The 121896-nt window shown below is 46.0% G+C and overlaps 1 protein-coding gene across 1 annotated transcript; it reads left to right on the top strand.

The window, feature by feature from the left end:
* Positions 1-3223: 3223 nt before the first annotated feature.
* RCOR1 (REST corepressor 1) lies at positions 3224-88328 on the top strand. Its single transcript, XM_086749015.1, has 12 exons — positions 3224-3410; positions 3517-3576; positions 46367-46450; positions 64615-64667; positions 68693-68854; positions 71486-71604; positions 75195-75273; positions 78506-78700; positions 79681-79758; positions 80461-80518; positions 81044-81273; positions 83875-88328. Exons 1-12 carry the CDS (start codon positions 3224-3226, stop codon positions 83914-83916), a joined length of 1347 nt encoding a protein of 448 aa, XP_086605141.1. The 3' UTR covers positions 83917-88328.
* The last annotated feature ends 33568 nt before the right edge of the window (positions 88329-121896 follow it).

Genomic DNA, 121896 nt, shown 5'->3' with positions numbered 1-121896 from the left:
TTGCTGGGGATACGGAGCGGCCTGGTGAGCGGGAGGGAAAGCGGCCGAGCGCGTCTTGCTGTCCTGGGCGACGGCTTCGGTGCCGGTGGCATCGGTCATGGCGCTGCCAGGCAAAGGTGAGGCTGCAGGGGATGTGCTGCCTCAACGGGAACCGGGAATGGGAATGGGAACGGTGCTGCTCAGCCCTGCTCCGGAGAGGCAGGTCTGGGGGTCACAGTTTTGGGAAAAGCAAACAGTTGTGAAAGTGTCAGCAGTAAATGTTGTTTCAATAGTTTAAAAGAGTGAAATTGTGTTATAAATATTTTAGATGATTGACTTAGATTTTAATCCTGGGGCCTAAGTGGGTAACGGCTATGAAGAGAGCAGGAGGGAAGGAGGGAGGGAGAGGAAGTGAAGGAAGACCAAAATTAGGCCCCGATTTGCAAAGCCGTACACACGTGTTTCGGTGTAAGCACATCTGTGGGCTCAGGTTCAGGTTCAATACTCAGGTGTGCTTTGGTCTAACCCCTGGGTGAGTGGTTTTTTTCTTTTTTTTCCAGGTCTGGGACTTGCAAAGTAGAGTGAAAAAACTTTTCGAACATCACTTAAGCTCATTTTAAAATGAAAAATCAGGTGTTCCTTTCCTGCCCTTCCATTTCTGGAGTAGAAATATTGGTGTACAGAGAAGGATAATGAACACTCTGCCATGTTTGCATTCCTGTCTATCATGAAAATGTATTCTGCGCTAAAGCGCTAATACACTTTGCACAGGGAAATACTTGTGGCTGTCAGTGCTGGGGTTTAAGAGCATCGCTAATTATTCCCTTGATTTAGAACTGGTATTTCTAAAGGGTGTGGGATCAGGAGTCACCGACATAAAATTTAGTTTTATGAGCTAGAAAAGTTATTTTTACATAGTGTAAATAAACTTCTTTTTTTTTTTGTGCTGTAAATAAATAACTGGTGAATAAATATTCACAGGTATATGCATGTGTACTTGAAGGAAACCGATTGTGCGTCTGTATATCCACACACACACAGAGTATAGAGGGGAAAGTAAATATTGAAGAGGTCACTAGACTGAAAGAAACCAGCCCGCGCTTCAGAAAGGTGTTTCTCTAATTTTAATGGAGCAAGTAGTGCATGAAAATTAACGAGGACCCCTTCCAAACTACCACCTAGAAGGGAAATCATTTTGATAATCTGACGCGCGGCGCAGAAAGGGCAGGGTAAGCCCGGCGCTGGAGCCCGCAGCTCTCCCTCAGCAGCTTTCCCCCTCCCCCTGTGCAAATTCTCTTGGATTAAAACGGCAGAGGGAGGAGGGGAGCGGCTGGGGACAGTTTGTCTGATATGAGATAACCGCTGCTAGTCAAATTGCACTTTTAATTGCACGGGCCAATAAAAAAAAAAAAAAAAAAACTTGCTACAGAAGTTAATTTGAATGAAAATAGAAGACACGCCCCGCAAGCTGCTTTCCATGATTATGCATTATTGTCCCTCACCCTGCTGTACAGTTCAACTCGCAAATAAAACCGAGCAGTTTGCGGGCTTTTTGTTGCCCATTTTTGTCAGGACGGCGCTAGACCCCCGTCCCCGTCCTCCCCCCAAAGCAATTCCTCCCCTGAAGCGCACAGGGCTCGGCGAGGAGGGCCTCGCGTGACAGGGAAAGGAAAAATGGTCCCACTTCCCCTTTTGTTTCCTCCCCTCGCCCCTCGCCCAGGCTCCTTCCCGCTTTTTGGGAGCGGTGCCGTTGGAGTCCGGCGGACCGGACTCGGGGAAGGCACAAAGGCGTAGGACCCCCCCCACCCCCACCCCAAAGCGTGATCTTGCGACAGCGGCCATGCGGCGAGGGTTTTTCTGCGCCCTGAGAGGCCCCCGCAGGCTGAAGGGGCCCCTCTACGGCCCCAGCCCCCCCCAGCCGTGCCGCCCGGGGAGCTGGGCACCTCGTGGGCCTCGCTGGCAAGACACGAGCCGCGGAAATTTGGAGTGTGGGGTCAGTTGCCCCCGCTGGGTCCAAAAAGCGGTCGTTGACTTGGCAGAAGAGCCCCTCGAGGGGAAGGGGGGGGGGGGTGTGGAACTGAGGAGTTAACTGGGAGGAGTCCTCGGGGCCACCAGTGCCCCTGCCCGGGGCAAGGGCTGCACCGCCTCCCTGGGACTGCGTGAGACATCCCGGCGGGCGGCCCGGCCCCCGGGGCAGCCGGCAGCACCCTGCTGACGGGGCCTGATCCCGCTCCTGCCGGCCCCGTCCGTGCGGCGCCTGCTTCCCCGCATGGCTGCTCTCGGCCCCTCAGGGCTCCGGTCCCGGGAAGGGTGACACCCCTCCGCCCCCGTCCCGTACCCTCAGCACCGCTCCCAGCCGCCCCGGGCTGCCACCCTCGCCACCCTCCCCCACCTCAGGGCACCCGCGGCCGCTGGGCTCCCCCAGCCCCTCGGGGGACTCCTTGGCTGCCACCCCGCCGCCAGCGGGGCCGCCCCGCCTGGGTCGGGCACAGAACCCCAGCACAACCCCCACACACCAACCACCCCCCAACACTGCCAGTCCCAGAGTGTCCCCCGGCCAACGGGGGCTTTGTATGGGCTCCCATTCAAACCACGCCGTAACCTTCCGCCGCGCACAGGGGAGGAGGGGGAAAAGTAGTCCCCCGCCAACCTCCTCCCAGGGCTGAGTTCACAACGGGGCACCGGACCCCGCCGCCCACCCCGCCTTCCGCAAGCCGCGGAGCACAGCTCCGGCGGGGGCGTGCGAACCCGCCTCTCTGCCCCCCGCCCCCCTCCTCCGCAGCCCTCCGAGGAGAGGTATCGCTTGGCGGAGAGATCGCCGAGCCCTCACACGTATGGCTCGGCGATACGCCTCCACCTAACCCAGCAAACGGAAGCGCCGAGCCGCCACGATGGACGGGAAACGGCGTCCAATGAGAAGGCGGCCTGGCCTCCCAAAATGTAAGTTGAACCAATGGCGAGGAGCGCGAGGGGGGGGAGGCGGGGCCGGTGGCAGGCAGCAGTGCAGGTTGAACTGAGTCCCAGCGCAGGGCTGGGATGAGCCTCAAACTTCGGGGCGATCGTGGTGGGGGATGTAGCAGCGCCGCCGCGCACCGGCCCGCCCCGGCTCCCGCCCGCCCTCGGCGCCTCCCCCAACCCCCCCCCCCCCCCGCAGTTTTTAAACTCTGTTCCCCCCCCCCCCCCCTTCCCTTCTTCTCCACACCCTCCCCCCCCCCTCCCCACCGCACACCCCTTCCTCCCCTAAATGCCAGCCATGATCGAGAAGGGCCCGGAGGTCTCGGGGAAACGGCGGGGCAGGAACCACAACGCCGCCGGCGGGAATAATAACAACAACGGCGGCAGCAAAAGTTTATCCGCCGCCCCCAACGGCAACAGCAGCGGCAACTCTTGGGAGGAGGGGAGTTCGGGGTCCTCTAGCGATGAGGAGCACGGTGAGAAGCGGGAAGGGAGCGGGGGGGTAACCGGAGTTGGGGGGGGGGGGGGGAGGAATAGGGGCCGGGCCCACGCGGGTAACGCTTCTCCCTCTGCCTCCCTCAGCTGGCGGCGGAATGAGGGTCGGGCCGCAGTACCAGGCGGTGGTCCCCGATTTCGACCCCGGTAAGTCTTTAATATTTTTTAGGAGGGGCAACTCCCCCCCCTCCCCCCCATCATCCATTGCTTTGGACCCCCTCGATGAGCGGGGCCCGGGGAGGGGGCGTACGCCCCCTCCCCGGGCCCCGCTCATCGAGGGGGTCCAAAAATAAACCCCTTCCATTCCAGTCCCAAACACCCAGAGCAAGAACAAGGACCCCCCCCCTCCACTGATAAAAGAAGTCTCGATGCTTTCCAGAGGGCGCTTTGCAGGCAGGGAGGAACAGGGAAGCTGGCAGGGCTGGAGGAGGCAGGAGATGGCAGTTGAGTGGGTTTTTTTTTTTTTCTTTCTTTCTTTCTTTCTTTTTTTCTTTTTTTTTTTTTCTTTTTTTTTTTTTTTTAATACTCCCTCCTGGACTCGTGTGGCTTTGGGCTCCGTGGTAGGGGTGGAACTAGAAGGCATCAAGTTGTAAATATAATTTATTTCGAAGATATTTAGAAGCCACTTGGGTCTGTATTTTAATTTTCTCTCCTCCTAAGAAGCTGCTCGCCTCCCCCCTCCAAAAAAAAAAAAAATGTTTCACATTCCAGCTATTCTGCTGCGGTTCTTTGTAAGCTAATTTAAAGTGGTATGGAAGCAAATTTTGAGCAAACAAAGGAATTGGGGCTGTGCTGAAAGGCAGGTGCTGGAAGCACGTTAGTACTGATGTATCTCCGTGTACAGAAAGACAGGCTGTTGACCTCCTTAGTTTGAAATGTAAGCAATTTTTTTTTTTTTTTTGTGTATTGTTCCTTTGTAAGTGGAGGTTGAAGCCAGTGATAACCCTCCTCCTGTCTGGAGATCCCAGCGTTTGGAGTTGTCCCTTTGCCCAGCCCAAACTTAATTGAATCCTCCGCACCTCTTGCATTAAAACAAAAAGAATGGTGTGGAAAGACACGGTGTCTCCTTATGGAATAACCCTGAGAGTTACTGTTGTGTGGATTCAGGAAAAAGGTTTCTCGTGGATCATCCTCAGACTGTGTGCTAATATGTTGGATGCCTTTTTTTTTATTGTTAAATATGTATGTTCTTAAGGTCTTGGGGGTGGGGGGCGGGGCGAAGAGGATTTTTTTTTTTTTTCTTAAGTTCAATATTACTTGTATTTATTTACAGAATCATTTTTCCCTACTCCTTTCCCCCTTCATTTTCTTGACAAAATAAGATACAAGGTCTTGGCACATGGGAACTCCATTTCTTGGTTGACCAGGAGGAGGAAGGGAGAAAGGGGTGGGGGGGGAAGGAGGAGGAGAAAAAGTGTGGGGGTAGGGAGAGAGGGAGGGGGAGCTGTTAGTTAGGCAGCAGTTGACACTTTTTCAATCTGTAGGTCAAACCCAACGTTTCTGTAACACAACGCGCATCGCACTGGCTATTAGCCAGGTATCACAACAATACGTGGGCTTTTTGGTCACCCCTGTGAATTACACTCCTTTGTGCAATTCATTTCTCTAACATAATAGATGGTGGGGGGGGAGACTGTGCCCCTTCCTCACTACTGTGTGCTCAGTTATACATTGTTCTGGTTTTGACTTATAGACGTACGGTGACCTATACAAAGGTTACTGCTTTCTCGTGTGGCACGGAAAGGAGGGGGAAGTATGTGATGTGGAGAAGCATTTTTTTTTTTTTTTTTTTTTTCTCTGAGTAATATATACTCTAACCCAGCATCAGCAGGAACTCTTGTTTGAGTATGCAGTGTGATATGGCAAACTCTTAAAAGATTCACCCGAAGTAAACGATCAGTCTTCTGATGACCTGAATGGGCACAGGATTCTTTTTTAGTGGTCTCTCTATTTTTTCTTTTTTCTCTTTTTTTTTCTTTTTTTTTTTTTCCTTCTCCTTAGAAGTACACTTTTTAGTTAACAAGTTTGAGGTTAACTTTTGTGTGCTTGTGTATTGAAGAGTTGGTTTCCTGGCCTGTGGAAATTACTCAGGAATAATTTTGCAATGCAACGTTGTTCCCTGAATTTTGTGATCTCTTGTCGTTCCTGAAGGCTGAATAGCCACGTTGTGTTTATTTGTTACACTTCTTTTTTTTTTCCCAGTTTAAGAAAAAATACCCTAAATAAGCCTAACACACTGCACTAAGACCTTTTGACTGAAACTGATAAATTGTCCCATCTCACTGGTAATTTCAAAGTTAAATTGATAGAATAGTGTTATCATAGTGCACAGAAACTGTGTTTCTCATTAGAAATTTTAGGGACTGGTAGACCAAAGGATCTTAAAGCTTGAAGGTTGTTTGGTGTGTTGTAGAGGCTTTCACCTTCAGATTAGCAGTCTGGTAAGCTGTAGCTGAGTCTGAGGGGAAAATGGCACAGACTAGGCCTTGTGTGCTTGCTTTTTTTGTTGTTGTTGTTGTAGTTGTTGGTTTTTTTTTTTTTTTTAACTTAATGTTCAATTATACCTTGAGTTTGGCTGCAGTATTTCTGTAACTGTTGATTCTTACATCAGCATTCTTAGGTGGGTGTTCCTCTGTCCCCATGCATAGGGGCAGGGAAAGCATTTGATTTTTGTTTCACTTCTCAGCCACATGCAAACTGTAGCAAAGAGCAATGCAGGTTAGGAAAGCTTTTCTCAAATCCTTATCCATGAGACTACGGGAGGAAAGAGGTAGAGCAAGGCAGCGGTGGGATGCTGATCCGGGTTTCATGGATTAAATAGCCAGAGAAGAGCAAAAAAAGTACCAAATGGTGTGGCCTGAAAGCAAAGAGAGTGTCTCCTTGATTGCCTAGGTTTAGGGAGGGAAGGAACCTCAGCACCTTTTGGTTAGGATAGAGAGTGCTTGTCCCTCCCTTGTTTGAGTAGAGTATGAGGAAAATGGCTAAGGGTTGTGCTTCTTTGTTTTCACTTAATCCTTAGAACCAGAAAATAAGAAGTTCTCACTCTGGATTGAAATATCTTGGTGCAAGTTTTTAATACTCCTTGTGGCTGAAACTTACTGTGGCAGTGGCCAAGGAGGGGCCTGATGTGATTCTTTGACTGTAAAAAATGCTCATGGCTGGAATCCTCTACAGGAGGTGATCCTTGCTTGCAGCTCCTTTAGTAAATCTCTTTATGGTGGCAAAGCCTATTCCATGTGCTGGCAGAGCCTATAGGTTCTTTGCCAAAATTAGTGTTGCTATCTTTCTTACCTATCCTAGTCTCCCCTTATTTTGGGAAAATAGGTTCTCACTGCGTTGATCCCATTTCTTTTATTCTCTGAAAAACTTACACCTCTATTATTATTGGTATGTTACTTACACCTCTGTTATTGTTTGTGTAATAAGAATGATTGTACAGTAAAGGCAAGGCTTTTGCAGAGGCAATGTGTTTATTAAACAAGCTGGTTCAACTAGGGAGAAGAACAGGAAAAAAACTTTCTGGGCTGAACATCCCATGCAGGAGTGCGCTAGAATCAGTAAAACTTGCACTTCAGCTGTATTTTATTGTTTGGCCTTGATTTCACAGATGTAATATGAAAAATTGCTATTGTCTTTCCTATTTCTTCTGTTATTAGAGCTCAGACTCAAATATTTGCCAGCTGAAAATTCTGTGCGTTAAACAAAGGCTGGTATTGGTAGGTCAGCATTTCTTGCGAGTTCTTGCTCTGAGATATTGAAGGTTTTGAAGAGGGAAGACTGTTATGGTTCTTTTAATCCATACAAATGAAACCCACATGTCCTGTTAATGGAAAAACTCAGTGGAAGGAAACATTGCATATCCTAAAGCTAAATAAAAATATTTCATACGGGGAGGCACCGATATTGCACTTAACCATTTTACTTGTTGCTTACTAATTTATGCTGTTGGAATGTTGAAAATAGGAGGAAGAAAACATTGGTGAGCACATTAACACAGCCAATGAATTTAAGTAAACATTAAAGTTTCCATAATTTTGAGGAATGTTAAATAACTCTCTGAAGAGAATGGTAATTCCTGAATTTTGACATGTATTGAAGGCAGATGAGGTTTTCTTTCTCCTTTGTAGCACTACAACTTTAGATTCCCTCATTTGTTGCGATGACAGTAAAAATACAAGCCACATCTTGTACCTTTGGACATTGATTACGTTGGTCATCTTTGGAAAGCAGCTTCTGGAGCTATTTACAATGGAAACATGAGCAAAAGCTAGTTTCGCTCAGTAGTGTCTTGTAGATGTCCAAAGTTGAGATGTGTGTCATTTGGGAGACTTTGATCACTTGCCTGCAATGCCACTCTCCTCCCAGTTTTTGGTTTGTTGTGCTGTAACAGTTGAAGTAAAAATAGCGGAAGGAAATACTCTGTAGTGCTTTCACCTCTAGGTGCAGAAAAGCCTACTGGAAGGTGCTCACTGCCAGAATGTCTCTAACCCGTGAGGAGCTCATTGTCTGGTCCACAGAGCTCTGCTCTGTGTGCTCCTGCGCAAACACTTGGTATTCCCTGGCCTTCTTTCAAGGCCAAGACTGTTATTTCGTTATTTCAGTGTTACCAAAAATGCAGGCCAGGGTGAGGAGGGGAACCCAAGAACCCTTTTTGATGTAGTCAGAAAACCTGTCAGTGTAGTTGTGTGCAAGAAAGGTTAAAAAAAAAAACAAACAAAAAAAAACACAGCAAAAAAACCCCCAACATATTTTTAATATATATATTAATTATAATTATATTATATATATATACACACTGTCTCTGAGGTGGAATGTCTGATAGGGAGGTGGTGATGTAGCTGTGTCCTATGGGAAGAAGCTGGTACATCCATCTGGCCAACTCTGGCTGGTAAAATGCGCTCACCCTCTGTCTACTTAGGACATTATTATACTTTTCACCTTTGAAGGTGAAAGTATAATAATGGGACAGCCCCTGGGTGGCTGATTCCCCTAGAATAACTGGGTTTCTCTGGTGGTTGTAAAAACCAAGATTTCATCAGGTTGTGTCTTCAGTTGCTTTGCGGGGTTCTGGGCAGAAGCACCTGTTGGCCTACACGACAGGGACTGTAACCCTTTTAACAAGAGGTTGTTCAAAGCCCCCTTATGCACTTGGCAAGTCCAACTCTCAGCCACCTTGTTCTGTTTCTGTGTTTGCAAATAGCCCTGCTCCTAACAGTCCTAATAGTTTGCAAATAGTCTGAGTACCCAGTGACTATAAGAGAAAATAGTGTTTAGATGGGTGGGGAAGAAGGTGTGCTCTTCAGGTGAGGCTTTGCTATCCCCAGCTAAGCAAGTGGAAAAGTTAAAACCAAGCTCCTGAAACTGGAAATACTGGTATCCTGGAAAGCTATCTCGTCTCCTCAAATGGCTTTGCCTTAAATGCAACAGGCAGGAACTCCCTTAGTACAACAGTGTCTGTGGAAAAGAAGGGAGAGTTATGAGGATGTTTGATCTAATCGGAAATACCAAACCATAATATACTAATGCCCGATGTGTTTGGGCTGACAGAGGCTGCCTCGTATCTCGATAAACCAGGTGTGCCTTGGTCGTTTCACCTCTCTCTGAGGAGATGTGCGTTGTCCCCAACAAGTGTGTGTTTTCCTAATTAGGTGGTGGAAAATTCAGGTGGTGTGGGTTTTCTGTTAATCTTTCTGGTGGGAGAAGAGGAACTTTTCCCCCTAGTTGTAGTCTGCTCAGCCTTTTACTCCCTCATGGGGTGTATTTGTCTTACTCTCCTTCCACGAGTCACAGCCTTTCTGTATGTGTTGTATTGCAGAGCAGATGTGAAGTCCCTCAACAGTCTCTCCACCAAAAGCTGTTGCTGAAACCTTGTTTTTTCAGCTGTCTCGAGACCATATGCATTTAGGTATAAGCAAAGGGGGGTTCTCAAGGCCAGGCTGGTCCCCAGCAGCCCTGGGGAAGGGGGAGATGACTCCCGCTGCCTCCGTACTGTGCTGGCAACTCTGCTGGTGTGTGGGTGAGTCTCAGTCTTGTCTTATTCCGTCACTGGTGCGTACTGCTGGTCCAGTCACTGTGGCAGGAGAAGGTTCAGTCCCACTACACCTACATTAGGAGAATGAGGCTGACTTATAGATGCTGATGCATCAGCTTATCCTGTATTTTAAATTCACCCAGGAGAAAAAGGAGATGAGTAGTGCTGAAGTTAGAGACGTCATTATCCATATCTCTGGCACCTCAGCAGGAGCACAGCTGTTGATGTGGTGCCATACCTTTCTTACCTCTGGGCTGCTCGCCTGAGGGAGACGATTTTTAAGCCTGCATGGCTCAGTAGTTAGCTTTCACCCAGTCTGTTCACTCATCCTGTGAAGAGGTGCAGAGACTGCTGGTGGTGAGCAGAGCTCCAGCTCCACCTTGTTCCAAGGCATGGCTTCGGAGATTTCTTGTTATTCAAATAGTACTGAGAACATCCTTCTCAAACCTGAAAGCTGTAGTAAACAAACAAGTCTTGGTGCAGCCAAAGCCTGTGGCTTCCTTCCCTGCCTGGCACACGCAGTGTTTGTATGTGGAGGTAATAGCTGTCTCATGTACTGACAAATGTATTAATGGCTGGACTGGAATTAATACTAGGTAGAGTGAATGCTTTGTTCTTCAGAGCTGGTTCCTGCTGCTTAATGAGTTGCTCTTAAAACTCTTGTTTTCAGCCCTAGTTAGGCCTGTGACTTGGCCAAGTGAAGGCTTAGAGCTCCCTGTGATTAGTCATTATAATTAGCTCGGAAATCTTTGCCTCTGTGATCAAGGTGCACTGTATAATGCGGCTTATAGTGGGCTCTAGTCCTGTCACATACCTTCGCAGTAGTATAAATGACACTGCTTTGTTGGACATTGTATGTATTTTTTTTTTTAACTGTGTTGTAACTTTAATACACATTTTTTTAATATGCGCCAGGCAGGTATATCTGAAGTATCTGGCTCCTCAGAAACTTGTGGTTAGTGCTAGTCCCTGCTTCCCTCAGATATAACAATTTCTGGTTGTGGCCAAGGCTTGCCTTACATATTCCAAGTGTAAGTTAAGATTGAGACCTGGTGACTAGTGGCTGATTGAGTCAAGAGACCAAAAAAGAAAACTTCGGGGTATTTAGAAAGAGCATGCTCTCTTCCTAGGAAGTCTGTTTCTCTTTCTGCACTGTGTGACCTTGTCTTTTGAGGCTTTGACTTGACGGCATAACAAGATGAGCAATCCCATGTTCTTAAGTGTTTAAATTTGAAAGAACAGTTTGATATTCAGTTCTTGAAAATAAAAAGTTGATTTGTAAACTAAACTTGGTCTTAGCAAATGCTTTTGTAAGGAGTGTTAGATTAGGTGTCTCTAAACTTTACAAGCTTTTAATTTATAGTTCCATATGAAAATTTTGACTGCTTTGTGCTTTTCGAAAGTGCAAGAGGATGTGCTCAGCCTTAGTAAAGGCAGTGAAAGTTTCTCCAGCATATTCTAGAATTGGGCTGCTTTTGTGCTCCTCTTGCTGTTTGTTTTGAAATGCAACAAATTATGATGTGACTGCTTTTAAGTATGGTAAGTCAAACTCAATAAACTTGCTCCAGTTCTCATGTAAGGTTTTGAGACTAAACAAGTGAGTTTAACTTACCTGTCCAAATATCTTCAAAAATTCAGCTCTATGCAGCAGCTTACTCTTTGTACCTCATAAAGGAAGTATTGGTAAGTGTTGCCTCTCTAGGGGGAGGAGGCTGCAGCAGTGTGATAAAATTTCAAAAATCCCCTCTTGGGAGGAAATTGTAGTCTATGCTTCCCCCTTCAGCCCTGTCCTTCTATCGTGCAGGTACCTCTGGGGAACATCAGCAGGGTCTCGTTTGTGCTCTGTGTGTGTGTAACTAGGTATATCTCTAGAAAAATATTCCCCTGCCCCATTAGGGGCAGGAGACTAAAGTTCTGAGGTTTTGTCCTTAAAGTTATTTCATCTTCCTTGCCACCTCCCTTATCTCTGTGGTCTTTACCTGGATGGATTTCACAAATAATCATCTCAGAGAGCCTACGGCTTGTTTTTGTAGTGTGGTTGTCTAATTAGAGGAGTCTAACCACATGGCTGTCTATCGCAGCTCTTCAGTTCTGTCTGTAGGTATCTGTGATAGCCCATCATGATAGCATGTGCACGGACTTTTAGATGATTAGATGTCTTATCAGGTTGGGGTTTCGTTCGTGTAGAGACTTTGATTTGAAAGTTGAGTATTAAAAATAATTGTTAGTCTACATGACCTTGAATTGGTTTCCTTCTAGACTTTATAACAGTCATATGAAAGCACAACGTAACTGATGTGTAATCATAGTTGTGGCTTCTGGGCTCAGAAATCCCAAAGGAATATGTATAAACAAGGCTTGCACACAGGGGCACTGTGCCTGCCCTCCCCTCTTAATTGTTCCCTGGTGAGAGTCCCTGGAGAGGGCACAGGGAAATTCTAGTTCCACAGTGGGACTGAGGATGGATAAAGGCTGGAAAAAACCTCTCCTGAGTAGGAAATGGCCTCCCCTCCTGAGGAACTGGAGCGGCAGAACTGGGAAGGTCTGGTTTACATAACAGGATTGCTTTTGAAGCAACTCTTTACTTGCAGCTTGCATAGAAATGTGGAGTTTTTTTCTCTTCCCTATGACTTTCCACCTTCTTTGGGGGTCTAAACTCGTCCCTCTGTTCTCATCAATAACATCGGTTTACGTCCCGGTCACCTGTGAATGGGGATGGGGGGGAGGATTTTTCACCTACTCCCCACTTTGCATTTAGAGCTAGCTGCCCCACAGAGCGGGCGCTGTTGGCTGGCGTTGTGTACGGTTTTGCGTTTAGGTTGCCAGCAGCTGGGTGAGAAGCTAAAAGTGCCGCATCTGTAATGCAAGCTTTTTTGTGCAAATGATCTGTAGATACCAGTGTGCACATCTATTCCCCTGGCTGGCATCTCTCCATCCCTAGGAGGGGGCTGCTCTGGTGCTTTCAGGGGTGGGTAACGGGCTATAAAGGCAGACAGGCATGCCAGGTGTAGCCTTCGTACTTTCTTGGTATTGTTTTCTGTCTGGGAATCTTAAAGATGTCCCTCCTGGGACCCTTGCGCTGATTTGTGCAGCTGCCACTGCACTGTTCATGACAGTAGCCATGGGAACACAAGTAGGATGATACAAGTTTAAAACTCCAACTTGTTGCTAGGCAGACCCAGCTCAATGTGTGGATTAAGTAGTCTTAACAACAGCAAAAAACTATTCTGATATCCCACCTCTTTCATGGGGAAAGACAGCTCAGCTCACCCCAAATTCTGAGTCTTTGTCTTTAGACTGGCAGAATGAAACCAGCCCCAAAAGGGTCCCCTGACACCAGCCAGCCTTGGGGGAAACCCCTCCTGTACATCAGAATAATGAGGACACGGTGGCTGGGTGAGCGGGAGTTTCAGCAGGTAGGTTTTGATGTGACCTTTTCTTAAAAACAAAGTGCTGTGAAGTACAGCGATGTGCCATCCAATGCAAAACCATTGCTCTGTTGGTATAGTCTAAAAGTTGTAGCCTGCATTAAAATAGATCCTGCTAAAAGTGACATACACTCAAACAAAGGTCACTGGCTTAAAATATCACAAGATCACTTCTAAACTCTGGCTGTGAAAACTTAAAATTATGACTAAGGCAAGGTAAACACCGTCAAAACTTACAATGTTTTTGCCCGCTGTTAGCGTAGGCGCTGGTGTGTGCTGGGCGAGTTGGGCTTTTGCCCTTTTAACTTGTGCAATCTCTTGTTGGTAAGTGGTTTTGTCCCAGGCTCATGTTTTGGCACTTCTTGTTCAAGAAAAAAGGGCAGCCCGTTCCCTCCTGTTATTTTTGTTGTCAATGCCTGACAAAGGATCTGTGGCAAATTTTAGGGGCCTGAAGGAAACTGGAGACCCGAAGTCTAAGGGAGAGATAGACCTGGTGTGCTTCTTGAAGGCTGAGCTCCAGCGTGCCTTTGTCTCTGCAGTTGTTGGTTTCTTCTGTCACAGCAGTAGTTGGTTGTGCTCTGGCCACTAGTTTAAACGGATCTTTTTTATTTTATAAACATTTGCTGTGCAGTAGCTGTCATTCCTGTTGGAATAAGGCCATTTATAGAGATGCTCCCAATTACCACCTGCTCTTTTTCTTTCTTAGCAAAGTACACTCTTACCTAATTTAACCTCCCACAGCAACTGCTTTGAAGTAATTTTCTGTCTGCACCTTGTCCTGCTGCTATCCCTTTCCCTTCCGACCACCCTAACAAACTGCAGTTGTCTTTGCTTGTCCTGCCAGAAATTAACTACTTCTGGGGGTGAAACTGCTCGCTTGGTTTGCCCCAGATCCTTTTGTACTCAACTCTTACAAGAACACATTGCTTTCCTTTAATATGCCTCAGCCCTTTTTTTTTTTTTTTTTTTAATCTCCTAAGTTGCTGTTTGTGATTCTCCCACTTTCATTATGATCTGTCTACAGCTTCTAGCTCCTGTCTGTCCACCCTCTTACGAACCCAGCCCTGCTTGGGTTTTTGTGCTCTTCTCCCAGCTCCTGAGTCCTCTCACATGGCATTTGGTCCCTCTGGGAGAGATGCCTTCTATGTGCCTGAGCTACATTGTAGTTGTTCTCCCAAGTTCCCTCTGAGGCTGGAAGAAAGTCCTTGTGATTTTTACTTTGTTATAATTTTGCTCTAAAAGAGGGGAAAATGTAGCAGAACTCTGCCCCTTAAGCGATTTTACAACTTGCATACCTCTCTGGGTATGGTGTCTGCCTGCTTTTCAAGCATTTAAATAGCAGTGATGCTTTTGCCTTTTCAGGCTCCTTTCTCAATGCTTTTTTTTTCTTTTCTTTTTTTTTTTTTTTTTTCTTTCATTGCTGAAGAATTTCTGCCTCAGCTTCTCCTGTGGAAGCCTCAAGGTATTGCTTTCCTCCCACTTTAGCCTGGTAGAGCATCTGTCTCTCTGGCCAGTAGTGTCATTCTTCTCCTGAACTGCTGCTGCTGTGAGCAAACACGTGTGTGAGAAAGGTGAGAAAGCTGGTCTCTCCTGCAGCCAGGGCTGCCCTGGGGACAGGCTGAGGGCTTGGTCAGAGCCTCCAGCCCACCCCTGCCTGCTGGGCACTGAGGCTGAGTTGCGGTGAGTAGCTCTGAAGCCTATCCTACAAGTCTGGAGAGGAGGGAGGGGAGGTGGTCTCTCCTGTTTTGTGAATAAAGCAAACCTCAGGGTTGCTGGCTGACTCAAACCTGCAAGCAGCGCGTTGTGATGCAGTGAGGACTGGCAAGTGCTCTGAAGTGCTTTTCCTCTTCCCTTTTTGCTGTAGACTCAGCCTCAGGCTCATCGCTGGGTGGTGCAGAGGGGAGCTGGGAGGGTACAGCTGGATCCCATCTGAAGTTCTCATCGCCTCTCTTCTCCTCTTAAGTTTTAAACAAGCATTGAATAACTTGAAGGAGAGGCTTGCTGGTGGGAACTTGGTGGCAGAGGGAAGATTTTTTTTTTTCAGAGCTGTCCTCTGGCTTTCAGCCCAAAATTTGAGTTGCTTTTTGAGGCAAATTGTTTCCTCCTGTGTGTACTGGCTCTGAGAAGTGGATCTACTCTCTAGGAAGCTGCTGCATTGTGCTCTAGCCCCTTCTGTGTTTTTGGTGGGTTTTCAGGCCTCTTTGATTCTTAAGATGGTTGCCCTCTCAGATTTGCTTGGGAGTGTGAGTGCATGGGATCAGTTTATTTTCTCAGGCGGCTTCAGGTGAAACAGCAAGCTGTCCTCCATATGCAGGTCAGATGCTGTCCTTGTGGTGCAAACAGGGCAGGCACAAATCCAGCCACCTCACCAACAATCTGAAAATTGGCAAGAGTGTAGGGGTATATCTGTGCATTTGGGTGAAAAATGACTTCTTCTGTTGGACCAGAAGCAAACGTGGTTGGAGTTGGGAGGTTTTGCAGTTTGCTGTGGTGCAGCTAGTGACTGAGGAACATCCAGGTCCAGGAGCAAAGGTGGGCAGCACTCGTTTTGCCTGACAATCTGAGACTGGCTGCTACTGGTTTGAAAGGATGGATGTATATTGAGAGGACCTTTATAAATGTTTAAGCTGTTTAAAGCATGTGTGCAAGTAGTTATATTAGGCAAATTGATGCACTTTATTGTACCCATCTTGCTGAAGTTATTTTGGAGGATGGGGGAATGAATAAAGATAAAACTTCTTAAGCCCCTAATAGGAATATTTTTAGAGGTAATAAAATAAATAAATTAGGTGTCAGGGGAATTAGGCTTGGAAGCAGCCCTTATTGCTCTGAAACTTGCTGAGAAGGGAACTGTTCTGTGTCCTCTTACCTGAGCCCTTGCAAAGAGGCTCTGGGAGCAGACACTGGTCTCCTCTTGAAACCAAGTGTCTCCAGCTCAGTTTGGTGGAATGCTGCCCTGGCTGGTTATCGCAGCGGCTGCTGCGTTGCCCAGAGCAATACCTCTCCAGCAGCTGTGTGTCCTTTTGTTTCAGCTCAAGAGAAGGAAACTAGTGGGTACGGTAGCATTGCTTGCAAAATAATTTCAATGTCTGCTGGGGGAAGGGGTAGGAGGCGATGTGATGGGGTCTCTGAAAGAGGTGGGTAGGAAAAACCTTCTCACTGACTATATAGTGCCTGTATAAATAAAGGCAGTGGATTTAATTCATGCTGCCAGAGCTGGGACAAAGCTTGGAGCAGGTGCACACCCAGAGCTTGCTTAAGTTGGATAGATGCCTGCTGAAATGTTTATCAAACATGAGAATAAAAGGAAAAGGGTTGTATTTAACCTTTTTTGATGATGCATCTTAAAAGTAACTTACATTTCAAAATTGGGCAGCAGCTACAACCAGGGTTTGAGAAACTGTCTTGGTGCTTGGAAGCCACAGTGGGAAACACCTGTGCTGCAATACACCCTGCAGCAAGAAGGGATAAAATGGCTGGGTGCCGCTCGCTTACTGCGGTGTTTGTTGGCTGTTGCAGCGGGGTTCTCCTTGTGTGCTAGGCTTGCCTTCGCACTCATACTGCTACTTGGTTCTTGCTCTTTCATCAGTAGAAATAATTTGGCTTGATACCTGTGTTTCACTGCTGCTCAAGTGATTTCCGAGCCTCCGGAGTAGGAAAGAATGAATCTAGTTAGTCTTAGCTCAGTTTTACCCCCGTAAAACTATGTCATGCAGTTGAGGCACTGAAGCTGTCTTCAGACTAAGGAAGACACTACTGCACTAATGTGCTAATTTTATACTCTCACTTGGCAGGTTGCCTTTGTAATCAAAGGACTGGAAATTTTTCAGTTTGAACAAAATGTTCTAAGTATCTGTTCTCTAGGTGGAAATGGATTTGATACGGGATACTGCCTTCAAAAGAAATCCATCTTTTCGTATCTTTCTGGGCATAATAATTCTAACGAAAATTCTCTTTCGTAAGTGAAGCTGTAGTCAAGACCTGGGTAAGGCTCACCTGTGAAGTTTGCTTGGCAGTGGTGTATCTTGTCGGTCTGTGTGCATCTGATGGGAATGGAGAGGGGGCATGTGTTCAGAAAGTACCTGGAAGTTTTGTAATAAATTTCAACAGAATCATTCTATTATGTGTAATTTTCTCCCTGTTTGGTTGATAACTCTTGTACAGGCTTGGTATAGAGCATGGCCAGAATACAAAAGCTTGTTTTAAGCAAGTTTGGAAGAGAATGTCCTGGTGAGTTGTACAGTATCTGACACGTGTGGACTGTGCAACACAGAGTAGGTGTCTGTTTCTCATCAATAGTGTGAAAGTAATTAGAAACATCTTTTGGGTTTTTGTTTTAGGGAATCAGTAAGCACTGACTAGAGAACATATGTATCAAGACTCTACTTTTTTTCCAGAAAAAACGTCCACGGGAGCGGAACAATCACAGAGCAATCGTATATTTTCAAAGTGGTTTGAGATGAAATGTTAGCTCAAAGGCCATGTTATGTTACTAGAAAGCTTAAAACAAATGGCAGAATTGCTTCCAGGCTCTATGAAACTCATGTCTTTCTGTTGCCTTTGATTTTTTTTTTTTAAGTAGCTTCCAGTGTTCTTGAATACACATAGAATTTTAAATACACTACTTTTTAATGAGCCTAAAATCTCAACTTCTATAATACCATAATGAGAGCTGGCTGCTAAACTTCGTTGCTTTGAGTTTAAGATGAAACAAAACTGTGTGTGTCATATGTTAAAAGGACAAGCGAACTTGACAACAATAATATGTTTTATCTTCTGCGTTTTGGCAAGGCTGTGTAGTCTGGAAGGGCAACTCTAAGGAGAGAAAAAATCAGTGAAGATGCAAGAGTGACGTGAGAAGAACTTGTGAGGTCAGCAGGGCTGGAAGCTAAGTGTCTTTAGATGGGAGTGAGGAATAGGAAGAGAACCAACTGAGAAGGGCTGAAAGGTGGCAGTGGGGGAAATCGTAATTAAAAGAAAAGTCTTATACTGTTAGTATCCTCTTCTAAAGGTGTTTGACTATTCTGTCTGTCTTTTATCATTCGATAGACTAAACATATAGCTGCCAGTTCAGGTGAGTGCAAATCCACTCTTCCTGTGCTTTGGAGAGTATGATCTTGAACTGAATTCCTGAGATCAGGAGACCACCTGGCTGGTGGAGGGGGTGGTAGAAGGGAAGCTACATTCATGACAGTGGCCTGATACATCCACGTGGAGCTGAGCTGTTCTTGTCTGTGCTAGGGACTTGCGTACGTGGCTGGTTACTGCTCTGGTGGCAGCCTGTGTAAATATGCAGCTTGCATGGCAATTGGAGAGCCAGAGGAGGCCTCTCATGGGGCTTTCTCGGCTCATATGCCCTCTGCTAGCCTGCAGCTGCTCAGACCATTCGGCTGAAACTCTTCTTTCCAGTGACTTTTGTTCTACCATCCCCAAAAGCAGTTTTCTTAGAAGTTGAGGACTTACATAGTGGGATGTAAGTTGTTTGGCACCTGCTGTTATTGCTCTGTCAATTGTGATTTCCTGTGACCATCAGCAAAGTGTGGTATCCCCATAGCATACTGTTTACTTGGTCCTGCTATGCTGGGCTTGGTAAAGCTTGGTCACCACAGAGCTAACAACTTGCTCGCCATAACCTGCGATGAAGGTGTGGAGAGGATTGCAAGTGAGTGTTTCAGCCATCCTGTCAGTATATTTTACTCTGCTGTTGGTTGTCCTGCCTGTCCTTTGAAGCCAGGCAGCATCCCTTCGTACTGCTGTTGGGGCATGGAGATCTCGTGTGTGATTACCTTCTCCTGGGCTGTAGCAGGCTGCTGGAAGTGTGAGCAAGCCAAAAGAACTGCTGGCTCTGGGGAGTGTGCTGAGCCAGATGTAGGAAGAGCCAAACATTATAAGTCACCATGCGGGCTGGCTCTTGACACAATATTCAGCTGAGTAAGGTTGCAAGACATGAGCTTTGCAGGGTTTAGATTCTGAAGTCACCTCTGAGTGCATCTTCTGTCTTGTTACTTCTGTTCAGGCTTGAGTTTTACAGTACAGTCTTGTTTTTTTATCTCTGTTTTACTCATATCATATAATTTCTTGGCTAAATATTTGGTTTAAGGGACCCTTATGTCTTTCTCTTTATACCTCTAACCTCCCTTCCTTCCAGACTCTTTGTTTGGTCCCTGAGCTGCACAAAGCACCATGAGGTGGAAGTACTGTTCCTATCGGCATTCCTAGACCTCTTTGAGGGCGGGACAAGCCTTGTCTAACTCGGATCTCCCAGGTCATGCCAATTCCTTTTCCTTGTGCAGCGCAACAATTCCACCTCCCCCCACTGAAAACCAAGCAATATAGCAATCACCCATGTGCTGTTCCTGTGCTATGTGTCCAGAGCAGGATCTTCCTCTGCTGCTGGGGTGTCCTTGCTGCAGCTGGTGGTTACTCTGGTGCTGAATTTGGCCAGGTATGCCCAGGACCCCAATCAGTAAGAGCAGATACTTTGTGCTGGTGCTGTTGTTAGACAGGTGTGAGACCCCTGTTGTACTTGGATCACAGTACAGTTACACCCTGGTTTTTTTTCCACAGATGTGTCAGTGTCATGCAACTGTAGGGTGACAAAGATCTCCTTGTCAAAGCAGATGTTTAAGTGGCTATTTAACTTGCATTGTAGTGGGCTATCTCCACACAGCTACAATTGAGCGGAGTAGGAATGTGGGCTAACACTGGGGTGGTGGGAATACTGCCCCAGACAGCCATACATAAACAGTCTCTGGTTGTGGCCAAACACAACTAGAGCGTTAGTGAAGCAAGCGAAGGAATGAAGTAATGATCATGGACAGATCCTGGAATGAATTGGATGGGGGAAGCTGTCAGCACACCAAAAATGGCCCTTCTGTGTAGATGTCTGACTAATTGGCAGCGATGGGGGAAAAAGCACGTAGGACGCTGGGATTTGACACTAGCCTCTTGAAGGGCTCTCTGGGGCGTATCTGACCGCTGGAGGTGGCTTGTCAAGCTGGCTGATAGGTTCCTTCCAGGGTTTAGATATGAGAAGATGAACAAGAGAAGATGGAAAGTGGCAGGGAAGGAAAACTAACTTGTTCCTCTCCTTCAGTCATTTGGAGTGTAAGAGTACAGGCTTGTGTTGGGATTGGGAAGAAGTGTTCTTGCCTGCAGCATTCATGGCTCTTGCTGCTTATTTCCCTCCACAGAGGGGAGCTTGGGACATGCATGTGCCACAGGGAAAGTAGCCACTGTTCCTGTTCAGGGCAAGTCTTGCAGTGCACAGTTAATCCAGGTACTAAGACGAGTAATTAGCAACTCTGCTCTGCATGTGTGTTCTTCATAGCTGAGCCTTCATCAGGTTCTTAAGTTTCTTATTCTGTTAGCCCCCAGCTGGGTCACCTCTGTGCACAATGGAGGCTGGATTTGAATGAGAAACCAGCTGGGAGGTAAGACAGCTTGTTATGCAGATAATGTGGTAATATTTTTTCCCCTTCCTCCCCCTTTTGGCCTGCTGGCTTAAAACCTTGTTCGGAAAAAGCATCCTTAAGTTGATTTTTTTCAAATGGGGAAACAGGCAAGGCTTCTTCTAATAAGGGGAGGTAAGCTTAGTTTGGGTTACTTTGCCCTGCAGCAAAGAACACTGACATCTGAAGGTAAAAGATGGTGGTGGGGAGAAGGCTCTAAAAAGAGCTTGGTTTCATTAAGCAAAGTCACCTAAAATCTTGACACGTGAAAATAATTTTCACTTGGCATAAACTGTGACAGGTGTTTCACCGTAGGAAACTCATTGCTTGACTTCCAGTATGACCTTGAGCAGAAAGCTGAACCTTTTAACTTTCTGTTTTACGTTAAAGCTACCTGTGGTGTTCAGTATGGGGATGAGAGTGGAGTGGACAAGCATTTGTGTATCTAGAGACATTAGGGAAGAAACCATCAGCCTGAGCCGAGCTAGCTGGTGCTTTATGAGGCAGGGCTGGAATGCCCCCTGCCTGATTTGGTGACAAGTGAGATGGGGAGAGGAGGTGTCAGTGTTCGTGGTCTGTCTTATTAACAGAATTGATGCATCTGAGGTCGGCTATGACCACAGCAGATTAATTCATGTTCTGAAGGTAAAACAGGAAGAAATTTTCCTTTGTCTTCCAAAAGTCAAAAGTGTTTCTGGCTGCAGAGTAACTAAGGTGCATTGACTATTCCACTGTGAATTCCTTGTGGAGACAGCGTGCTTGCTCTAGCTTTACTGCAGAGTAAAGCAGGTGCAGCCAGTGCTCAGCTTGCCTGGCCATCGCAGGGAGGAGTCTGCATTTGTGCACTGCGGGGGGAGGGAGAGATGTCTCTAGCAGGGAAGGCAGAAGCTAAATTTACACATTTCCCTTTCAGGCTGCTTGGAAGGAAGAGAAATATATAGCAAATAAATGTGTGTTGGGGTTAGACTCTTCTGTGCCAGACCTCTGCTGTGCCTTATGAGCATTTTGATGTGTCTCAAAGTTTAGTTCCTTTCTTCTGTCTATAACAAAGTGATGACGGACCAGAAGGTTTCCTGGACTGCCCAGTGCTGCTCATGTAAGAGCATTTCTTTGGGTTACCTTAACTTCTAGTTCGTGATGCTGCCTCTCTTGCTTGCTTGTGCAAGAAAAGCTGCTCCCGGGGAGCACTGGAGCTGGGGAGTCCTCTGCTCTGACTGCTTTGGCGGTGCCCCTGTTTCTGGAAGGTCACTTCTGTGTGTGAAGCCTGGCACAGTGGAGCAGCCACAGCCCTGGAGCAGGGGGATTTCACTGGCTCAGGAGAAACCCTCTTCCTCCTTAAACAAAAGGTTTGGAAGGTGTCCCTTTGCAGTTTCTCTTCAATGCTTTTTTTTTCTATGACTGTTTCACCAGAGGGTTTCTGATAATCTGGAGGCTTGTCCCTGGAAAATCTGGGTGGGGAATACAAGATATCGGAGAAGGTAGGGAAAGACTTGAGGCAATGTGTTCCGGCATGCTGGATTCAAGCAAGTGCCTGAAGCCTAAAATTTCCCACACTCAAAGGCCTCATCTACTGTGAAAGCTGGAGAAGTGAATGCCAAGTGATACTAATAGAAGCATGTTCATTTCTCCTGGACACCTCTCTAGCTGCCTGCCTAAACAAACACCCTCTGCATCAGCCACACTGTTGTTTCATGCCTCTGAGCTAAGCTAATTTTCCCCACAATGGTGTAAAACAGCAAATGAATTCCAAATCTCTGTTAAATGACGACACCAACACTATCCCCTGCTAAGCGATGAGAGGACAGCTGGTCTATGGAGACACTACAGCATTCATCACTCAGCTATGTGCAAGGTAGCCAGAGGGTGCTGAGTGCCTGCCACGTCCATCACAAGGCCATGGTAGTAGAGCTCAGGTTTGTTCCAGCGTGCTCTGTGCAAGGTGCGGCTGTACAGCATACGAGTGCTGGTTGTTTGGAAGTCTTAACAGCACTGAAGTTCAGTCAGCTTTTGGAAGGGAGAGATTAAAAACAGGTCCTAAAATGTGTCTGCTGTGGTCTGTGAAAACCGTGGTCTATTGGATGGTGAATTTATCTTTCTAGGCTCAGTTATAACGGAGCCTTAGGGCACTCTGAGGGGAACAAGCTCTTGTTACTCTGATGCGGAGGCATAATTTAAGGAGGCCTCTCTCGGGGTTCAAGGCCTCCTGGTGACCTGCTTTACTATGAAGAGATGCTATCATGACATGGACAAGCAGAAGCTTGTCCAAGGCTATGACCAAGTATGCCTTGCTGTAGTTTAATCTGTCATAACACACGTGTCAGTACGCAGGTGAGTGGAGAAAAGGGTAAGAGGTCAGAGTAGCTAGAAGAGCTTCTCCTGGATCCAGCAGCCATACAGCCGTTGTCCTAATGAGCGTGTTGTGTGAATTGCTTGCAGAGAAAAGAATGAAACTCTGCTTTAGTAACCTACTTGCTAGTGTGCACCCAAGTCTCTTGTAAATGTATTTCTTTAAGGTGTATTACCAGCTATGCAGAGCGTTTCGCGTCTCAGACAAGTTGGTCTGTAGCTGTACCTTGGTTATCATAAGACTTTTTGCGGGCTATGCCTATCATGCTAACATAAATCATTCTTCCATCTAGTGACAAAAATCCCCACTACTTATTCCAGGAAACTTGCTTTTGAATTGTCAGAATGTGAACAGTCTGGTGGGCTAAGCAGTAAGTCTGAAGTGTGTGGTGCTGACTGGGTCCCTGCTTGGTGCACTATGTGCAAGGGAGCCTGGGTTCAGGAGCAGTTCCTGGAAGCCTGGCTGCCTGCTGCTTGTTTCTTCTCAGCTCTGTGGAGTTTTATGCTTTTAAGTGAATGATCTTTCTCAGTAATTGGTCCAGGGACTTGGAAGAAAGAGGTGTGCAGCACCATGTTCCGCTGTAGAGCGGCTTGTAGCCGGAGCAGAGGGCGATGTTGCTGGTATTTTGAGAGCAGTCCTTGAGGCCAGTCATTCTTAAGTACACAGTGGCTGGCTCTGATTTGAGGGCTTGCAGCATGGCTCTGTTGCTAGTTTGCAAAGCTCTTTCTTCATGGCTTTATCAATTACAGCTTTAAAAATAAACTTGGAATTGTTGGCTGTGCAGGCTTGCCGTGGCGAGATGTGCTGTTGGTTCATCTTTGAGGCAGAGATGTGGATCAGCTGCTGGCAGGCAGAAGTCCTTATTGTAGGTGCTGGGTGGCCAGCAAACCCCACCCTTCTACCAACAACTTGCTGGGAGCTGGTTTGCTGTAGTTGTACAAAGCACTGCTCGGCCAATATAGCGGGATACATACTGGGAACGCCCTGGAGATGATTTTGTACTTAACTGCTATGGAGTGAATCCATGAACTTCAGAGCATAAATACCACGAACCAGAACCCAGCCAGGTCAGTGGAACAAGCCCCTTTGGGACGGAGGACTGTAGGCTGGGCCTTGTATTGCCATTTCTCCTCTCCTTCCAAATTTATGATGTGAAAGAATCGTGGGGCTTTTTCCCCCCCTCTCCTATCACTTTTGGTTTTATGTAGCTGGTTTTAATTGACAGTATTGTCTTATCCTGTCACCTGGGATTCTCCAAAATTGTACATTGTCAAGAAACTTGATTAAAGCTCAGCAATATGTTAAAATCTTTTAGTACTCTAGGAGCTTTTACAACAGGCTTTCTAGAACTTAAATGTCTTGTCCTGGTTTGTTTAGCTTTTTGTTTTAATAGCTGTCTGCAGTTATCTTTTTCAGGCAGTTCACCTGGTGCAGAGGTAAGACTTGCTATTCTGAATTTTTCAGAATCGTGTCTACCCGCGTACCTCCTAGGGCTCTGTTCTCGGTACCCACTGTGCAGTGCCTGGCTAGAATAAACTGATGTGGCACACAAGGCAGGATGGACCAGGGAAGGAGGAGAGAAAACTTGTATCTGAAACTACAAACACATAGCCTCCTTTCTTAAGGCTAGTAGCTTACTTTTTCTTTCTAGTTCACTGATTTGTTCCTTCATTTTCCTATGCATTAGTCTTTGAAATACTGCTAGAAAACGATAGGCATAGATGCAGTTTCCTCTGTTCTGAAGTCTTAACAGAGATGGATCATTAGCTTCTCTGTAACTAACTTCGCCTCCTTAACTGTTGCTTTTTTTTTTTTCCTGGATTTTCCAGAAGATCTTGCTTCAAAACAGGAAGTCTGCAGTGCTGTAGATAACTGGGTGATTCAGTTTGACTTTCTCTATCTACCATTTTACCAGCCAGAGTTAAAATTCCCTTTTATTGGCATTGGTCACCTGAGCTAGGACTAGACTTTCTCTCAGCACATAATAACCTATCAAGTTTCATTGTGGAGAATTGTGTTGGATTTGATATAGAATGGGGTTGGTGCTGCCTTGCCCTTCTGTTGTATTTTGGCAATATTCCCTCCAAAGGTACCATATTTGAAGACACTGCAGAATGTCAGAGCATCCTTGGACTCAGCCTGAAGGTTGCTGTCTGTCTTAACCTGACTACAAAAAGAAGGCTTAGTTCAGCAGCCTCTGAGGAGGAGCAAACCAGATGGACACAGAGGATTTAGGTTTCCTGGTGAAGTTCTGCTGCTGAATTGACTCAATCATACCAGTATAACCACAATTAGCCTCCTTCCACTGCAAGAGTGGACATAGTGTGGTGCAACTGCTTTTTCACTGATAATAACTGCTCAGTTTAACTTGCTCTCATCTTTCGTATCTGTACAGAGATTTGGGTTATGTTATGACTGTTCCTGCTTAGGGTAGCAGCTATAGGTAGGTTAACTGTACTCTGCAGTGAGATTCCTGGATACAAGAACTTCAGGAACTCCTTTTGATAGCTCAGCTATATGGATATCATCCTCCTGCTATGTTCTTTCTGTAATTTGTTTTAAGTAAAGCTTAAGCTGTGTAGCAAAACTCTGGCTACAGATCTGCAGAGAGATAGGGTTCTAACTTACTCTTTGTCTATGCTAAAAAGCTTTTTCCTGTCTGTGCTGAGCTAGAGCCTGAATTTCATCTGCTGTAGTTAAGGCTGTATAACCCCTACGTCAGTTGTGAATAGCTTGCCTTCCCCTTCCTAATGGGATGTCTTATTTAAAAAGGGGTTTTGTGAAACCTTAAATGTTGTTTGGGAAGCTGCAGACTTTCCTAGGTGGGCAAGGCATCTCATCTCCTACAAGACACCACTCTGAGACTGGGAGCCCAAGCACGCCTTCCTGTTGTCCTGCTGGAGTGAATGGTTTCTGCTCTTGCTTTGCCCGCTCAGGCCAGGAACCATTTTATGGAGATCTCTGATATCTAGGTTCCTGGAAAGGCCTGTGTCTCAAGCAAAAGGGACACAGCTACCAAGAGACTTGCCCAGGTAACTGGCCTGACACTGGCCTTTGCTCCCATTAGCACTGGAACAGGATGTGCAAGTGTTGTTGGTGGCTACACTGGAAAAGTTACAAAATAGAGAGTGTGACTGCAAAGCACAGTAGCTCTCCTGTAGAACTCCACTTTTCTTTTTTCTTCCTCAGAAGGGACATTTTTATAGTTCAATCTGCTGTGGAAGTTGTTCTTCAGCATGCTTGGTGATCTGCCTGTGTTGGTAAGGTGTTAATACTGGGAGATTCAGTCTTTGGATGTGACAGATGGAAGCCTCCTGTGGCCAGTGTTACCTTCAGGAGGTAACTTGAGTTGACTTTCTGTGGTCTTCTCACTTTGAAGTGTGCTGTGGTAGAAATTCTCTCAAGGTCTGTCTTTGCCTGGCTTGCGTGTATGCAGCAATTCTTTCTGCCATAGAACCCAAAACACTGTCCTGATAACGGCCTTTAGACTTTCTAGCCCTCTGCACGTATGTCTGCAAAGTGCTCAGTATCGCCGCAAGCTGAAGGCAGGAGGAAATCAAGGCAGTGGGATAAAATGACTTGCTTGTGCTCCAGGGAACAAAACGTGGTTTCCTACACAGCATCCCTGCTCCACGTTCAGTCACTTTCTGTGGTAGTCAGAAATAAATCCATTTTCATACAGCTTTTTCTTCAGAACTGCAGTGCATAAGCATTCTAGCAGACGATCTAAGCTTTTGTTGTAACAGTGCTTGAGAGCAGAAAACATGAGGGTTCCAACTGCAAAGCAGCTTAGCAGGGTAAGGTCTTCATGAATCAGTAATGAAATGCAGGGAGTCCCATTCCAAGGATCAGATCTTTTAGGTCTGTCAGAAGAAAATAATTCTCTTGGGTTTTTTGTTTGTTTTAATAAATGAATAAAATGGTTTTATGGGTGTCTTGTGAACTCTGGGCTCAAAGTCAGAAGGTCAGATAATGCAGATCCTCATAACCAGAAGTAAATGGTACCTGGGATGATAGCCTTGGTTCGTGGATGATAGCCTTGTGCTTCATGAAGACCAGATAGTTCTCTAGGGCAAGATTCAGTACATGAAACAACACTTAATCTTATGGAAAGGTCATGGATGTGATGTACTAGATGTGAGGACTCAATAGAGAAAAAAGAGTAAGTCATTAGCTCTCAGAATCCACTCTCCCCTCCCTAAGCCCAGCACGGAAAAATCACAAGGGATATTCTTGAGATGTCTTTAGGATTAAAAGTGAAAAGCTTTAAATGGAGATGACTGCTGCACTTAAGTTATTCAGAATGTTTTCTGTCACTAATGAATTCAAATGCGTTTGCTTCATTTAAAAAAAGAAAATTGGTATATGTGAATTTAATTACTGATAACGTGGGGTCAGATTTACTTTTTGTCCTTGCTGTTCCCATGTCACAATGAAGGACACTTTTATGTAGACTGGGATGTTGCACTTGTTTCTTTACGTTTGCGTTATGACACTAGGTCTTTATTTACGTACTGTTTCAGAGCCCCCGGGATATATAACCCTCTGTTTGAGTTAACAATATTGATACTTTCTGTTTCTGACACTTTTCCTCCCTCCTTTGTCTCATTTCAGAGATACACCAACTGGCAACAAATACACTTATTACCATGGTGTGCTGTGATGTTCTAGTCTCACCTCTGAATGGTGATAAATGTACCTTGTATTAAAGAGCTTTGTTTGAAAGCATACCCAATGGAAATTTATGGGCTAACTCAATTAGACATGACGTGTTTCTCCTTCCTAGATAATCAAATGAAGTTCCAGGTTCTTACAGCTGACTCCTTAGAAAACTTCTGGGAAAGGCAAGTAGAAAGAAAAGAGAGCTAGTTTTCACTCCCCATGTTTCAAAACTTTACAATGTTACACCTCTGGGTGTTCATCACAAGATGAATCAGACTGATGGTCTTCACGTTAGGATGCAATGAGACAGGACAGTGTCTAACCTGCGAGAACATGGGGCATGGCATGGACCTTTCCTTCTGTCCTCTCTGTATGTGCTTTGTTCTACCAGGATTTAGGTGGCTGGGGAAGTTCCCTTTCTAATTCATAACTGTTACTTTTAGTGGCAGTGCTGAGAATGATACTATTGTAGATGGCCTTGAAATCACCCCAACAAAGAAATGGGAGGAACAAGGGAAACTCACCATGTTTTCTGAAGAATGGGAGAAGTGGTAGGGTTGTGTGGTTTCAAGTGAGTTTTCTATAGAAGAGCCAAGGGAGCCAGGGAAGAGGTTGTTAGTATAGCTAAATAGCAAACCCAGGGATGATAATTGCTGCTTCTGAAAAAAAAAAAAAAGTTTGATTTTTCCACCCCCACCTTATGGCAAGTTTTCTAGTGGCCAAAATTGATGGTTCTGCAGAAACAGGAGAGGACGGGCTTCTGAAAGCAGAAAAATCCACTTTCCTAACAGGGTTGGTAGCATGTCCTTGGCCTATACATTTGATATGGACATGACTAATCCTAAACGTGATGAGGGAGCAACAACTGACCACCACTAATGAGTGTCCATACAGCTTGTGGGGGGCATCTACTCTGCAGTATTCTTCTATCAGGAGGTGGCTGTAAGAGACAAAGGCTCACATTTTGTTTCTGCATATCATAGCCTGGTGTGTTCCCTGTCCCTTTTGTCTCTTCCCCTGCTCCTACAGGGGAAATTCTTTCGTGCAGGTGGTGCAGTAGAGCAAAGGCATGATGCCCTTGCCTTCCATGAAGCATTACTCCAGGGCACTAGCTGAGCCTGCTGGTGTGTGACCTTCAGTTTTAGGAATCGAGAAGCAGCCTGGAAGCTTGTTGTGAAAGCTCTAGCTTTCCAGTAGCATCACCCTGACAAAGTGGGCCTTGGAAGAAACAGGTGTAGTTATTCTGTTCCTGTAGACCACTGGGAGGAATCTTCAGAAGGGCTTTGCTCTCAGTTAGGATGCGGGGGAGGGAGGTTGCATCACCAAGCAATGTTAGAAGGAAACAAGTTTTCCAGCCTTACTGACTCTGCACAAAAAGAACTATGCAAGGGCAGTAGGCCAGAGATGTGGAAACTGGTGCTCTGGTGTCATCTTTCCTAGAAATTGCTGCAGAGCTCTACTGGAGATGGCACAAAACTAGGTTTGAGCAAGCTGCATAGAGGGAGTGCTGTTTTCTTGGTGTGTTGGTGTAGTCAAGGGTGCAAGGATCCTCAAAGAGATAGAACCCAGGCATCTTATTAGGCCTTGTTTAATTATTAATTTAAACCCTGCTCTCTCAGCATCTGTGCTAGTCTCATGTGACTCTTCTACATACTGACTGGGCAGTTGGTTGAGGAGGTGCTGAGGATGTGGGGGGATGTGCCAGGGCTCTAGGACTTGTCATTGAGCTACTGTTGGACTGATAATGTCTTTTGGTGAACCAGTCCATACTTGTGGCTGAACTGTTGCGTTCTGTGAGAGGGGGAAAATGGTGGCTTTTGGAGGGCGACTCTGTTTGCAAGTTTAGACAGAACTCGGCAGCAAAAGGCATCTAAACTCTCCTGCGTGTAAGCTCGTGCCTTTGCTTCAGGACAGCACCAGATGCAATGGGATCACCTTGTTCTGCAAGCCCAGAACAGCTGGCAGTGAATCTGGAACACTGCTATGAGAAAGTGGTCTTTTAAGGAGTTTGGTAAGCAGGTTCTGTCTTTCTTTCTCTGTGGGGACATGGAAACAACTAAGGCCATGCAGGCAGCAGCCTGGCAGTCTGAAGTACCGTGCAAAAGGTGGCTATGGGTCTAAGACTGCTGCTGTTAGGACTGTGTTGCTGGGGGCCATGTGAGTTGATCTAGCATGTAGCTTACCATCCTGGACACAATACTGCTACCTGTGATAATCATGACCTTGAGGAAACGAACATACCAAATTTATTGGGGCTTGTCAGGGATGTTTCTGTGTTCTTGCCTTATGCTAAGGTCTTGCAAGCATCGCTGCTGTTCAGGCCTCAGCTAATGTTTGTAGCTTATGCTGGATATACCAGAAGAAAATACCTGGGTGCGAAGATCTAGCATCCAGCTACTGAGAAAGCCTGGGCCATGTTCCTGCTGAATGACATTTTTTGAAGATGGGGTTTGTCTGGGGCTTCAGGAAGTCTCACTTCCCTGCTACTGCTGTGTCTTGTGCAGTGACACATGTTGTGACTGCTCCTGCAGGAAACTCCCACAGCTGTTGCAGGATAGTGGAGAGCTGACTGTGGAGGTGTGGGAGGGTGAGCATGTCCCCGTGCTGCAGCTGGATGCCCTCACACAGGAATCTGCAAGTGGAGACATAGGAAGTGCTGACAGGAGTGAACTTGGAATCTTGCTGGCATTTGGGCCCAGTACAGACACCCAGCGCCTGCTGTGGGCATCGCTCTTAGGAACAAGTAGAATAGGATGTTCTTGTTGCTCTGCACAGTAAATGCGTGCTGCAGAAATCTGCCTTAGGAAAGGAGCTTCAGTTGTCTTGTTTGGTGAAGCTAGTTAACTCCTGAGTTTGTGTTCATTTTATTTTTTTAACTGGAGCTTGATATCTCTTACAGACTATGAACCCGTCCTTCTTTGCTGTTGTACATTCAGGCTAGGTATTAATGAACAGAATTATACCAAGAATCACTGCCAGCATCCTGAATATCTGACTGCAAATAGTTTTATCATTAGAAAGCTGGACCAATCACAGTGTGCCTTAAATGGAGCTGAGGCTCGCAGCAGTGTCCCGGGCTGTGCTAATGAGTATTGGTTTAATGTGTGCAAAGCTTTTGCCGAGCGGCTGTGTGCGTGCAAGGAGGGGGAGGTGAGGCTGAGAGATTTTCTGGGGGAGGAGGAGCAGAAGAGAACTCTGTGGAGTCAGCTTACCCTGAATTATTTTGACGTTCATTCTTTCCTTTCAACACAGATATTACTGGACTCAGAGCAATTTGGTTTTGAGTGGTGGCATGGAGCAGAATACTCAAGACTTTGAAACGCGCAGGGTGAAATCGGCGTTGTGGCAGCACCCGCAGCTCACAGTCACAGATCAGAGCTCAGCTGCACTAAGAATGCTGGTTGTTAGTCCCTGTTTCATGGTCCCTATATTGTAGTCTGTCCTTTAAGGTAGAGAACTTTTATTGAAATAGCAGCCTATGAAAATCCAAATGTCAGGAGAAATGGTTGTCTTCCAGTAGATCTAATAACTTGTGCTGGGAAAGTTACTGAGAAAGTGCAGATCAGGATAGAAATGAAGAGGAAGATGTGAGTGTCTCAAAACACTTGGCAGAGCCTCTCGCTATGGGTAAACAGTGCAGATTCCCTGGCCTGCCTTGCCTTGTAGTTTTCTTTGACAGTCTGCTTTCCTCTCTGGTGCCAGTGTGTCTCAGCTTTTCTCTGCTCCAGCCCACATATGCACCTGTAAGGCTGCTGTGCTCTCAGAGATGCTCTGCACAGACTTTTTCCTTTGAAGGCACAGCAGCCTTAGCATGGTTTAGCTTCTCAGTTTCTAGTAACTCGTCTCTGCTAAACACTGTCCCTCCCCTGAGGCTCTCTGTCCTCTTTATGTCCCTGTGTGTTTTGTTTTCCTTGCTGCCTTGTTCTTGTTGCTGCTCTTTTTTTATTTTTTTTTCTCTTTCTTTCCTCCTGTACAGATATGTGTAAGCCCCATTAAGCACTTTTATACAAGCTGAGGAGCTGAGGTTTGAATTTGAAAGGACCTGGTGGCAGAACAAGAGGCTGCATTGGGTCACTGATGCTCCGAAGGTGATAGCATGGAGATGGTGCTCCAGAGTGGCCAGGGTGGTAGCACTGGGTGTAGGAGGACAGGGACAATTGCTTAACACCTCCTTATGTGACTGCGGTGCAATATGGTGACCTGCGGAGAGACACTGGTTGCTTTTAAGGAGTTATCCAGTGATCATGGGGTAAAGAAAGTGAGCTTGGCAGCCATGTTTTAAATTTGTCCAGGGCAGGGCAGCATAATTGATGTGCGAGGAGGCACGGCTGTATTCCTATCAAACAGCTGCCGGGGGCTGGCTGCTGCGTTTTTTTTCATTATATAATTTGTGGGAAGGGAAAACGAGACCTCTGGGCCCTTACGCAGGCAGGGGCGTTCTGGCTGCTTTCACTGTGATGATGGGTTTTGGAAAGAATGGAGAGAAGGGATGTTTTGTCCTGAGCATGAACTATGTCTAAAAGGGATTTTTTTTTTTTTCTTAAATTGGAGAAAACAGAAGAATTTTCAGTCTTGATAAAGAAGCATTTAAGTGCTGAATAGGATCTCTTTCCTCAGATTGGAAAGACTAATGGCCCTGAACATAGTAAAATTAAGTTAATTTTGTGGCTGTGTATCTGTGTGAGAGGAGGGCTCTGCCGCAGCGTGCGCGGAGCGAGGGACGTGCTGCAGGGCAGGTAAGGGCTGTGCAGGCTGCCTTCCTCTGCCTCGCTGGGAAGCGTCTCCTCCTTCGCCACCCGGGGCAGTGCCAAGCCCGGTTCCTCCCTCCGTTCTCTACCAAACCACACTCTTCTCCTTCCAGCAAGGTCTTGGCTCCTCCGTTAATCTACGCTGCCAGGCTGGCATTCGGCTGGCTTCTCCTTATCTGCTTAGCCTCCCTGTCCCCTTTGTGCTCGCTTCCTTGTGGCGATGGCTGGAGAATAAGGCTCGGTCTCCCCTTCGCCCAGGCTTTCCCAGCTCTCTCTCCTCCATCTCCTGCTGCCTCTCAGCTCTTTGTGTGAGCTCCGCTCCTGACGCTCGCCACGTGGTGCTGCATTTTAGAGAGCTTGCAAGGCCTTGCGCCTGCAAACTTCTGTCCTCTTTGTTAAACGACATGGGGAAAGGGATTGTGCTTTAGGATAGGTCATAACTGGTTTGCTTTTCCTTGCAGCGTCTAAACAGAGCGGAAAGCTGCGTGCTTTTTCTGCAGGGTGCCCCAAGCACGGCAGGCCTCTTCCCGAGTTCACCTTTGTGCCTGTATCCCGATTGATTTCTTTGTAAATATGCTGTGGTATGCAAATGCCGGCACTGCAGAAGAAAGCGTTCCTAATCCCAAAGCGGAGGCAGCTCAGGAAAATCCAACATCTTTACAGGGCTGTGCCCTGGTTTTTTTCCTCTGGGCTGCAAGTGTACTTGCTGCTGCTTATTGCTGAGAGCCTGTCTCTCCAGGGTTTGGTTCGCTGTTACCTGGCGCCTTTTAGGATGTTACGTTCGATGTAAAGTGGGAGCATGGGCAGAACAGCAGTGCAGAATGAGTGCAGGGTAGTGCTTGGTGTGGAGCAATGATGAATTAAGCGCTTAGCACCTCTCATGGTTATCGTACTGCTTTCTTACTCTGAAATTATTAATGTAGATACAAGACAAACTAGTTCTGAGACTCTTTTGAAGGTGGGAGAAGTAGAGGAACCAAATGACTTTCTTGGGATAGTCTTTTAGTAAAAGTTGAATGTTAAAAACAAAATTTTACAATTTGTCAGGATCGTTAGCTACATTTTAAATATAGTCCTTACTGTGCCTCAGAGTTTGGCGAAAGTGGGAAAAACCAAACTGACTTATGAAATCTGTCAGGGAAAAATGTGATCCAGGAGCTGCCTGCATTTTCAAGGGCGTATTAAATCTGACTCTGTGTTTTTGGGTATGAATACTGTCCTTACAGCACCCTGTGGAGCTGGGCCCCATGCAGACAGGAGGAGAGGGACTGGCTGTGCCTTGGGGAGCTTGTGAGCTGATGAATACAACAGTCAGCTCCAAGGAGAGCTGGAAGCAGACTGAGTTTTCAGGATCTGATTTGAAATATTACAAATGTGTTATTTATGGGCACCTGTTTGATTTTTGGCATTTCTGAGAGTGGGATGATGAGGAAGGGTGACCCACAGTTGGGGCTCTGACACAGGGCCGGGCAACCTGTCTCGACTCCTGTGAGCATGGCATTCAGCACTTTGTGTGTGTGTGTGTGTGTTGATAAAAGCTCTCATCTGCTGGTAGGGGTGCAGTGAGGATAAGGACCTGGAAGGCTGTCATGGATGGGGGCGAGAGGAGGATATGCAACCGTCGCAGATGTTTAAAAGTCGGATTTGTGTGGGTTAAACTGGGCATGCTCGCAGCCTGTTGATTGCAGTTGCACACCACATCGGTGCGTGACTCAGTGCTGGGTGGGATTTGATATATAAGCTTCTCATACGCTCACATTGGCCTGAGGACAGGTGTCTGTTTCTGGAGATGGCTGCGTCAGGAGAAGAAGCTGTGCCCCCTTTTCAGGTTGCTGTCTCTGCCACTCTGTCAGCTAGGCCACTCGTGTAACCTCTACAAAACCTGCTTAGGGTAGAAGTGGCTGGGTTAGTTTAGGGCACTTCAGCACAGAGGTGAGGCTGCTTCAGGGTGTGCTGGTGGGGCCTGATTCTGCTGCTCTTGGGGAGAACGCTACCTCCAGCAGGGAAGTGCAGTGGTGGTGCCTTCCTGGACGTCCAGCACCTGGCTGGATTTGAAAGATGTGTTTCTGTTTGCTGCAGTATGTGATGGGCTTGTCTCCTTACAGCTTTGAAGAGTGTTGGTGTTTGACCCAGGTTTTGAAGTACTGTCTTTGAGAACTGACTGTGCTTAGCTGTTGCCGATCATTCATTCTACTGTGTAAAATTATTTGGTACTGCAAGAGGAAAGTAACATGGAATTTCTCTCTCATTTGACCATTTGAGTGGACTCTCCTCTCAATAGAGACACCAGTGTGTCCTATCTGCGTGCCTTTCACAGCACTGCCTTGCCAAGCAGTAACACAGCAGCCTTAGTTTGTAAGCCATGGAGCATAGCTGGTTGTGATTCCCCCTGCGAGCTCCTGAGATGTAGGGGAGGAGGAGGGGGAGGAAAAGTGCCCACATCCCGTACTTGTTGGAAACCACGTTCTAGTTAGTCAGATCTGTTCCTGACTATCTCTTGGCAAGGGTTTATGAAGTGTGGCGGAAATATAAACTGGCTACTTTGTTAACCATGAATCTAAATTTTATATCACTGGTGCTTTATAAGCACTCGTTACTTCCACTAATCAGTGTAAGCTATCTCAAAAGGATGCTATCATGTGAACTTTAGATGGGTGGGAAGGGAAGAGGTGTTGCTAAAAATATCAAAAAGTAATCTCCCTGCTTTGTGAACACTTGAGACTGAGGTTTTTTTTGGTTGTTGTTGGTTTGGGGTTTTTTTTGTTTTTTTGTTTTGTTTTGTTGTTTTTCCCCCCCTCATTGCATTGGGCAATAGAAACAGGCCAGCTGGTCCTTAGTGTATGGGAAATATCAGTAAAATGCTGCTTGTTTGGGTTGCCAGTGCTCATGCAGGTCTATGAAGACCAAGTGGGAAGCTTTGCAGGGGAAACCAGGTCTGCTCTGAGTAAGGAGGTTCAGTGTTTTCTAAAGCCAGAGTGGTAGAGTGTCTCTTAGCACAGGCAAAAGCACTGGTCCCTCTGCCCCATTTTCTGTTCCTCTCCTCATTCCCCAAATGGTGCTGGGGAATAGGAAAGGGTGACTAGAGCTGAGGAGTGGGGAGTTCTTGGGTTGATGATCTAAACAGCACTACTGTTTAACAGGAAGGGGAGTGGGGGGAGCCGCAAGGTCTGAGAACACCTTCTGTTGGCTTCTTGCTCCTGATGTCATGTCTCCTGGGGGAAGAAAGAAACCTTGGAAGCCAGAGGTGTCCTGGAGCTGGGGGTTGGACTTGTACACTTCTCACTCTCCGAATAAAGTGACACTTGTGTGTTCTCCATGTCAAATTACATATCTTGTTATTTTTGCTTCTTGCTTTTTATTTTTACTACTAACAGCTGGATTGTCCTTTTGTCAGTGTGTAAAGACTGTGTGAACAGGAGGAGGGGGTGGCAGGGGGAGTGTGGATATCTGCTGAATGGGGGGAATGGGCAAACCTGTTCAGTCTTGTGACAGCACAGCTGTAAAAATGACAGGTGGCACTTGTTGTGTGATAAGTAATATTTGGGGAAGGGGGTAGGGTAGAGAATAGCCCTTAACTTTGTGTACAGTAGTGGTCTCTAAATTAGCTGTTGCCTTTCCAGATAAAGATCTTGGGAGTCGTAGTGGTTTTTTCATCAACTCAATGTGGTAATAGTGAAAAGGCAAATGTATTGTTAAAAGCTGTTATGAAAGCATCTGAGAACAAAACAGAACCTCATTATGACATGTTTTATAAATCCTGTGGTGTACCCTCTTCTTGAACACTGTGTACAGTTCTGGTTGTGTCCCTTTTGCATCCCTCCCCCATGCATACGTACTTCTCAGAGCTATAAGATAACTAGATAAAGTTCTTGTTTCCCATCTCTGTACGAGGGAGGAGCGGAAAAGCCCAGATTGCCTAGCTTGGAAAACAGATGACCGAGAGGAGTGTAGTAGAGGGTCTGTAAAACACAAGAGACACGGAGGAGGTGAACAGGGCACAGTTATTCTCTGCTTCTCATAAGGCAGGAAATGGGGCCACCAAATGAAATGACTGGGTAGCAGCTTCAGAGCTGAGGAGGGAGTGTGTGCATGGACTTTCTTTGTTCTCCTTCAGACAATAAACATGTAATTAAATTGTAGCACTCTGCCACAGGATGTTGTAGATGCCAAAATTACAAATGGGTTCAAAAAGGATTAGACCATTTGATAGACTTTTTTTTTCCTCCTCCCATGAAGGGCCATTAAATCCAATGATGCAAATGCAGTGCCAGACTCAGGAAGTCGCTCTGCTGGTCCTGATCTCGTTATTCCTTAGTGCTGCCTGTGAGTAATGGGCAGGACTGGGCCCAGACAGCTGCTCTTGCTGGGGCGAAGGGAACACAGCAGAGAGCCCCATTCAGCGGGTGGGAAGAGCTGAGGGCTGGCTTCGTAAAGAAATGAGAGACCATATGAATGTGGAGCTGTGCATGTAGGAGTTGCTGATTGTTAAGGAACAGGGGAGGCAGCAGAATCAAGGTCTATGATGGAAGGAGAGGAAGATGTTTGCCTTATCTTTGCTTCCTCATCAGTAGACTGTTTAGCCCCAAATAGAGTTGGCAGTGCCTAGATACTTGTCAGCAGCACGAGACCTGGCACTTGCAGGAACTGTACTATGTTATTGTTCCTCTTTTGTATATTAAATTCTATACGTGAATCTTACTTGCCTACATGTAGGCGTGCCTGTGTGACTTCTTGGTCACTTAAATGAAAGTGGAAGGGAAATAGCGTGGAAGGAAGGAAATCTCCTCTTGTTGGGACATTCAGGGAGATTGAAAAGAAACCAACAGTAGTTGGCTCACTGTTGCTTGGCTCAGCTTGTAGCTTGGCTCTCGGAACTAATTGTGTGCATGCATTTACCTATTTTTAACAAACCTTAAAATGGTTCACCGCGTGGCTCTGTGAAGGTCCTGCATTGATGGTTTTTTGTAGGGTTGTGAGTGTGCAGCGGTTCCCAAGGTTGGCGGCAGCGTGCGGGGCCCGGTGTGGCAGCCGTGGCTTGTGGGGTGGTAGCCGTAGCCCCACGTGTGGTGCTTGCTTTTGTTACTGACTGACTGGTGGGGTGGCACAGGCCTGAACTGCATCCCAGGGATGCTCTTGGTGATGTTGAGGAGGCAGAAGCGTGCCCGGGAGGGCGAATCCAACACGTCCAACCCGAGGTGTGCGCTGTGGGCTTTTGCTTTGTTCTGGTTGCCTGCTTTTTGGTTGTGCATTTAGGATTGCTGTAGTATAGTTATTAGCCCTTAAAAAAAAAAAAAAGTGGATGGTGCAAATTTTTACATTCTTAAAAAGGCTTGCAAGAGATCTATGGTAACATTTTAATCAAATGTGTATTTTCTCTCCTTAATTTTATACTTAACTCTCTCTTCAAACAAACTCCAACCCTTTCACGTTTTGGTACGAAATCCGGGCAATGTCTAGACAAAAGCCCGTTTTGATTAGCAGAGGTATGCTGTTCAATACTGAGTGTGTGTAGGGGCACATGAATGCTTCGGATGTTACGTTCATGTATTTCCTGCTCCTGCATGGGTTGCAGGGCTTGTGTATGCAGAACTTGCTGCAGAGCTCAGATTGGAATCGCATGCATGTAGAAAAAAATTATTTTACACACTCGGAGTGTATATGGAAAGGCGGTTTGCTTGTATAGTTATTCAGACCTCATCTCTGGCTGCACATTGGTGCCACCTGCTTGCAGGAAAGAATGAGTGGACTCTTATTATTCAGGGAAAAAAAAAAATCAAGGCGAGGCCTCAACATCTGTTCTGGCTTTATTGTTCGGTCTGGCCTGGGCTGTGGGCAAAATGTAGGCCACAGCTTTTGCTTTACTGCTAGCTCTGAAACTGGAAAGGCATCTTGGATCAGACACGTTCTTAAAAAGTTTAAAATAAAATAAAATAAAAAAAACCCCAAAGACATGAAGTTCAAACTTAGTATGGGTTGAACTTGATCACTTTAAAGAACAGGAAACTGTGTTGCTATTCATGCTTTTTCTCTTTTTCTCTTCCAGTTCTTTTAATGGTAATAATTTTTATCACTGCAAAGTGACCTTTGTAATCATTGCTGGATGATTAATCTGTAACTGAGTAATTTTTAAAGCAATATTTTTTCACACTGTTGTAATGTGTGATACTGTGGGTTTTTGTAGCACAGCACCCACATTTATTCTGAGGCAATAAGGCCCGTCAGCCTGCGTTTCCAGTGCTACTGCTCCCTATAGAAACCCAAATAGTCGCCTTTGTTTCCCTAGGCAGATACAAAAATGCCCTTAGAACTTTATTTGCATATAGATTATCGTAAAAGCCGGGTGTAGTCATGTATAGGAAGAGGTAACTGCTGCTTAATTTGTAAGTTTTTAATTAAAAAACATTCCTTAACTTGCAGGATTCTAGTTTAAAATGTTCTACTGCATTTAATGCTGCTATAGTGTGTACAAAGATGACATTTCTTTGAGGCAGCAGCTAGTATATCTGGGCAGTCCTCAGAAAGGGGATCACAAGCATTATCTGCTGACTCGGGGGGAAGTCACGTGCAGAAGGAAGCGGAGATGGGCAGCAGCGTTCTTCAAACGTCTTTGAGTTTCTGCTTGAGATACCAGTGCCAGCAGTGAGGAAGGAAGGTGGAAACAGCTTTTCTTATGACTATTTTGTTTGAATTCTCTTTTGCCACATATTTTGTATGTGGTATTTTGTTGTTGTATCGCAGTTGTGCATTTACAATTATGCTGTGAGCCCAAGTAATATCAATGAACCAGTGAGTGAGTTTTTTAAACTATGGGAGCCAGTGCCTCCCTTGTCTTATTTTAACAGTCATTATGGGTACTGTAAACAGGGGATTTTACCCCATGCAGTAAATTTAAGGTCTGCATTGATAAAGAAGATGCAGGGTTGTGAACGGAAGCACTTGTTTAATCTCACTTTATTAGAAGTAAATACGTTTAGACTTGGTCCAAAACTGCTTTAAGCATCATTCAGCAGCTAAGTTATTATATGTCGCCCCTAGCTCTTCCCCAATAAAAATAATAAAAACATCTATTCACCTTTGGGTATTAAACAATGCATGTTTTCTATATATAATGCTGAGGATTACGTATTAAAAGGAGGAGGTCTGTCTTATTCTTACTTTTTAAACCTGCAATATGTGATGTAAAGACAAGTACTACCAGTTACAGGGGGATCAATAAGTGCTGTTAGTAACGCAGTAGCCTTTGTAGGTGGGAATCTTGCTGTCCTGTACCTTGGAGATTTCAGTTTTTGTTGTGTAAACTTGTAATAACTTCATGAAATACATTGTTTAGATCTGGAAATCTTTAACCTGTTGCCTTGCAAAAGATCAGTACCTGAAGAACTCCCTGTACTTCTATGGCAAATGTTTTTTAAACTTTGATTTGCTCATGTTTACCTTCTGGAGAGGGTACAGAAGTGTATATCTGTATCGAGCACCTGACAGCAGATGTGCTTTTCTGAGTTACCTTTTGCTGTTTCTAAATAACAGAGGAACTGGCTAGGAGCAGATTCCCACTCTTCATGGCATGTGTCGCAGTGCTTTCACGTAGTCATGTGTTAGTGTGTTTTGCTTTGAATCTCAGAGGGCTTAAATAGCTCTAAAATGCCTTGTGCAAACAGCAGCAGCAAGAACACAGACTATTTGGAAGGGTTATGGAGAAGGAAGAGTGCTGGAGGCCTCCTGGCAGAGCTTCACCCTGACTTGGGCAGGATGGAGAAGTGTGTGTCTTGGCATCTGCAGGAGACAAGGATCATCTCTCCAAGGGGTCAGTACAGGTGCCAACAGCAAAGCGCTGTTGAGCGGCTCACAGCCGCAGCTGGTACACGCAGCATCCTTGGGGAAAGCTGCAAGACAGAGCAGCTCCCTCAAGTGCAGGAACTCCAAGCGGGAGCTGGCACCGCTGCCTTGCACAGAAGCAAAATAATAGGCGACAGAGTGATTGGTGGCTCTTTGAGAGGCCTCAGCTCCCACTGAGTTTATTCTGGCACATTTCTTCTCTAACTTGGAGAAGAAAAATAAAAGGGGATGTGTCAGGCTGGAGCTGCACAGTGCTGGGCTCCTGCTCACTGGTGGGCTCTGTTGCCTTTCTGCCTGCTCTTCATGTATGCTGTCATTCCCCCAGCAGTCCTTAAGACAGCCTAAACTGGTGCTGTGATTGAGGGAGATGTCCTGCCTGTCACTGCTTCCTCATGTCCCTTCCTTGTCTCTTAGGATGTGCAGTAGAAAACTAGGAATTGGTATGAGTTAAAGCTGACAGCTTTTTTGTTGGGTTATGGGTTGGTTGGTTGTTTTTTTTGTTTTTTGTAAGCTCAGGTGGATTCCCTGCTTTAGTTTGTCAGGTAGGTGTTGGTGCTGGTGGAAGGGGAAACAGCCTGCCTCCCTCTTTTGCAGTGGTGCTGCTGAACCATCGCGTTGGGGTGAAGCTCTGCAAGGTGAAGGCAGAGAGGCCCCCTGTCCACATGGGCCCGGTGCACCCCCTCGGCTGTTTGTCTCATCTTGCAGACAGGTTATTTGATTTAATGACTGGGGAAAATGCTGTTTGCTTTCTGTTTTGCCAGGTTACTTTTAGCAAATGTGCTTGGCTTGGAGGGATAAATGCCAGAGTCAACATGGGATGGGGGGGGAGAGGCAGGCAGCATGTGTTAGGAGAGCAGAGCAGTGCTGGCTGAGCAGGACCTCCTCTCCCTTCAGAAGTGATGAGGTGTTGGATGGATTTGAGCTGTGAAATGCAAGCTTCACCCTTTGGCCTTTTGACACAGCTTTTCAGAGGCCCTTAGTTCATCTCACCAAGAGGAGATTCAGGTGGGATGAATGAAGTGGTATTACTGTCAGGTACAGATTTCCTTCTGTACTGATGCCAGCTGCTACATGGCTGACTTGAAATTGGGGAGGGGTCAAAAGGATGGGGAAGATGCTCTCTGAGCTGTAGGGAGGACTTTGTATGTGTAGTACAGTGGCCTTTGGTAGTTTCTGTTCAGCGATGTGCCCATTTCCCTTTCCCTGGCGAGTGTCCTGACTTCACAGCACCCTGGTAGAGGTGGGGAGAGAAGAACACTCGTTGCTTTCAGCCCCGCTTTGTTGTCCATTTGCAGCAACTCCGCTGAGCCTGGTGGCTGAGGAGCCCGCAGGGCATGTGTGCATGTCTTGGCTCTCTTGCAGTGTTCTGGAGAGAGCCTGAACAAAGATCTGTGGTTTCATGTCAACACAAATGTATTCATGATGACAAACTGTGCAGCACGTTCAACACTGAGCTTATTCATACAGTCCTGATCCCAGCACTGGTACAACTTTTGTTTGCCTAAGAGAAAATATGAAGTTACAATATCTGCAGAAGGAACCCCTCAGACGTGAGGAGATACACGTGTATTTCTTGGTGTAGGGAGCGGGTCTGGACCCGGGATTTAGGGTGATAGACACATCAGAGAGCTCGCAAGGGTATTTAGGACTTGGTGTCCTTTATGAAGTTCCTTGCAAGGAACTTGCAAGTTCCACCTTTCTCCTCTGTTTCTGCAGAGGGTCCTGGCAGGGCTGACCCTCTGCTCTCTGACTTGGAGTAAATGCAGCAGAGGAGTGTGGCTCTGGGAGGAAGGGAGCGAGTTCTAAGAGGTTTGGTTTGGTGAGGGGTTTTTTTGTTTTGTTTTGTTTTGGTTTTTTTTTTTTCTGTATTGACAAAAAAAACCCCACCTCTTTGCTGTCACTTCACTCTTTGTTCTCCTCCTCTGTGAGCTGGGATCGGTCAGGTAAGGGGTCTAAGGTGGATTTACCCCGAGACTTTAAACTTTGGGGGTGGCAGTGGGAGAGCAGGACTGACATCTTTCTGTGTGCAAGTGAATATTGGACAGACAGATGCTTGGGATTGAGGCTGTCCTGTGTAGTACCCTTCGCAGCAGGGGAAAGATGCGCTTTAAAGACTCAATCAAGATATTTTATTTTTTAGATCGGCCTAATGCCTCTTGGAGCCTGAACTGACTGCTGCTGCTGGTTGAAACCTCCCTCTTGTTTTTCTGTGGGGCAACAGCTTTCCAAAAGTTGGGGAGGAGCTGTAGCTGCTGTGGGTTGGGGTTTCACATCCTTGCAAATACTCTTGCATGTGCCAGGCTGGTGCCTTATCACGGGCAGCCCAGGGAGGCCCTGGGGACGGAGAGCCTCAGCCTCCGAGCAGGAGCGGTAGGAATCCAACCATGGTGGTGTCTCTCTGCTGTGCAAATCAATATATTCCTACAGACCGTGTGGTCAACTGCGTGCTGGTGTTGAGAAGTGCCCTTACAGCTCTGGGGAGGGGCAGGGAGGAATAAGTCCCCCCACTTCTTTTTAGGATACTGTTGGTTTGTGGATATTCTGTCCTGCCTCATCTCCTCCTGTGTACCAGTTGAACTGCTTGGGCTTGTGCCATAAACTAGGTCTGTAAATGGGACCAACTTTAAAAGTAATCTTTTCTTTACAGGGTGAGTTCTAACTTGGATCAGTTCCCTCCTGTGTTTCAGTGTATGGTCTGTGGGCTAGGGGTATGTTTGGGGAAGAGGGAGGAGAGAGGGATGGGAACTGCTGTGGAAAAGGCAACACAATACTGTGCCTGGTTGGGGCCGTACATCTCTGCTTGGGTGAAGGCAATGGGAGCTTGCATCCCCTGAGAATTCTGGCAGTGGAACAAAGTTTAGGAGGTGCTGCTTGTAGTACAGGTTCTTCTCTTGGGGTTAGAGGAAGCATCCATGATTCTTTCCAAACTTGGGACAAACGGGAGAGCCAGCAGTGGGAAAGTGATTACAAAATGTTTGCTCCCACAGCAGCTGTGATAGGGAGCTGATGGCTATGGCAGAGACTTTTAAAATACCTGGTGAGTAGCCTGTGTGAAAGTGCAGGGTTAACTGAAATGTCAGGTGATCTCCTCTGCCAGTATACAGCTTCTCTAGACACAGGTTGCACTGGCTTAACTGCAGTTGCTTAAGCAAACCCCATTGATTCTAAATTGATCTGTTCCCATAAAAAAGAGTAACCCTTGCCCTCCTCATGTGGCTATTTTTATATGAAATACATAATGGATTAAATAGAATTAGCTTTTTAGCTTTGTCACTGAAGTGTAGAGTGCTTGACTTCACCCTGGTATCCTTTGTCCAGAAGCGGGGGACAGGGGAAGGAATTCCCCTGTGTTGGTGGGCCTTGCGGCTGTGCTGGGAAAGGTGCGGGAAAGGGATGCAATAACCGCTCCGTTATAGGCCTTCTCCTTTCCTCTCGTGGCTGTTGCTCTGGGGTAAACATTTCAATGTGCTTCCAAACTCTGAGCAAGCTCTTAAGCTCTTCCTTGCTACATCATGTAGCAAGAATACTTGTGCTGCGTGTATTTATGGCAGAGTCAACACTGGACTGGAAGAATGCCCGTTGCCTGCCTTGTGTGCAGGGGACGGTAAATGTTGGGGTTGTGGGCTTGAGAAGGGGTGATGGGGAGGATGTGGTGCTGGAAGGTGAAGGAGCTGGGTAGCAGGCTGTCATCTGTGATATTAGGGAGGGAGTCTCTGTGTCTCTGGATATTTGGGGACCCTCACCATGCTCTTCTGTGTGTGTTGGCCTTTGTAGGTGCCTTTGTCCTCTCCAGAGAAGCATGAATTTTAACTTGACCTTACAGCATGGTCTCATGCTGGCCTCTGCCTCTGCTGAGGAACAAAGGCAGAGTGTTGGGTGGGCATGGGCTTGGGTGAAGAGGCAGGGCAGGAGAGATGTTGCAGGAATACTGGAGGTGCTGCCTCACACCCCTTTACAAGTAGTGTGTAACTTGGCTGATGGTTGCTACTGAGAGGCTGGAGGGGGAGGCAGAGGGGAAGAAGCTGTGCTGTGAGAATTGTGCAGGAGGGGGTCTTGAGGATTGCATGAAGCCCAGCATCTGCAGGGGATAGTTCTTCAGGGTGTGAGGCCCAGAGAGTGGTTTACTCCAGCTTGTAGTGAGGCACCTTGGGGCTGGAAGGTATGTAGTTCCTAACCCAAGGCACTGCCTTTGCCCCAAAGTGTAACTTAACTGGGGGAGGTGAAACTTCACCTTACTGTGGGTGAGCTGAGCTAGTGGCTCCTGAAAGGGACAGCCAGGCACATGATGTGTCAGGGGGGACGTTCAGCCTGCTAGGCTAGGAGAGAACTTTTCCCTTTTCCTGAGTTAAGTGGTTTTTGCCAGTTTAGTAGGTGAGACTGTGGTAAAGCCAGGCTGGTGGTTTGCCTTGCCGGCCATGGGACTCCTGAACTGCAGTGGGTTATTGGGACTGGGAAGGTGTGTTTGGGATTTGGGTGGAAAGTGTTTCACTTCCTGGAGACCTGACTGATGATTTCTATCTTTGAGTATTTTATTGGGATGAGGGTGTGCTTTTCAGTGTAGTGCAAAGTAGGGAGAGAGACTTTTGTTCTTTCCATGTTTTGAACCCTAAGCTAGTCTTAGTAGGTGGACAGAGTGGTGTAGGGAGAATGAGGAGCAAAAGTTGACAGAGGGGTGGCTTAAGGCTGCCTTTTTCTTTGCAGTCTTGACCAAGACTTGAAGTGAGGGAGAAAGTAAAACTTAATCCCTGATGTTTCAAGACAATTTTTTTTGTGAAGTTTGTAATTTTAAATTGAGTATTATAATTTTAAATTCAGACACCCTTCATGTTCTATGTATAGCTCTGGTCTCCACCCCCCATCTCTCGCACCGGAGGCTGTTGTTGTCTTCTCTCACTCCTGTGTTTCTGCCCAGTATAGGAAGTAATGAACATGCACAGTGCACAAAATACCTTCTATGTGCAGTTGCTAACCTTCTTTAAAAAAAAAAAAAAAGAAGCTGTGTGAAAGATAATCATGGTGTTTGTAATGAAAATGGAGAAATTAGTCATGAAAATAAACTTTGTTTTATTGTGGCAAGGAATGAGAAATAACGTGAACTAATGTTTGGATGGTTAAGTAAGAAATTGTTCAATGTAGATACGTTGCTGGCAACTGGTTATTTTTAATACATGCTATTTTGTCATATAAACCCTGACTGCTCTCAGCCGAGCAGATTTCAGGTTAAAAACAGTAGTCAAACCATGAGTGTTCATAGCATTGTAATTAATAAACTTTGTATTCAGATGAGCAGGAGGTGGGTGCTGGCAGGCCTTTTCCTATGTGAGCAGATAATGTTCTGATTTCATACCCTGTGAGACGGTGTCCTAGCATTGCATCTTTTGTGTTACTAGCTCTTTTCTAACCTGTTTATTTAATGCATCATGACCTGGTGGTTATATGTCTAATTGCACAGCACAGAGAAAATAGCGTTGTGTTGAAATACTGCATCAAGCTTCAGCGTTAGGTGACGTTTTGTTGTGGAGGTAGGACTGTAGGCACTTCTTCATAACAAGACCTGCAAGTTTCTCTTGGCCAGGGCAGGTAGTTGAGCTGGCTGTCTGTGTGCTGACTCAACGGAGCAAGTTTCTTCCTCTTCTCATCCTTCTTGTCTTTTGACTCCTTGTGACCGAACAACAGCAGATTCGCAAGAACTCGTGTTGAAATGCACCTTAACTTGAGGTTGCTCTTTCAAACTATGTGCAGCTGTAGTTCTTCAGTTGAGGCTTCCAGAGCTCTCATGCCAGCCAGATGTTAACTTGGTTAGAAACGAGCGGGCTTTCTGAGCATGGGTGCATGTGTGCAGCTTGGGTGTGAGTGCACAAGAACTTACCAGGAGCAGCTGAGCAGAGGACCTGATTCTGACCTGGGGGACCCAGCGTCATCTTGGTGGGCATTCATGTCTGTATGGGGGATGAAAGCATAGAAGGGCTGCTGGGGCAGGGGAGAAGGTGCTCAGAAGTGAAATCCAGGAGGTCCATGCGTGTGTCTACTCTGAAGTGTTAATCTAGCAGCACAGTACTACAGTCTCATAATGTCCAGGCCTGGAGCCTGCTGCCTGAGCTTAGCTCCTCCCTCTTTCATTTAATAATGGCTGGAAGAACAGTAATCAAGTGTGCTGGAAGAGAAACATTAATTAACTTTTAATTTAGATCTAATGTATGCTTCTTAGTGTACTGTGTGAAAAAGTGAGTGTGTGGTATCTGTCATGTTCTATAGAGTACATTGAAGAAACAAGGAAAAGCCTCAGGTCTGAATGGGAAGATGGAGTTCTAACTCTGCCGATGGGTTTTGTATCTTGATTAAAAGCTGTAGATGTGTGATAAGTAACTTTTGTTTCCATTTTGCATCTGAAATTACTTTCTCTGTAACTTGCCTTGTATCTGTTTTCTCTTAAGCCAAACTCGCGAGGCGAAGTCAGGAGAGAGACAATCTCGGCATGCTGGTCTGGTCACCTAACCAGAGTCTGTCGGAAGCAAAATGTAAGTCTCTTCTAACACTTTTATTTCTCCCCTTCTGTTATGTGTATCACTTCAAGAATGCAAAGTTGCCACTTTCCGTAGAGAGGTTATGTCTGTGACCTTTCCATTATGATTTGAAATTAATTTGAAAAAAGAAAAGCCTACAAAGCAATCCCCTGGAAGAGCTTTGTTCCCCACTGGGCAGCTGCTCAGAGTGTCAAATCCACGGAGGCAGGGAAAGCAGGAGAAATGTGACACACTTTCTTCCTTGGTATGAATTCTTTAAGATACTTATCCATGGGCCTACATGATCTGCTTTGTTGCTGCTGGTGTTGTGGAAGACGACAGAAATAACCGGGGAGAGCAAAATGAAAAGTATTTTGGGGGCGAATATATGGTAATTAGTAGTACCTTTTTCCCATAATGACACAAATAAAATCCACATCTGGAGCCCATGGAGGTTTAAATGCCTGAACAATTGCAGTGCCTTGGAATTCCACGTGAGGGCAACTACCAGCGCTCTGTGTGTGTCTGGGAACAAGTCTCAGTGCTGCTGCCAGATGGCAGGACTGGTGTTTGAGAGGTTTGTCTAGCTACAGTTCCCCTCATGAATAAGTAGGACTCCTTGATTAAAGGGCTGCTGTTTGAATGCAGTAACTAAACTAAGTGCTTTTAGGGGAGGGAGCTGAAAGGAGTTATTTTTAACTTTCTGTTCCTACCTTTTTTTTTTTTCCTTTCTGATTCTGGGACCAGGAATAAGTCTTGCATTCCTATTCAGTACAGTTGTTTGTGGTGGCACTATTAAACTGATACCTGGTTTTTCCCTAAACCCAAGGGCTAAGATGCATTACAAGACACTTGTGAGAATGCAGTGGCATTTGCAAATTAAGGCAGCAGAAACTGTGCACAAACTGGCTCTGTCATGAAAGGGCTGGGCTCTGCCCTGAGGCATTTTTTCCACTGAGCAAGTTGCCCCTTAAATTACAGAAGGATGATGATACTGTGATCTACAGATAAAAAGGGCTTTGCAAGGATCATGTCTGGCTTCTTTCCTACCAGTGGTGTCTTGTCTGCTCCCTGCTGGCTATTGGATGCTGAACTAAGTAAGACTGATGAGGAGAGGGGTGTATCTGACAGTTATCTACAGCTAGAAACCTCTGAGTATAAGAGCAAGAAACTGTTGCCTGCACTAAAAGGAGCGACTCTTCATGGGTCTTCTGTGACACAGAGGATTCCTGTAGGTTCCTCTCAAGTCTGAGAGCCTTTTGAATCTCAGCTCAGCTTTGGAACATTTAACTCCTGCCTGATGGGAAACAGGTTTCTTGGAGAGGGAAGAGAGAATGGAGGAGGAAAAGGAATGAAGATATGTGGAATTGAGTAAAATAATCTGTAACTGAATATTCTGTAGCAATTGGCACAAAAACATGCAAGGATGTTATAGAGCATAAAAAAGGATATTATATCTGCTAAGATGATGTCGTGAACCTAAGAGGTAATTAAAAGTGTAGTATGAATAAAAACTAGGTGGCAGTTGGCTGTTGCTGGTACAATAAAAAAGTTGGGGAAAACAATATGAATATAAGAAGGCAAGAAGAAATTTCTCAAAAGACTCAAAACACTAGTGTTCTGCAATGGTTGTAGAGCACTTAGTAAATGTATTACAAGCAGAATTCCCTAATCTGTTTTATGGTTTATGAAGAAAGAGCGTCGGGGGACAGAAGGTCTCTTCAAGCTACTCTTGAGTTCAATGAAAAGTCTTGACATTGTTGATAGTGAATCCTAAATAAATAGTCCACAGGGGTGTGTAAGAGGACAGATGATGATCAACATTTCCATTGGTGATATGGGAATTGATTTGGAATTGCTGTGTAGATAAACTGAAGAATAGCCATAGACTGACAGGATGGCAAATAAAAGGAATGCTACTGATAGTCTTGTAGAGTGCTTTGGGTCTTTTCCTAACTTGGACTGATGCCGATGCAATGGGCTCTTAATGATCCAACCGCAGGGTTATGAATCCTGTGGGAGATTTTCCCATCCAGGAGAACAATTTTGGGGCCACAGCGGGCAGGTAATTTGACAAAGCTTTCCTGTGTCCTGCTTGACCCAATGGATGATGTGGATGTAAAGAGAGTGAGGTAGTCACTGGAATGGTTTGTTGCCTCTGCACCCAGCAGTATTTGGGAAAATGAACCTCCAAATAGTGGCTTTAGTGTTGAAAAACTGAGAAAAGGATGGAGACAGGAGCTACTGAAACATTTTGGAAACTGAAGGTGAAGCAAACTCCATCTGTTTAGCTTACTGAAAAGAGACTGAAAGGGAGCTATTGTCAATTGTTTTCTCAAAGGGAAATTTTGGCATAGTAAGAGACATGCATAATACAAATAAATGTCCACAAAATAAGTCCACATAGACTAGAATGAAATGCCTGAATGTGTGGGGGTTTTTTTGTGAGTGACTGTTGGAAGTTATCCAGGGAAGTGATGGATTCTCTATTTCTTGATGCCTGTTTTAAAACCATGGATTTTTGTGACGTGTGTGTTATCCTTGGTAAGAGCAATCATTGGCAGTGTTAAATGGCAAGTGGAAGGAGCTGTGGTCTCCAGGAGGTTGGTGTAGTTTTTGGACTGTCAGGACGATGAATCCTAGCTAGCACATCCATTCTTAATATTGCTGTTCAGACTGAAGTGTGGGTGAACAAATCCTTCCAGTCAACAGCATGTTATTAGCTGTGTCTAGTTACTTTCATTCATAGTCCAAAGCCTTTAATCTGTACTGTGCCTGTTCTTGTGGTGAACTCTTTAAAGTCATAGGACTGTTCTCTGTTCCTGTGGCTGGGGCTCAACGTGAAGACGGAATTTAGTGCAAGACACCTTAGCTGTCAGCTTGGAGTGAACCGGTAGCTCTCGTGAGCAGAACAATTCTGTGCAATCATTTAAACTCTTGGAAGCCACCTCTGTTAAAGGTCAATCTGTGCTACAAAACACTGTGAGCAGATCTGTGACAATGCTCAAAGCGGTGCTCATGAGTTTGGCAGAGGGCTGACCAAACTGGTGGAGGTTGTGAGAGGGTCCTCTCTGAGCTGCTGAAATGAATCCTGGAAAGACCAGTGTGTCAGCCAAGACGTGGTGGATATCTGCATACCTGATACTCCAGACTCCTACAATTAGTTAGTGCTTGTTTGGGTCCCACGCACCCTGTATGCTAGAGTAATGTTTTAATCATGTTGGAGAAACCTTTTGCCTGAATGCTGTGAAATTATGGGTATGGTAGAGAAGACTAAAACAAACACAAGTATGTGCTGGCACATTGATCGCTTTTTTTTTTTTTTTTTTAAACTCTTGTGCCTTGTTAACCATTAATCCTGGGTACAAACCACTTGTTGCCTTGCCCATGTTTATACCAAACTGGAATGCTGCCAGCATGTTCCATACCTGCTGCCAGACTTCTGCCTTTGAGGGGTCACTTGCATAGCAGTTGCCACCATTAGCGAGTAGTTCACAAAGTTATCCCAAAGCTGGACATTTGCCCTGTCTCTTTTGAAGAAGAAAGAAAGAATTGTCATTGTTCAGTAACTGAACATTTGGACTTAAAATAACTGTGCTCTCCTTCCAGCTCTGCTCCAAATACCCTGTGTGCTGTGGCTGGTGTCCCACCTCTTACAAAGAGCTTGCTCTCAAAATGAGACTCCTGAGAGATCCTCTGAGGACTTGGTGCCACAGAGAGCAACTGTTCTGGCTGTGCTGGGACACTGTCATGGAGGGTGGGGAAGGAGGCGGGGAGAGCGGAGGAGTGAGGCCTTGAGCAAGGTGACATTGAGGAGCAGGAAGAGCTAGGTGGAAGAGAAGCATCTGCTCTTCTTGAGTGGCACATGAGGAATGGAGAAGAAGGGGCAAATTGTGAAAAATGCATTGTAATGATGCTGTGGAAATCCTGCACAGGATAGAGCTGGGCCAGCATGAAACTATTAATAAAACAGCAGTGTCTCTCTCTGTGCCAAGTACGCCAATGGGTGGAACCATAAAAATGACATTGGGTTGGTTTAGAAATGAGCAAGTGCTGGCATGCTGCAGCTGCCCAGGAGCGAGGGATGGAAACCAGGCGGGAGGATAGGATGTGATGATTGCTTTTATGCATCTGCAGTTCAAAGGTGAACTGCAAGCAGAAAGATTTATTATTTTGCCTGTGATAAGCTCTGTTTTGAAAGTAATTTTTCTGCTGTCTTCCTGACAGAATACGTGTGCCGCTAGATGGGAGTTTTGGTTTCTCACTGATGTCTTGGTGGATGTCTCCAGTGGATTTGTGGGCTGCCACTGAAGAGGCCGGCACTGTCCCCAGTACCCATGGGACAGTGGGTCGTGCATGGCAGCTAGGTCTCCTGGTCTTGCAGTGCTACTTCTCTTTGACCTGATGGTTGATCAGCGTGCCAACTTTGGACACTCACCAGTCCCTCCCTCTGTCACCCTGTGGCATCTCTTCCTGCGAGGCTGCAGCTGGCTCCCTGCTTTACATTATGTCTGCCTGGGTGCATGTGGAGAAAATTTACACAGCCTCCCTCCCCCTGGGGAGGCAGAAGTGCCCCGGGGATGTGCGGACAGGGGAATGCCAGAATTAGGTGAAGCAGTGAGTGCTCCAAGATCCTTGTGATGTGTGATGTGCTTGGCCAAACTCTGTGGCTGGGGGGAAAGGGAGGGGTCCCTAAATGTGCGGCTAAACCTGATGCTGGGAAGACTGCAATGTGCCAGCTGAGGCTCTGATAGAGGAAGAAGTGCTGGTTTCCATGGTTACTAAGGATATTAACCCTGTGGTGTCCGGATGGGCAAGGTTTAGTTAACTGTGCCACAGGCTGGGTAACGGTTTGGGAGTGTGGAGCAAGCAGTGCTCCACCCTAAGAAGCTATGAGCTGGCATTTAGGATCTCAAAAGCCTGTGTCTCAACCAAGTCTCTAAGCGTGTCCTGGTCATTACTGTGTCAGCAGTAATCTTTGGGTGAGACTGAGTTTTGGTAGCTCTCCTCTGTTGTGAAAGTGAGGTGAATCCCAAAATTTCTGAGGGCAAGTTGCAGGGTTTAAGTGGCCAGAGTCTGTCTCCAGCTGTAGTTCAAGGGGTAATCTTTGCATAAAACAGGCTATGATTATTCTTCAGTTTCTTTTGTAAAGGGGATGTTAGACAAACTTGGAAATCACCTTTGTCTGAATTTTCTAACTTAAAATGACTGCCAGCGTAGAAGATAGGAGAATGTTTGTTTTCTCAGGTTGCTGAGTGTGTCTCATCGCGATTTGTGTGGCAACTCTCTGTTTTCAGTGTGTGGCTGAGCCACAGCTGTTTTAAGAAGGGTTTCTGCTTGGACGTACCCTTTCCCCCATGGCTCACTTATTTTGGCCTGTGAATTTTGTGTGGGCATACGACTCCATCAACTATCATCATCAGCTCTCATTTTCCTTGAGGTGCAGGGTGCCCTAGCAATAAATGTGAGTGGAAAACCACAAAGGGGAGAGAGTAGACTAGAGAAAGTGTGGATCTTTAAATCTCCCTTTTAAAAAATGAAACTCCTTTTTAACGGGGTGCATTTAAAATGGAAGGGGTTAATGCTTCAGAGGTACGGACAGCCACCCCGCAGGGGTGCCCCAGCAGTAGCTGAGAGGGAGAGGATGTAGTCGTGTGTGTATTCAGCATCAGCAAAGCTGCTTTTTAAGTCCCTCTTCTCCATCATGCTGTAAACAGGATCCTTGAAACAGCTGTAATTGTGGTTTTATTTTTGGTCCTCTCTCCCCTCCAACCCCTGTAGTTTCTGTGACCTGGTTTATAACACAGCCCCACGAGTGCTGGTGCTCAGTGAGTGCAGCCACCCTGGTCAGGGGTGAGAGCGCTGCTTAGGAATTGCCACCAGAGAGAAAAGTATTGTTCAACTCTTAACTGAGTGTATACTTTTTTACTTTTTTTCTTTTTTTTTTTTTTCTTTTTTGTATCTGGCAAAGTGCTGTGGGAGGTTTTGCAAGAAGGAGTGTATGTATTGTGCTTTTCTTGTTTGGTGTTTTTCTGCTTGTTTGTGTCTGAGGCTTTTTCATTGAGGTGGATTTTTTTGGTAGTAGGAAAAGTATGAGCCTTAAAAAATAGCTGCCAGGTAGATCCAAGACTTCCAGGTCTCTTGAGGGGTGGACTTCAGGGGTTATGGTTCTTGCCTGAAGCTAGGTGCTTACCTTTTGTCATTCAAGTGAAGATACAAAAAAAACCTCAAACTTATAATCTTGCTGTTTGTATGTGCTTCTTCCCTAGAAATACCAGTTTGTTGTCTGTTCCAGTGACAGCAAAAAGGATTAATGGAAAAGCAGAATTGGGTTTATGTTTATCCCTAATCCAAATTTCGTATTATGCAGTGAACCTGGCAGCTGTGAAGCTTGGATGCAAATACAGTAGCTGAAGAATACAACTGCATGAATTCAGAAATGAGAGAACTGGTGTTTAATTTATGATTCTGCTTGAGTTTAGCTGTAGAAATAATACAATCATGGCCACTTCTCCCAGCAGCTGCAGTTGCTGCACTTAAGAATATGCTTAAAAGATTAAGGTGAAGGAATGCAGTTCTATGCAATGCTGCAAACAGCAAAAAGAAGATACTAGGCTTCAAAGGCCATGGGTGTATTCCAGAAATGGCCGAGTTGCCTCAAACTTAGCTGCAGTTTTCCCTTTGTTTGTCATCTGCTGTGCTAGTTGCTGTTGCAATGCTGTGTGGAAATCTCAGAGAAGCTCTTTCATCATTATTGCTGCAGGTTCATATTTCTGAATGCATTTAATATCCTGAATGCATATTTAAATTAGATGAGGTTTTAACCCTTTCACGGCAGTGGTTTGTATTGGAGTCAGGAAAACAATTTAATTTGACAGGACTAGGGTGTGTGTTTGGGACGGATTTCACCCAAGGTACAGTGGATTGTGGGGGGTTTTTTTTGGTTTTGTTTTTTTTTTTTTTTAAAAACACAACAAAACAAAAAACAACCAACCAAAAAAAAAACCCAAACAAAAACCCAATCCCAAAAACAAACAACCCGCAAACAAAAAACCTGGAGGAGAGAATATGTTGGAGAGCCACAGGAAAAGGATGTCTTATCTAAGGTAGCTGTGTTATCCCAGCGGAATCTTTGCTGCTGTGCTGGAAGCGGGGTGGCAGTCACCAGCTTCTTCATGTGCCTTATTCTCTCCTGCCACCTGTTTGTTCCTCTTTTTTACTGCAGCGTGAAACAGGCCTTCTCTGAACGTGTCGAGATGACCCAGTTTGAAAGTGCTGGCTGCCACTACAGTTGTTGCTGCGGGGATGGAACTAGTGCTGGCGCTAGGAAGAAGCATTTTTCCTGAGAGAAGTTTAGAGACAAGATGACGTGGATATAATGGAGTGATGATAGCCGTGTTAAGAGTTACCCTGGCAGCAAGCCTTGATCTGAAATACGTTCCGGAGCAGTCCTAGCCAGCATGATAGGCGCTGTGTGAGTTGTAGGACCAGTATGACGAGAACTAGCAGGCTGCAGTTACGTCTGGCTGCTTGGACTCAGCCCTGGGATGGGCTGTGTGCTCCAGTCTCACTGGTTTTGGTGGGAATGGCAGGCCTAGAGCATTTCAGAGAACTAGGTCTTTTTTTCCTCACCTCTTATCTCTTTCTGTAGCTGTGAGGGAAGAATAAGAAGGGTCAGGGAACTGGAGGGTGAAGATAATCTCACTCCCCTCCCCAAGTGGGCTAGTTAGCAAACACACCCTGTGCGTGTTATTGGGATGTGATGGGAGCTGTGCACAGGCAGGGAGGAGCTTTTGTGGGCTGTATCCTGCACTGAGGAATGCTTGAAGAGGTTGTGGTCATAACTTGCTGTGATGAGCTCATTGCTGCTGAGAGGTGCTAGCGCAGGAGGCAGAGCAGCTAGGCTTTCTCAAGGACATGTGCCAGAGCTTCCCTCACCGTAATGTGTTTGCTGTGGCATTATTTGCTCTAATTAGGAACCACTCCTGCTAGTTATTTTTCCTGTACTCTTATTTTTGCACTCCATGTTAAGTTAATTTCTTGATCATGTGCTTCTCATACAGATTCATACTATGGCAGGGTAGTAGTGAATTTTCTAGCGCTGCAAGGATTACTAGTAATACATAACAACTTCTGAGTAAGGGCTGGGCCTCTAAATCCTGGCTAAAAGCTGTGACCACCTAGCACTGATACACCAGGATCTAGTTAGTGACACTGGTTTATCGTAGGCTTTTCCACTCGGTCTTTTAATATCAGCCTTGAAGGCTGAGGGCCTGTACGTAACCCATGTTTCAAGTTGTGCTGTGCACATCTGTAACTTGACTTTTTTTCTAAGTTGACTTAATTTTATATATTTTTGAATAGCTTAATATCTGTCATTATAACACCAATACTTTGGTTTAGGAGCTACTATAAAGATTATGTTGTCCAAAATCTGGCTATTCAAGCTTACTATCTTTCTGCATGGACTCAAAAACATTTCTTTGCATCTCTCTGGTTTCAGACCTCTAGGAAGTAAACCAGTGCAAGAATAGATGTATTGAGCGTTAGTGTCTCCCGAAGGCTGGCCTGCCTACAGTGAGGCACTCTGTATGAGTTTGCCCATAGGTAGCTTCTGAGCTCTGGTGGAGAAAGGGCCCTCCACCTAAACCTCTGTCTATTGCCCAGTTTCTCATGTTGTGTGGGGTAAGGTAACAGGAATTTTGTGAACCACTGTGCCTTAACCCGCAGTAGGTGCTTGTTTGTTGCCTTTGTTCGTGGCCTGCCTCACTAAGTGATTAAGCAGCTGCTTAATCAAGCAGCCAAACTATTCTTGCAGAAAGCAGGAACAGGAACTTTCAGGAGAGGGATGGGGCAGGCAGATGGCGGGCAGAGCCATGACCACTCTGGAGATAAGCCGTTCCTTTACGTTTTGCAGCGCTCTGTGCATTGGAAGTGTTTGTCTTGTCTCATCTGCTTTTTTCCGCTTCCCGCTAACTTGCTCACATCCAGCTGATGTGAAAGTGGGGAAGATGGAGTCTTTCAAAGCAAGACCTAATTTTTTCGTTCTTAGCACCCAGCTACAGTAGTGCAATGAGTAGTGTTGCGGGAAGGCCCTTGCCTTCTCAGAAGGGGCCAGCCTCAAACATATCAAAATAGATTTTTAACTCTAGATGTAGAAGGAACAGAGGCATCTCAGTAATTCTTCAGAAAATAGAACTGAAGGGTTAGTTCCTCTCCAACATAAAGCTGGTGAGACTTCAGTTAGTCCCTATCATTCTTCATCTAATTTTGCTAATCTAACTTGAAGCAAGCTTCGTACCACTTGTTCGCGAGTGCAGAGGGCTCCTGAGTTGCCGAGACTGTTATGTTACTCACAGAGCTGAGCTTGGAAGGGAGGGGGCTGGCTGTAAAAAAAAAAAAAAAAAACACAACCAAAAATAGTAAGTGATGCTTTTGTGACCTGACTGCTCACCTTTCAGGGTCAGGGGGTTCCCCTGTTTCAGCTGCTGAGGAGCTGAACGTGGGCAGTTACAGCGGAAGGCTCTCCCCTCTCTGAGCAGCTCCTGGCTCTCGGCGCATCTGCCAGGGGCAGCTCCTCTGCGTGATTCTAGCTTGTCTCCTTCTTTTCGCTGCCTGCTGGCTTGCGCAATGCTTCCTTCTTGTCCAGGTGACATCCTTCAAGGAGGTAGCTAGGGGACAAATTGATTATTTCTTTTGCTTTTGTATCCGTTACAAAGAGGGTCAGCGTGGCTTCTACTCTTGTCATAGGCTTTATTATCGGTAACAGTAATAATGAGCTGTAATTTAAAGTGATGACTGTTTTGTTCCCTCACACCCCTTGCGTGTGTGCCCTCATGCTGCACAAAGACCCTGTGTCGTGAGGCAGTGGAGTTGCCCATGCTGTTTAGGAAGCCTGGCTCTGATACAGTGCTTTTACTAGTCTGCATTCCTACTACAATGGGGAATAGAACAGTTCTGGTTTTAGACAGGAGCTTTCAAAATCTTGTGGAGAGTGGAAAATTGACCTTGTGGAGGGTTTTACCCTCTTTAGAGGGCTTTGAGTCTGGATATTCCTTGGTGGCTTCTGAAGCTGGGTGACAGCAGGTTGCTTGACCAAGCTTTATGATAGTCTGCGCTGACTATTTTGCAGACTAAGAATTTCAGCATATATAGCATGATGTGGATGAAGAGCTGAGAATGTTCCGAGGTAGAGCACCAAAGCCGTCTATCAGCCTGCTAGTAGTCTGAATCTGTGGTCTCCCATACTGACTCTGTCATCAGTGTGTGTCAAAACTATTTTTTGAATTAGTAAATCTGGCTTTCAGAAAGGGTGCACTGGATCAGGCATTCTCAAGGAGTGCAAAAAATAATTTCCATAAGAAAATCTGCATGAGGGAGGTTTCCTGTAATCCAAGTTACCATCTCCTGCAGTGAACCATCTGATCAAATAATTTTTTTTAATACTCTACCCCTTGTCACAATTGTATTGATAATGTTGCTACTTGCATTGCTTGGGCATGCTACTAGCTGTAGTTGAAGTATATAATCTGAGGCTATAACCTCTCAGTGGAGTTAACTCAAGACATGGCTTGACAGCAGAATAAATCTGGCTTTAGGGCTCCTCGGACTGCATTGAGAGCACTGTCCTGAATAATGCAAAGAGCTGTCCTGCTGTAAACCCACTTTGTTGTTTGAGCACGTGCTCTGTGCATTTATCCTGTCTGTAACTTCCTGTCTACATCTTGGAAGGTCATACGTGGGAACCAGTATTCTCTCCTTGCCCTGAAGCTACTCTGTGCTGGTTTTATGTTTGTACATGGCCTTCAAACCCACTATCAAGTGCTATAGCTAATTACATTTAATACAGTCCAGTGCCTGTGTCTGATTTAGGATCAGACTTGCACTGCTGAATGATCCAGCCATGCTCAGATCCTGTATGGTCACAGATGAGGTCCCTGGGTGATCTAACATGGCTCTGCCTGTTCTGTGCTAGGTCCCAGAGATAGTGTTTCCTCTTTGCTACTGCCCTGTCAGATCTCCCTTGTCTCCTTCTCTACTGTGGTACATACAGAAAGATCTGGGTTTGTGGTACCCAGGGCTCTGCAGGTACTGAAACCTGTGCTGCTCCTCTAGTGAAGTGGCAGAGCAAGTTTCTGGCTGAAGGGTAAATGTCGTGAACATGTAAGAAACAGCTTTTCTTCCCAGAGGGTCCTCCAGGATGTCCTTACAATGAGCATCCACATGGCCTGAGCGAGAGCAGCAGCAGCATCAGAGAGCAAGAGAGGGAAGAGACCATCAGCCAACTGGCTTTCCTTACGGTAGTCTCATCAGTACGCCGCCCCACACATGCACATGATGTGTTGAGCCTTTTCTTGATGTGGTGGTGTCAGCTGAGGGTGCAACTTCAGAAAAGAGCCTGTGTTGGTAAAAGCAAAGGGCCTTTCCTGGTAAATAGTTTAAAATAGTTTTGGCAAACTACAAAAACTATGCTAGGTTTGTCAGTACAGCTTTCTTGCTGGTGTATATAACAACATCTAAAGCAGATGAGTTGGGTCTTTAACCATCTCTGGAGCTTGAACTTTGGTCTTGTGCTTAGGGTGAAGGCCACACGAAAGAGCAGCACTGAAAATTAAAGAAAGGAAGTAGATGTGTTTCTTGCTAGCTTGTTAGCGTGCATTGCTTGGGTGCTTTTGTGTGAGAAAAGAAGCTTTTGGTAGGTATCAATCTCGCAGCAGTGAGGCAGTCAGTTTTATTCCTTGTTTTCTGCTCTCTGAGGCTGCAGCTTCCAGGCGTGGTTCTGTGACAAACTCTTTGCTCACCCGTGCTCGTTTGCGCAGCCATGCCCGTTCCTGCCCGCCTGCTCATCCCTGCCACTGTGCCTGGGCCCCAGTGAGGAATGAGTTGCACTTTTGGCCATGCCAGTCTCATTACTCGCTGGAACTAGGAGGGCTCATCACTTCTCAGGCTTGTGTAACCTCCCAGCAAGGTGATTTTTATGTGGTATACAACCATATAAAAAGTGTACAACTGTTTTATGAATAGCACGCTGCTTTGGTGGTGGTCAGCTGTTGAGTGGCTCCAGAGGTACTGCAAGAGGAGGGGGCAGCCTGCGTAGCTGGGGCTGGTGATAGGAGGGTCTGGGACTGCCCCTCCTGCTAGGTCGGAGCATCTCCGTACTTTAAACCACCACGACTCAGTCCTTTTGTGGCTTTGCTGCCACTTGGGTGAGGGAGCTAACGCAGCAGGCGGGGGTTGGTTGTTTTTCAGGTGGAACAGTTTCCCAGTCCAGTTCCGTGGGGGTCCAGGCAAATGGGTGTGCTCCCAGGTGGGAAGAGGTGGCTGGAGGCTAGGGGTGTTTAACCTGGCCCTGCTGCCAAAGGAGACTTCTCCTGCAATGGCACCCTATGGTCCTTGGGCAAGAGATGATATACAAGTAAAATCTGAGCTACAGGGAGGTAAGTGAGTGGAAGGCTGAGACAGACTGTGAAGTCTCATGACTTAAGGTACCCTGCCCTGCTGCAGGCTGTTTTCTCCTGCTCCTATTCAGGTAAACCTCTCCAGGTAAGGTTGACTTTCCTTTGCCTTGCGGTTGCATCCAGACTTTTCCCTCACCTGCTCCAGCTGCGATGGAGCTGAGGCCTAAATCCTCTTCTGCCCTCAGTTGCATGAAATGATGAAGTAGCCTTTGTGTCTGTGTGACTGGCACTCTTTGTTCTGAGAAACCCTGTTAAAGGAGGCTGTCTGCCTGCCTGAGTAGGTGCAGCACAGCACACAAAACATGGCTGTGCTCTGGCTCTCCGCTCCTCTGCTGCCTGTGACATGCACCACATCTTGACAAGAAGACAAAACAGCTTTTCCAAGGCAGAAGACCCTTTTAAATAGGCGGGCTTTATTTTCTTTTAAGTGTTTCTACCCAGAAAAAGTGGTCAAGCCACCTTGCTTTGATCTCTGCCTGCTCTCCCTGCCTTCTGTTGCAGCTGGCTTTAGTGAGACACTTGTCCAAACTCTTCTTCTTTTTGAGGCTTCCTCTCCTGTTGTGAGGCCACGAGGTGGCAGGGTTGTTCCACCGATCCTGGAGGGCAGCGGGACGGCAATGCAGCTGCTCGTTTATATAGCCAAGGCAGAAACTGCGCGTAGTTGTTTGTGTGCTGTCATAATTGTGTTTTGAAATTTGGAAGAATTTCACACGTATGTGTCTAATCCATGCTCTTTATTTTCTTTATATAACATTGATTTGTTTTGGGCCTCACCTTTTTTTTTTTTTTCTTTCCTGTTCTTAAGAGAGATGGAGGGGAGGGGGAGATGTACAGCAACATTCAGAATTCCTCACAGGTTCCAGCATTGATCAAACCCTGTGAAGCACATTACTGAGGCTGTGAAGGCTGCTGCTTTTGTCCTCATTTCACCCCGTTCTGTCAGGGTATTGCATCACGTAATATGCAAAGTGTTCAGAGCTCCTGCAGTACCCCAGTAATAGGGGTGAACTGAGGTTGCAGCAACAGCTCTACCTCTGCATTCCTGTTGCTTTGTATAGGCTTTAGCACACTCTCTTCTGCTGCAAACCCTCCTTTGGGTCACCGAGTCCCCTAAATGTGATGTTATGCTTGTGGGGTCATTAAGAAGCAATTTGGGTAGTGGGGAGAAATTATCCCGGAAGACCCGTTCGGTGACATCGTTTAATCAAATGGTGATGAGGGGAGTCATTGCTTTCAGATGTTTCTCTTTTCAGAGTACTCCCACCCCCCTGAAATTAATGCTCCTGTTTTACATCTCTCAATTCACTGTTCTCGGATGCGGGACTGAAAATCAGCAATGCAGTTGTTTGCTCTTGTCTCTCCTTCCCTCTGCCAGCCAAGAGGGTCCCCTTTCTTTTTCCTCTAGCGAGGAATTCTTGCAGGAAGATGGTTAGCAGAAGAAAAGGGTGTATGAGGAAGATGCTGGAAACAAGACCACAAAATCCAGGGGGTTGACAGGACCATTTTGGTCAGAAACTCTGCTCTCTAGATGGCGGAGGGAAGCATCTTTGCTTCCTTTCCCACTCCCTTCCATTTCCCTTGTTTCTTTGGCTCTGTTAGTGCTACACCCGGGGCCTTTTGGTCATCTTTTTGTAGACCTCACTTCTTGTATTAGGGAGAGGGTTTTTTTAGCATCTGAACACTCTGCTCCTCTTTGCCAGTGACAATATGTGTGGGGGACTCTGTTCCCTTTGTGTCCCCACTTTTTGTGCTACTTGTGCCTTCCTGAGCGTGACTGGATATAGGAAGGGGCTCTTTGGGCCAGTGCTCACTCCATTTTGCGTGTGGGGCACACAGGGGTGTCCTGCTCACCCTTACACAGCTAAAATGCATGCAAGAGACAAAATGTAGCCAAATAGGTAAAGAAATATCAGTTTATTATTCTCTTCTCTGTCCCTCCTCCCCCCCCATCTGGTTTCTAGTAGCAACAAGAGCCTTCACAGGAGCAATGCATCTCCTGTGTCACACAACTGTCTCTGTTCAAATATCGTTGTCTCTTTGGCCTGGTCTGTGCAGAAATATCTTTCCAACCTAGAGAAATGAGTTGTATTGGGGGGCAGGATGCTCTTGTCTGCCCTGTTGTAGGAAAAGTTAAGCTGGTAGAAAGAGTGTATGATGGTGTAGTTTATGCTGGTGGAAATGGGATGGAATTGCTTTGCTGCTCTTGCTTGTTCTCATCTGGAAAGTGGCTAAGAGCTGTGCTGGCAAACTCTCTTCTGGTGTAAGCAGGGCTCTGCCCCAGGCTTGTCTGTCTCCAAACTCTGATGTCTAAACAGATTGCTGGATTACATACTGAGCGTGACTGAATGCCACTGAAACACAGTGGAGCAGAATTTCACGTTCCTGCTGCCCTGGGCTTGCTAGAGGAAGGAAGAGATGGAAGAGGGCACTTATTTCTCTGGTGTGGCATGTGAAGAACTAAGCTTGTGGCAATTCCAGGCTCTACTGGTATGGGAGACTAAAGGGATCCTGTGACTCAGCTGGTGCCATGCTCTTTCTTGCTCACTTCGTATGGAGGGGGATGGTAAAGAGCAATCAGAAGGATTGCTCAAGGGACTGTCATACCTCTCAGATGGTGCAAGCATTGAAGTGAGTGAGCCTGCAATTAGCTGAGAAATGACAAGCATAATGGGCTAGATTGTCAGTAAGCAGGAGGGAACAAGCCAAGAGTAGGTTACGGTGGTGTACTCCTTGTCCTTCCGTCATCCACAAACATTCTTTTAGTTTTTAGAAGGAGCATTTCTGTGCGCTTATGGTCAATTACTGCCTTATTGCCTTTTTCTTATTTTTCTTTTCTCTTCATCTACCGTAACAATGAGGTGTAACACTGAGGTGTTACAGACCCCACTGTGTCAAAAGAAGCATCCTTGCTTCCTTTCATGGTGTCTGATCACTCGTGGTCAATATTGTTTCTCTCTGTGGTGTATTAACTTGATTCAAGAGAAATCCTATTGATATTGATATGGGGGGGACCTTGCTAATGTTCTTGTTCAGCTAGGAGAGAAAATGCTGTAATGATTTTTTTGGGAGGTGGGGAGCAAGGAGGATGAAGTGTGTTTTCATTGCTTATGGCATCTGGCACAAGAAAGGTAATATGCTGGAACGGAGAACGACCTCATCTCTTCTCTGTATATGTTAAAGGAGAAGATGCTGAAGTCAAATCAGGAGCTGTAGATCTTTCCACAGTGAGAACAAGCTAGCTAATGCAGCAGTACTTAGCATTCAAGAGCTTAATTCAGCCTTGGACTTCAGAGAATTCAGCTCCTTTCCCTCCCCCTTCCTTCACCTCCCTGTTAGACAAAATATATAACACTGCATGTGCAATACCTATCCTGAGGAAGCCAAGAGCATTTAGCTGAAGTGCAGGGAAATGCTGCACTTAGGGTTTCCTGGCAGCCTTTGGTTTTGGTGTGATTATGAAGTCTGGAAGCATCTGAAGTCGCTCTCCTGCCCACATCCTAGTGATGTTCCCTGCCCTGTTTGGGGTGTGGAGGGAAGGGATGGTGTGTAGGGAGGAGGCAGTTCCCTTATCTGTCTCCATTTTCCCTGTGTGGTCCTCCTGGATCACATTCTCCCCTGGGGATGTGGTTTTGCAAGGGTATTTGTGTGTGTGTCACGCCCCCTCCATGGGAAAGCCGTTCTCTGAGGTTCCTACCCTTTGGTAACCATCAGGGTGTTCTATTAGGTAGTGCAGCAATTTCAGCCCGAGAAGTTTCTGTTACAGTCCCCATCACCTCCACTGTCTGTGCAGCCATTTTATTATGTTTGCCTTGTGCAAGGGAAGGTTATTTGCAAAAAGGGATAGTTTTCCTCCCAGTTCAACATGGTCCTTAGAGACAATTTGTTGACTTGGAGAGGCAGATGCATTTGTGCTGCAGGGTTGCAAATGAGCCCTTTTTCCAAGGGGCTAATAAAACTACCACTGAATGTATCCAGAACATGGTCCAACAAACACCCTTGCCAGCCCCTTGGCAGTGCCTGTTGTGTGCAGGTGGGTGGGTGGAACAGGTGGGAGCTTGGAAGAGCAAGAACCCATGGAGTGTCCTTGCTGTCACGGAGCTCTGCCTGTACTTACTGCATGCTCTGCTCCTGCCACGTATGGCTGCATTAATGTTCTCATGGACTCTTCCATGGCACTTAAGGCCCTTTTTTTTTTTTTTTTATTTTTTTTTTCCAACATCTTTGTGTGAAAATTAAGTAATGCATCTCCTCTCCAAATGATGGGCTGGCACTGATACCATATGTCATATTGTCTAGTAAGATGAGATTAAGTACCTAGATTGAATTGCTTTGTATCGATGGCAAGCTGAAAATAAGAGGTTGATGCTCTCCTGCTGTGCATTTTCTGATCTATCCTCTACCTTTTGAGTTCATTGCTTAGTTTGCTCAATTGAAGGAAGAATTGAGGAGTCTCCCAGCTTGAAGGAAAGGGTTTAAGAAATGCCGTGCTATTAGACACCAGAGACTTCATGTGAGAGTTCTCATAAAGGCAGAAAACATGGGAGAAGCACATTTGAGAGCTGAAGTTAATTGTGAGGCCCAGACAGTGGGAAATGTGTCTTCCTTAGCTGCAGCGTGCACAGAACCATTTCCTTCCAGACGTGCTGCACGTGCTTTCCAGGAGTCAGGTACTCAACACAGGTACTTGCTTGCATCCCTCCCTGGGTATCTGCAGAGAAGGAAGGGGGAATGGTTTTTGAGTGTATTGCTAAGTGACTTGTCTTGAAGTCCCAGATTTGTACAAGAATGAGAATTCTGGCTCTGTGTACCAGTTCTAAGTTTAGTATGTTTGGGATCCTACAGAAACCAATGCTTCCAGCATGTTCCACTCCTATTAGGTGAAGCAGGAGTCTCACCTTTTAGCTTCCTTTTTTTTTTCCCCCCAAGGGTGGTGTTATCATTACAGTGTGTTTAATAATGACCAAGCACAATGGCAGAGACTTCAGAACACAACCACAGGTACTGACTTCGATCCAGTCCTCTCAAATGAGTGCTGTTGGATATAATGGAAGCTCAGTCACTCACACTGAAAGAGACATTTTGGTTTCAGTTCCATCTATACAAAATACAACTCCTCAGGGCATCTTCACATTGTAAAAGTTAAAAGCTCGTAGGGGCCTAATAATACCTAGAGGTGGGGTTTGATCCAAGATGAAAATTGCTGAGGCATCAGGACTGAAAAATTTGCCAAGATATCTGCAGTGGTTGTGCAACGCTAGGAGTCTGGCAGTATTGGAGTGTATGGATTGTGCCTGGGGATTTTTGTTCTTAAGAAAACAACTGCTTCAGGGGATTTAAAAAAAACAAAGAAAAAGTAGCTGTGATAGTTATGTCTAGTTTTGGTGAACAAGTTCTGAAATATTATATGCTATATTTCAGAAGTACTGGAACTGGATTGGATATCATGCATCAGTTAGGCTTGTTAAGGAAAATATGTAGTAGTTTATCTGGTGACTGTTGTGGTTTGTTTGGTGGTGTGGTTTTTTTGTTTGTTTGTTTCCTTCCTTTCTTGAATTGTTGGAATTCAAGATCCTCAAGGATCTTGAGGGTCCTCTGTGGAGGATGTGATGACCATGAATTAAGTCAGAGCTGCAGGACTGGGTTTGAGACTGGAAAGGGGAAGGGAAGAGAAGATGAGATCACTACATGAAATGCTCTTATGCCTTCTCTTTTGTTTTTCAGTGGACGAATATATTGCCATTGCTAAAGAGAAGCATGGATACAATATGGAGCAGGTAACAACTCTTTGAATACTTTATTTAGAAATCCTTTTCAGCAGGTATTAAAACGTGATTTAAAGTGACAGCCTATAACTGCTGCTTCCCTTCTGTACTGTGTGTTTTTTCTCCTCTCCTACTTCTCCCAAATTGACTGTTCGTAATAGTAACCATGCTCTGGGAATATGGAGTTCACCCCTAGTTTTACCTCAACAGTCAAAAGAAGAAAAACAAAACCATTGTAACTTCTAATGGAGTTTTGCCATGAGTATTGTGCTTCCTATGGTGACTACCTCTTGAACACTTTCAGAACCCCTAAACAACATTAAAAAGATTGGCTTGTCTCTGGACAGCTGCCTGATTGCATTGCAGTTTCCAGTTGACTGCTCCAGCTCTGCTTCATGGATGTCTTGGCAGTTAATAATGAGCTATTGAACCATCGTGTGCTTTTCTGAGGCAAACCAATATCCACGGTTATTTACCTTAAAACTGTGTTGCAAATCATCCTGCGTTTCATAGATGAGCACCTCAGATATTTGTGCAGCAGCAGTGGATGACTTCACTAGCTGTCCCTGGCGTTACCCAGGGCCTTTAGCCTAGGGATGGAAATCCTGGTCTAAGGAGCAGACCTCTCCTTTACTCCACGTGGTCTAGGATTGTGTACTAATCTTCTAAATATGAATTTCGACACTCACCTGGGGAAATGCGTAGACCTGTGCCCAGGAAGCTTTTCTGAATTCTGTGGAGTTTCCTTAAGCACTAATACTTGCCTGGAAAGGGGAGGCAAGGAATTTCATGACTTACTGTATTGGCAAATTACATACTATCTCTACAAAGAGATTCTATGAAAACTTGAAAGTTTATGAAACTGTTCAGGCAAAGGCCATGAGCATAGAAACAATAATTTGGATGAGCAAGGGTTTCTATTTAAATGACTTTGCTGTCATCTTTGAGTCAGACTTTGAGTCATTGATACTCATGCTCAAAAAGATGTCGTGTGGAACAAGAACACGGAGGTTGAGATAGCCAGCGAAATTTCCAGCAAAACCAGGAATGATCTGATTGGATATTTACAGTTTCTAAGAGCAGAAAACAGCAATAAAAGGAACACGAAGGCACCAAAAGGCTGCAAACTTAAATGAAAATAGGGATGGTAGCTCACTTCAGTTGAGATGGGTATATCCTAGTATTGGATATTGTGGGGAATATTTACCAAAAGAGATGATCTCAGGGTAATAAAAATGAGTTTCAGTATTTTAGTGGAGAAATGTTGTTTGGAGAGTATAGACTGATCTAGAAGACTGATTAAAATGAAGCTTGCAATTTAAAAAAAAACAACAAATGAAAACCCACTGAATTCTTGTGTTTTGAAAAACTTACATTTGGCTAACAGACTTGCATTCATTGTAACATTGGAAATACAGATCTTGCACTCATTTCTCAAAGTCTTTCTCTCCATTTTTCTCCCCTCCTCTGTGTACACAAGTAGAAGTTATGGGACTCACCACACCAGGATGTAAAGTGGCTGAGCAACTTGTAAAAATGTCTCTCCTTCTAAAAATGTTGTCATTCCTTCCCTAGCACTCTTGGATAATACCGTGGAGTTAAACATGTTTCCCAGGTCCTTTAGGATTTCCTAGACAGCTAAGCTAGGCACTTCCAGGAAATAACTGGAGAGGATCTGTCTTGTATCGCTCTGGAAGGCACGTACTCATTTTGTACTAGAGGGACAAGTGTCAAGGCTTTTGAATCGGCATGATTTGTTGCGTCACCAAGGGACACTCTCTCTTCAGCAGGTATCATCAGAGTTGCTGTTGGCTAGGTAGTTGTGGACAAGCTGATGTGGACTCCCTGGAAGCCAGTCAGCACTAGCTTTAACATTTGGCCACTATCTCCAGGCTTTGGCTGATGCAGCCCTTTCCTATGTGTGCATCCCCTGCAGCAGCCCCTTTGGACCCCTGTGCAGATGGCTCGGCTGAGAGTCATCCCACAGAGACTCCTGTTCTTCCATCCGTGCACCCTGCCCAAAACCTACCTTTGCAGATTAAGATACGCCAGTTTGTTGAAGGGAGTGGCGAGCTGTCTGGCAGGGCGGCCGGGGCGTGCACCAGCGCTTCTCTGCCCAGCGGCTTCCCGTCCAGCTGGCTGCGTCTGCGCCACGTGCGGCTCCCGTATCTCTGTCCTTTCTGTCCCCTTGCACGTGGCCAAGTGCCCCATTGTTGGCTCCATTGCTGCCGGATGGTGGCTGGAGGCTCAGGGCTGTGCTGCTGGGAGGCCCTGCAGTCTCGCCAGCTCGAGGGCGGGCAAAAGGCGGCCTCTGGCAGGCGAGTGAGCTTCAGCTGATGTTGGCAAACTGTGGCAGGTGGTTGTGCTGAGCCGCAGCAGTCACAGGTTTTTGGGAGCACTACAGCAAGTCTGGCTGTGAGCTGTGCTTTCCTGCCACCCTGTGTCAGGTGCCCTGGGGCAAAGGGGGCTGGAACAGCTGTGTCCTCGCCTGTGTATGAGTGCAGAGCTCTCCTAGGGTGGCATGGGGTGGAGGAGGAATACTGCTCTCCTCCTGTTAAACAAACCTATAAGGAAAACCTTTTTATTTACCTTCTGCTTTGTGTAAGCAGCCCTTGCTAGCACCTTAGATGTCTCCCTCCTTGTTTTCCCCATGCTTTCTCACAGGGATATTTGGTACAGCTCATATCTGAAGCTGAAAGGAATGGCAGGGGAGAGAAAACTCGGTCCTCTGTGACTACAAGATAGTTTCTTTGGCTCCATGCTTTCCCGAGTGGATGGACATAAGTGGCTGTGTGGCTTCTGTGACATCTCAAGTGACTGTGCTGCAACCAAGATGACTACTTGTTCTGCATGGTGGCAACAGGGAGTGCTGAGGGAGCAGGGGGTGCCTGGGCAGCACTGAGAGGCCAGTAGGGTCAGGACGAGATCTTGGATAACACTAATATTTATACTCTCTGCAGAATCTCAAAGGAGCAAGATCCCATAAATGAACTGCTTTTTGCATAGCAAAGCATAACGGGGGAAACCCCGAAATGGAGGGATTTTGTAGCTCTGAGCAGCCAGGGCGAAACTACTAGATGAGGGTAACTGTGGCTGCGAAACCCGAGCTGAGTTTGCATATGACAAGCCGGTTACTCTGATGTTTTACTCAGCATGTTAGGGATTGTTTTCACTTTACAGCCATTGCGAAAGGCTGGTTTCCAGCTCTGCAGAGTCAGGCCTTCCCAAAATGACTTGCGGTGGTCGCTGGCATGCCAGATGTAGTGATGTGTCATAATGCACAGGGGCTGTGCACCCCTGGGAAAGGAGTGGCTGTGAGCGAGCATCTTGGGTGGCGGGAGGAGGACGGTTTGCAGGTGGTGAAGTGCAGCGCATGCACTTTGTGAACTGAGACCCGGAGACTGCAACAGTGAAGTGAGGCATCTCTGAAGGGAACAAACAAGCAGCCCCCAAAATGAGTGAGATTTGTTCCTCCTTTGGGCCAGGGACATCTTAGCAGCAGGTCAAGGTTGTTCATGTTCTCTGCATTTCCTTCTTCCAGTTCTTCCATCATCTTCTCCCTCTTTTCCCCTTCACCCTCAAAAAGAGCCCCTAAGCAACCATAGAAACCACCAGTCAACTAAACCGTCCTTGTAATTGCATGGGAAATGGTGGGATTTTAGCACTGGCAAGAAGCTTTCCTTAGTCTGCTCTGTATTTTAGGTAGTCTTTTCAAGTCTCTGCTTAGCTTTCCTGTGCATACCGTGGTCAGTAAAGTTGGAGTCACTTCTTCAATTGTCTTCTCTCCACTTTCTATTGCTACTCTCTTATTACTGTACTATCTGTATGGTTTGGATAAATTTCAAGTTAGTCTTCAAAACCTAGCAGGGTGCAGGTCAGATTCCAGATTTCTTGCACATGGAAAAGTGTCTGAGGTAGCTGAGATTTCAAATAATGTCTAACGTGTTGCCTGGGAAAAATGCTGTAGCTCTGCCTTTGCATGCACATAATGTTTCTTGTGATTACAACTGTCCCCTTGGTGTCCTTGTTATTTCTAGGCCCTTGGGATGCTGTTTTGGCACAAGCACAACATTGAGAAGTCTTTGGCAGATCTGCCAAACTTTACTCCATTCCCAGATGAGTGGACAGTGGAAGACAAGGTCTTGTTTGAACAGGCCTTCAGTTTCCATGGGAAAACCTTTCACAGGATCCAGCAGATGGTAAGTGGTGTCACAGGAACAGAAACGCAGAACAGGCGGTTGGACCGTCATCTTCAGTGCTGATTGTGCTGAACTCCTGTCTAATGCTCTTGGGAGAGAACAGACCAAAGGGGATGTTGGAGGAAAAATAATACCGTTAACAGAAAGAAACAACATTGGTTCCAGAGTCTCTGTAGAAGTGTTTTCCTGAAGTGCTTTACTGGTTCAGGATAAACTTTGACTGTGCAATGTTTTGGTTGGAAATTGCAGGTTTCAGTCCCCTGTGTGCTATGATAGTGTTTATGTCTCAGCTGGAGTTCAGGCATGGTACACATGTGCCCACCCACACACAGAGTAAAAATCGTCTCTGTGCAAAGTTGATTTCCTTTCTTACAGCCTGCTTTTTAGGAATTTATTTTATTTGTCTATGAAGCTTGTGCTTAATGTCATTTGGGACTGTCAGTGGATGCTGTGGTGGAGGTTTATACATCATTGCAAGTATTCAGTCCTTTGCTTTCAGTGGATAGTAATACTTTTTAAAACTGTGATTGAAAACTTAAAGGGTAAGTTTCTGCCTGAAAGGGGACTGCTGGGGTGTGTGCAATTTTCTTTCAAAGGAGGGAGAGGATGAGACGTAAAATTTTTTTATTAGTTATGTCTTGAGAGTTTCTTCAAGTGGTTCATCACTTGGGTGGGAACAAGACTTTTCTTTGCTCTCATTCAGTAAAGTGCCTTTCAAGTGTTCCAGCAGGAGCCAGTTACATTGGTTGTGACCCTCTGAAGTGAGCCTAGGCTGTGCAGTCTATTCAGCCTCTGTAAAGCACATGTGAAGGTCTGTGTTGCTGATCCTGCTGAAAAGCAAAAGGCAACTTGCTTCCCAAGTATGGAGGAAAACTGCTGGATCCCTTTTCAAAAGGGTGGCAGAAAGAGGCTCATTCTCCTCATGTCCTCTTTGAACGTTCCTTCATTGGTGTTCCTTTCCAAACGTTCTTGGAGTCCTGGGCTCTCCCACTTCCGTGGATGAGATGATGGGGCTTGAACATACTGTTGACAGCTGATTTAGACAGTCTGGAGAATTGTGGACTCCTGAAGGGTGAAGCTGTTTTTTTCTTTATTCCTCTGTTCTTACATAGGGGAGAAAAACAAGGGGAAGGGAATGTCCGGGGGGGGGGGGGTGGGGCGCGGAAGAGAATATAAAGCCCATCCTGTTGCTTGGTTAAATGCCAAAGCAAGAAATTCTCAAATAGGTTTATGTGCAGAAGCACGAGTCTGTCCCTGAGTGAAGTACATTCCAATACAAGGATGCCAAGCTCATGCACTAGTCCCTAGGTAATGATATTTTTTTTACTGTTGCTTCCAGAAAAGCCATCCTGCATGAAAGGAATTAAATGGCATAAAGTTTTGTGTTTAGCAGTGGACAGGAATCAATGGCTCGGGAGCATGTTAGTTGTTAGTTTATATATGCTCCCTCATTACCACCAGTGCAGCTTGGAACTGAGGGGAAAAATCATCAAAGCCAGAGAATTAGAAGTGAGTTACGTTATTTATCAGAGCTGGTTCTGATATTTTGACACTCTTAGCATGTGTTTGTGGCCAAGTCAATGTTTGTCACGAACAGCCTTGTCCCTGAGTTTGTTCTGTGGAATCTTTGATTCCAGCATACCAGCCTGCTGCATGGCTATTGGCATCACGACATTGACAGAGCACCTGTGCTTTGGCAGTGCAGATGGATTTATGCTTGTGTGCAGCTGTGGGCCAGGGTGGTAGTTCTGGTGCGATCCATTATTAGGACCTAAAGTCAGCCTGCAGTCTGAGAACCAGGCTTGTTTCAAGTGAAGACTTAAACTGCAATATCTGAATAAGAGAGATCTGGCTCTTGCTCACAGTTTTGTTTTCCTCCCCGCCCGTCCTGCCCTCCAAGCTGAATCAGACACTTATATAAAAATATGTTTTATTCAGCAAGAAAGGCCGGACTTTTACCTTGTAGAAGTCCTGTGTAAGAACACGCACACAGAGTACCTCAGAAGTAGAGACTTAGTTTTAATGTAGTTTTATATTTTTCAGAGGCAGACTTGTCATTCATAGCTACAGGGCAATGACATTAGTGTAAAAGGACAAAAAAAAATTGGTACTTGTGTTTTCCTATATCCTCAGTTCACCATACAGTAACATTTCAGCTTTTGAAAACATCTTTTGTTGAGACCTTTGAATAGGCTTCATCATGTGAATGGTGTGAATAAACCTTTTTAACCAAACATCAAAGATATGCTTGGGATGTAGCCTGCAATTCAGCAGTTCCTGCGGTTGCTTACACATGCCTGTGTTGGCTTTTAAAACGGTTATCTCAGTTTCAAGGCCCCGTTTTAGATTTGCTCTTGCTATATTCCTCTGTTCGGAAGGGAACCAGCTACCTGGCTGGTGAGTGGAGGCTTGCTGAGATGCTCTTTAGAGATTTTGATGTCCTAAATGGTAGGCACTAACCTGAAACTCCCACATAGATCATTTTTGGAAAGGCTGCAGAACTGCCTTGCCTTTGAGAAAATCCACTGTAGAGAGATCAGATGTTCCTTGACAAAACCAGACTGATTGTATGTGAACTCCGGGGCATACTTTACATATAAACATATAAAAGGATACGTGTTTAATTTACAGCTTCCTGACAAATCAATAGCCAGCCTGGTGAAATTTTACTACTCCTGGAAGAAGACAAGGACTAAAACTAGTGTGATGGACCGTCATGCTCGTAAACAAAAAAGGGAACGTGAGGAAAGGTAGGTTTGCAAGCAGAAAGGCTGTGTATTGATGCACACTGATTTCTTTAGATTATCTCAGAGATTCCTGTTAGCTTGTAAGAAGCCGGATATAGGATTTTCCCAAAAATGTTTCCTGGTACCACACCTTCTTTCCCCACCCCTCTTTCCTGCTGTGCATGTTTTGCTTTGCTTAAAGCCAAAAGGAATCTGTCAGCAATTAGATGTGATCCCTTCTTCAACACTGCAATTCCTGATTGCCCTTTAGTGCAGCGATCACCGTCCCATCACTCTAGAGGCTTTTTCTCTGATACTGCTTGAGGGTGGAGAAAATGAAATTAAAACTGTTTACAAGCTGATTGTCACTGTTGTCAGCAGAGCCAGAAAAGCTGATAAGGCTGATAAGCAGGACAGCAAAAGGAGGTCATGAAAGACCTAGAAATCTGCCTTTATTTCCTCCATGTGATGCTCACTAGAGTGAGAACACGCACCTGAAGGGGAATGGGCTCCAGTGCAGCATCCCTCAGCTGGCGTGCCTGCACACACACTCCCTTCCCCTGGCTTTCACATAGAAAACTGTTACTGGTATAAGGCTGTTAGGCCAAGCTCTGTTTCCTGAGTGAAATGAAGCTGAGGCTGTGTTTTTGAATGACTGAGAAGAAGGTAGCACAAGGCAACTTAGGATGAGTCCTCTGCCAGAGGTGTCCCAGGGAGTGCTGGGTGCATTAGCATTTGGGTGAGAGTGGTGGTGTTTGGGAGGTCCCTAGTCCCTTCAGCAGATGAGCTTCACTCCTGCTTGTGCAGCTTTGTCTGCAAGTTCGCCCTCCTGGATAGCCATGCAAGCCCTTGAAGGTAGGTCAGCCAGTGGCCTTGTGTGGATTGCTAGAAGTATCTGTACAGTTAAACTGCCACTTGGTCACTTTGGCTAGTTCTGGAGCTGACAGGGCCTTAGAAATGTCGTGGCTTCAGGTGTGGGGTGGGGGAGGAAACCCCTCTGAACAGCAGCAACTCATCTGCTTAATGCAGGTGCCTTCTCAACCTGCTCTAAAATGCAGTTAGTGTCTTTGCAGACCAAACTTGAGGTGCAAAGGAGTTGCTGTTCTAGTGCTTCCCAGGGAGCCGTATACTGGCCCCAGTATGTATGAGTGAGCCCTGTTTGGGCAGGGGAAAGAAATGTGTTTCCAGGGTTGAGCTGAACTACACCAGTGACTCACTCAACCTCTCCCATCTCTCCAGTAGATCAGCAATGCTTGCTTAACAGGCAGGGCCATGGAGAGTACAACCAGCCAACTTGTTTAGTGTTTGGTTGGCTTTTTCTGACCTGAGTCTCTTTTTCCATTCTGTTCTTTTCCCTGCTCTGCAAAAGCTGTCTTGATATTTATTCTCATCTTGCTTTTAAAAAAATTTTCCTAATTTATAGGGGGTGAGGGGGGATATCTCTTATAAGGAGTATGTCTTTGTAGTCTAGGATCTTTTAATACTACCTCTATTTTTGTTCTGTGCTCATAAATTAAATTACTGCAACTTGGAAATAACACCACCTCTCTGGTACCTATGCCTGTCTGCTGGGAAAAGCAGCCCCTCAGTCCATCTGGCAACTGGGAAAGTTGTCTATGGACTGCTATGTGCTGTAGTTTTGTAACCCTTGAGGAAGGCAGCTGGGTTGCAAATACATAATTTGGTTTACATCTGCAGCAAGCTAAGTACCAGGCCGTCAGCTTGATGTTTGATTTCCCTTCTTTTCCCTTCCATTATGTAAAATAGTCAAACCCCTATGCCCCCAAAGGATTTGTCCGTGCAGCCACGTGGGGTGTGGAAGCAAAGCTGGGTGAGTTTGGGGTACCCAGATTTTGAGGTTGTACTGTGCCACTGGGTGTTGGCAGAACTTCAGAAATGTTCTTCAGTTAATAGTAATCAATGTCAAAAACTACAGAAATGACTGGATGGGTTTTGATCTAGCTCATGTCTAGGGAACTTGCTGGAATAGAAGAGCAAATTATGGGCACAGCGAAGCCCGTGGGGGTTTGGCCTTTGCAGAAAGGCTGAAATCTGAACCTAGGTGTGAACACAATGAAGCTCTTTGGAGATGGGCAGCTCTTTAAGAGAAGAGGCAGCCTGAGCTATCTCACTTGAATACTGCTATATCTCTTCTGTGGCTAGGCAGGGAAATTCCCCAACCCCTCAGACTGTCACTAAAATAGCTCCCAGTGCATTTGGGACCAGGTTTTCAGTAGCTGTTCTTAGTTGTTTGCGAGGGGTTTTGTACATGCAGCTCTGAGGAGGGGGTACTTCTGAGTTTATTCCCTGGATTTGTGATTACACAAATTCACTGTCTTCTGAATCACCTGGTGAGCCAGGCAGCTTGGGAGAGCAGGAGAGGCTTGTACAAGTGACTGCTGTTATGGAGATGGATACCAGCTCCTGGTAGTATGTTCCTCCTTAGGTTATGTCTGCACAGGACATCCCTGCAGCAGGGAGACAGCTGTGAGCAAGCGCTGGTACTGCAGCCATACTCAGTAGCACCCACTGTGCCTGCTGTCCCCGGCTCCTGTGCGAATGCACCCTGGCTGGCTCCAGCACCCTGTCAGCGTAGCACAGCTTCTGCTGGGATCTCTCTGCACAGCCCTGCCTTGCGCTGACGCTGTGACGTTCCTGCACCAGCCTGAAGTTTCTTGTCCCAGGGTATAAAGTTTGACATGACAAAATAGGTTTATTTTTTTTATTATTTAAAAAACAAAAAAAAAAACAAAAAAAAACAAACAAAAAAAAACAAAGAAAAGAAAAAGAGAAAAAGGCTTTGATTAGGTCAGCTTATTTCTTCCGTTTCTGGATATCATCCCAAATGGTGCAATTAACTTTAGTTGTGTACAGTACAAAAATTCTAAGTGGTGAAAATATATTTGATTTAATGTCTGATTAAAATTTCAATGAAGCCAAACTGGCCAGGTGTGCCAAGGTCACTTTCAATATGCCCCTAGTTTCATACCTATTATTATTCTTTAACTGATAACCTCTCTTTCTTTTCCAGAGGAGAATGAAATGTGAGGCTGTCTCTGGAAAACAAAACAAAACAAAAAACCACAAACACCCCAAAAAACCAACCCCAAATGCTTTTTATGCTTGTTCTTGAGGGAGTTCATCTTATGCATGTCTATTCTGCTAAACACTAAAAAGTTGTATGAAATCTGTGTTTTAGCTACTTGCTGTAATTTTAAGTCTTTGTTTCTGTCTTGGTTTGCCTAAAGTTAAAATGCTCAGTGTCTCATGTTGTCTAAAAGACAACTCGTGTAATCAGTTTCATGTATCTTGCCTTCATCTGAGCAGCCTTATTTTCCCTAAGTACACTACTGAGAAGTCTTTCTTTACAATACATGGTCCCTGGTATTTGTCTCTTAATTTATAATTAAGAATTTATTGACTTAAACAAAGACAAGTAAACAAAAAACCCCAAACAAAAAAAAACTACCCCAACTCCTAAAAATCACCCTGGGAACAAAACTAAGGAAAGCTGTTGGATTTGCTATTGCATCCATGCATTTCTTTTAGCATGCTATTTATAGAAGAAGAGAGCCTCACAAACTAATACAGTACTGTTTGCTTTTGTCTTCCAGTGAGGATGAAATGGAGGAAGCAAATGGAAATAACCCTATTGATATGGAAGTTGAGCAAAACAAGGAGAGCAAAAAGGAGGTATAATTATTTTGTTACTACTGTACAAATGAAAGTGTTTACTTACTAGCTGCTTCACGTAGAAGCTGACAGTATCTAATTTTCTTTGTGCTTTGTATAGTTGTCATACAAGAAAAGAAGAATTGTCTTCAGAATTATTCTTAGATCAAGACAAGTATAGACAAATAAGTTATGGATGGAGCTGGGAAAATTTTAAGACTTTCCCTTCCCATGATAATGTGCTGTGTGAATGTTTCTAGTCTCTTTGATTTGAGGTTGACTGTGTTAGCTTGAACTGCCTTTAATGATGGTTTAAGTCTGTCTAACTGTGTGGAGATGGAGTAGAAGCGCTTGTGTCCCCACTGAGATGACTTGGTAGAGGGGAAATATGTCTAATCTATTCTAGGTAGACTAGCAAGAGCGTGTTTATCTACACCTTAGAATCTAAGGTAAACTCCTGTTGTACTGAAATCCTCAGCAATAGTTCCAAGGATTTCAGTGTCACTGGGATTGCAACTACAGTGCTGAACAGCAGAGGAGAAAGCTTTTGTGTGGCCAGTTCATTTTGTCTGGCAGAGGGGCCTTAACCTGTTGTAATGCACTCAATATGTTGTCTACTTAAAACAGTATTTGCACCTCACTTCAAAAACTTCATTTTAAGTGAGCATACAGTTGTAGATAAAAATTGATCCACACAAATGTAACAGTTTTGAAAACCTAGTCTGTGCTGCTTACAGGAAAGTATATACTTTATCTTCATGTGTATAACCTGCTGGTTATCTGTTACTAAATAAAAGTAGCTCCCTGGAGCTTGGAGCTGGTTGAAAATACCTTCAGAGAAAGCAGGTATCCAGGAGGGGGATATGTTCTTTCTTGATCATTGTATTTCTTTTAATGGTGTGGTTGGACATGCAGGGGTGGTGATGTAGTGCTAGCCCAGGCCTCTTACCGTAAAGAACCTCTGTGTCCCAACCTCACAGAGGTGATTTTTCCAGCTCTGAGACGTGTCGGTTACTATATGACTTGCCGGAGTAATACTGGGATTTCTCAGAGTATCTGAAATCTCTTATCTGTTTCCTCTTTTGGGGATCATTGGAGGGGGAATCTTCCCTTTTTCTTTTTAGTACTTTCGGTGTTAGTGCAACTGTTCAGATTTCCTCAGATAGTGACTCCGTAATACTGAGGTCATGAACTACAGCTGCTTTCTCCACATCTTCCTTGTTCCTGGAAATGCCTCCATTTTATCCTCTGCTTTTAGGTGGCTTGAGATAGCCACGCCTTTTCTTTTTACACTGTGAAATCTGAGGAAGGGAACTTTGTATTATTGGGTCTGTAAGACTGAAGTGGTCTGGATAGCAGTGACAATATCTAAATAAACAGAGAAGCACTGCTAAGTCCATGCATTTTAATTCCTTTAATTTTCATGAGTTGATATAATTCTACAGAGAGATGTGTGTGGCCAGGAAAGCAAGAGTTTCCAAGACAGAGTTGATGTTCAAATTTTCAGAGCCCGTGCAATATCACTGGGGCCTAGAGGCATTTGGAGCTGTCAAAAACCGTTCTGCTGTAGAAACCTCCGGCTTCTCCGCAATACAAAAGAGCTTCACATTCTTTGAACTGTGTAAAACAACCATTTGAAACTGCTTTCATTTTTCCTTAGTATTGAGGCTTCTGGGATATTTGCACTGCAGGCATTGCGTGTTGGTCAACCTACAACCTAAACCTGTTGCAAAGCATTACTGCATGATCCTGTGAAATTCTGGATGCAGATGAAATATGAATAAATCTGAAATGTCTATCCATGCTGAATAATTTACCCGGCTCAGTTATCAAAGTGCTTGCTTCTGAAGCGGAGTACAGAGCTTACCTCACTTGTTCATAGTTAAAACAGTCTGGTTTCTCCTGCTCCCAACTCCCTTCTGCAAAAAGAAATAGGGTATCCATACTGCAACAGCTCTTTCTCACTCCTAGTCTTGCCTTTGGCATCATCTTTTGTGGAGCCCTTTGCACTAAAGGAGGGAAGAAAAAAAAAAAAAATGAGAAGAGGCAGTTGTCCACATTACTGCTTCTGTGTGGCTCTGGCCATTGAGCCCATGAAGAGGGTGCAGGCTTTCATCCGCTGACAGCTGTGCTGGGGTCCTCCAGTCTTCGGGAGGCAGAGACTCATGCTTGTTTGGGGCTTTGTGCTCAGCCTCCTGTGGTTTTGAATGTGAGCGTTTTAATGCTCAGTAATGAGCAAATGCCACAAACTGTGTAGAAACTACACGTGGCTGCAAATTAGGAGGGAAACAATAGCGCTAAGTGAAACCAATATGTTTAAAGCTGGCAGTGATCAAGTAAAGGATTTCAGATATATGACCTATCCTCTCTGCTTTTTCTCTCCCTGCCACCCTTCTTCTGCTCAGTGTTCTTGGCCAGGCTCCAGCCACTGGGTAATAAATCTTGGGTATGAGTTGCTTGTTGAAAATAACTTCTGGAAGAAATGGTTTGGGTATTAGAGAATCAGCTGTGCTTTTGAAGGATCTGTAATATAGCATCCTACCTAATGTACCTGTTAGAGGTGTGCATGTAATTCTTTGCTTTAGACAGAAGCATAAAAATAATTAGTGGTGTGTGAAATATTCCCTTTTCCAAAAGAGACTTAAATTTTATTTGTGGACAAAACCATTGATGTTATCAGTGCTACGTAAGAAAACTTGGCATCCAAGAAACTGCGTAACGATCTAAGAATTACGATGTAGTCACCTCGCTCCTTTATCCTTAGCCTTTAAGTAAATTTGGTTTATTCCTTCTCCTGTCTGACATGTGAAAAAACAAGTCTCTGTAAACTCTTCTACTTGTGTTCTTCCCCTGTCTCCAAACTCCACTTTGTTTCCTTCTGGTGTTCAGTTAAACTGGTGTGCTCATCACCAGGGCTGAAAGCAAGAAGAGAGGTTTTAGAGTGTTTGAAAATAACCAGAACACTTAACTGTTGGAAAATTGGGCATCTGTCTCCCAAAATGAGAATGGGCAAAGAGGACAACCAGTATCTCTGTAAATGTTGAAAGCTACCTAGAAGAAAGGAGAGAATTTGTATAAGACAGTGTTTATATGATATGCCACTTAAAGCAAAAATGTCTCCCTGTCTGTAAGCTACCTTTTTCATTCTCCAACCTTTGATGGTGGCTAAAAGTTGTAGAACCACAGAATGGTTTGAATTGGAAGGGACCTTTAAAGATCATCTAGTTTTGTAAAAATGACTGCTGTTTGCCAGGTGCCGCCCGCTGAAACTGTTCCTCAGGTGAAGAAGGAGAAGCACAGTACACAGGCCAAGAACAGAGCAAAGAGGAAACCTCCCAAAGGAATGTTCCTTTCCCAAGAAGATGTAGAGGCTGTTTCTGCCAACGCGACAGCTGCTAACACTGTACTCAGACAACTGGACATGGAATTAGTCTCAATCAAACGACAGGTATGGATGGAATAGTTCAAGAATAACTGCTATTTTTGGTGGTAGTGCCTGTCATGGTCTGCAAATTTTGCAGGAATTTGTAGCTTGACAGTGATGATGCACATCGCTGTGGCTTAACTGACAAGCTGCTTGCCTTGTGCTATAAACTAATGCAGCCTTGTGTTTTATGTCTCTTCTGTTTTAGTTCTTTGGGCAAGCCTACTTTATACCTAAAGTGAAGCAGGAAAGAGTCCGTAGCACTAACTTGAAGGAACATTTGTTGGCACTTAGTGTTTCTTGCAGTTCAGGGTTCCGTTCCCTCAGATGATATGGATTTCAGCAGTATCTCGTTTTCATCTGCAGCAGTCGCTTTCCTTTGCCTTTTCATATGGTATTTTTGGAACAGGCAGATATGTTTGTTTTATTCTTTCTTAGGCAGGCGTCATACAAACTCTCCTATGTACCTTTTGCTCCCCTGATGGATCTGCCTTTTAAACAAATGTTTTTCAAATATCTGTTAGTAAAGACAGGTTTACTACATGAGCATGTTTCCTAGATCTGAACATTTGCAGTGTTTTTAAAGCAGAGATCTGGCTCAAGCTCTTTATTAAACTTAATAGAATTGGTATTTTGGCTTGAAGCCTTTTTCTTGGCACTCTGGGAGAAGCAGAGCTCTCTAACAGTTTTTGATTCATTACCTCCTGTGAACAGGGCCTTTCTTCTTATGCTGGGCTTTATACAGACCTGGAAGTTGGGGCCGTTCTTGCTCCAAATAACTTTTATACAGGATAAAATAAATTAAATGGGATCTCCTGATATGCCAGCTGCTCCTGCATTCCTTTTTTCCCAATATAACAAACTTTTCTTTTGGATAAAAGGAGATGGTGAGGAAAAACTGGAATGCTGAGCTTGTAGGGTTCCTGCCGGGGCTGCTGGAAGAAGGCTTGTCCAAAGATAGTTCTCTTTTTATCCTTGTTAAAGGGATGAAACTTTCTTTTCAGATTCAGAATATCAAACAGACAAACAGCGCACTCAAAGAAAAACTTGAAGGCGGTATAGAACAATACAGACTTGCAGAGGTAGGATCATTTTCTGACCCCTGTTTATTGTGAAGATAAATGCTAACCTGTGTTTACATACCAGGGCTATTTGAGTTGCCAGTAAATTAGGACCAATGTCCTGTTAGTTGTCAGAGTCAAGCAAGACCAGTACCCGATTCCCCATTGTTGTGTAATGGAAATGGGAGAAGAGAAGAAAGTAAGAGCAATGTTTAACATGTGAACATGATTTCTAACAGAAGTACATGTTGTCAGTGTTGCATCCATACGCCCTTGTGAGAGAGGTAGTTGCTTTGCTCTAAATACTGAGACGTACACGAGAGGATGTTAATGGCCCATCTTTCTCTTGGCACTTGGTGCTTTTGCGGTTTTCCTTCCAACTCTAGTACCTCATGCTGGAAGTAGTTTGACCAAGATTACAGAGGGTGTCTGTGATAAAAACAAGTAGGTGCTCTCGAAGAGTGTGGCTCTTGGTTATCTGCTCAGACCATTCCCTATCTTTTCTATTACCATGATTTACAGGCACAGTGTATGTCACAGCTAACTGAATGGATGCTGTACGCAGTTCTTTGTTGAAAACATTGGTGCTACTAAAAGGAATTAAATAGTTTGACTAACAGTAAATGCCGCCTTCTGTTTTTGTGAGGTTTTTTATGAGCTCAGATACAAGTGAAAGTTGTTGCTTATAATAAATGAAGTTACCTAAATTTTTTTTATGTCTAGGTCATTCAGAAATTTAATGCACGTTGGACCACGGATGAGCAGCTTCTTGCCGTGCAAGGTATGGCACTACAAGTCTATTTGTACTCGGTGATAATCAGAACTCTGCTGCATTTCAGAGCTGCCTCCCTTCAGTTGCTAGTGAAGGATTTTGACATTGCTGTGTACTGAGGCCCAAAGAACGGAATTGAATAAGGAAACAATATCCCCTGCCTTCCCCTTCCTGGGCAGTGTAAATTGCACCATACGCTTGCCCATCTCTGCCCAAGCTTTCAGACGGAGAAACTCCACTGGAGTTACTGCTATGCTCTTTGCCTGTGTAACTTCTTATGCAGTACAGGCAGATTTACACAGGTCTTCTAGATTTGGCTCTGCCCATCTTTACTACATCTCTATTTTCTTCTGTTCTCCAGGGCTAGTCTTAACTGTGTCTCTTGCCCAATTCAGACTTTGTTTTTTCTGGATTAATCCGAGAAAGGCTTGAAACCTTAACAGAAATTGAGCTTTGAATCCTTACGTTGTGACTTGAAGCTGATTTGTGGTCTTTGTGGAAATAATACATTTCTTTTGTTTTTGTTGCTTTTAGCAATCAGGAAATACGGCCGAGACTTTCAGGCAATCTCTGATGTGATTGGAAACAAATCTGTGGTGCAAGTGAAAAACTTTTTTATAAATTATCGGCGTCGTTTCAACATAGATGAAGTTCTACAGGAGTGGGAGGCAGAGCATGGCAAAGAGGAGACAAATGGAACCAATAGCCAGAAGCCTGTAAAATCCCCTGATAATTCCACTAAAATGTCTGAAGAGGAAGATGAGGTAAATCCAATTTAAAAGTCACATAAAATTTCCAATCTGAACTCAGTTCACATAGATGTGTGTATATAGATACTCTTTGCAAAAGCCATTTTTGACAATCTTCAATCTGACCATTTTTCACTTCCTCTGGATATACAGATTCCAGTATGATTTTGGGAATTCCAGAGATATATGAAAGTGGAAAGAAAACAGTTATACTGTCAGAGGGCTGAAAATTCTGTATCTCATCAGCATATGGACATTTTAATGCCTCTTGCTGCCGAAATCCCATACATCTTTCTCACTTGGATGTTTTCCCTGCACTCAGTTCTCCAGGCTGTTCTAGGTTTGGCTTTGTGGGACTGTACAGTCTTCTGAGGCAAAGCTCACTCTTTCATTTTTGACGATGGAGTGGTTTCACTTGGGGGAAGGGAAGAAAGCTATAAACAAGACAAGTGTGTGAAACTGTTCACTCTGGAATTCCCTAGAGGCAAAGTTTCCTTGATTTTTACAGCAGTTTCTGTGAAGACAGAAATTCTAGAAACAGCCCCTCTGTGATGGAGCTTCATGGAGTTAACACTTCTCCAAAGACAATATGTGTTTAAAGTTAACTAAGAGACTGTAGAGTGTTTACATATGAAAATTAGTTACAAAAATGTAATGTTAACACAATCTTGCAAAAGAAAACCCCGCTAGAGGTTTGCGTGTTAAAAATGTCTGATCTAGGACTCCCTTTGGCCTAATTCTATGAGACAGCTCGGCACAAAAGCCGTTATCTTCTAAATGCAAGCACAGTCAACAGCATAAGGCGAATTTTGGTCTCACATGGACTAAAGACTTCTCTGTGTACGGTATATTTTTGTTACCCTGATTATGGTTGGCTCACTTGTATGTTGTCATTCAGACATTCAGAGATTGGAACTTCACAAATTCTCATAACGTGTTATTCAAAGATGCTTATGTTTTGAGGATTAGGTCCAAAGGTGTGACAGATTAACGAAATCAAACTCAAAAAAACTTACCTTCTCAGAAGGGTGCAAGTGAAATTGTCCCATTCTTCCAGAATTGAGAGGTGGAGCAAAGCAGCAGTGATACTAGTATGTAGCCATTTGAAAGACAGGTGGCTCGTGTCACTGCCTTTTTCTGTGACCAGTAGAGTTCTGTCTGTTGGCAGTGCAGAGCTTTTCTTCTCTGAACCCTCTTGAGATTCTTACTGGCTTCAAGTACACCCTTGCTCCTGAAAATTACAGTGGAAAAAAAATGGGAATATCACTTGACATAGGAAGAAAATGGTTGCAGCAGAAACTGGAGTGTGCTAATGTGGCCGAGTGTGTGGATACTGGAGCAGTGAGGATCCCAGACAAATTAGCGTAGGTGGAGGAGGAAGAGTGGAGGCATGACAGCAAGGTCTGGTGAAATGACTGATGGAGCAGCAGCCATGATGCCCAAACTGGTGATGGAAAGTGCCCAGGCTGGAGCCAAGAGCAAGTGCCGAGTGGTGGAAAGGGGACCAGGGGAATAGTTGCAAAGCCTAGAGAAAAGGCAGCTGTTGCGAGAGCCAGACAGTTCACTGCACCCTGCAGTACAGTAAGGGACGAGGGCAGAGCCTGCCTGCACCAGGCTGACGTAGGCAGGTGCCAGGAAGAGGGTGGCAGTGAGCTACCAGCCGTGACATACCGTATATGCCTTATATCAGCACCATGGTGCCAGTGTTTCTTGATGAAGCCTGTTCTGGACAGGAGGAACTGATGTGCCACGCCTGGGAAGAGGAAGGTGCTGGCAGCATGGAGGGAATTTTAACTACCAAGCCTGCAGGTTTTTATAAAAATGCACAAAGAAGAGACACAGGGGTGTTGCACAGTGGACATCTAATGGCCACCATGCTCTCTGAGCACATCAGACATTGCCTCTCAGGCTGGCTGTAGATGTGGTGCTCCTGCCTTCAGAGGTAACATAAGCACAGTGCTGACCGGGTGCCTGCCTGAGCAGTTCTGAGGGCAAAGTGAAATGTATTTGGGATTATCTTAAGTGATCTGAATGGGCTAGGCAGGGGGTTCCTGGTCCCTCCTGAGCTGTGTGCTGACTGGTGCCTGCTCTTGACAGGACTTGCACAGGCAGCTGGTCAAGTCAGATGGACTTGGTCAGCAGCAGCCAGGAGAAGACTTTGCTGGCCTAACACTGAAGTCCCTCAGGTGCTTTCTCCACTGGCATGCCTTGTCTGTCTGGCTGCCAGCCTAGTAAAAGCTTCGTCAGCCCTCTGACTGCTCTGGGCTTTCCCCTTCAGTGTGTTTTCATAGCAAGTAGCCACAGTTCCATTTTCTTTTTTCTTTTTTTTCTTTTTTTTCTTTTTTTTCTTTTTCCTTTGAAGGGGGGAGGTGTGACTGCTGATTATAAAGCAGCCTCAACTCCAGTCTTAATTCTTGCATGTTTACACACCCAACAAATCCCAGTGTGGCTCAGAACAGGGGAAGCTGCTGTGATCCTCCCATGTGCTTGGGTTGTCCATTTTGTCACATACAGTACTGTGGATCTGGGGTGAAGTTTGGAGATGCAAGAAAGCCTGTGTGTATTCATTTTTTAAACTAAACGTCTCCTTTTTCTCCCCCTTCCCCTTCCCTCCAGGCTACTTCTGTTCTTGATGTCAGATATGCATCTGCTTCGTGAGAAGGTGCTGTAGCCTAGAACAATTTGTGTTGACTACTGTGTTATCCAGGATATCAGGTATTAGCAAACCTCAGACAGCCATCTGCATCATATCTGTGGACAAGCAGCTATTACCAAAAAAAAGGCAAACGCTTCCAGTCCTGTGCTACATCTGCCTTAATCTCCCCTCATTCCTCCATACTGCCTCCACTTTCTTTCAAAAGCACCCAGATAGCTCAGCTCTCCATTTCATCAACGTCCTGCTTAAGCATGGGGACTTCTAGAACCAGTAACACCTGTCTGTAAATTTTGACCAACCTGCAGAACAAGGAGCTCCTTAGCAGCCCCACAGTAACTCTACACGTTAGGAGTTCTTACAATACTTGGTCCGTAGGGTATAAGTACATATTGCTGCATGGCCTTGTGGTCTCCGCTTCCTGTGTATTCTTACGATGACACTATTATTAGTGAGCTTTCTATAAAGGAGAGGCCTGTGCACATGCCAGTGGTGTCAGGTTTGTTCTGAAATGACAGGACGTGTTAACAAGCAATCTTGAATAATGCAAAGTGATAGGAAATGTTCTGAGGTTTGGTCAGTCCAAGGTTGTAAACGTAACTCATTACACTTCTGGTTTGTGCAATTCTTTCCAATGTATTTGTGTGTTCTTCATAGAAAGCTCCCTAATTGAGCATTTTATTCCTGTATATTTTAATGGCTTTTACTTAGTGCAAAAGGGACTACGTAACCTGAAACTGTTTGATACGCTATTTAACCCCTGGCATTCAGCATTTGCATTGTAACTTGTTAAATGAGTGCTACACAACTTTCTTTTTCCTGATCCTCTGTGGGATTAAGTCAAAACAACTTTCTCTGGTGCCTCTCCTTTTGGAATATGTGCCTTTTTACATTTGGCTACCATAGGTCACTTTCTGTCCCAGTGTCTCATTCCTCTTCAGAGCGCTGTTTGCCAAAGACATCAAACTGCTTCTCCCACTGGAAGTCTGGACGAGGGTTGGAGCACAAAATTCAACCTTCAGATAGTTTTTGGTGTCTTGGAAGTTTAATGGAGAAGAACTGGGTTAATTTCATTGGCCATTTTAACCCTTCTGAAGCACACATCGCTTTCATGTTCTGAACCAAAATATGCAATTTAAAAATCTAAGAGGTGCTTTTCCAAATACTTGGTGCATGCAGCTTTCAGATCCCCAGCCCTCTGCTCGGATGACCTGTGCTGTGGCCCATCTAGCTGGCTTGAACTGGAGCTGTTCTTGACAGTCCTGTGTGAGGACTTTGCACCTTGAACACGGCAGTTGCCGACTGCCAAGCAGACAGTGTTCAGAGAAGCTAGAAGCAGCAGTATTACTTCTTGTCCAGTGGAAAGCTGCAGAATAACACTAGTCACAAAGCATTCAAAATGGTTAATTTAATGATGTTGGAAGAAACCACCAGGTGTCTTTGCAGGTGGAAAAAAGGACCTTCTTTGCCTCTCTTCCTTTACAGAGGTTTCAAGCCAAAATGGCGCACAGCAATGTTTGGCACCAGCCTCTTAACACAACCTGAAATGAGCTAGTCCGTGTCCTGGGCTGCAGCTGAGGTGCTGCAGCTTGGAGTCTAGCCCCAGACTTGGTGCTGCTGTTTGAGCTGCTGGGCTGTGCCGTGTTGTGTGCTGTGGTGGCTCTGTTCTCTGTACCTAAGCGAGGTAGGCTAAGGCCAGCCGGCTGCCAGAGCCAGCTGGGCCTGCACCTCCTGCAGCGTAGATGCAGCCCAGGGAAAGGCAGGGGAGGTAGCCTCGTGTACCACTGAGGTTGTCTTCTGCTTGGGCCTTGTGTGAGGAAAGTAATTCAGCATCAGAAATCGAGCAACAACACACAGGCGAAGGGGCAGATCGGCATTTCTTAGGGCAAGGAAGAGTGTGGAGCCCCAGAGGGGCCTGTTTCAGCCACTTTGCAGCTGTTTCTGAGATGTTTCATTCTGATGGCTCCAGAGGGATCCTTTGAGGTGATGGGAGGATGCAAAGGAGCTATTCCCCATCCTCTCTATGGGAAACTTGTAATCTCAAGTTTGTGGCAGTGTCTCTACAGCTGTGGATGTGAACTGGCAGCTCTGCTGGTGGCCCTGCAGATGTTCCTTCAGTTTGTGCCAGTTGGAGTCTCTTGTAGGAAAGGACACTAGTAGTTAGCCAGTGTGAATGAGGATTAAAGAGGGGCAAATAGCACTGTGAATTCAGCTGACAGTTCTGGTGTAAAGCATTGCCGCTCGTTAGAAATACTCCAGTGTTAAACCTCCTGCTGGTACCAATGCATGGAGACAGGTCCTTGCCAGTGTGAGAGGGCTGCGTGAGCTTCTATCCCGGCTGGTGAAGCTCATCAGGAGAGGCTTCTGCTGGCAGGTTGAGTTACCTGTGAGGACTTTTCATTGTTTTTTGCCCTCAAATCTGTCCATCTTATGATCAGAAAAGTTGTGTTTTGGCTTCATCCCCAAGGGGTAGGGGGAAACGTGTCTAATTCATGATATTAGGAAGAAAAAAGTTGTTTAATTACTTTTCAGTTGACAGCTATCTTATTGTAGTTAAAAGATACAATACAATAGCACTGTATTTTAAACGTTTAGATTTTTACATTCTCTTTAACTATCTTTTTAAATGCAATGAAATCATTTTAGCTTTTGAAAGTTTAAATGGTTTGGTCTTGTTTAGGTGAAGATCCTCTTTCTTTTTTAAATGGGTCAAGCATTAGATACATGAACTGGTTGCATTCTGATTAGAAGGGTCCACAAATATAACTGCATAAGATAGAATATTCACTTAAATTTTGTTTCTTAAACTATCAATGTGAATGTCATAATTATATATATTTTGTGGAAAATGGGAAATTATTTCTCCTAAGTATAAGTTATTGTGCAAAATATGGTATCGTTAAAGAAAATGATAGTTTAAGTTTTAGTTTTAGAAATCTTAAAGATATAAAAGCGTATTGCATATGCATAAACAAATTTCATTTGTTCTATTTAATTTTTATGTAGTTGTGTAAAGTGCTAGATAACTTCTTTTTTTGCTTATCCATTAAAACAACCTTGTTACTTGAATATTCGTGTTTAACTGGTTTGAAACAGTGATCAATTTTTGTAATATAATCTTATAACCAAGGGAAAAAAATACATGACTCAGTTGTGCTTAACAATATAGCAACAATGTACAATCAAATGCTTAAGACCATAGTAGCCATAACTGGTAGGACGACCACAATGGTTGTGTCTTGATATATTTAATACCAATGGGGATAATGAATTCTTAATATATTTTTTACAAGTTTGCAACCAGGAAGACCCCATAAATATCCACTCAAACACTTTTTTTAGTAGTTCATCTAAGAGTAAAACTCTTATTCTCTTAAAGCAGTGTCCTGACAAACATTTTTTTTCTTTCCTGTACAAATACATCTGAAACATTTACACAAAATATGCTCATTGTCACTTTAAATTTCAGTTTTTATTCTCAAAATCGCTAATATGCTGTTGGTATTCTTGCACACCAAATATGAGCCAAACAGTGCATTACACTAACTTGATCACTGGGTTTGTGAACACAAATCTCCACGTCGATGAAACGCAGAAATATCATAGGAGATTTTTCTGATACTGCAGTCTCTTCAGATCTGTGTAAAATTATGCATAGCCCATTCAGCGATGAGTGGCCTGATATTTACTCTTTACAACAACAACAAAAAAAAAGAAAAATTATTTTTACGAGCTCCAACTTGTCTTCAGCAAGTCAAAATCTAGTGATCTTGTGCAATGCCCCTGAAGCAAATACTTTTCTGCCACTCCCTGGATTAATGCAGCTTTTCCTGTTGATAGTAAAGCACAATTGCAGTGAAAGTTACAGTTCAGAAGATGGAAGGTCAGTATAGTCTATGCATGTTGTATAATAATGAGTGTTTACATTCATATTCTCCTAAAATAAAATTTATACTGGAGTGTATAGTATTCCATTATGTAGATTTTATCAATTTTGTTAACTGCTTATAGATTGCTTAAAAGAAGTTTTTTCAAGATTTTAAAAGATGTATAAGGTTAAGTTTGCAAATATAATGGAAATGCTGTATAGCTTTTGAAGTGATAAAATACTTGTTGGGATTTTAAAGAAAGTATGTTGTAATAATGCTGTTGTAAGTAATATTTTAAATGTCTTTTTTGCCTGTTTTCTATTATTCAGCACACTTACTGTGGTGAATGTTCATAGCATTATAAAATTGCTTAGCCACTGAAAAGTAACGTTTGGTTTTGAGTTATTTTACTGTACGAGGAATTATAGTAGGGTAAATTCCTTTGTGAAATTCTACATAATTCATTTTTCTATGATTTTCAATGTTTGCTGACATCAAATAAAATTTTTTCAAGCCATTGATGTAATAAAATATGTAGTAAAATGTTATTGATGTAAAATGTGGTTCTGACATGTAATTGATACCCTACCTTTCAAATTTTGGTCAGGAGAACCGAGCGAGGCTTGCCCCTTCCCTTATCACTTCATCCGTGCGTAGGTGTCATTGGCGCGCAGATTAACGGCTGCTGGAGTCAGTGGGCAGCGTCCCAGTCCTGGGGAACTCCAGCAGCCTTTAGTACGGTGCTAGGAGCTGGAGCTGCATGGCGCAGTTCATGCCAGTGGCCTTGGAGAGACCACCGCTCCTCTTCTGATGGTGCGGCGTATTCCTTCTCCTGCCCTCTCCGCCATCCCACCGGCACAGGCATCGCCTTCAGCTCACGGGCAGCGCTGTTGCGAGACAGCTCTCACGTTTGGGAAGCGGTGGGACTGGGATACTGGCTGGTCTTGAGGGGCTAGAGCTGGAGTCTAGCTTGTAGGGTACAGATGGAGACTAGCTGACAGTGTCTTTGCTATTGTAATGAGGACCTGAAGAATAAAATGCCGTCTGCTGCATGCGAAGGGCTTGCACTTGGCTGTACAACTTGATGGTTCATATCTTTGTCCTGCTTTGAAAGAGATGTATTTAAAATACCTGAGAAAAGGCAACTCTTACCCTTGAAGCTTAGTAGCGTATAGATGTTGCTATCGCAGATGCTCAGACTGGCAGGAAATTTTGCACTGGGATTGAACCTTGGGATTTTCAGGAAGGTGGTATTTTCTGGTTTCACATGCTGGGTGCAGCTAAGCACTAAATGGAGCAGCACAGACAAGAGGTTACGGGGCAGTTAGGGGAAAACTGCTTTGTGTTGTCCTGTTCCATCCAACAAGCAGGGTACCGGCAGTGCTCTGTGAGTCCTGGTGTTAGCACGGGACAAATGACAAGGAGTTTTCTGCTTTGCTGCCATGTGTTAAATGCAGCAGAACTAATACAGCCAGATACTGTGGTGGTTTCCAGGGCTGTAGTGTATGGAGGGCAGGAATTAGTCACGCCTTCCTATATTGTAAAGCAAGGGAGTGGGAAGGGAGAGCAGCTTGGGGTTTTGGAAGCACAAACAGCATTTTTAAGAGTTGAGGGTATTTCCTTACTGGAAAATTACAAAAATGCTTTCCTGGTGGTGGAGAATACGGTACCAGCATTGTAAGGTGGTGATTGCTTTTTCAGTGGAGTTGTTTGACTCGAAGATCCTTAACCTTCAATATGGACCAGCCTTTCCTGCCCATCTGCCCCCAACCCTAAAGTGTAAAACAAAGAGAAACAAATAAAAAAGAAGGAACTTCCCCTCCTTTCAATCAGGGAGCATAAGCAGGTAAGGAAACTGGGGCTTCCCTTGCCCAAACACATTCCCGAGGAATCTCCTGAGGAGTCCAGAAGCAAAGGTAAAGTAGTGGTAATGCAACTGTTCTTAAAAATGCAGGTGCTACCTTTCTACCTAGCAGTGGTCTGTATTTGTAAATGGAATGCAGTGTTGAATTAATGCTGAACGGAGTTAAAATGCGGTGTTTGGTATTCCTGATACCGATTTGTTTATGTAGGAAACAGGCTATCTGATAACTGCCAGTGGGGAAGTCTTAAGGCATCAGCACTCCAGCAACTACTGTAGTTTAGAGTTTAAGGTCTGACCCTAGTTAAGCTTTGGACCTTAACTGAGAATGGAAATGTGTGCATATGGGGAAACCCTAGTTTCCAGAACTCACGCATGTGTCTTCCAGGCCTTTCCCATCTCTGCCATCTGTGGAGTATGTGGAGTCCTTCTCCCTTGGGACAGGAGCTGCCTTGCAGGGTGTGAGAGGAGCTGAAGTTCAGGCTGAAATGGAAGAGCTCAGCGCTGGTGCTGTTGGTGTGCTGAGATCTTAATCTAATCCCTGAGTATCAGCTTTATGAAATAACAGTATAAGCATAGATTTTATTTCATAAACTAACTTCCAGTCTGAAAGGTACCCAGTTCTCTCTCAAACATCGCACTATCAGCCCATGATCTCATTCCCCTCTGAACCGCGCTCTGGCTTATCCACCCAAATCATCTTTGAACTATTGAGAGCAAATGGAATTTCTGGTCTTGCTTTTAGTAAACAGTGAACTGTGCATGTGTGTATGTAAAAACAAACCAAAAAAAAAACCCCCAACCAAACAAAAAACACCCCCTAAAACTGAGCAAAGGGTCTGCTGCCAGTGGTAGAGGAATTGTTTGCTTTTGCTGCAGAAGGGCTAGGGAGAGAATTACTGTAAAATATTTCAGGAACTAGTTTCTGAATTCATCAGGAAGGGAAAGCTTCAGGACAGTAGCATACAGGAGGTCTGAGCTTTTACCAAAGATGGAGAAATCACCTGGAAGTTTCCCCTACTGAAAGGGGAGAAATTTGCATGGAAGAAGGCCACAAGCCTAGCCTAACAAGGGCAGCAAAGGGCAAGGACTTGCAGGATGGGGAAAACCACCGGACAGCCAAGGAATTTGCACTGAGGAGATCAGGAACTGGGAGTAAGAGAACTGACGTGTCATGCTGACTTCAGTTTGTTTCCAGCTGGAGATGACGGTGAGGCTGAGGTGTTCTCATTCTGGATGGACGCTTAGTTTTCACTAAGGCAGCTTGGAACTGGAGAAGGTGTGGAGGATGATGGAAATAAAATGTGCACGTGTGAACTGGGAGGGAGTTCCCCAGTCTGCGCACTTTGGGGGAGCAGATATAATTTGTCTGACACCTAGCACAGGAAACGATAGCTTAGCAAGACCTGAATAAGCTTAAAACGGAAGATGATACTGAACTGATTTCTAAAAGAAAAAAGGTGAATTAGGACATCTAGGCAGCTGCAGACTTCTTGAGCCTTGTGTATTCAAGGTTTAGAATAAGTCATGATGGAAAGGAGAATTAGGTGAATTAACAAAATAGAAGAATGGGTGCAATGGGTTTGCCAGAGGAAGGCTTGTGCCTGAGGAATCAATCACAGGGTGCGGGAGTCATCAGCAGATACGGATATCACTGCCCGAGCTCACTGTCCAGAATCCCTTAGAGAGGAATAAGCTTCTCTAGGGTGCAGTTAATTTAATCCTAAATTAGATATGGAAAACTGATCTAATGTGCTTAAAGTTCTTACTTCTCTCCTTATTATAGATGATAGGCAGAGCCTAGGGCTCTGTCTCAGATGTGGAAGGTGGACATTAACCAATTGGGCGCCTGGGCTTAACCCCAGGAGAGGGCAAGGACTTAGACCCCTCACCGCAGCAGTGGGTGTTGTACTTCCAGCTAGACAAGGAACTGTCGATGCCATCATAGCAATGCTTTGAAAAGCTCCTCTGGGGTATTGTGTACAATCCTGGTTCATCGTCTGGAAGAAAGGTCTACCTGAGCTGATGGAAATGAAAGGAAGGCACCCAGCGAGCTTGGCTTGCCTTGGGCATGCAGAAGAAGGGCTGGGGGTTGTGCTTGTTCTCTGTAAATGGCACCTGGGCTCACAGTTTAAGATAAAGGCAGTGTTGATGGGGGAAAAATGAGGCTGGATTTTATTCTGTCCATAACCTTAGCGAGGTGATTCTTCCAGGTCTGGGGACAAATGTCCCCATTAATCCTAAACTCCAAAAGTATGCAAAGGAGGTGCCATGGTCACTGAGCTGAAGGCCATACAACAGAAGACTCTTCCCAGCTCCCTGCTTCTTGGTACAGAATGGTATCGGGCAAGCTCTGGTTTGCCATTTGGGTCCACCCTTACTGCCAGCTGGTTCTCTTCCTCCAGGACAGTAGTGGCATTGAATGAGAGGGATTTGTACTGATGGCAGGGCCACAGCTTCTGGTGGAAGGGTGCTCCAGGACACATACCTGCCTCTGGTTGTGTCTGTAGTCTTCCCCTCTTCTGGGTGCCTGCAGCTGGCCAGCGCGTTGCAGAGGTGAAGCAACTCCCTGGTACAAAAGATGGAGAGGTGCTGTGAGTGTGCTGGCCGTGGATTTTGAGCCTGAGCTTGCACCAGGATGAAGCTGCTGACTGACAGCTGTGTAGGTGAGAGCAGGAACGGGGGGCTTTCTGGAACTGTTGGGTCTGTGGCTACGCTCTGCGTACTGCCCATGGCGTGGGTAAATGGTTTTGGGATAGGGAGAGGCTGAGAGAGATGCCCTTGGCCAAGTAAAAGTTGTGTTGTGGCGTTCTGGTCTGGATTTGCACGTGCTATTCTGGGTATAGAAGCTGATTTGAAGAAGCCTTGACTCGCTCCAGTCATCTTGTCTGCCTTGGACCGCAGCCCGCAGCAGCCGGGCCACTTGCTGCTGGGATGTGGTAACTCCTCATTCTCCAGAGCCAGGACCTTGCTGCTGGTGCGAGGACGCTTGGGAAGGGCATTCATGGGAGCATCAGCAGATTCCCAGACTCCTGCTGTGTCAGCTTGGGGATTTTGTGTTGGCTTATGTTTTCTTTTTCCTCATGTGAGATGAATGGGGTTCCCTTTAGGAAAGATTTGCTTGGAGAATTATGCTTATTTTAATTTCAGTAGGTGCTAGGTGTTGAGTTTCCCCAAACTGCAGTGTGGCATGTTCTGTAGGCTTGTTTCCATCATTGACAGCTGAATTGCTTGTCCTGCTTTCCTGTAGGAAGGGTCCTTGCTCTTGTCTTGTGCTCTTTCCTCATGAAGGAGCGTTAAATCTGCTTCCTGCCACAAGATATAGTGGGAAATCTGGGACAGAGCTGGAAACTTCTGGAGCTTCTAAACAAATATGTCCTCCTGAAGGTCCCAAATTTTCATTGCTTGTTGAAATATGCCTCTGATAACAGAACTAGCTCCTCTGCACCTTGGTACCTTTTAAGTACTCCAGAAATGTACCTGTGTGGGGAGGAGGGGGATCTCATTGGACCCAATTTCCATTCTCTTGGGCTCTGTGTCCCATCTCTCGAAGAGGCAGCTCAGGTAAGAAGTGTCATCACTCACTAATGGCGAAAATGTTGTTCTTGTGTATTTTCTATCATTTTTAACCTTTCCAGTACAACTTTAGGGACAGCTTTTCTGATGCCAAAAGTAGCTTTGCATCTCTGATCAATATGTTGTGCTGCTAATGTTCTCCCTTAAAAAAATAAATTAAAAACAACTATTAAAAAACCCAAACCAAACCCAAAAGCAGTTAATTGGATGTTCCCTTTAAGCTAATTCCCTTTTGCTGCATGGCTGGTTCTCTCCTCCTTGCACAACCAAGTCTCACTGGTACAAACATTTTGAGAAGATCACTTCTAAGCTTAATCAAATTCTCCTGTAAAAGTATTTGTATAAAGATTCCAGTTTCTGCAATTAATCACGGGAGGCCCTGGGTTCAGCGCCATGCCCGCACTCGGGAAGCAAACAATACCCCGTGTCTGTGCTCTGTCACAAGCAGTCTCTCGCTTTGACTTTCAATGAGTGACCCAGAACCACAGTGGGATTTAGCAGCAGAAATAATTTCAGAGAATTGTGCTATGCACACAAGGAAGATAAACTAGTCAAGCAATTTGTTATGAACAATGCCTTTAGCCCAAGGCATGGATGGATAACTTCTCTTCGTCCTGGCTTTATTTTCGTGCGTTTTTAGCAGTGAGTACTGGGATCTGCCCTGGGCTCCAGATTTGCGGTTCAGAATCCAGTGTCAAGAAAAAACATTCATAATAAATACGAACTGACTTGCATCTTCTCTGCCCTCAAATGTGCACTGCCTGGAGCCTCCATAACGTGAAATACACCAAGTCCTCTTCTGCCAGCCTGTCTCTCGAGGTGCAGAGAAAATCTCTTAAAATAAGAGGAGAAAACTTAATTTTTATATACATATATAAATAAAAATTGCTCTTGACTCCCGAACTTCTGCAGGATTTCCCAATATATTTTTGTATTAATACTTTAAACTGCCAGTCCCTGACACGAGCATGCTTCTGCTATAGGCATTAAATAAATAGCAGGGAGCCCAATTCAAGCCTTGTTAAGTGCTTTTCCATAGTCTGCAGTAAGAGTTGGACAAGGTGGATGGTAAATAACTTTATCGCGTTAGAGAAATGTGGTTTTAAATGATTACCCGTCAGCCTCTCATTAGTGTCTGGGGCCAAGCAGAAACCTGACAAGGAAAGATGTGCCTTGCTAACGAAGGAAAGCATCAGCACGCTGTGAGGAGCAGCAAGGTTTCAGCAATGCTTTATTGACTCGAGAGAGCATCTAGCACCTCTGAATTGCTTCCTTGTTGGTTGGTGAACCTGTTTTGAGGACTCGGAGGGAATTATGTTGGGTTCAGGAAACTTTGCTTTTTACTTTGTCCACTGGCGATGACCATTTCCTGGATCAAACTGGTTGATCTGAAGGATTTCAGCGGTAATATGTGTTAACAAGAGGACAGTGCCTTCAAACCTGTATGTGGTCCAGTTTTCTGTCCTTCTGCAATGTTTTGCTTTTACTCTGGTATGAAGAGAAAAAGTAATCTGTAAAATGAAGCAAAGAAGGTTTATATAATTTTTGATGCTGTTCTTGCATTTGAAGGTTGCCAAAAGGCAGCGGAGTCATCTCTGTTTTTCTTGTAAAGGTGCATTTTTTTTCATTTAGTAACTCAGTCTTGTTTCCACAGCCTCCTGGGATGGAGAGGTCACAGTGCTGTATAAATGAAAGCTGAATAATTGAGATGGTTTTCAATGTTTTTACATTTTACTAAAAAGTTTAATGTTTACTTAATGCCCTGTAAATGCTCAGGAGAATACATCTTTGTTTAAAAATTCAGAGCCTACTAAAGGCTTCAAACTGCTGGTCACTCAGAGAGACTCACAGCACTGCTGAGGGTCATTAATGTGCTCATGGAGGAGGAGCAAAACTATAATTTCTGGTAATTTCTGTCAAAACTAAGCCAAAGTTAACTCATTTGTGAGCTCAGGGTAGAGAGCAGTACTGTCAGTGTGGAAGCATTGATGTCTGCAGATGGGAACTGCTAGGATGTGTCCTTTCTATGGGTAAGCTAAGTCCTCGAATAATGCCCAGTTGGGGCTTGGATTGACAACATGTGGGTGTTCTGGAGGTAAAACCCTTAGTTAATGTTGCGCAGCTGTAGAGGAGCAGTTACGTACCTAAGGAAGAAGGTGTTTTTCCTGATCCTTGCGACACATGGCTACCAAAGGCCTCAGAATGTCATCTTAGGCCTCAAATAAGGTGTTGTACAAGAGATTTGTGGTAGACGTTGTCTAGTAGCAAAGGGTTATTCTTGACTTGAATAAAACAAACCCTATTATTCTGGTTTTGTTAGTGAGGGGGGGCCTAAGGTGGTAGCTTCTGTAGGAAACTGCTAGAAGTTGCTCCCCTTTGTTTAGTGGACTCGGCCGTGCCTAGAGCGGACCCACTGCTGGCCAAGGCCAAGCCAATTGGTAGCAGAATGTCCCGTGATAACGCCTCTGCGATAACGTATTTAAGTAGGGGAAAACAGGAAAAAAAGGGAAGAGATGTGAAGCAGCTGAGCAGGGGGCAGAGAGGGGGAGGCGTGAGCCTCATGGGCCTTGCAGGCCTCACCCTCTGGCCTCCCGCCGGGCAGCCGACTGGGCCCAACTTGGCCCGGCCTGGCTGCAAGAAGTGGAGAGGAGATGAGAAGTGAATAAGATGTAAAAAGGATCCTGAGAGGCGTCTGCCAGCCTGTTGTAAGGAACGGCTGCAGATGCTAAGGTCAGTGAAGAAGGAAGGGGAGGAGTAACGTGGCTCCTGGCCAAGATTCCTCTGCAACTTGTGGTGAAGACCATGGTGGAGTGGGTTGTCCCCCTGCAGCCCATGGAGGTCCACGGAGGGGCAGAGATCCACCTGCAGCCTGTGGAGGACCCCATGCCGGAGCAGGTGGAGGCCTGAAGGAGGCTGTGGCCCGTGGAGGGCCCGCTGGGACAGCTGTTCTAGAGGGACTGCACCCTGTGGAAGAGATGACCCACGCCAGAGCAGTTTCACGAAGGACTGTGGCCCGTGGGAGGGACCCCACGATGAGCAGAGGAGGAATGTGAGGAGTTCTTCCCCCGATGATGATACAGAGGCGTAAAACAACGCGTGATGAACTGACCGTGACCCCCATTCCCTTCCCCCCGCCCCCCCCCGTGCCGCTTGGGAGGGGAAGGTAGTAGAGATAATGTTAAGCCCGGGAAGAGGGAGGGGTGGGGGGAGGTTATCTTGTTCCCTGTCTCATTCTCCTGCTAATTTTAGAAATAAATGAATAGTTTTCCCCAAGTCAAGTCTGTTTTGCCCGTGACGGTAACTTTAAGGATTTCTCCCCATCCTTATCTCAAACCTTGAGCCGTTTTTCTTATATCATCTCTCCCTATTCTCTCGGAGGGTGGGAGGAGCGAGAGAGAGACTGCGTAGTCTGGTCCCGATCGGGGCTGAACTACGACACCTATGAAAAGTCAGTGCTGATGGGAAGGGGGCTGACCTAGAGCTGCGTGTGGTTGTGAGTCTGGCCCTGTTGGAGGAATCTTGCAGGGGCTGAGGTCGCGTGTTTGAGTAGCAGACTGGAGGAATGGGTCCTTGGTTGGATACAAGAAGCTTCTGGAGAGAGATGTCAGTGCGGACTTGCTTTCTGAAGGCTGAAGTTCTCTGATGCTAGAAGGACATTGCCCTTGGTATTGGCTTACTCCTTGGCAATCATGGTATTTGTAGCAGGTTTTTCTGGAAACTCCTAGCTAAGGATAATCAAAGTACAGACAAAAGTTGGAGAACACAAGAAGAATGTCTTGATATTATGCACATCAACAAGATTGCTGGGCTGTGCTCCAGCTACAGACTAGTGTGGGCGTCTAGAAATCAACAAAAGGTACATTCAACCTCTGCTGGGAGTAGTGGAAGCACTGTCACGGTCTGTGGGGGAGCTGGGGCTTGGGACCTCCACTGTGCTCCCACCTCTGAGATCTGTTTTCCATGCTGGGGCTTGCTGCACATCACAAGATCCATTTTTGATGACAGTCTTTTACAGCAGGTTGTTTCGCTAGAATAGCTGGAGCTTTGGAGAACACTATCCAAAATTCTTCAGCCTGTGACTCTTTTGATTCTAAATGAGTTGTTTTCTAGGCAGACCCCAAGGGCCACTTGCCTGTGTGGCTCTAGCTTGGTTTGGTTTATTTTTCTTATACTAATTATTCCTATGAGATTCAGTTTGTGATTTCTGTTCAGCTGTTTAGGTGTCTCAGTTGTAAAGACAAAGTAACATGTCATTTAAGTAAATTAGTATGTGAAAACGGTGTGTCCTGAAGTGTTTGATTAATGCTTGCAGAAGCCTTTGGAAGCCATGTGTTTGTGGCTGAAAGCTGGGCAGTGCGTGCGTGCCGCTGTCGTAAATAAGTGCCTGCAGCAGAAGCTGGGGAAGAAACTGGACTCTACAGGAGGAAGGGGCATGGACGTGTCCTTGCATTTCCTCTTTGCTCCTTCCTGCCGCCCTTACAAGGTCTTTCATGTGGGAAGTTTGGTGTCAGCCTGGATTGCTCTGGCTGTTCAAAGATACTGAAATCTACTATTAAAAAAATCCACCTCTCGTCCCGTCGTGAAGCCGAGGCTGCAGAAGGGCAATGGCAGGAACGGCAAGGGGCTGGAGGGAAGCGGTGCAAGTCCTTGGCGCATGGAAAGGAGGCACTGAGTGTAGGCTGTGCCGCGGGTGCACGGAGCAGCTCAGAGCTCTGAGCCCACAGGATTTATTTCTGCAGGAGATGGTTTCTGGCCAGGGAGGGTGGACAGGTGGGTGCTTCAGCCCAGGCTGTCTGGTAGGGCTAGAAATTAGCTCTTGACGAAGTCCTGGAAATGAGGCAGCAAAGGGAATTAATCATTAGCAGGGCTGAGTGACAGATGTGCCGCATTCTTTATCACTGTGAAGCTTTGAGTTTGGTTGTCTTTCTACACAAACTGTTTCTTGACAGCCTGTGTTCAATGCAGGCGGGCCAGGTGGCACCTCCAGCCTCTATTTCGCCAGAGCCAGTAAAACTCTGAGGAGGAGAGGATGGGGAAGGCGTTCCCAGTGGCTCCGAAAAGCGATTAATCTTGTCAGATGACAACCCAAGCAATACCTAGTCCAAACGATTGCAAACTGCTTGAATAAATTATGAATCACAAATGATTTATTTGGGGTTTTTCTCTGAAGAGAAGTCTAGATGAGTATAATTTGAGGGGGAGGCACGAGCTGTGCTGGAAGGCATGAAGGACCCACGCGTTTAGTGGTAAATGATCAGGTGGGATGAATTCTTGTAGGTTTTGAAGGCCAGAAAGGCCCACAGCCATGTTTTGTGTGGATTGTCCAACCACTCAGACTTCAATAGCCCTAAAACATCTCAGAACCTACATGATGATCTCTGCACCAAGACCCTGTTCAGACTGCCAGGCTGGCCATTCTTGCAACTCTTCTGTGGCTCCTCAGGGACTTCTCTAGGCCTTCTAGTGCCTCTGTCCCACACTCCCATCTATCCAAGGATGAGTTTTAAACCCACAGCTGCCTTTTGATGTACCATGGTAGTTTCCATGTGTTGGACACCAACTTGACCTCCCCAGCTCTGCCGAGGGCATTAGTGACGCAGAGGCTCCCACAAAGCAAGTCCACGTTTGCTCAGGGTACCAGGATGGCGGTGGGAGCAGATGGTGCGTGTGGAACACGTGTTCAGCATTTGGTACCAGAGTGAAGACTCTTCCTCCAAGTCCAGCACTGTTGGTATTTAGCTCAAGGGCCTCATCCAGCCTCCTGAGCCAAGTGGTGCTGTTTTCTTTGGGAGGTGATATCTCAAGAGGACCAGCCATCTATGTAGGTAATTGTGGGAGCTTGCCCTAATTATCCCTTCCTCCCCTTTCCTCTCCCATACACTGCAGCAGTTCCCATCAGGTAAGGAATACCAATTTATTCATAACAACTTCTGCTCGGTGTGACTGTTTCCACGGCCTTTATCATATCTCTGTGCTTCCAGAACATCAGCTCTGTCACACCTGTAATTTATTCTTGAGCTGTAACGTAGCTCTTGGAAAGATGCCTAGGTTTGACTTCAAGCAACAATGAATTCACAAGGTCCCCAAACAAGTTGCTTCTGTTGTAAGTTACCTTTGCTGCCTTAATTTGCCTAGCATCTTTTTTTTTTTTTTTTTTTTTTTCATTTCTACTTGGTCTGTCTCCTTGCATCTCCTTCTGCTAGGTTAAAGACTATTATCAGATGCTTCTTCTCAACTTGCTACTTGTAGCTGAGGAGGCAGCTACATCTTAGTCTTATTTAGGATAAATCCAGTAGTATGAGTTTTCTGCCGTTCTCATGAAAAGGCAGAGTTTACAGAGCTGAAGTGCCCTCCAGTCAAACCCATGGTATTTGGCGCTGGTAACGTGGAGATGAATCTCCCTTCCTCTGCATTTCCTGGATGAATTGTCTGATAGGTACGTTCCCAGATAGGTTTCTGTTTTATAGTTGCATTGTAGATGCTCTGGAAGTCAGGGAAGCTGGTTAACCCGATCCTATTTACAAGTTTTAACCTGATCCTATTTACAAGGTTTCTCTTTTACAAAAGGCCATTTCCTCTCTTTGTGTCTGTCCTTGTGTGTCGGCCACAACTTGTGTGGGAAGTGAACGTCCGTGTGTGGCTGCTTTGCCTGTTTGAGGAACCTGGCAAGAGCCCATCTCCCAGCATGGCAGAGGATGCTGAGTGCAGAAAGTGATGAAATGTTTGTCTAGCAGCAGAGCAGCGTGTTTAGCTGCCTGGAGGAAAAGCAGGCTTGTGGGACTCGAGCTAAGCTCATTCATTTTCTGATCCCCAAACTAATCTAACTGAAAAAAATGAAATACAAAATGAGAGCAATTCTGCAGCCTCTGTAACTCCGTCTCTAATTAGTAAGTCCAAGCAAGAGGCCCCAGTTATTAAAAGAAGTCCCTGAGAAAAAAAAATGTCATTTCCCATGGAGGCCCCAGGGGCACCAAGATCTTGAGGCAAAACCGATCCGTGGGGCAGGGAGCTGGGTTTGGGCTCCTCTGGGAAGGGCATGGGGGAGGCTCCAGTCCCTGCATCCCTTCCTGGGGACGGAGGGGCACAGTAGGCCAGGTGTGCCCCCTCCCTGCTGCAGCGAGGAGCTTTCCAGGTGTTACCTTTAACTGGGAGGCACCGCTAATGGGTTTGTGATCCCTGCAGTGCTCTTCTGTGCTGCCTCTCCACTGCCGTAGGGAGAGATGGGGAAATGTTTGCCGGCAGCACACTGAGGGCCCTCATTAGCGTGCCAGGCAGGTTGGCTTCTGCTATCGTCTTCCTCCTGCTCCCCTGCTTATCTCTAGTACCCACGCATTGTGAGTTCAATCAAAAAGAAAAAAAAAAAGGGAGAAGAGGGGAAGATCAGGTTCTCCGTGCCCAGGAAAAGGGAGTGCAGACCCCCAGTCAGGACTCCTGTCAGCAAATACTGAATGTGGCCAGGGATTAATTAGTAAGACCCTCTGGGTAGATTTGTTGGGCAGGAAATGCCAGCCCCAGAAGAGAGCCTCTTGTCACGTTTAGGACACTTGTCAGTGGGCATAACTGTAGTAACCGACTGCACAAAAACAAACACGTTGCTAAATTGCTCATAAATCTTACCCCAGCCACGGGGTCTGTTGGATTCCAGCTCAAGCCAAGGGCTGTCAGCTGAAGTGGGAAAAGGGCAGCGGGATACTCGCTTCCCCTTGGGAGCAGCTGATGGTTCTGAGTTGAGCCTTCCTGAAGGTGACTTTCCACCCAGAGGTGATGGCATTTAAATCTCCTCTCCTCCTGGAGAGGACTGCTTTGCACCTAAGCTGAGGAAAGCATCTCCAGCATCTGAAATAATGGGGAAAGCTCTGGGATCTGTGGAAGAGGCTAAAGGAAGGATAAATGCAACTGCTGAAACTGCCTCCTGCTAATGCAGTGCCGGCAGTGTTTCAGCCAGTCGGTTAGGAGGAATGATTATGGAGATACTCGATTCTGACCAAGTGGGATTTATCAGAGTCAGCCTGCTGCCGTCCGTCAGCAGCCGAGAAAAATTATGTTCTGCGCTGGGAGAGGAATTTGCAAACCCCCGTACAAAATGAGTAATAAGGGTAAATCAATGGGAGATGCACTGTGCTTGTCCTGGGAGCGGCAGAGCGAGCAGCGCAGCGTTCAGTTCAGTTGGTAGTGTCGGATAAAATGCTGTATTTCATCTGCAGGCAGTTACTGGTATTTCCTTTATTTTTAGAAAAACTCTTGGCTTTTGTAATCACACTTCATTTTGGTGTTGCAAGAGTATTATCAGGAAGAGAAATGGTGGTACAGATGCTGTGTTTCTCCTTGAGCAGTGTCCCCATGGTTCTCCAGGTCTTTGGGGGTACTCGGGGCCCAGGGACCTGCCCAATTTTCTGCAGCCTGGTTGGGTTACTCAGATGTGAGGTATTTGCACACAGCATTCCTCACCGCTGCTACTGCCACGTCGGGAGCCTCCTGCGTGTGCTTTGGAGCCTTCCCTCTGGGGACATGCCTCTCACCATGTGAGCCCCCAGGCCTCCGCTTCCTGCCGGGAAAGCTTGGATTCGCCTTTTTTTCCAGGCCTGCCTCATCACTGCCTTTATATTGGGTTGGAAATGACTGCATCATCAGTGCCTTTATACTGCCAGCCCATGGGCTGGCGTCCTCTCCCATGGCCCCTAGGCGCCGGTCACGAGCGGTACAGAAAGGAGACTGAAATGGGAGAGGGAAGATGCTCTTCCTTTTCCACTCTTGTGGGAGATGGATTAAAATGATAGTTGTTTGTGGTTTTTTTTTTTTCCCCCTCTAACAGAGAACTGTAATTAAATGTCCCTTTCCCTAATGTCTCCTATGGTAATTTGAGATAACTTATTAAAGGCTCAACAACTGTTGCTGCTGCGTAGCACTGCCGCCTCCTGCCCGGTACCCTGAGCAAGGTCAGGGGTCTGCTGTGCGAGCTGCTGCGCTGATACGCAGCGAGATGCGACTCTTGCTTTAACGACCTCTTTCTCAGTAGGTAGCTGGGATCTGTGAGCCCCCAAAGGAGGCCTTTTTTTTTTTTTTTTCTTCTTTTCAGAGATGTTCCTTGAAAAATAGAAATGAGAAGACTACCATATTTCTCTGTGATAGCTTTTAAAGAGGAACTGCAAGCCTTTGAAAATATCACACGTGCCTTTGCCAATCCATGCTCAGGCATGTTGATGTGATGGACCAAAAGAGAAGCAGCTTTGTTCCGTGAAACAGTGTTGCTCAGTAGGAAACCTCCCATACGAAAATCTCCCCGAGTACGAGCAGCAGCGCGGAGATGAAGTGTCAACACGAACCGTCAGCTGTGGAAAGGAAAGTGTGTTCTAGCTCTGAGGAGAAAATGAGAAGAAATTCAGCATGCTTTAACATGCATACTTTGCTAGGACTTCCAGCACTTGGTCAGACTTCCTCTCCTTTGAAAAAATGAAAAATTGCAGTCAATTAAAAATCAAACCGTCCCATGTGTATGAACTCAAATGACTGGGCTGATTTTTTTCAAATGTTTACTTTATGCAGTTACACTAATTGAAATGCTAGTTATATTGAATGAATCCTTAAAAATGCCCTGGCCTCACTATATCCCAGCAAATGGCACAAGGAAAGGACATTTAATTATAGCTTGCTTCAGGAAAAAAAAAAAAATTCAAGATTAAATTAATACTAATGTCTGTTTGAAAAATATAATAAATGTTAGTCTAGGTGAGGAAGCATGAACAATCATCCGCAGCTTTGCAGGATACTGCTTTCGCAAATTCATGGAAAATTAAAGCCCATTAGCATCTCAAGGTCTTTGCAGCAGAGTTTTAGCAGAAGGTGCAGCTATTCCCCTGCCCTGCTGTGCTGCGGGCTCCGGGCGATGCGTGCCCCGGGCTGGGTTAGCTGGAGCCCTCCTCCTAACGGAGCCCTTGGTCAGGTAAGGGGTACGGTGGCGGCCCCGGCGTTGTTTTTTGTGGGGAAGCTGGGGCTCGGTGGAGCTGCTCTGAAGGGGAGTGCTGGGCTGGGGATCAGCAGCCCGGGACAGCATCGGTGGGGCGGCGTGGGGAGGGGGATGCAGAGGGTTTTAAACCCCGGTGAGAGGTGAGGCTGCAGGTTATGCGTGGCTCTTGGCCACAAGGCATAAGGGGACATAAATCCGTTCCCTTTGCAAGCAATAAAACATACTGAAACAGCCAACCCAGGATGCCTGTCAGCCTTCAGATGAGTTTATACAGGAGCTGATATGTAGCCAAAGTGGGAGGACTTTTACTGCCATTAGCAGATGTTGGTGGCTGCCACTCTAAAAACGAGCTCAGCTGTAAATCAGCTTTTCTACCTCTGCGGATTATTTTTTCTTTCTCTAGTTTTTACTGTGCTCAAAACAGCATCAAATTCTTCTCCATCCCCCTCTCCCTCCTCCACCCTCTCTTGTGCCTCTGCCAAGGGCTAAAAATTCCCAGTTTCTGAATATGAACGTCAAACCCCGGAGGTTGTGGTGCTCCGGAGGTTGTGGTGCTCCGGACGCAGAGGAGCCGTGGGTGACCCAGACAGGGCTGCAGCTCCGGCAACGACTGCTCGGCACCGCTGGCCCCCATGGGAGCAGCCCACTCCCGCGGGGACCTCTGTCCCAGAGGTACAGCTACAGCGTTGGGTGGAGATGTCCAGGTGTCGGTCACAGCTTCTTCACACAGGCGTACGTTTAGTGGTGGTGGATGACAGGGGGCAGTTGGGTGCATCTTAGTGTAAGAGAGAAATTAAAAAACACTCCTGCCAGCTGAAGAAAGGCATCATCTCCCCGAAATACTTACTTAAACTCCTAGCACTCAAGCTGTCATGTGTTATCTGTTGTTTCCATAGTTGTTATGCTATAACTGACAGATAGACTTTTAGACAGGAGACCACCACAGTTAGTGGTTTGTAATCTTCAATAATGCTATTTTGGGATTCTAAGAACAATGATCCAAAATCAATATATATTTTCCCAGCATAAGCAGGCCTGTGCCAGCCTTGGCCTGTGAATCTGGCCTCCTTCAGTATGTTCAGAAACATTAGCTTAGGGTTTTTTTCATTCTGTCCCTTTTTCATTTTACTTCAGAGGTAACACTTTCTGCATTGCCTTCACCTGCTACTGGGAACTGGGCTTTTATTTCGGGTTTTTCTTCCTTTCTTTAGTTCTACTTATCTTTGTGGGGTTTTTTTTTTGGTTTTTTTTTTTTTTTTCCTCCATGAGCTCCTGTCCTATGATATGAATTTTCACTTGGTAATGTAAATGAATCTCATCCTGGTTTCAGATGATAGCGACCAACCAGCTCGTGTGTAGATACCAGTTGTAAAGCCTCCCTCTTTATCTGATGGAGAAAAGACCCACTCCTACAATATGACTCATCTCCTCCTAAGCTAGATCTACGCTAAATTTCTAAACTAGCTGAGATGAACTGCCTCCCGAGGTGTCCGTTCTCCTCCCTTAACCCACAAGGGACCCTGGTCCAGCAGTGCAGATGCAGGTTTCCATACTGGACATCCTGAAAGTTGGGGGAGATGAACACAAATGCTGAAGCTTAAGATTTTTTCAGCCCTGGAATAGGAACTTGTTACTTGGAACAAACTTTTCAATGTTTTGTTTCCCTCCGAAATCTAGCTTGATTCTATCTGTGATAGAAATTATTTTCCTATTGGGATAGCTGACTTCAGCAATGAGCACGACTACACTTTCTTTCCAACCCTTTTATTGACACTCTGTCTATCCACTCACAGAAGTGTTCAGTTTGTGAGAGACCTTCATGCTCACGATGATGTTTCACTTGCTTGGTGCCTTGGCTTCTTGAGAAATCTCCGCGAGCGATTCTCCTCATCATCTTTGTACGAGGCCATCTGTTCCCTGCAGGGATGGACCTCCAGAGTTTCTTTCAAGGTATGTTTCTGTGGGTCCTCATCATGTTCTTGTACACACAGCAGAGTCGCAGAAGCCCACGCATGCTTCCACGCTGGATGGGAAACCCTTTGTGCAAATATGGCTTTGCCAATCTTTTCTTGAGTCTTGCCATTCTGGCTCTGCATCCCTGGTCCCGGGATTTGCTTGCTCAGTCCACCATGGTTTTCTGGCCAGGATTTGCAGTTGTGATCTACAGCAATGGGTAAATCCTTACCGGGCTCTTTTAGCAGGCTCTTTTCCAGCTTTGTGTCTCTGACAGCCATTACAATCTAGCCTTAAACCAGGCATTTCACTAGGCTGTAGGTTTGGTGTAAATCTCTCGTCTCAGACCTCAGAAGCTTCTGCCTTTATACAAAAGCGATAGCCCTTCATATTTTTTTTTGTAAGACTGCAGTGTTGTTCTATTTCTTTTCTAGTGTCACCTAATAACCAGCTCTTCCCACTTAGCTGTAGACTATTGAGCAAGACTAATCTTTTTGACTGTGAAAAATTATATTTGTTTTAGAGCCATGCTTTGCTTGTCTTCCTTTAGAGCATGTCTTCATAAAAATAAAATCTTGCATGAGACTTTTTGGATGGTATTTCTGGTGCCAGGCACCTTCCTGTCTCTTATTTATTTTCCAAATTCTCACAGGCAAGAGACAAGTGTTATAATCCATTATTTAATTTCATAACTCATTTCTCCTTCACCCCTGTCAGTTTTATCCACTTGATGTCCCATGCTCTCAAAGCTTCATGTGTCAGTGGTGACTCCCCTGCTATAAAGGCAAGAGTTGACATTTTTTGAGGAAAAGTAGTGATTCTAGTAACTCACATTGCCTTGGTCTTGCCTAGAGCATCGAGTTTTGCAACTCTAATACATCAGTGATTCAAACCCTGCCTGCAGCTCTAGTGTGACGTTCCTGTGTCTGCTCCCAAACTGCAGCACGGGACTAACAAAGGTGACAGTGTCTCTGGGAAAGAAGATGAGCCCAAGGTATTTAGGTGCTTGAAAAGACCAGAAGATGCTCTTGACTCAAGAACCTTGGACCTGATTCTGCATTTCCAGAGCTGCCGGCACACTGTTGTTCTGAAATGCCCCTTTTTCGGCAACTGGCCCACTGAAAACAACACACCTTGCAGTGCTGGTACACGGTTTACCTCTTAGCTGACTTCTGTGAGCTGCCCTGATGGGGCTACAATGATTCAAGCCTGCAGCTGGATCCTCTGGTATATAAAATACTGCAATGACAAATTAAGCTTTCAGAAACAGGCACAGTGTAATTCCAGAGCCGCTGCAGAGCATTTTGTGTACACGCTGTTCCCCTGCCTGATCGCCCTTCGTGGGTTATGATGCTTTTTCTTCCCGTCCCCTATTATGTGCAATGAAAAAATGGATTATTCTGAGCATTGGAACAGCTAGTTGCAGCCTTCCTAATCTGTGGGAAAAAGATGCTGTAATATTTATTAGTCTGTCAATAATGATGCCTGAAGAGGAAAAAAGGAGGTCTGAAATACAAACATGGAAAACAAACAAACAAACAAATATATATCTGATGTATATTCCTCACAAACTAGCAAAGAGAAAGCAAACTGGTGTGTCCATGGTCTAGAAATGGACTGCTACAGTGAAAGCAAGAGGAGCATTATCACCTAAACCCTCACAAAAACTGCAAATCAACATTTTCTGAACTGAGCCACTATAAAAGAGGCACTTTTGCATTCCATTTCTAAATTAATTTATATAAAAGCAAAAAAAGCCAACCAACCCCAACCCACACATGCCAAAACTCTGACAAATATCCAGCCAGCTCCAGTTCGTGTTGCAATGGAGATCATTGCTAATTTTTCTTGTAGAATGACTTGGTGCCAGAGTGTTATCCTGATGCTTTTTACTTGGGCTAGAAATGTCCTGCAGCTCCTTTCTTCCCCTCTCCAGGAGCAAGGAGGAGCGCTTTCTCCTTTCTGTGATTAATTGTTTCTCATCCTGAAAATTGGAAGAGAAGGCAGCAGGTAAGGGGAAAGCAGTAATTCCTTGTGACGCTGGAGACAAGGTCGTGGATGCATCAGCAGCCAAGCATTTCCTCACGTTTGTTAGCAACAAATCTGAATTTGCTGGTGGCTGCGTGTTGGATTAATGCCGAGTTTTCTGCTGCGTCAGCAGCGTAGATAACGTGAGGGGTTTCTGGTGAGGATTTAATGAAAGAAATTCCTCCAATAAACTGCACGTGAAGAGTATCTGCTCGGTGTTGCATGGTGAAACACTGGGAATGAAGGATACAGGTACCTCCCACTGACTCACTGTGAATGCCATTTGATTTTGAGCAAGTGCTGGAGCCAGAGCATGGGGCAAGGACATGAGTAGAGATGTCATCCTGGGAGGGGAGAGCTGTGGGTCCAGACACAGCTGGGCACAGGGATGCACCGCATCCACGTGCACCCACAAGGGACTCGTGGATCTGGCATCGAAGCACAGGCATCCACAGTGTTCTGCTCCGGCGACCCAGCAAAAGGCTGTCGTCTGCCACCACGGCTGGCTGCTTGTAGTGCCCAAACCTGACCTCTCCCAGACAACTCGTGTTGTTTGGGACTGGCAGGGAAAAAGCTGTGGAGGGAAATGGAGGTGCAGAGATAAGAGACCAGTCTTGGTGTGGAGATGATGCTCCTTCCCTGAGAAAAAGCACAGCTTAGTTCAGTGCTGAGGGCTGCAAATGTCAGAGGCTGGACCAACCTGGCTTTGGTGGGAACCCAGGGAGGACTCATAACCAAGCAGAGAGGAGGACAAAAACAGCAGAAAAAAGGTAAAGCAGGAATGAAAGTGATAAAAGGAGAAAAGACAGAACAGAGAGCAAAGCAGAAGGAAGATCCTCTCTGCCGCCTCTCCTGCCATCCTTCTGGTGCAGCTCTTCCTCCCCCAGCTGTGTGGCCATGCTCTCCAGCTGGCCTTGTGCCACGGGTGCCAGGGCAGACACGGCTGCCGAGCTGCCTTTGACAGCTGAGCACAGTTGAGCACTTGAGCAAACACAGCATTTCAGAGCGGTAAAACAGAAAATGAGAACGTCGCATGGGGTTTGGGCTTTTCTTGGAGTCAAGTTGCAGCCCTAGCCTGGAGACCTTGGGGCTGGCAGGTGGCCGGCTCCTGGTGACAGCGTGGTGCTCGAAAGAGCATCTCAGGCCCCAGCAAGCACAGAGCTCTGGGTCTAGCTCAGTAAATGAGTCTATTACCTGGAATTTTAATATCTCAAGTGGAGATCCCCTGCGCAGATAATGCTCCACTGCTGCTCGCAGGAACACTAGCCGGGGCAGGCAGGAGCCAGCCAGCTGACCGGTGGCATTAGCCTCCACCCTGCTTGGTTGCCCTTTGCAAAGGAAGCCCAGGAGGGACTGTCCAAAACAACCCCAGCCAAGAGGCTTTCAGCTGTGACTTGAGGTGCAGCCAGATGCATCGGTCGCTGTTGCCAATGAGAGTGACTTCATGACCTGGATCGAGCGGCGCTCGCTTCACAAGGGAGAGCGGTGCACAGTGGTCCTCAGGGCCCGAGCACGCCAGGGTTAGCCAGAGGCAGTGAGGTCTCTTGTTACGAGCTCCTGGACAGCTTGGCAGCCTGCGGGTAAGTCTCCTGCCAAACGATGATCTACATCTTATTGCAATGCATGCGGTACAGAGTGCTATTGGCTGGACCCGGCCTTCACAGGGAATCCAAAATGGGGATTTTTAAAGGAACGTCTCCCCTTGTTCATCCAAGGGGATGAACCCTTGCAGCAGGTGTACCTACTCTAGTGGAGGAGCGTGGGACAGGTCTCTGGCTTGTTGCATGAGAGTACAATGTCAGTTTTACACGGTGAAGACAATTTGTGCGAATGCAGCCACCGCTGCATCTGCAGTGGCACATCATCAGGTATTCTTTGCTTATTTGGGTTCTCCAAACATTCCTTGTGGTGGAAGAGAATGTAGATAGAAGGTAGGAAAGGAAAATCAGTTTCTTATTATCTGTGAGCCTGGAATGCATAATAGAGATACCTCCTGTCCCTGGTATCTATACACAATTTCAGCGAAGCCACTATTTATTTTTGTGCATCTGTAGAGTTTCTGTAACTTCTGGAGTGCTCCTTCCCTCTGCATGTGAAACAGAAGCTGCAGGGGATTTTAAGTGAGGCAGTGGCCCGTTAGTGAAATGCTAAAGCACTGCTCGAGCAGGCTACATTTCATTTGGGTGTCTTTCACTTCTCATTTCTGGACCACCAGCCAACTATGACTTGGGTTCCAGATAAGCAGCTAGAGACAACAAACTATTGCAGGCAACTTCCCCTGCCCTCATGCTGCAGCTCTGGGAGCAGATGGCCCCAATACACAAGTAGGAATCAATCCCAGCAGCCTAATTCATAGGCGTGATTAGCTGAGGTCGTTAAAGTTTCCTTGGTTTTGAAGCTGCTATGCTGTGAGCTTTCAGAGGGAAGTTTCAATTCTGCCCTATCTAACCAGGCAACGCTCAGTTCTCTTCATCCTGAGGTTGAGGGGATGAATTTGTTTTCTTTCATATAAGCTTTATCTTCTCATTTTTCGATATAGTAACTGGAAATAAAAAATGAGCATAGCAAAAGGTGGCAGGCCTGTTTTCTGCTGAGATTTGGGCAGCGCTGGGAGCTGGTAAGGGATGGAGATGCCAAGAAAGGCAGGGGTAGAGGGCTCTTGCAATGGCAGGGGCAAGGTCAAGGAGGCCATGGAGCAGCAGGACAGAGCTGGGAAGTGGCCTGGGTGGGAGGAGGTGGCAAAGGAGGGCCGTGACATTTCCCAGGGGTCACTGTGTGGTATTTAGAAAGCGAAGGATGTATTGAAGCAGCTCCCAGGCCGAGGAGGAAGCAAGTAAAGCTCCCCGAGGACAGAAAAACAACCATCCCACTCCTCTATTTTTGATGAAGGGGAACAATGTGTGTGCTGAAGCCTTGCAGGCTAGAAGGCGGCAGGTTATGTTTAAGACCAGAGGTAACTTCATTAGAGCTGTTATATTTAGCCCGTCCTATAAAGACTCCTATTTCTATGGAATATTACATAGAAACTGTTACTATGTACAACACACTAGAAAAATGTGGTTTCTGTCCCACAGAGCTCACAATCTGCCTCTGCAAATTAACTTTGCTGGCAAAGGTTAAACGGAAAAAGGTAGAATATTTGAATCCGTGAATTGTCAAATACATGGATGTTGAACTCGGAGCAGGGAGCAGGTTTAGCTGGGAGACCGAGTTTCCTGTGCTGGTGTGATCACTCTTCTGTGGTGGTGAAGGCCCCCATGGGCATCAAGGAGCAGACCTAGACCAGGGGCCCTGCAGAGGACAGCAGTTTTACACAGAGAAGGAGGAGACCTGGAGAAAGGGTGAAGGTCACCAGCTCTGCCCAGGCTTTGACATTTTCAGATGTGGATTGAGATTAAATCCCAGCCTGCCTGGATATTACCTGTGGTCAAAGACAGGAACTGGTCACACAGAGAGGATATAGCATCTCCACCTATGGAGCTACACAAAACCCGACCAAGCAACCTGCTCTGGCTGACCCTGCACTGGGCAGGGAGTGGACGCTCAGTCTCCAGAGGTCCCTGCCAGCCTCAGCCATCCTGAAACCACAAACCACCCAGTCCCGTTGTTCCTCTTGCTCCCTTCTCCTGCTTGGAGGCACAACTAGCGTGTTGTAGCCCTATTATAAAGCTTGAGGAGGGTGTCCTAAGCCCTCAAAACACTAAGGCCAGTGGTAACAGGCTGGCCCAGGGTGTGCTGGGAAGCCAGAGGGTTAATTGTGAGAAGCGTGTGCCTTTGAAACTGGCACTGAAACTCATCTCTGCTCCCCAGGGAAGGTGTGCAGCTGCTGCTTCCCCTCACACCCCAGGCCTGTGCCCCGGGGATGCCCCAGACCCCCCTCCCACCTGCCTGGCCTCCACCCAAACCTCGGGCCCAGTCTCCTCAAAGATGGTCCAAAAGTGTTGGAGGGACCCGTGGGATGAGCTTTGGGCTAGGGCAGAGCCAGCCCTCAGTGATCTGCGCCAGAGGCGCTGTGCACCCTTGAGGAGGTGGGGGCACCAAAGCATCCGTCTATCCACGCAAATAGGCGTGAAATCTGTGCTCCGGGGCAGAGGGAAGAGCTAGATGAAGGGAGCTGCTCTCCAGGCTCTTCCCACCCAAGGGAAAGGAGTTTGCCAGGAGAACCCACAAGCCCTTTGGAGGCCTCCTGCAGAGAGGATGCTCTAGGGAAGGGCCATGTCCAGGGCTCAAGTAGCTGCTTTCCACCCACGGGTGCTTTTGGACCATGATGTCCCTCCAGGCTTTGTGCAGAAAGCAAGGGCTGGGAGACCACCTTCGGCGAGGGCTCGGCAGACGCTGCCGCACATGGCACCTCGCTGGGGAGAGGGCTGTGGGTGTCTTGCTTTTACAAAGCAAGCAAGCGTCACCTGGAGAAGTGCCAGACAGCTGCGAGCCAAAGCAGCGCCCCGGTTTGCTCACCAGAGGAAGGCTGGGTGGGTCGGCAGTCTTCCTCATGCCCTGTGGGAGCCACGCCACCAGGCTCCATGCAGAGGGGACGCAGGCTGCCCTGCTGTCTCTGAGGTGGGAGTTTTTGGGAAGCCTTAAGCATTGATGGGGTCGGGGAGAGAGATGTATGACTTCGAGACCAATTTCTGGGAACAGGGGGCCATGCTTTAGCTGGGTAAAAGCCTCTCCCATCGCTCGGCCAAGACAGGAGCATGCTGAAGGAGGCATTGCTGCTGTTCTTGGCAGCACGTCACTGCTCGGTCCATTCAAGGTGTCAAATGATGGCAAGGAGCTAAGAAAAACTACAGGGAAATTATTAACCTTGGCTACAAATACTCTGTTAAATTGCCATAAACTGCATGCAGTCCTAGCTTAAAACCTGCAAACAAACGGTCACTCATTCAACTACTAAGCAGGGCTCCTAGACCTCAATTAACATAAAAATGCTCTACCTTAAGAAGTCAGAGTTTTATCCTATTGTCTTTCTATTCAGAGCAATATTACAAGGTTGCAATGTGCCTCAGCAGCTTTTTAGCCATTGCCCTTAATAAAGAGCTGGCATTTTGGGCCTATATTAGGAAGAGCGGCTGCCTGGTTGTGTTGTCCCCAGTGGAATCTGAATATTGGGGAGAGAAACTCCTCTGCTAGCAGCCTACCTATAAACAAGGAGGTTTCAGATCTTGCTTGCTGAAAGGAAGAGATTTGGAGAACTGGTTGCACTTTGTTTTCCATCTGGGCCATCATGGTAATGCAACCTCTAAAGAAAGGTGAGCCAGTGAGGAAAGCCTGGTTAGGAGAGGCTCGGGGCTTTACTCCTTGTGCAAATGAAGCTGTACACCCAGCAGCAGAGCAGCAGCATGCTAAGCCGTCACTAGTGATACGTGTATCCCGCAGCAGGAGATGCTAGGGATTTCTTACCCGGTAACCTCAAGTCTGAATGACTGATTTGGTTACTCGTCTTAAAAATCTGTCTTTTTTCAAGTCGTCCCTAAAATCAATCAAGTTTTTGTCACTGGTACCTGGAATGTGCTACAGACCTGTACAATTCTCCCCTTGCTTTAGCTTAATACTTTGAATTTTCTATTTCCCTGCTGTAGACCGTGTGATCATCTTCCTAGAAGGCTGGTCTTCAAAGCATGGACATGAAACAGAAGCCTCCTCAGATTGCGTTTTCTACTGTAAATTTATCCAGTCCACAACTAGATTTGTGCAATGAGTGGGACGACCGCTCGGCATATTTTATAGTGAGAAGCACCTTTTCTGAGAGGAACCTTTTTCAATTGATTTCCAGCAAGTATCTGAATGCACCTAAATTTGAGGAGGTCTTGATTTATGAGTGTTGACACTTGGTTAGCTGGCAGCTCCGGGCTTTGTGTGGAGAAGCACCTCATCTTGAAAATGATTGTTTTAATTTCATTCTCAGGCTAAAGGTAGAGGATATTAGAAACCGAAGTCTTAATGGCTCACGATAAAATATGGAATAGCAACTACCCATTACATTTGTTATTGTCTCCTTCTTCTGTAAATCAATATAATTGAATTTCTCCTAACTTCTCCAGTATTGTATGCAGCCATGTGCAATCACAGGGGACATTGCACAAAGATGAATAAGCACAACACCATTTAAAATGAGCAAAGCACCCAGTAGCCTCTCCGTGAGATTTCTTTTGCAGCACACTCATGTTCTCCTGAGCCGGCTCCATCCGAGGGGAAGACTCCTTTCCCTCCAGCAATTGGGCCTCTCCGCAATATTTAGAAGTAGCACGTGGACTTCTCACTGCCAGGATCATCCCAGTCTCGGGAATGGACAAGACCTTTTCAGTGTCAGTGAACTGATTCCCAACTGAAGCTTGTCTCTGCCTCAGTTTTCCCAGCTGTGTGACTTCACCAGCTACCTGGCTTCTCAGATGACTTTATTAATTTATTTTCCTTTGCCCAGGATTCCTGTTTTTTAAACTGAGAAAAACCAGGTGCTAAGGCCCTCCCTGCTGTTCCTGCTACAGAGCTGGCACATCCACCTCCCCCCTTCCCCCTGCCCTCTCCCCAGAGCAGTGCCTGAGTGATAGCACTCGCAGAGCTTCCCCTTCCTACCTGTCAGAGTCCTTACTGGAAGGATGGCTACAAGCCCATTTTACAGATAGGGAAACTGAGGCACAGAGCGAGGGGTCTTGTGTAGGATCATTGGGAGGCAAAGGTGGTGCTGGAAGTACAGACTGTGTTTCCTGAGCTGTAGGTCTGTGGTTTCACCTCTGTCACTTCTCGCTCCGGTGCCTTTTACCGTGTTTGTGCTGGCTGGAGGCAGGGGAGGTGCAGAGGCTCACGGTGAGCACGGCTCCTCTGGGCTGCTGGAAGCCGTTGGTGCTGCCCATCCCAGGGAGAAGCCAAGTTTTGCACTCTGCCGTATGCATTTGTAATTGCCTAAAAGCTCCTGAGGGACCCCAGGAGAAAGCAAACAGTGTCTCGCATGCCAGGAATTCCCCAAACGGGGTCCAAAGCTATGAGCTAAAATGCTAGTGTTTCACTTTCCCGACTGCCTGCACAGCAAGGCTGCTGGTCCTCGCCTGTCCCTGCCACTCCTGCCCACGAAGGCTGCCAGCAGCCAGCTCGTTTCTTCCCATCGGGACAGTGCACATCTCCCTTAAACACCAGCAGTCAGAGACTGAACCAGCTTTCCATCCTAAGCTGGTCTTTACGGAGGCACAGGGTAAATCCATTTGGATTTGGAGCAGTGGTCTGCGCTCCGGCACTGTAAACCATTCAGACCGGCTTTGACATGGAGCCTGTAGCTGAGCCTCATCTTTAATCGCAACAGTGACAGAGGTGGGACCTTTGCTCTTGGGAAACAGGGCTGGGGCCCACAGGAACCTACCCCAGGCACTGGGCAGAGCCGCCCGTGCGAGGCCCAGCTCCCCTTGGCCGGTGGCCATGGGGTCAGCTTTGCGGGGTAGTCAGGGGTGTTGGGCTGCAGGGGAGGCAGCTGTTACTCCGGGGACGTGGCAGCCAAAGTTTGGCTTTGCAGAGCATCAGTGGACAACCCAGCCCTGAGTTTCACTGGGCTGCGGTCACATGAGCTTTTTCAGGGGGTTAACCATGTTCCTACGGTGTACCCCGGAGCAAATCCCCTGCATGCATGGCTGGTGACACCGTTGCCTCCAGATCTCACTGTGTATCGAAACGGACGTGTCCTCTGGCTGGAGTGGATTACAGCCAGTACCCATGGAGAGGCCTTGCCGGGACCCCATCCCCAGAAAGGCTTTACTGGCTCAGCGTACCCGAGGCGAGGGCACGGACTCTTCTCCTGGCTCACTGCAAAGCAGGCTAGTACGCTTATCGGTCGTTAACCTCCTCCCCCACCACCCAGAAACCCCCTAAAAATCCCAAACCACCATAAAAATGTGTTGGCAGAATAGGAGCGAGTCATGCAGTGATATTTTGGAAAACACGATCGTGTTTTCAAAATAGATTAATGATGGGTTTGGTGCCGGGGAGTCTGCCCTCCCTAACCCCCCCTTAGGAAAGCATTACAGGCAGGTCTGCAGTCCAGCAGTATAACTTCCTAAAAAATAAATAAAAGACTAGCTAATAATAACAGCGCCACGACTATTGCTACTAATAGCGCGCTGCTGGCTGGCAACCGCTGCGCTTTTACGAGCCTGCCCTGAATGATCGGGGGTGGGGAGCGGGGAGGTCACCATCCCAATTAGCTGGGCTCCACCCTGGCAGGGGCAGCGGCCTTGTCTGGTGCAAACTTAATGGCGAGGTTAAATGGCTGCCCCACTGGCTCCTGGTGCAGCCTGTGCTGCTCTGACTGGGAGCTAATTTGACAAATTTGAGGGTTTTCCCTCGAGTCTTGCTGGAGGCCGGGCTCTGGTCTCGCCCCACAGAGCTGCACCAGCTGGAGGTGCGGGGAGATGTGGTGGGTACGTGAGAGAATCGTGAAGGAAAAAGCCCCTTGGATATGCCCCCAGCAGCCTTGTTGGGGGTTAGGGGAGGAGAGGAGAGATTGGGGATGTTTATCTGGCAGAAATTCACTTTTGCAGATAATCAGTGCCTGCACCCAGACTGCTTCGCCTGCAGACAGTCTGGTCCAGTTGTCCTGGTAAAACCCCACCGGCGCAGCTCCGGCCCCTACCCAAAATGTTTCCGGCTGCCCCGGCAACGTTTTATTCTGCGGCACAATCTGACGGGTCTGAGCACAAGGGATTGATGCCGTGTCTTGCCGTGAAGGATTTCAGCGGCGGTTCCCGGGGACGCAGGGCAGAGCAGGGCTGGTGGCAGCCTGGGGGCCGGGGGATTGCAGTCACATGCTGCTACTGCAGGGCTGGAGGAGAATTAGTAAAATTTGCTGCAGGATTCCCACACCCTTGCAGCAGATACTGGCACTGCATCCCGGGGGCCTCTGATTCAGCTCTTTCTCCCCTTGGTCTCGATTGCCAGCACTACTGTTTTATCAGATACTATGGACTATAAAGTGATTTTCCTAAAAGCTGCTATTCAGAGCAATTTCCCCCCACCTAATGCTATTATTTAATGAAATCAATACACAGTGTTGTTACATGTTACGTTGTTTGTAAGCTATAAGCTTTCAAGCTAGGAATTGGATCAACATTATTCAAAGCCTTTTCAATTTGCCGTGCCTGCCAACTTATATGTTGATTGTGATATTTTGCCCAAATAGCATCAACTTGCTAAACCATGGGAAGAAATTTAGGTATGTTAACAAGAAGGATTAGAGTCTGTCATCGGGATTTACCTGCGTGTCAGCAGAGATGCGGCTGCATAGACTTTGTTGTTCCTATCTGTTGCTCACTTTGCTTGCGTGCATGTGTAGCTACGGCACAGCCTCCTTCCAGGCGCTGTCAGACTGCACCACGCACTGTTTGCTAAAATGAAAGCCAAGGTGCAAGCCTGCAGAGGCACTGGAAGCTGCATTCGGGCTCTGCCAAGTCTCCCCGAGCTCCTCCGCCGTGCCGAAGCGTCGCGATTGAAGCCGTAACCCTGTCAGCATGCCCTCGCCCAAGGAAGGCCACGTGGGTCACCGGAGCAAGGCTGGGCTTTGGCTGCTGCTAAAAGAGCCCCCCAGCTTCCCCTTTTTGAGCGCCTTTTAAAAACTGTAATTTTGCAGTTGCATTAGCGCAGAGTTCGGTATTGAACTTCTCTCCTTTTTTCACAGGCGGAAGGTGGGAGGGCAAATGAGCTTGGCTTAACACTATTGATGAAACGGTCCCAACTCACCCGTGAAGTTCACCGCTCATTACAGCGAGCAGGCTGCAGCTATGCTTTTGGCTGTGTGCTTCTTTCAGCAGTGCCCCACAGACCGAACGGCAGCGCCGCAGCTCTCATCACCGACGCGGTATCCTTTTTGCACAAAGATCATTCAAACCCTTTTCCTTTGAAACAAAAGCTTTGTAGCTAGTGAGGAGATCTGAGGCGATGCTGTCGGGTTAGTGGCTCAATGAGGTGATGAGTGACTGAGTGAATGAATTGACTTGCAGCATACGATCTGCATCTCCCACAGGGCCTTTGGACTTGTTTACATGAGACGTTTTGGCTTTATCAGCATGAGGAGATAGCAGTACATCCCTTCCCTTCCAGGGCAGACCCGAAACCGTGTGTCTAAGTGGTGGTGGGAGGAAGTGGGGTTGGAGAAGGGGGACAGAGGAGACAGATGCAATTAGAGATGAAATAGCCCGTGCTTCTGTTTTGCCAGCTTCATTCTGTTGGTCGGAGCAGTGGCTTTTTACCCTCCTCTTGCCAAAAAAAATAGCTGTGCTGGCAAATGTCCCAGTGCTGATGCAGTCGTATCACTTGAAAAGGACTTGCTGGCGTTATTTTCTCTCTCTCTCAGGAGCCAGTCTGAGATATTCCAGCCAAAGGACATTGCAATAAGCTGCATTTCCGTAAGGGTGTTTACTGGGAGATGTGACCTGTAGCTGGGGAAGGTGGTGATGCTCAAGAAGGAAAAGATAGCCTTTTACAAACATGAAACAACCACTTGCAAATTTATATGCATTTCTGTTACCCTCCCCCGCCCCAAAAGAAAAAACCCAACAGATATACCCCAGGTTTTTGGGGTGCTCCCCTGCATGCTTTTTGAACCTCCACAGTTACCGAGAGAGCCAGACAACTGCAAGCAGGAGAAAGGGAGTAGTTTTATCTTTGCAAGAAAAGCTAAACCACTGGGACCAAGGGCTTTGTCAGAGGAGCTCCAGGAGGTCCCAGGGTGGCTGAAGCCTGATTGCCTCTATCTGACCAGCCCAGCCTTTGCTGGATGGTACTGCTTGCATAGCAGACCCTATCTGGGTTTTGTGAACAGTCCCCCTGGCATTAGTGGGCCAGAAGGGAAAACAATAACAATGGTTACATTCCCAAGTAGAGATGTCCCATTCAAGTCTGTGACACACACATTTTGCTGTGCTGTGCTCTTGTTCAGCACAAAGGAAAAGTTCTCACAGTAAAAAGGTCCAGGTGGCACGTGTCCTTCTGCTGTCCCGCCCTCAGTTCCCACAGAGGGCCAGGGAGCTGCAGGAAAGGGGGTGTGACGTGGGCTAAATGGCTACTATGCAAGTGAGATTACGTGTTCGTGTTATCACTCTGTCCTCCTCTGATTTTGAACTCATTTGACCAAATTAGACAAAATTTTGAGGACTCAAAAGTATCAAGCTCCTTCAGTTCCGTGAATACGTAGACTTGTTACCACTCCTAAGACAGGGAAGGAGCAACAACTCATCTTTCCCTGAGTATCTATGAAGAATCCATACTCACCTTTAAGAGGTTGTTCATAGAAAACTAAACTTTATTTTGCCCTGCACAGTATTGCTTGCTTCTTTGATTGATTGCATTTGTTTGTTTTTCTGTAGGAAGATCTGAAGCTCCATGATGCTGAGTTTCGGGGTTTGTTTAAAGCCCAAGGGCAGGACAGCCACTCTGACACCTGTGTTGGACCTCTGGACAAGTCTTTCAGAAAAGGCTCTGGTGTAGCCTGAAGATGCTGACCAGCACTGATGGCCTGTAGTATGAATAATCAGGTGGCATTCATCAGGCCAAAATCCAGTGCAGGGAGTTTCAGGGAAACCTCTGCCTGGACCTGGACCTGGACCTGGACCTGGACCTGGACCTGGACCTGGACCTGGACCTGCCTGTTTGCTTGGTGGGTAAGTCTGTTGAGCAGAAAGGTAACAACAACCTGGATATGCCTGGGGAAGGACCCTAACAAAGTCAAATATGGATGATGACGGGTTGGTAGAAACGGAGGTGATGACAGATTGTAATTGGCTTCTTACATCTCAGAAGGAGGATGAGTGTGGGAGCCTGAGACATGGTTCATGCCAAGGTACTGCCAATACCTCAGGATTGTGCTCAAAGCCTGAGTTTATACGCTGCCGCTGCAAACCAGCTTCGGCTCTGACACAGTTTCGCTGGTGCTGGTGGTGCTCAGGAGGTATTTCAGGGCTGTGATACAAGAGGCAGGCAGCACAGACCGAGTCTCACGCAGACACGTGTACTGCTGGCAGCAAGTGGACGTGCCTCCGAGGCTTACGGGGCTGGCACGGGTGTTGCAGGATCATCTGGGTACTGAATCACAGAGACGAGAGATGGGAAGGGATTTTTTAAATTCATCTGGCTGCCATCAGTGATGCCAGCAGCACTACCATTGGCAGCAGTAGCATAGGATGGATAATCCTTTCTTCATGGCCAGATGATCACAGGACATTCCAAGCCTCCCTGTTACTGGTATCATTAAAAAAAACCTGTGCCAAACTCTCTGGACTCTGAGCTCTCTATGGACTTCAGACTATTTCTGATCTGGTTCTGCCATCAATGTGTAGTGCCTGCTTGGAGTGAAGTCTGATCTCCATGAGCTGGAATGGTCCAGAGCACGTGTGTGTTACATGGATGGAGTGTAACCACATGTACCTGAGTGCTCTTCTGCAGGCTCTGAAGATGTAACTCATTTCTTTCCTTGCTTCAGAATACAGACAAAGGAGAGGGGGGCCAAGGCCATGTCCTCTGGGTCCTGGAAGAATTGCCTGGCAGATGAGCAATGGACAAGATACTCACATGGAAGCACCACCTCTGACCTCCTGGCAACAGAGAGAACGGGAGGGAGAAGTGGGGAGCTCTTCCCCTGTGGTCTCAGGGAATCAAAGGGAAGGGCTCACCCTGAGGATGCCAGCTGTTGTAGGCAGTCCCCAAGGCATGGGCTCTTACCCTGCCACAGGGCTTCACCCAGGCAAAAAGGATGCATTACTTTTTAGATAATCACAGAAATAATAGAATGGTTTGGGTTGGAAGGGACCTTTAAAGGTCTTCCAGTCCAACACCCCTGCAAGGAGCAGGGACATCTCCAACCAGATCAGGTTGCTCAGAGCCCTGTCCAACCTGGCCTTGAACGTTTTCAGGGATGGGGCATCCACCACCTCTCTGGGCAACCTGTTCCAGTGTTCCACCACCCTCATTGTAAAAAAATTCTTCCTTATGTCCAGTCTGAATCTACCTCCCTCTACTTTAAAACCCGTACCCCTTGTCCTATCGCTACAGGCCCTGCAAAAGAGTTTCTCCCCATCTTTCCTGTAGGCCCTGTTTAGGTACTGGAAGGCTGCTATAAGGTCTCCCCAGAGCCTCCTCTTCTCCAGTCTAAAATTAAGAAAGATGCTGAAATTAAGAAAGAAACCCCCTCCAAACTAAAGGTCTTTTTTATACAGGAACTTTAAAGTAAGGGAAGAAACCTCTGTCCAAAAAACAAACCCAGGCTCCCAAGGTGGAAGTTACAATAGAAACTCTTTCCCTTTAGTAACATTCATGGCAGGACTCACTTTGCTGCAGTGTCATGGCACAGCACACAGTAATTGGCACAAATGGCATACTTCAGACAGAAATAAAACTTGGAGTTTGAATGTCTTTTAAATTCATTCTTTGCTTTCATGCCAGGGTTTTTCTAATATTTTATGTCATCTCCTGCCTTCCTTAACAGAAGTGGGAGAAAAGCCCAAGCTCTATGGCAGAGGGAGGTGTATGTACCTTCGTTAAATGAGAAAACCCCATTACGTAGGGATAAAGAACGCTCTGACCCCAAACTGTCAGCCTTTGCTGATGCTGAAAGGATGCTACCATATTCAGCAGCACACTACTTTTAACCCAAATAATTAAAATGTCTCTATTTTTCTAATGTGTTGCCTGGGTAAATCTAAGGATATGCTCTGTATAATTGGTTTTGCTGCTACTTTCATGTAAAATCAGCTATTTTGTTTCCCTTGTAGTTCTGGATGGCTCTTTTCTAGAGTAAAAAGGAAGCTGTAAAGGAAGCTGCAATTATATATCCAGAAAAGCATTCAGTGGAGAGAAAAGGGTCAGGTGTAGCATGCGAAATTGTCTGTATTTTCCACTTTCCCAACATCAGGCTGAAAAGGTCCCATGAAATTCACAAGCATTTTAAAATAAAAGGGAAAAAAACCCACAACCTGAACATTTTGAACATTTTCTTGCCTTTGTTCAGACTCCAGTCAGGTCAGAGAACTGCCTATTTCCACTCTCCATGCAAACTATTTTCCCTGAAACAAAACCCGCACAAAACAATGTTGGGAATTTTTTATTTTCTCTGAGCTGGCTTTTGTGGTGAGCGTTGTGTTTGCCTCTACAGCACATTCTTCCATTTGTTTTTGTGTACTTTCATAACTCCTACAAGAAAAAACTTTTGAAGGATAACGTAGAACAGAGCCTTGCTTACTTTAACAGTATTTTTCACGGTACGAGTAACATGCACAGCTCATCCACTGATGCAGTCCTGTGGCTCAAAAGGTGTTTGTTGTATTATCTCACTTAGATAATTATGTAGGCACTGGTGAGCAGCACTTTGAAATAGTCAATAAAGTAAGGTGAAAACCTGAATTATCTTTGTTTTCACACATTTTGGAATGCTGATAGAAAAATCAAGTAGCAACGCCAAGAGAAGTATTGTACGTGTGCATTTAGCCCTAAAGAGCCACCTCAGCTCAGCCCCATGGAGCCCACAGAAGCGGTTATGAGACCAGACGTTTTTCTCATTCATTAGACGGCACTGGCTGGCATGTGCTTCTGCACAGAGAAATGTTGGGATTGATGGAGATACAAGACCGCTTTGTGATGTGAGCTCTGATCTTGCACCTGATGTCGCTGTGCGTGTGTGCTGCACGGCTGCAGAGCAGACCTTCGGGGTGTGAGCTGTGAAGAAGCCACAAAGCCAAGAAGCATGACTGCCCGTACCCCTGAG

Source organism: Chlamydotis macqueenii, chromosome 5, assembly GCF_036417535.1.
Source record: "Chlamydotis macqueenii isolate bChlMac1 chromosome 5, bChlMac1.mat, whole genome shotgun sequence".
NCBI lineage: Eukaryota > Metazoa > Chordata > Aves > Otidiformes > Otididae > Chlamydotis > Chlamydotis macqueenii.
Note: the sequence above shows the minus strand (reverse complement) of the source record. Positions and strands in the feature narration are given on the sequence as shown.

What these genes read in the sequence shown, in the direction of transcription:
- RCOR1 (XM_086749015.1), top strand. Translation starts at nt 3,224, where the DNA reads ATGCCAGCCATGATCGAGAAGGGCCCGGAGGTCTCGGGGAAACGGCGG. An exon ending in CTCTAGCGATGAGGAGCACG is followed by an intron (nt 3,411 to 3,516) that starts GTGAGAAGCGGG and finishes TGCCTCCCTCAG; the next exon opens with CTGGCGGCGGAATGAGGGTC. An exon ending in ATGGATACAATATGGAGCAG is followed by an intron (nt 64,668 to 68,692) that starts GTAACAACTCTT and finishes TGTTATTTCTAG; the next exon opens with GCCCTTGGGATGCTGTTTTG.